The following is a 144179-nucleotide window of genomic DNA, read 5'->3' on the forward strand; positions in this document are numbered from 1 at the left end:
AATGATGTCAATAAAGATTTATTACTCATTTTCATTCACATATTATATTGTAGATAATTTTCACTAGTTATGTTTATATTAATTAAATTTGATTATAATATATATATATATATATATATAGATTATAATATGATTTTATATTTATTCTATGTGAAACTATACTATATATACTTTTCTTGATTTTCACAAAGAGAAATCCACAACTAGATCACAGTCTCATCCACACCACCACATATAACATTATATCCATGTCACTAGAACCCCTTTACTCAAGATAATAGCCAACAAACTATATTGAGCACTTTAGACAATATTAGAGTTTAGGAGCATGAAATTAACACTTATAGTCCTAACCACTTAGATGCACATGCTTACATTACATATGCTTTTATTTTACATTAAATAATTTTTTTGAATCAATATGTACATGTGAAATTTTACTAGTAACCTTACGATTCATCTTAGTTTTGGATTTTGCATGCTTAGAGAGGGATCAAATCCTCATATCTGTAATTATGTCCTGAAGTTTTGATTCCTCTTAGCTCGTGATAGATCTAGAGTTAAGATAGATCGACACTTCTCCCTTATTTTGAATAACATTCCATTCCATGAGCCAAGATCGATCAAATCCCTAGAAGTGCAAATATTTCCTCAATTTTTTACCCCTATTGGTGCATGACACACAGAGAGTTCAAGATCGACCTAAGTTAGTACTTGATATGTCAATTGTGAACCTCATGTTGAGCATGAAACAAAAACCATATCACCTCATACTAAACATCACACCATTGAAATGTTTTAACCATGAGAAATCCATTAAATTCAGTTGTTTTATCTATCTATTTATATGTACATATATAATTGATATTGAAATAATTTATTTATATCAATATTTTTTTTTTATTAATATTTTTTAAATACCACTTGTCAACTCCATATTAAAAATTGAATGAATTACACATCTCCTTCATCATGGAAAATATAAAATACCTATATTATTTTGTTTTCAATTACATTTTTCCTCTTTATGTATAATAGAGTTGATATATAATTAATTTCACTAAGGTGGACATTAAAATATTTTATTTATGTCTCACGTTAAAATATTTTATTATTATTATTATTATTATTTTTAAGAATATAATGTGTAACTCTATTTTAAATATGGAAGGAATTACACATCTCTCTTAGAGTGGACTTTTAAAAAGGTCATTTAGTGAATATATATATATATATATATATATATATATATATATATATATATATATATATATATATATATATATATATATGTATATGTTATTAATAAAAAAAAATTGATGTTGTTATTGATGAAATAAGAAATGTTTTTTCCATATAAATCTCATATAAAAAAAGGGTTACATAGTAGCTATTCCCTACCACTTAGTTTAGACATAGTAAAATTAAAAGAGAAAAAAATATAGACATAATGGGACAAAACACTTGACTATTGTGTGTAAAGTTGAAGCATTTGCCGTGAAAATCTATAAATTTTTTTTATTTTTTTATTTTCTAAGTAATACTATTCTATTGATCTGAAACAAAATAAAAATATAGCGAGGCGCTGGCCTCTGTGGTTCTGAACAAAGTTTTGTCAAAAAATATCACAAGCCTAAATGCGACTGCCCAACGAGGGGAAACCAGTCCGAGTGAACACAAGAAAAAGCCCACGCAGGGGTCTCGAGTTTTAACATAAAAATGCCCGCACAGGAATGATAAAAAAAAAAAAACATAAGAGAACAACCTCAGACAACAGCTCTAGAAACCTTCAGCGAGCGGCAAAGCGACACCTGGCAGCCAGGTCATTAGTCAGGATGGACCCCTTGGATGTTGTATAGAGTGGGTTCTTCTACAATGCAACACGCGTACTCGTACCAGTCATCAGCCTCTGCTAGCGTGCTGCACAGGATGCCACTAACTGTTTGTATGCCTGCTGAGCTGCCCTCAGCTACATGCTTGCCTGACATGTCACCCGGTCACCACTAGTTGCCTTTATGCCACTCGCTCTGTCGTCGGTGGCATGCTTGCTTCCAGCCAACTCCTTGCCATGCAGAGTGCAAATTTTCTCTACCATCTGTTGCTTGCCTAGGTCTCGATAATCCCTATTCTGCTGAGTGGCCCTTTGCTGCTTGTCGATGTTCCTTGTCTAAGCTTCCAGCGGATTGATTTCTTCATTGAAGGTAATGGTAACAGTGGCTATGATGACTGGCCAAAGCAGAGAACTATGGAAGTGGAATTGGGCAGTATGTTGAGAGGGATCAGGGGAGGGGAAGATTAGCAGTTTGGGTAGCAGCATTCATTCTGTGGGCACCATGGGCTTGTGACCGTCCTCTACCACTGCAAGTATCAAGGTATCTTCTGGAGAAGGGACCATGGGAATGAGTAGTAGAAGGGGAAGAGGAAGGAGAAGCAGGTTTAGGGCTGGGCGTAGCGGGGGGAAAATGCTGCTGCCACGACTACCTCCTCTTCTGTTACGCATTCGGTGGCGAGTGCGTGCGATGACTATATTAATTTTAGAGTTATCAATTGGGGAGGCAGAGGTATTTTTGGGAATGGAGTGGTTGTTCAGAAGGAAAACAAAGGGATTCTGAGTGTAATTCAACTCACAGTGAGTCGTTTGGGAGAATTGATAACCATTTCCCCAATCCACACAGCTGAGTATCCAACAATGTCTTCTAGTGATGGTGCGAGAACTCGTCTCCCCAGCTTGGGGGGGCATGAGTAGTTTAGCAGGAGAGGGAAGGATGAATTGTGGCTTGTGGAGGCCATAGCCTTATGCTTGCTGCAGATTTCTCGACTTGAGCACCAGAGTAATGGTGCCTACAAGTCGATAGTAATTTGCCATAAATTACCCTAGAAGGGGATGCAGGTGGTCGTGTGGCCAAGCTGCCTGCCGTCCTTCAGTCTAATCTTCATTAATTGCATCATGATCACCCGCATCCGGGTAGAAAATCTATCATTTTAGTCTATCAGACCATTGAAATTATTTATTGAGTAGCAGTGCATGGTGCAGATTGATAATGACCCATTTTCGCAAAGAATGTGTCGTGTAGTGAACTATAAGAAAGTTGTATTCCTAGTGTGGCCCAACCATTAACTCTCACTTAAAGTTATTCAATGATATTTGCATTGAATGCTTTTATTGGTCAATTGCTTTTGTTGTTGTTAAATTATTTAATAAAATTTAGGTATAAAAAACTATTACCATTACCCAATCCACCAAAAATTAAGCCTATATAAAAATAAGTTTCCATTTTTGTAACCTAATTATACATTAAACAATGTGACAAAAAATCCACTATATCATGGGAATATAGATCATTTAAGATAAAGTTAATGTGCAAATTTTTAAAACACGATAATTGAGAATTTATTAAACATAATTTTATTTTATTTCATTCTAATTTTTCATATTTGATAATAATATAAAATGTCAAATCCCAACGATTTTGTTCCTTTCCACGCTGCTTCACTTTTCATTTTGTCTTTAACAATTACTAATTGTCACAAATACAGCCAATACATGTATAATGTTGACATTTATTAACATCTCAAGTTTCAAGCTTCTACAGGATAGGATTTTGTTCAACTAGAACAAGGCCAAAGGATAATTTTTTTTAATGCTAAATGAAATGCAAGTTACCATACATCTGAGATTATGAAGCTACAAGCTTACTTGGGCATGTCTTCAAACTCTAGTTGGTCCCTTTGCACCAACAAAAAGTTATAGCTATTGACTCTAAAAAATGACTTTCATCCAAATTTATATTTTGAATTCCATAATTCAATTTTTAGTCTTGCTAAAATTATAATTTCCATTTTTTTTGGTTCTCTCCCTGTGTGATTATAGGCGTCGGGTTAGTCCGATCGATCCAAAAACCTCCCCTCCTTTTTAGTCGAGACAGCTTACGCTCCTTGCCCAATGCGGATAAACGGATTGGCTCCTTAGTTAGGCCTCGTTCTAAGTGTTTGTCGAAGGCCTCAACTATGTCGTTTGCTTGAGGGTGATATGGACCACTGGTATGAGGCTATATCATTAACTCCTGAGTCAGAGTCCTGATTGTTCTTTTTGTGAGTTGTTGAACATGAATAAATTGTTTAAATAGTTTCCCATAAGCTCCAATTATACTTCCTAGTTTAGTAGATTTCTTGTTCAGGATCATTATCACCATAATACTCCTAAAAGTAACATCCTACTTCCCAAAATCATATGGTTTTCAAATTTTCCTGTCATACTTAAATGATATTTTAAATGTGTGTTTAAAGATAATCTATAAATCTAAAATCTAGATAAATGCGACGTACTAACGTCAACAATTACCATTTCCGAGGAAATAAATATTATTAGACATTGTTCCGTGAAAAGATAAATTCAACCATTCTAATAATAACCAGACAAACCACTTCACAAGTACAAAGTTGACTAATGATGCCTTTAGCCCATTGGTGGATAATGATGGTCTTGCTAAATAGTATATTTATGTATGTGGGGATGGAATTAATAAAAAATAATAAAATTGAAAAGGATAAAATTGAAAATTTGTAATTCTTATTTTTTTTAATTATAAATAATTTTAATAAAATATTAATAATGAATATTAAAATAGTTTATTTTTTGAAATATAAATAAATAGATGTGAATTCCAAATGGATAGTGAGGCAAAGTGAATTAAATTTTTTGATGTGTAAATTGTTTTGAGAGTTTAAAATTTGAAAAACATTTTATTGAAAAAACTATGCATTTTTTATTATAAAATGTTAATTTTATAATATATGATATTGATATTTTATTTACTATTAATATTCTCCATAATTATTAATAATATATTTTTTAGTATATATATATATATATATATATGTTAAGGCCACATTAAGCATTGAAGTTAGATAGCATCTATCAATCTTGCTAGTTTGTTTATATAATTCTTTATTTAAAGAAACAGATGTTAATTGTCAATAAAGGACCATTTCACACTTGCGTTTTTGAACGACGAAGATGGCCGCCCTTAGATAAATAATGGAGATGATGTCACGTCTCCATAACGATCTGACCGTGTTGTGTAGTTTCCTAAGGTTTTGTGAGATTAAATCACCTACCACATTACATCATTCAAGATGTATAATTTATTGTGAATGTTTTTATTTTGTAATAGTGAAGTGAATGAGCAGGTGAAAGGCAAAAGAATCTATCTTGAAATTTATGGTTTATATTTAGTTTTAATATTAAACAATGTTATAGTAGAAATATGTTTTAGAAAATTTTCAATATTTTCTAGTCCATTTAGTAGTAGGGAATGAGATGATTGTGAATATATATACTAGCTTTATAGATGATATTATATAAGTTTTCAATGGTAAGTTGCTATAGTCAAAATATGTATTAGAAAATTTTCATTATTTTCTAGTCCATTTAGTAGTAGGGAATGAAATGATTGTGAATCTATATACTAGCTTTATAAATGATATTTATAAGTTCTCAATGCTTAGTTATAATGCTTAGTTATAAGTATTGAATTATTCTAGTTGGAGAAAGAACAATACTTTTTTCACTAAATTTGGTTATTGCTTTCCAGATTTAATTGAGCCTTTCTTTAAAAGGGATGGGACGCAAGAAGCATTATTGATAAGTTTTATGTTTATAACCAGAGTTATTGAGTTGTCTTCTCGGAAGAATTGTCTTGTAAAGGTTTTCTCATTGCATTGTTTTTTTCTAAAATTGCATTAAAGTATCATACTCTGTTGTTAGTAATGCTTTATGGACTATGAACAAATTTCTTTCATAACCTAAATGCTAGTAATGAATCCATAGGTTTCTCTTTTCCATGTGGTTTTTTTGCATTTGTCTTTGGCTAATCATGATGAGAAACTTTTGGTAGGTAGCACAAGAAATATATGGTAAATAATGAAATTTATTGTATATCTTATAGAATATGTAGCTTATAAAAAAAATGATATTATTAAAAGTGTTGAAATTTCCATGATAAAGTCTTATTGTATGGATAGGTGCTCTCTAGTTCAATATGTAAGAAATGTGATATTTTATAATGTTAAGTAAATATTTTGAATTTTTAAATTAGTAAATAAAATAATTATTGAAAATGAAATTAAGATTATAAAACTAGAAAAAGCAATGCTTAGAAATATTAGTATCACAGTTCAGGTTAAATTGAGCTTATAGAGTTACCTTTGGCTAATTTTGGGCTCTAAGTTTTGATAGGCCATAGTTTTGCCACTGATATTCTTATATATATATATAATTAGATTACATCCATTTTAAGTCTTGATTTATCAAATATCTCTATGTGCAAATTTTTTTGTAGTTTTTGTAGTCAACAAATAAATTCGCACCTTCAAATATTTATCTTTCAACACTTAATAAATATAAAGTTAATATAAATATTGCACATTTTACACATTTTGATTTGTTATTCTAGACCAAAACAAATGAAACAAATGAAACATAATGAATTTGTTGATATGATTTTATATAGTATATTGATGTGAAATTATTTTAATTTTATTATATTAAATTTTCATAATAAAAATTAATTTGGAGAATTATTTGAATAGTGTTTAATTTTAACTTATTTTAATATTACTGATAATTTTAATATAATTTTTTTTTATTTTAAATTTATTATATGATTGATAATAATAATATAAAGTTATTTTAATCTTAAATATGTTAAATATTAATATTTCAATTATTCAAAATTAATATAAATTTTAATTTTAATCATGTTTCAGAAAATTGTTTCTAATTTTTTGATAAATCTATAATATATTATTCAATATATTTGCTTATTTTATATTTCTATTTTATATTAATTTTAGAACCTTAATTTCTAATAAATTGGAAGATATTCTTGTAAAAAATAATTAGTCAATCTATATAGCACATATGATATTAACACTTCAATTTATATAATTACATAGTAAGGTGTTTCCGTTTTAGAAGAACTCCCCTCCAATGCGACCTCTCTCTTTATATGCCTTTGATTTAGGTGTTACATGATAAAAATCATCTTTGCAATCAAATTAAAAATTGTTATTCACTCGCATTATTCAGTTACAATTCTCTAACGGGATTTTCTTACGACATCCATAACCCAAGGTTCCTCTAATTCTAGGCATTGAAGGTTCTTTTGAGCTAGGCATTATGAGTTGCTCCGACCATTTGTGAAAGATGGCCTTCGTGGGAGTCTGGGAAGGGATTTATTTCAAGGGTCCTGACTCACTCTCCTCTACATATGGGGGTTTTCGCTTCCTGTCCCGTGGCCTGCCTCAAAAGCAGCAATTGTATCCGACACCTTTTGAAGAAAAAAGGAGCCATTGCCCAATGTCTAGAGTGGGGATACCTATCCTCGACCTCTCCCTTCGATTACAAGAGTGAAAACCTGAAAGGCATAGAGGAGATGTTTTATTGGATAGTTTGCCATTGGATGAGAGTGAGGGAACCTCTATTCACAAAATGTCAACAACATATGATGATTTGGGCCCATTCCCATCCATGCTCCAGCTTCGACGAATGTTGAAGATGTAATTCCTCAAAATCTATTTGTTTCACTTTCAGAATCTTGACACCTTAAGGAGTATAAAGCAATGTCGATTCAAGCCTTGGTGAAATCATCTAAAGAGCTTGAAACTGAGTAGGTATCTGAAAGTCCATATCTTCCTACCACTATGCATAGCTCTCTTAATTGTGCATAACCATATGCACTGGAAGATGAGGGAAATGTCTTGCAATCTTCGTCATCCATGCTTCAAATCACTGAGAGTGATGAATCATATCATGCACCATTTGCCCGCTTAACTTCATATGATAAGAAACCTTACACTGAGTCTATTACATACGATGCTCCTTCATCCCTTGATGTAAGTTCCAGAATTCAATGGGTTTTCATCACAAGGGCACTGATTTCTAATAATGATTGTCTGAATGTAGGCCCTTCAGATTTTCCAAACTCAAGTCCACTATTACAGAATATGCCCAAGATTCCAGAGTCAATCTCACCAGCAACTAAAAGTGGAAAGTTAGATACCTTTCAATCTCATGAAAAGGGGAGAAGTGTAAAAGATCCTAACGAGAGTGCTAAAGGATTTAAAAGACTTCTGAAATTTTCTAGGAAAAGTCATAATAGTTCGACAAATGCTGATAATTATGAAGATGTAGATCTTTTAAGATAAGCAGAGGGAATGATTCCTCAAGATCAAGGTGGTAATATTGATGTAACTAGAGATGTTGGTGTTGCATATACTCATCTATCAATGATAACAAGTGGTGAAACACTTTATAGTGGATCTAATCAAGGTAGATTTTTTTCTTAGAGTTCTTTTAAGCTCTTTGTATGCTTCATGACTTCTCTAGATTTCTTTTGAGAATAACATGTTTACAAACTTAGTGAATTTTTGCACTTGAATGTTGCAGCAAATTCTCTTGGAAGCCTTACTTCTTAGAATGATGACAATTCTATGGTAAACACCCATAAAGGTAAAATTGACCCTCAATAATGTTAAAATAACTGCCTAAATTTGAATGTATCATACTTGTAGTTTCTTTCAGCACATATTTGATATGTTTCAAAAAATTCAGTGATTTGTCAATTTTGTGTTCACCTCACAACATCACACTCTTTCTTTTCACCTTCAACATTCTGGAGCAAGGGCAGCGAAACGAAGTCAAGGTGAGGTTTTTGTATGAATTTGAAAGTCATATATTGATGATAGTGGATTCAACTAGATATATTATACCTGCACAAGTAGAAGCTTCTTTGGAAGGTTAATTTGTGATTGTTGTGAGTTACTTGTTCCACTATGTTTTTTTACATATTCATTGAATTTATCTAATGTTGAAGATGTAACTGCTCAAAATCTATCTGATTCACTATCAAACTCTTGCCATCTCAAGGAGTATGAAGCAATGCTGATTCGAGCCCTGGTGAAATCAGCTGAAGAGCTTGAAACTAACAAGGTATCTAAAAGTGCATCTGTTCCTCCCACTATGCATGGCTCTCTTAATTATGCAAAACCTAATGCACTGGAAGATGAGGGAAATGCCTTGCAACCTTTGTCATCCATGCTTCAAATCAGTGAGAGTGATGAATCATATCATGCACCATTTGCCCACTTAACTCCGTATGATGAGAAATCTTACAATAAGTCTATTACATACGATGCTCATTTATCCCCTTATGTAAGTTATGGACTTAAATGGGTCTTCATCCCAAGGGCACAGATTTCTTAAAATGATAATCTAAATGTAGGTACTTCATATTTTCCAAAGGCAAGTCCACTATTATAGAATATGTCCAAGCTTGTAGAGTTAATCTCATTAGTAACTGAAAGTGGGAAGTTAGATACCTTTCAATCTCGTCAAAAGGGTAGCAGTACAGAAAATCCTGAGGAGAGTGATAAAGGATTTAAACAACTTCTCCTTTTTTTATGAACATGTTAAGCATTTTTTTCTTCATGGATTTCAAGTGATGATGGTTCATTATACACCATTGGGATAACCTTCCATGATGCCTTGAATCTTTAAGGTCCATAATATCCATCAAAGGGAAACATTGCTTGATAGTTGCATCTGCATTTATTTTAGTAACAAGAATTGAGCTTTTCCCGGTAGTTTACCATAGAATGTTCAATGTCCTCACTGAACATGCAATATTATTATGAATAGAGTCTAGAACGTAGTGTTATATTGATGTTGATAGGTTTCTTGTCACATCATAATTTATTGGTTGATCAATTAAGTAACAAAAAGAATGAATAAATTGAATCTAAATTTATGCATTTCCACCGTCAACTAGGTGAAAGGGATTTTTCCCTCCACACTTTCAAAGAATCTGTTGTATGAACAAATATTAAACCGTGGAAATTGTGTGCCACGACCAATCCAATCAAATCAAAAGGAAAGCAAAGTCTATAGTGAAAACTCATATCTCTCTGTATGCCACGACCAATCCATTATCATGCTTGAAATTTTGGTGGATACTTGTGATATCAACATCAAACATATAAACACTTCCATTGAACTTCTACCAGATCTGGCTCTGCTATACTTTTTGTTTGTAAATTTTCCATGTCGTGGTTCCATAGTTTAGACAACCAAATTTTTCCATTATCTCTGTCTAAGCAACCCCCATCATATAACTCCATGAGTGACTCTACCTATTATTAGGAATTGCAAAAATAATTTTAGTAGGGATGTCTTTCTGAGAAACAAGTAATGACTAAATTAGTAAGAGCCAATTCTCATAGGCTATTGGGTTTCAGTTTTTATTATATTAGTTTTGTAGCATTCTCTTACCAAAAAATCATCGACACTACAGTTTGTCAAAAACAGCGTAAGGATCAGAACAATAACTTGGAAGGAATGCAAAATAGGGAAATACCTTAGAATTGAGATACTTACACTAAAAGGTAATGTTTTTGAATGGACCTTGGTCATGCTAGCTTCATGAATCCTTGACAATTAAAAAGTATCCAAAATCATTGTTTTGAAGATCCCCTGAATTTGTTGGTTCTTCATCCTCTACTATTTTCATCTTTTGTGCAAGACTAAGTTCCCTATTCCTCCATAGTGCTAAGATTGTCGTATTTGACATATAAATCATAGTTTATAATGAATGAGAAGGAAATATATTTCAAGTTTTGTTCAATTGTGAAACTAGCTTGTCTCGAATCCATGCACATCTAGTCTTTCTTTTCAATTTGCTTCATTGGAATTCATGCAGATCAATCCTCTTTTGGTGATCCGATATTATTTCTGCCATTTTACCAAGTGACAAGAGACAATGTATGGTTGTTCTGATGAGAAAAGAACTCAATTTTCACATGCATGGAACATTGTAGGAAACAAAGAATTGAAAATGGAACTTGAGTCTTCCTCTGTCATCTATGTACTTTGCACCATGGATAGCATCAATACTTCTGCCTCTACGAAGGAACATGGCCATAGATGGACTACCCATTGATGCTAAGGAAGGAGGTGACTCCACTATTTCCTCTATATCTACCAACAGGAATGATAATTGGGTTTTATGTCCAAAGAGATTTGCATATAAACCTAATATCCTTCCATATAAGAATAAGTTACCCTGAAAAACATAGATTCACTTTAGACCTCTATGTTCTAGTATGTTACTTGCTATAAATCATGCAAACATATCTAAGGCATAGATACCTAAAGAGGCATTTTTCATTTCAAGTAGCATGAAAAATCATTAACCAAAAATTCCTCGCTTGGAAGTCAAAATAGCTTCTGGAATGTTGAATTTGTCTGAGGTGAGTGTTGAGTAGTCTGCATACAATTATTTCTCTTTCTCATGATGTCCAAACAAATAGAGCAATCCAGTGAGCTATACTATGTCAAGGAAAAGACAGATATCTACTTGAGATTTTAATGTCACATGATGAATACATTTTTCCCAACTTCATTTTCCATCTTTGTTATGTACTGAGTAACCACATCAGGACCCTCTGTATTTGTCAAAAATATCATAAGGTATAACTTTGATTAGCAAGATTTTTCCAGTCTTCCCTGAAGTGGAATCCACAAATCAGTCAATTACTGTGAAGTAAATTTCAGAAAATTGATCTTGGCATACCCTAGAGATGTAGCCTCCACAAAAGGCCCTTTAAAGTCGAAGACTTCTACATCCATCATAGATGGAGGCTCTTGTGTAGCATCATATTCAAATACTTCTGCATAATTATTGGGAGAATGAAATTCAGTGTGGAAATCATGAATAGAAACATGGAGAAGCACATAACCTCAATCACAAAAATATCTGGATAGTTTTATTCACAAAAGAAAAAATTATATATCTAAATTGTAGCAAGAGCATCCAAATATGATTTAAAATAAAAAAATATGCATTCCCAAATGTGACATAAAATTTCATAGGTGCAAAGGCATTCCATAATGCTTTGAAAAACCTCAACCCTAAATCCTTAGGAGATGTGTCCCTTGTGGTCTTCTAAACACATAATTTTCCTCTTTAGCTAGTGGATATAACAAAGAAAAACATAGCGATTTGCATCCATACAAGAAGATGATGTATATCATTTGTTTATCCTTAACACAAATATAACCTACGATTCTTGTATACAGAAAACTGCTCTCCCTAGCTCTTTGTAAATCATTATCTCAAACTAGTCTCTTAAATCCTCCAAGCTAATATACTGTTGTTTCACCATCTTGTTGAAGTTGTAGAGCTGTAACAAGGGTCTCTTTCACCTCTAGTTATGCCACATTAATAAGTCAATCCGGGAACGCTTTGTTATTGCAAAGAGTATCTCAATCCGAGGCTATTCGTCAGAGTAATGCTTAGTAGTACAGCGTTCAGAAAATACAAGAGTAAACGGATGCTAAACTATGACTAGATTACTTTAAAGGAATAAAATCACACAAGGCAGCTTATCAGTCAAGGGTGCGGAAGCGATAACCCATCCCTCTAGAAACTGATGGAAAGGAAATTAGAGCATGGACCATAGGTCTGGGAGCTAGGCAGCGACTACTGAGGCTCACTACAGCCTTAGACCTTCTCTCACACCAAAGCAGCAATTGCAAGTAAATAGAACGGCAGAAAGTAAAATGGAACAGCAAACAGGAAATGGAACAGCAAATCTAAAATGGAACAGCAGTAAATGGAACGGCAGTAAATGGGACAGCAATCAAATAAACTAAGTCTCGTGAGTCAGAACTAAACTTGCTCTATTGAACCAAACTCACATTCTGCAATAAAATATCAATCTTCTCTCTCAAGGCAAATTGGATGGAATGTACTTTATGGAACATCACTCAATGATGAATTATAGAACAGCAAGCATCAACCATATATACACAACACGCTATTATAGCAATCTGATGGTTAAAGAGAATATGACTATGTTTCCAAATAGAATAACATTACTTCCGGATTCCAATAATTGGGATTTCAAATGAATCCAATAACAGTAATATTCAGTACAAATGCTCTGTAACAGAAATAGCTGGCTTAGACTGATAACATGCAATCAACTCTGGAAAGATTCACTTATACAATACAGAGTCACTACATAAATCTCCTGAAGAAACCATTAATGAATTAATCGTGACAGAGCATGGAATAGCATATGAAAAGCATGTCAGATTACCGAGCAATAAAGATAAGCAAACCACGCAGAAATCAAATTATAATGATACAAAAGCAAGTGTCCTTCGGAGCCGGGCCCTTAGCTTCCAACGGTACACCGCCTTAGATTACTCCAGATGCAGAGATGAAATAAACACCAAGTCTTTTATATTAATGCATCAACAAACGTACAACAAACCAAGTCTCAGTGAGAGTCGATGATCAAAGTTGAGTCTGAAACTTAAAATTACATAAAAAAGTCCCTTTGCTTAACGATGTTGTTCCTTTTTATAAAAGTAACGGCGGAGGTATCTAGGTAACAAAAATAAGCAAAACAGCGATCCCTTAGGATCAAAGATCCTGAGGGATTCGCCAAGCCGTTAATCCTTTACTTTTCCTCCCCTGTTCCGCCGAATTGGTAACCCTTCTTTCTTTCCTGGGTCGTTCTGCTTCGATCTGTTCGATCTCGTTTGCATCTGGTTCCCTTCTAGAGGGACATCAGTTATTTCTCCTTTGTCTTTCCCTTTTGAACGACAGCTCTTCGTTTCCACCTTTTCCTGCATAGAAAAATGACAATTATCAACGATTAAGCTTTCCATACTAATTCTCACACATTCTATTAAAATTCTTTATTTCTTTGAGTTCATGATGCAGAAAGGGTTACAATTGTTACTGAAAAGTCACTAAATTGTTTGTCAAAAACATACCTTTCCAGTGCTCCACACACCCCCCTACTTACCCTGTTTCATGCCCTCATGAAAACATTATAGTTGACATGCAAGGTGGTAAGAGAATAGGCTAGAGAGGGAACCTCGTGTGGAGGCCTACAACCGTGATGAGCAACTAGATCATCAAAGAACTGATTTGTTTGACCTTCAGGCATTTCATACAAGACTTGATATCCGGGTGCAGGGTTCCAAATGATTGGACTACGAAATCGATACCCTAACCAGGATGGCCCTACTTGTAAAATACGCTCGCCATAAAGGTTCAATTGGCTGGCAGCCAGCTCAAAATTTTCGTATTTGAACGGTTCCCTAAGCTGGATGTTTGGGTTAGAAATCCGGTACCGGAATTTTGCAGCATCGATGGCGAGGTCTTTAATAGTCAGAAAATATTCCAGACTGTGTCGGATTAGGTCCTCGTGCATGGGTCCTAATGTCTCCATAACACCCGGGGTTCTCATAAGGTTCCTATGTGTTCTCCATAACTGCACTGGGTCTCTAGGCTCGGCTCTCACCCACAAGTCTAGGCTATTTTCCTGTCTCTGAAAAGTGTTATAAGCCCTGAGCCATTTTAGCTGGTTAACCCCGAATGGAACGAAGGCTTGCAATTGTATGTCCCCAACAAAAGGGCCAGGATTTAAATCAGTTTCCTAGTCTAGCACGAGATTATGCAAGTAAAATTCACACAATAATCTCTGAACCTTAATTCCATAATGCTTGCAACAATCTATGAAATCATTAACAGTATTGATTTGTATAGGGGCACCTGCCTTGACAGCATTTATCTTTAATCGTAAATATCGTTCAAGCAAAAATAAAGCATAGTTTTTAGCAGGGGCCCTACAGGCCAGAACGTCATTATACAAAGAACACACGGTGTCCATCTGCCTAACAACAATATCTAAACGACGAGTTACCTTGGCAACCTTTTCTTGCTCCTTTTGCCAGCCTTCGAAGGCCTGGCTCTCGGACTGACTAATATCACGAAGTTGCTGTTGCAACTCTTCATATTTCTCCCGAGGGACTGTTTGTTCTCTTAGCTGTTCAGCTTCTTGCTGAGCTTGCTTCATCATCTTGTGCAAAGTTCTTGTTTTCGGATCCTTTTTCCATAGAGCCGTAGAGGCCGGGAGTTTTACCTGAACCTTTTTGTTATACTGTTTGGAGTTCAAAACCCGAAATACCCCTGAGGGTGGTGCCTCTATTTGGATCTCCTTATTCTCCTTTTCTTTCTTAACACGAATGAAAGGTTGCTGTGGTTCCCCTGTTGATGGAACATCATCCTGTCCCTCTGCCTCAATTGGAACAGTAGTCCGTTCTTCAGTGTCAATTGGAACAACAGTCTGTTCCTCAACGTCATTTGGAACAACAGTCTATTCTTTAGTGACAATTGGAACAGCAGTCTGTTCCTCAACGTCATTTGGAACAGCAGTAGGTCTTCCAGCAGGGTTTTGACCAACAAGGCGACTATAAGTCCTTCGTCTTCTTGTTCTACGGGATTTTGCTACAGTGGCCCTTTTTCTTTTCCTTGTGGTCCTTTGTATCCTCAGATTGGCTTTCAGAATCCGAATTTGCTGTCGGAGCTGGGCTATAGTGTTTAGCAGCCTCTGTTGTTTCCTCCTTAATTTCTTGATTTCCCTTGCCTCAGCAGAGGGCTTATGACTGGCCCTTAAATCTACTCCTACTCTGTCTAGAATTTCTTCTGGTGTCTTGGGAACAGATTGTTCCCGATTGGTGTCTCTTATTTCTTCCTCATGAACGGGTGGGTTTTCTTCTCCTGCCTTTTCTGCATGTGTTTCCCCAGGTATGTCTTCCTCTGGAGGTCCATCGGGAGGACCTGTTGGGCTGGAAGGTTGGTCGTACTCCCCCATATTGGCCAGGATTGTAGCCAATTCATCTTTGCCCACAGGGTCTCGCAGCGGGCTGCTCTCTGGCTGTACTACCTCCTCCTCCTGATTGTCCTGCTCAGTGACTGCCTTGGAGTGTTCAGCTTCTGCTTCTGCTTCGGAGTGCACGTCTCCCTCCTCGACTCCTTCTCCGGCTTGCTCAGCCTCGCCCCCAGATTGTCCAGCATTTTCTTCGGAAGGTCCTCCTTCTGGTTCTGGAGGTTCGTCTGTAATCTCGATTGGCTGGCTGGTGCTCTCCCGAATCTTTTCCAGCCTTCCTCGTATTCGAGCTAGCCGGGCTGATTTTCTTGGTCTCTCAGGTTGTTCAGGTGTACTAGCAACAGGTTTTTCTACTACCAATTCTCTGCGTTTTTCTGGTCGTTTCAGTGTACTTGAAGAATGTTTGCATTTTGGAGCAACATGTTTTTCTGCTGCCAATTCTCTGCGTTTCTTTGGTCGTTCCGGTGTGCTAGAGGAATGTTTAGGTTTTGGGGATGGTGCAGCCAATCCCCCCTCAATCAATGCAATGAGCTCCTCCCAGCTGCTCTGCTGTTGAGTGAGACTATGGCTCACTATCAATCGGATCAATCCATGGTGGCTAACAACTATTTCTACGTGTTGTGCCTTTTTCAGGCTTCGGGCCGCATCATGCAATAATGAATTTAAAAGTGTAGGCAGATTTACAGAACATTTTTCTTTCAAAACAGCTAAGAGTTTAAGATGACGTGGTCTTACCACGTCTTTCCTTCCTTCACAAGTGATGTAGCTCTGCACTATCTTTGCTAATTCGGTCCAAGGTTCTCCTAACGTTGCTGGCAGAACTCCCTTCCCCTTAACTATCAAGCTTTGGCCTTCATCCTAGAAAATCTCCATAATCTTTTGTAATCTTTCTTTCCTCAGCGTCCATACAGGTCCGGCAGCTGGTAGTCCTGAGACTTTGCAATTACATCATTAGTGACCTCTATCCGCCTTTCTCTTACTATGGAGTAGTCCTCCTGCAAGTTTTGCAGAAATTCCAACACCACTGTCTCGTTTGATTCTTGTAGGCGACTGAAATAAGTCAGCCATCCTACCTTTTCCAGGATCTCCCGGGCAGCAGCGGAGACTGTCAATTCTTGAGGTTCACTTCGGATTGCCTTTCCTCCCATGGTTCCACTAAGAATTTCCAATGGAACAGCAACTGCCTGTGCTGTTTTGAGACGGAGAGAGGGTGATCGTCACAAGAAAAAACAGAGTATGCAACAAAAATGGATTGTGGATGGCAACTTGCGTAAAATAGAATTATCATACTGTTAAACCATGCCATACCTTCGTACACTATCTTCCCTGAGTGGTGTGCTGACACGTAACTCGTGGAGTAATGAGATTACCTTCCCCCCTGCGATGTGATAGGCTGCCCCAGACGTCAAATAGAGGAGCAGCAGCCATTGTGTAACCAAGTCATAAAGGAACAACATATAACATTATGCCATGTTTTATATGGACAACGAAATACCAAAATCGAGGCAAAAAGGTGGATCGCGTTTTACATAAGAGCCTGCATGATGTGATGCGAGGCCCGGGGATGGGACGTCTGTCAATCGTACGAAATCTCCAGAGGTCATTGTCATTTCCTTTGCCATGATTGGTGGTAATGAGTGTTCATGCGATATATACATCGGGACATAAAATATGAATTATTCATAGGATATAAGAGACAAAGAAGTATTAATATCATACCTATTGGTGTAACCATTACGACTTCGATACCATTAACAGAGCTCTGCTGCCGACAGGTGTTCATAACCTTGGCAGAGTTGTTTATTTCACCCCCCGGAACCATAATCCTTTGTGTGTATTTTGAAAAGTATTTTTTCAAAATGCAGGCCATTATGCTGGCTTGGTAACCAGGTAGCCATAATGTCATTCACAAGGAAGGTGCGAAACGTGAACAGGCCGGCTCATGATGAGACCACCTGTTCCAAGGTCTGTTTATTTAGTGTACCTTTCGTACCATATCCCTGGTGTGGTGCCCATACTGGGAATGCCACTTCGCTTCCATCCTGATGATCATGGTAGGCTGGCTCGTGATGAGACCCCCTATCCTGCATTTGACAATTAATAATCCATATTCATTTTTTCTTTTTGCAAAGCACTTTTTCTTATTTATTTACACATAAGGGTGGTTCAGCACTCCTTAAGAGTGGGAATGGTGGAAGAAGTCTTATCATCCCAACAGGAAGATATGAAACCTCTGCTCTTATCCCTAAGTAATAATCAAAGAAAATTTTTAGGGAAATCGCCATGATAAAGATAACCAACCAAAACAATGGGAATAAGTCAATGACAACGGAGATGAGAGGTAAGTATGTCCCTCCTCTTGTCCTCTTATCAATACTAGGCCCTATAAAGATAGCAATCTATGATCTGTTGACTTCGGTATGTCGCGGTTTATGTTCATTGCATAAGTGCATAGCTGTATCTTAAAGACTGGAGAGAACATGGGCAAAAAGCATCCTCAATATAAATCATCACAGAGAGAAAAACATGACGATGGTGTTCCTTTTGAAAAGGAATAGCAGATAAGAATCCATGCAATCCAATAGTTAAGATGTCGTTCCTTTAGAAGGAACAGCCAAAGATCATGAATGCTGTCCCCTTTGAAAAGGAACAGCGGATAATCACAAATGTTGTTCCTTTTGAAAAGGAACAGCAAAAACTCACAAATGTTGTTCCTTTTGAAAAGGAACAGCAAAAACTCACAAATGTTGTTCCTTTTGAAAGGGAACAACAAAAACGCACAAATGTTGTTCCTTTTGAAAAGGAACAGCAAAAACTCACACATGCTGTTCCTTTTGAAAAGGAACAGCAAAACGTCACAAATGTTGTTCCTTTTGAAAAGGAACAGCAGAACATCACAAATGCTATTCCTTTTGAAAAGGAACAGCAAAAACTCGCAAAAGCTATTCCTTTTGAAAAGGAACAGCAGAAAATCACAAATGTTGTTCCTTTTGAAAAGGAACAGCAAAAACTCGCAAAAGTTGTTCCTTTTGAAAAGGAACAGCAAAAACTCACAAATGTTGTTCCTTCAATCTAGAGAAATAAAGGAGTTGATAGGAGATGTCTATCTGAGAGAAATTTGTGGAAGAAAGGGCCACTGCCCATGAATCCGATTGGTTTCTTGGCTTGTATCTCAAACTTGATTACAAATTCTCAGCCCCACTTTCCCTTCCCCATAGCGGCCTAGTAACTATCCAAGTATAGGAGACATGCTTGCCTTCTCCCATGAAGACCAGGAAGGGCCTAGAATGTGCTTAGAGATATCATTATAGCTTTTCTTCCCTGGTGGTTCTTTTTCTAATAAAAGGTCAATGTATACCTGAACCAATGAAGTAACGAATAGATTGAGGTCTCACAAGCTAAACACATCAACCCATACAAAACCAGCTAAAAATGTTTTGAGTAGATATGTATCGTCTTTGTCTAAGCTAAAGAAAGAAAATGATGAAACATTCAACACCAATAAAATATCATTTGCTACTAGGAAGAGCAATGACAATGTTGTTTCCTCTAAGAATAGGAAAGAAGTTGGTAGCTTAAAACCAAATGGTGCAACATAAAACTCAGCTGCATTTTCTTTAGACAACTCAGATACTAAGAAACGTTATTTACCTGCAACGAGGAAAGGTGTTACTATGATAAGTCAATCAAAGGACAAGTCATCGAAAGGTTCCTTAGATTTAGTTACTAGCCTTGCAAAGGTAACAAAGACTGCTAGTGTTCATGTTGTTCAGAGAGGGAAAGGAAATGACCTAACTACTGGTGTTGGAAATACCAAGTCAGAGGGAAATACATTAGTTGATGCTTCAAAGAAAAATTATGATGAAGTTTTATTACTGGAATATGGTAAACAAAATAGTCTTAAAGCTCTTAGACTAGAAGTTTCAGTTGGAAATAAAGAGCCAGAAACTGTTATTTCAGATAATGATTGGCAATGTATGATTGCAGGAAGAGGAGGAAAGAAAACGTCTTGAATAATTAAAGATACAAAGAAAAAAAGGAATTGTTAGCAAGACGAAGTTCAAATCCAACTTCATCTTCATCAACTTCTTGATCAATGAAGAAAAATCAATCTAACCTTGGATAGGCAAGCAAATTATTATCTCCCACAATCAAAATCAAGCTAAGCTTGGAGAAGGAAGAAAATTGTTACCAACTCATCAAAAAGGGAAGATGTCTAGAAAATTGAGCCTTGATGGTTCTTTTTATGGTACAAGGTCAATGTCTACATCAACAAATGAAGTAACCAATAGATTAAGGTCCCACAAGCTAAACACATCAACCCATACAAAACCAACTAAAAATGTTTTCAGTATATCTATATCCTCTTTGTCTGAGCTGAAGAAAGAAATTGATGAAACATTCAACACCAGTAAAACATCATCTGCTACTACAAAGAGCAATGACCATGGTGTTTCCTCTAAGAATAGGAAAGAATTTGGTAGCTCAAAACCTAATGGTGCAACATCAAACTAAGCTGCATTTTCTTTAGACAACTCAGATACTAAGAAACGTCATTTACCTGCAACAAGGAAAGGTGTTACTGTGATAATTCAATCAAAGGACAAGTCATCCAAATGTTCCTTAGGTTAAGATACTAGGCTTCCAAAGGTAGTAAAGAATACTGGTGTTCATGCTGTTCAGAGAGGGAAAGGAAATAAAATGACTACTGGTGTTGGAAATTCCAAGTCAAAGGGAAATGCATTAGTTGATGCTTCAAAGAAACATAATGATGAAGTTGTATTACTGGAATTTGGTAAACCAAATAGTCTTAAAGCTCTTAGACCAAAAGTTTCAGTTGGAAATAAAGAGCTAGAAACTGCTATTTCAGATAATGAATCGGGAAAGAAATTGGGGGTTGGTCTTGGGTCTATTCCCATCCATGCTCCAGCTTCGATGAATGTTGAAGATGTAACTACTCAAAATCTATCTGATTCATTGTCAGACTCTTTCCATCTCAAGGAGTATGAGGCAATGTTGATTCGAGCCCTAGTGAAATCAGCTGAAGAGCTTGAAACTGACAAGGTATCTGAAAGTGCATTTGTTCCTCCCACTATGCATGGCTCTCTTAATTTTGCAGAACCATATGCACTGGAAGATGAGGGAAATGCCTTGCAACCTTCATCATCCATGCTTCAAATCAGTGAGAGTGATGAATCATATCATGCACCATTTTCCCTCTTAACTTCGTATGATGAGCAATCTTACAATTACTCTATTACATACGATGCTCCTTTAGCCCTTGATGTAAGTTCTAGACTTCAACGGGTCTTCATCCCAAGGGCACCGATTTATGGGAATGATAGTCTGAATGCAAACACTTCAAATTTTCCAAACTCAAGTCCACTACTATAGAATATGCCCAAGCTTCCAGATTCAATCTCACCAATAGCTCAAAGTGGAAGGTTAGATACCTTTGAATCTCATCAAAAGGGGAGAAGTGTAAAAAATCCTAAGGAGAGTGCTAAAGGATTTAAAGGACTTCTGAAATCTTCTAGGGAAAGTCAGAATAGTTCTGCAACAGTTGATAATTATGAAGATGCAGATCATTTCAGAGAGGCATAGGGTAGGATTCCTGAAGATCAAGGTGGAAATATTGTTGAAAATAGACATGTTGGTGTTGAAAATACTCATCTACCAATGATAAAAAGTGATGCAACACTTTATAATGGACCTAATCAAGGTAGATTTTTTGCTTTGATTTCTTTTAAGATCTTGGTATGCTTCATGATTTCTTGTGCAAATAACATGTTTAAGAAACTTGGTGAATTTATGCACCTGACCCTCAATCTTGTTGAAATAATTACCTAAATCGGAATGTATAATAGTTGGAGTTTCTTTTGGCACATATTTGATATGTTTTAGAAAATTCAGTAATTTGTCAATTTTGTGTTAACTTCACAGCATGACACTCTTTCTTTTCACTTTCTACATTCTAGAGCAAGGGCAGTGAAATGAAGTCAAGATGAGGTTTGTGTATGAATTTGAAAGACATATATTGATGATAGTGGATTCAACTGGATATATTATATCTGCACAGGTAGAAGCTTCTTCGGAAGCTTAATTTGTGATTGTTGAGAGTTACTTTTGCCACCATAGAAAGAATCCAGTTTTCTTGAAGCACAAATGCCACATGTGTATTTAATGAGCATTATAATTCCCATAGTCATTTAATTACATGACAGTAAAATACAACAATGTGTATTGTATACATCAATTTGTGATGTTACTATAACCATAACAACCAGAATCATCTGAGATTCATTTTTTGAGTAAATTCAAAACATATGCTTATTTATGGTGAATATACTTGGCTAGCATTTGCTTAGAAAAGCTATGGAAGAGGTATTATACAATATTAAACATGAAGAAACCTAACTATAAATGGTGATTATCCACGTTCTTATTTAATGGGCATGCCCCTCATTTCTAAATCACCATGTTCTCGTTTCTTCTTGTCATGTTGTAGCTTGATGTTGGGTGGAAGTCATTGTTAAGTTCATCCAATGGAGGTGTTCTACAACTCCATTGAAGGTTGTTATCTTGAGTATCTTGTTTCTCCAGGACAAGGCTATAGGTTGGTGTTTATAGGCTGGAGATTATGATTATGTGGTTTCTTAGAGAATTGGAACAACTTGAGGAGATACATCTTCATAGAGCCCTTTCTCTTCATGGCATTGGATCATTTGATGGATGTTCTTGGTTTCAGTGAGTCTAGCTTCTCCTGGCACCTACTTGGGCATAGACCATTTTGAAATCAATCAGTTGCTTCTTTGGGGCATGGGTTGTAAAGAAGAGAAATAATAAATGGCTACCATCTTTGTTACCAATAGTCTTGCTGACAGTCATAGAAGATTCTCGTTTTGTGGGAGAACATTTGTATTTTTTATCCAAAGGAACAAAGATGAGTTTAGGTGCATGGACTATGGTGATGTTAAAGCATTTGTAGCTCATTCCATCTCCAAAGGCAAAGACAATTTGTCTTGTATAGAATCTCTAAGTCCTAGTCCTCTGCCAAGGTAACCTGTTCCTTCATGGTCATGTTGGTCATGTTAACATTTACAACAAACTATTTAGATATGCACATTTCTTTAACAAAATTTTACAATTTTAATTTAATTATTAATAATTATTAAGTAAATAGTGAATATTTAATCTCCATAGAATATTTTATTATTTTATCTTCAATGATTATTTATATATTTATTTATGCCTTACCCATTCTTCTCTAATTTATGCCTTACAAAGTTTCATTTACAAAATTTAATATCATTACTGATTGATATTATAATTAATATTATTACATTATCATCTCAATATACAAAATAGTGCTGCAAAAATAATTATTGTAATTAATCTAATTTTGAAATATATTAAAATTTTTATTCAATCCAACGAAAGCTAAAATGTAAATTATTACTTCAAGTATTGTCTAACTATTTTACATTTGGATTTTTTTTTAAATGTGTAATTATAGGCTGGAGATTATGATTATATAAATAAATAAAACAAGTACTCTATATATACTTCGGTGAAAGAGTTCTGAGGCTCGGTGAAAGAGTTAAAAACATACTCTATATATTCTTGGCATATATTCTTACTCTATATATCTTCGCATATATTCTTCGGTGAAAGTGTTCTGAGGCTCGGTGAAAAAGTTAAACACGTACTCTATATATTCTTTGGTGAAAGTGTTCTGAGGCTCGGTGAAAGAGTTAAAAACATACTCTATATATTCTTTGCATATATTCTTCGGTGAAAGTGTTCTGAGGCTCGGTGAAAGAGTTAAAAACATACTCTATATATTCTTGGCATATATTCTTACTCTATATATTCTTCGCATATATTCTTCGGTGAAAGAGTTCTGAGGCTCGGTGAAAGAGTTAAAAACATACTCTATATATTCTTCGGTGAAAGTGTTCTGAGGCTCGGTGAAAGAGTTTGTAGGTTGCGGTGGGCACGGGCAATCTGCAATCAGTTACCAAAGATTACCAAGGGCAGACGGGCGATCTGCAGTCAGGTTTTCTGATATCAGGTGCACACATTCCTTATCTTTTTCTTTTTCTAATACATATTTGCTCATATAATTTCAAGTATGAATATTTCACCACAGTTACCAAAGATTACCAAGGGAAGACCTAGCACAGTTACTCTGCAAGGCCTCTATGAGTATATAGAGTCTTTAGAGAAACGTAGAGAAGAAAGAGAAGCCAAGCTACAAAAAGAGTTAGAAGCCATACTGGAAAATAGATTTGCATCTCTTGAAGACACGATCCAAAAACAAATAGAAAATAAAATAGAACTACTAGAGAATAAAATGGAGGCAATGGAGACTAGACTGCAGGTTATAGAAAAACATAACCAAGATACTAACCAACCATCACAGCAAGGAGATGTTGATACTTTAGAAAGTCTTAAAATGAAAGACATGATTAAAGAACTAGAAGAAAAAGTTAATAGCCGCCTCACCCTAAATAATGTGGTAGATAAGTTAGATATCAAACCAATTAAAGATGAAATGAAAAAATTAATAGAATTAGACCACGAACGTAACAAAAGGGCCTTAAACCTTATAATATTCGGTTTAAAAGAGGAAGTAGATGAGGATACTTTAGCCTTAGCCCAGACAGAACTACATAATAGATTACAAATTGAAACATTGTGTCTCACAGAAGCAACAAGGTTGGGGAAATTAATCGAGAATAAAGGAAGACTAATCCGCATAAAGGTGAGCTCCACTGATCATAAGCACGACATACTTAGTAAAACCTCAAGTCTAAAAGGAACGGGAATATTCATCAATGAAGATCTCATTCCAGAAGACCAAGCAGAATTAAGAAAGGAGGTTCAAAAGGTAAAAGAAGCTAGAAAGGAAGGAAAATGGGCAATAATCAGAAATAGAAAAGCCTTTATTCGAGATAGAAACCAAAAAGATAGTAATCAATAGCAATTAAACATGCTCCGGATCCTTTCTTGGAATTGTCGGGGCTTCCCATGGAACAAAGGTCCAAGCTAAGTTGGATTTCAAATGATGTTGATATTATTTTGCTTGTTGAAACTTGGGAGCATGAAGAATCTAAGGTCCCTAACATAGATGGCTTTACGCTATGGTCTACCTGGAACAAGCGATCCTCCCGTAGAGGCATTGGGGAATAGCTTGTTACATTAAGAAGAACATCTCTCCCCATGTTAGGATTTATAAAAACGACCCTCACAACCAATATAGTTGGATAGAGATCAAAGACATTAATAATAAAAAGTCCTACATAGCAATATGTTATTTTCCCCCCATTAATTCTAACTTCTATAAGAAGAAGAATCTAGATAAAATTAACCCTTACAATGGTTTAGAGAATGATATTTCTAGCCTAAGGAATGATGGTAATATCCTTTTAATAGGTGACTTTAATGCTCGAACTTCAAACAACCAAGCTATTATTCTAAGCAATCATTCCAACCCTAATCCTCTTTGGTTAGACGAAGACCCTACTCTGGCTAGCAGGTACAAAAGGAACTCTGAAGATCTCGGGGAAAATTTGTTTGGGTCAGAGCTAGTCAAGCTCTATAGTGCTCAGGATCTCATAATTTTCAATGGTCTAAAGAAGTGGCCCAATTCTAGCAAGATGACCTGCATCCATGGACTTGGTAGCAGCGTGGTAGACTACGTTATTTCTGATCTCCCATTATACAACGAAATAATAAATTTTGACATCTTAAACGACCACGAACCTGACTCTGATCATAGGCCTTTACTTATAACTCTCAATTTTGTCATGCATAGAGTTCCCATAGAAAATAATACTTATAGCCAAAAGAACTTAATATTTGATAGAAATAAAAATGATCTCTTTCTAAATGAATTAAAAACTAATTTGCTTCCTTTATCTAATATAGACAACATAGAAGACCTCTATCATAATTTTACTGCAACCCTCTCATATTCTATTAACAAGTTCTCAATTGAAGTTTCAAATAATAAAAGAAATAGCAAAACCAATCCATGGTATGACAAAGATTGTAAAAGTGCAAGGAGAGCAATTAAGGAAGTTGTTGATGAATCCCTTAAAATGGACAAGATAAAAATATACAAAGCCCTAACTAAAAGGAAAAAGATACATTCGTCAAAGACAGGAGAATCTCTTACACCTCTCTAAGGTAGCTCCTAAGAAATTTTGGAGGCAGATTCTAACTAGGAAGACTAAGGATAATAATAAAATTTCTCTTCACGATTGGAATTCCTATCTTAAAAAGCTTTATGAATCTCCAAATGTCATGGATAATTTGGAAACCCTTCTCACAACGAAAGAAGTTTTCTCTTTAGAAGACATTAAGTTTGGGGTTAATCGCCTCGCTAATGGGAAAGCTAAGGACATTGAAGGTTACCAAGCAGAAATCTTAAAAATTGGAGGTCGTGTCCTCATCCCCCACATCCACAAGCTTTTCAATCAAGTAGTCAAGCAAGGGTTCCCTAAACCTTCGACTGAGAGCCTCATTATCCCTATTTTTAAAAGTGGGGATACAAATAACCCCTCTAATTATCGAACAATTATGATCAGCCCTCTCTTAGCCAAGTTATATGGTAGTATTTTGGAAAAGAAGTTAAGCATATGGCTTGAAAGTGAAGGTAAGCGGGCTAAAGGCCAAGCAGGTTTTAGAAGGCATCACTCAACAACATACCACCTTGTTACGCTTAGGATCATTACAGAGGAATGTCGTAATGATAAATCCAATTTATTTTGTTGCTTTGTGGACTTTAGAAAGGCTTTCGATACGGTTCCTAGATACAACCTTTGGAATAGATTAGAAGAGCTAAAGGTTCCTCTCGAGTTGAGAGCTGCCGCTATAAGGTTATACGAGAATGTAATCGCCAAGCTAAAGAGCAATGAAGGGTGGTCGAAAGATATTAAGTGTAACATCGGAGTTAAACAAGGTTTCCCCCTCTCCCCTACCCTATTTGCCATTTACATCGATAAGCTCGAAGGCTATTTAGAGGAAGCAGGATGTGATGGCACGATCTTAGCTGGGATAGTCGTCATCCTTCTTTTTTATGCTGACGATATTATTCTTTTGGCAAGGTGCCCATCTGATCTTAATAAGAAACTCAGGCTTCTTAAGGATTTCTGCTCTACCATGGGTATGACTGTTAACACTGACAAAACAAAAGTTATGATTATCAAATCCAAGAAGGACATTTACGCTAATTTTATGTATGACAATAATAACTTGGAGGAAGTGTATTCTTACAAGTACCTAGGAATTGATATTCATCACAAGCTCAACTGGAACCATAGCATTGAGAAAAGGATTAATGGGGGGTGGAAAGCTTACTTTGGTCTTGAAAATAATTGTAAAATAGCAAACCTTGTAATGTGGGATAAAAAGAAGTTCCTCTTTGAAACTTTAGTCACTCCTGTTATCTTATATGGCTGTGAGGTTTGGGGTTGCAGCATCTCCAGAGAATCATGGAGAAAGATTGAGCAAATCCAGAAGCGTTTTATAACTTATAACCTGAAAATTAAAAGTAATACACCCTATCCTATTCTCCTTATAGAAGCAGGTATTTCCCCTATTGAGAGCCTAGCTATGCTTAGGTTTCTGTTGTACAAGCACAAAATCAATAACATAGACGATCATAGACTTCCTAAGCTAGCTTTAAATTCTAGCCAAAACCACCTAAGGCTCAATCGAGGGTGGCATAAAGACACAAGGGCCTGGTTAAACTATTGGGAGATCAACGAAAATGATGCATTGCAAAACATAAATAACATTAAAGATATTGTTACTTCTAAGTTCAAAGAAAAAATGTGGTGTGAGAAAGACTTAGCGGCTAAAAGAAAATTAAGTTATTATAAGAAAGTCATCAACCCTACCCTAGAAGATCAAAAGTATCTTTCTATTTTAACTAGCTCAAAGAAGAAAATTAATATAGCAAAGATTAGAACGAATTCTCATGAGCTCCATAGTGAAACAGGTCGTTGGGCAGTTCCTAAAACGCCATGGACGGAAAGGATTTGCGATATATGTGAGAATAGGAACATCGAGGATGAAAACCACTTCCTCTTAGAGTGCCCCGCGTATAACCACATTAGATCTCAGTTTCACAATCTTTGTTACAATACTGACCTTCCTAGCCTTTTACAATGTCAAAATTATAGTGAGCTTGGGAGGCTTCTCTCCAAGCTTTTTGAGCATAGGAATAAAATCTTAAATCAAAATAGATAACTTGTTTCTTTAGGTCCGATAGACCATTATTTGGTCTAAGTGGACGTTAACCATCATCATCATCATCATCATAAATAAGATTTGAATTTTTAATTAACACTCTCAATTTATTTTAAATATCCAAAATTATTCACAAGAGAACATGACATTTCGTGATTTCATACAACAGTAATTTCATATAACGAATTCCTACAACTTGAGATACCAGACCTATGTCAGCACTCAAGGCATTCCACGTTTCTTCAGCACGCTTGATACGAATTCCCAACCTAAACATTTATTACACTATTATTACAAGCTACATAATACATATTGATATATTCCAATAATTAATTAATATATTATTTAGTCAAATACATTGATTCTAATAAATATAAGAGGCAATGCCCCAATGCTCAGGTCAACACAAATAAAATTTAAATAAATAGATGAACCATATGTTTTCGGTAGCCATACACTACTCCTCATGGCTTCGGACTTGCCATAACCTCGGACTTACCGCCTGTGGATGTTCAAATCAAAATCCTCAATCTGGCCCATTATCAACACTTAAGTAATGAGCTATCGTTTTGAATATGGTACACCTTGTACATTTAAATTTTTCCAATCACCACTTTATTTATTCTGGTTTGAGGTTAAAAGATGAAGCAGAGCTCTTAAAAACATTTATGAGATTAATTCTCAACGGATAAACGAGAATATGATTTTATAGGAAAAATTAACGTTCCATTGCATTTGAGATTTTTTTCCCTAATCTGAGCTTGTTAGACTATTAACTTACTCCATTTTATATCCATTATTAGCTTTATTTTACATCAATGTTATACACCAACAAACCACAATGCCTTTATTAACAGAATTCAGTGCTTGTATATCTATATTATCCATCAATAAACCACATTTCATCGGAATGACTAGAATAATTAATTTAATTTCCTCGGAACGACTAGAATAATTAATTCTTTTGATCGTGATGGCATGAAAAAACCAGAATTAACTTTAAATGAGCCCTCTAATTATGCTTATCGACTCCCAGCAATAGATTTAACTGAGCTCTCTAATTACGCTGAACGACTCGAAGCGTGTGCACAGATAGACTACATGTCTAAAAATAGATTCACTTTATGCTCGTACACTAGTGAAACTAGAATTTATTGTTGACACTTCAACTTGTGAGAATTTGAAGCAGATGCCTCTCTAGAATATTTTGGTTGACCTGAATAAATTATATTAGCAGGCGGACAATAAAATAATTTATGTGATTTAGTTTGCATTATATCTCTTAATAATATTTATGCTATAAAGCGTTCCTCTATGAAATCAACTCTCCTCTTAATATACGTGTACATTTGTGGGCCTTCGATTTTAGTGTTAGACGATTAAAATAATGTGAGCCATTCGATTAATTTGACCCTTGCTCTTTTCGGCATTATCTGGATCGCTCTTGTTTAGCTCTACTTCCAGGTGCTTGACCACAGCAGCGGAGTGGAAAGGCATAGCCCTGTACCCTCTACGATTGGTATTGTTCCTCTCTTCATTCATGTTGAGAATGCAGAGTCATTGCCCATCATATCCTTCTTCCATGGTGGAGGGTTTGCTGCCCATGGCACGAAATCAGAAAACCTTTTGCATCTCCATGGCAGAGCATTTTCTACCCTGTCTTCTGATTTCGTGTTCTACGACATTTTCTGCAGACAAATGGGGACATTCACTGCCATATAAATGCTCTGTAAGAGTTCTCAGTTAACCGTAAGTTGTTTTTCTTCTTTACTATCAATTTTACAAATTCTTTCTTTAACCTTGTGTTTTCATCATGACCACGGGAGCGGAACGACAGAGCCCTGTAGCCTCTACAATTGGTATTGGATATGCGTTGAGTAGTGTTATATTTCTCCTCCATGCCCCAACGGGAGTGCAGGTTCCTCTCTTCATTCCTGTCGAGACTGCAGAGTCATTGCCCATTGTCTCCTTCTTCCATGGTGGAGGGTTTGCTACCCATGGCATGAAATTGGAAAACCCTTTGCATCTCCATGGCAGAGCATTTGCTACCCTGTCTTCTGATTTCGTGTTCTACGACATTTTTTGCAGATGGCTAATAATGTGAGCCATTCGATTAATTTGACCCTTGCCCTTCTCAGCATTATCTGGATCGCTCTTGTTCAGCTCTACTTCCAGGTGCTTGACCACAGGAGCGGAGCGGAAAGGCAGAGCCCTGTACTCTCTACGATTGGTATTGTTCCTCTCTTCATTCATGTTGAGACTGCATAGTCATTGCCCATCATATCCTTCTTCCATGGTGGAGGGTTTGCTACTCATGGAACGAAATCAGAAAACCTTTTGCGTCTCCATGGCAGAGCATTTTCTACCCTGTCTTCCGATTTCGTGTTCTACGACATTTTCTGCAGACAAATGGGGCCATTCACTACCATATAAATGCTCTGTAAGAGTTCTTAGTTAACCCTAAGTTGTTTTCTTCTTTACTATCAATTTTACAAATTCTTTCTTTAACCTTGTGTTTTCATCATGACCACGGGAGCGGAACGACAGAGCCATGTACCCTCTACAATTGGTATTGGATATGCGTTGAGTAGTGTTATATTTCTCCTCCATGCCCCAAGGGGAGTGCAGGTTCCTCTCTTCATTCTTGTCGAGACTGCAGAGTCATTGCCCATTGTCTCCTTCTTCCATGGTGGAGGGTTTGCTACCCATGGCATGAAATTGGAAAACCCTTTGCATCTCCATGGTAGAGCATTTTCTACCTTGTCTTCTGATTTTGTGTTCTACGACATTTTTTGTAGATGGCTAACCAGGAGACGCAGTGTTAGTGATCTTCATGGATTACAGGCGATCACCATAGCACAAATTTCCCATTCCATACTACGATTGTGTGCAGGCCATCACATGGTTTAGCTTCGACAATGGTAAGCCCCATTTGCTCCCCCATGTTATTTCTCTTGTTGCTTTCTCTTGTTGGTGTTTGGGCCTAATGCTCCCGGGCTCGATATCTTGGCTTTTCCTCCCCCTCCTGGTTTGGTGGTGCTGGGAGGTCATGATACACTGCAAGATTAACAGTTCGGATATGCTAAGTATCTGTGGAAGATAAAGAAGGTTGTTGACGTTCTATTATACAGTGAGGGTATTGATGATTTTCACATATTTTAGTAAATGTTTAACTAGAAAATAATAGAATTAGTGTCCTATCAATGTCTGGTGTATTCTATGCCTCATACATGATTCTCACATGTTCTGTTACAGTAAATCGAATCTAATATTGTGTCGAAAATTTGCTTGATCTTGTTTTGATTATCAATGCTTCAATGCTTCTTCTGATTTTTTTTTTTAATTTTTTTTTTGCTTCTAATTCACTAAAGTTGTGAAACTTCTACTCCTTAAGTATTCCAACTACATGATGTTTTAACATAGTGCTTAGTATTTACAGGTTCACCTCTTCCTCTGGACCCCGACATAGTTATCTTGATATGGATTTTCCCTAAACTTCATCAAGCTCAAAAAATTTAGTTAATATTTAATTGCTTTCTCCAAAATCTCTGAAACATACCTTTGAAAATTATTGGGAGTTTGATTTCAATGGTGGCATTCCTCCCATAGACTCGTTCTGGAAACCCATACAATTTTTGTTTTACATGTTTTTTTTTGTTCTATTTTGATTTATTTAACTGCTTCTGGGGATCCTAGTTATAAATACTAAATAGTGCTTGGTATTATGTTGTTTTGAAGCTGATTGTGGTTCAATGAAGTGTAGTGAATAACATCAGAAGAAGACCTCAGGCATGAATGGTTTAGGGAGGCTCCATTGCCGAAATCAAAAGAGTTTATGCCAACATATCTAGCTCGACATGATCATGATAGGTACGATGCTTTAATTGTTAATGGTTGTGTCATTTGTTAGCATTATTAAGGAAATTTCTATTGGATCAATATGCAGATCATGAACATACTGTGTAGCTACATGGCTAATCAGATATGCTTTTGGTTTTAGGTGAATGCGGCGGATTATTTAGAGTCCAGATCCTTTAGAAGAGTAGCGGAGAAAGGAGCTGTGACAAGGTGAACTAGGTGCTGGCGGGTTATTTTGTTGATATTACCAACATAGACATTTATGGGAGAAATTGGCATGCATTTTGGCAGGGTGTTGATTCCTGAGGTATAAATGGACATCATTCTGATTAAACTCTTCAAGGCCAGATATTATTAGCACTGGGAGTAGGAAAAACTGTCTTCGGGTGTTCAATAGTTCATAATGTTGATGAGCAAGTTTACGAGATCAGATTTGTAAGTGGAGGAAGTCAATCAATTTGGGATTTTGCTACCAAGTAAAAAATGTTATGGATTTGTTTATTGGTTCGTCGGGGCTAATGGTTTTAGAGTGCGTCATGCATGCAGTTTGCATCACAAGGTGTGGCATAAGGACTTCCATTGGGGTAACCTCAGTTTCATTTCAAGGTTGTGCATGTAACATATTTCTTTGGCATATTGTAAGAGATAATCAAATTTTCACCAAAGTTGTGGGAAATGATATGGATGGTTTTTTTGCAATATGCGCAATTATTATTTTTTAATCTTGCCTTGTCTGTGCAATAGAACGCCTGGTGATAAGTGGAGGACAAGTTCTTTGATCTTTATACCATAGAACGGAAGGAAGGCAAAATACTGCATACAAGGTAATGATGCTTATGCCATCTTTCTGGAACCTCCACAATGAAGTTCCAGATGGTTTTTCTTTCCATCACTGATGGATTATTATTGGTGGCAGGCAGAAGGAATAGGGGAATAACTACTCTATTATGATTATCTTGTTTTATGTAAAAAGTAGTACTTTTACAGAGTATGTTACATGACTGGACGATTAAACAATTTAATGATATCAAGAAGTTAAGGCATGGAAGTTTGGAGGGTTTTGTTCGAATCATTATGTTAGTCATCTTTGTGATTATAGCTACACAAAAATGCCTTGGTTTACCATGTTGTTATTCCACGAAGTGTTCATCCATTTATTTTACTTGGATATTCAGAGTGAATCCTTGTCAATAACATGCTTTTAGAGGATTTCAGACTACTTTACTGTTAGTTTCAGTGACTACATTGTAATGGATTCAACAATTTAAAAGCAATTAGCAACATGCTCTTCAGCCAAGATAGTTATTCTCTCGTGATACTTTCTCTTACCCTTGAGTCCATCAGCCTTTCACTGGGTGGCACTGCAAACAAGTTTTGGTAACTTTTTCCTCAGAAATTTTGGAATGCAGTGTGATGGGTTAAAGAATATGGAGAAGTTGAGAGTCTGAATTAACCATATATTACATCTCTTACTAGTCCATGCATAAGAAGATCAATTTATGTTTCCCGTGATTTTTAAGAGCATTATCTTCTTTAAGAAGTATAAAATGAATAGTAAGCAAGATTTGCAATAAGTCCATGAGACAACCACAAACACATGAAATATTCAACAAGATTTCCTTCCATAAAATTATAAGCAAGGATCATCTAACAATTGTTAATCGTCAAATTTCTGTGTTAGTGACTCTGGTATCAGAGATTCAGACTAGATGTAATTAGCCATCAATGTAGTATGGATTTATGAAACGCTACTCGGTAGTTTGCTCCATGTTCGTTCGGGCTAAGAAAACTTAATTTTTAGTTTTGGATCCTTGCAGTTGCCTTCAAATTAGAGATGCATAGATACCATTCTTTTTCTACAATTCCTCATGAGTACCACTTTCAACTATCTGACCGCCTGACACAACTGCCACGGTAGTTGCACTTTAGACTGCTGAAAGTCTATGTGCTATAACTAAAACCGTCTATCCTTTTATCAATTACTCCATGGCATCCTGATTAAATTCAAGCAAGGGCATTGTTAAGGAAGAAAATAAGATCAGACGAAAAATCAAGAGTAATAGAAGAACAAAGAGGCTATCATGGTTTGGGTCATGGTATCACCTGAACCACGTATTCACTCTTTGCATCCGAAGCACTCATAGCTTCATCCAAAAGAAGTACACGAGGATTCCTCAGTAATGCCCTTGCTATTCCAATCTGCTGTTTTTGACCCCCTGACAACTTCACACCATGCTCTCCAACAAGTGTATTGTACCATTCCAGAAAATTGATACAAACTCATGGGAATTAGCCATTCTCTGTATTTGTTGAGTCAGAAGTGGACAACGTTTCAAATTTAGGAGAATTCCATATTCATTGAAATAGTCAAATGAAGCAACTAATTGTACTTTCAATTTGACAATACAATTCGCATGTTTCTAGTTCAAATCAAACGAGATTTAAAACATGTCTAAAGGTTTCTAAAATGTACGACAGCATTTTCAATGTCAGCAGTGTTGGCTCTGCCTTTCAGTCCATATAGAATATTGTATACTACTGAGCAGTTGAAAAGAACAGGTTCCTGGCTCACAATACTTACTTGCAAAATTTGCCAATTGGTTTTAAATGAGTGCATGAAAATCAATTTTGCTTTCAGGTTGGTACTTTCCCCTAAAAAATCGAGTCTAGTAAACATGAAAATAGATTGCCCCTTGTTTATATCTTCTAAAAATGTCTGATTATAGTAGGCACCCGCATTAACAGGTGTAATAGATGAACAAATATTAGATAATATCGACACATCGTTCACTGTTGATTGGAAACATGGTGCAACTCCTAGCTCATCAAACAAGTCTATAGTCATTGCCTGCAACCCAGCAGTGCCTCCACACACTCGTGGTTGATGCCTAGACGACAAAAACAATACATTCTTTAAACTTGTCTACTCTCAAACATTTCGAATACTCCATTGGACCCAAATTTAATAGAACCCCAAATCGGAATTACCTGTACTCCCATGGACCCAAATTTAGCAAATTCCCAAAACAAAATCAGATTATATGCATGGCTCATCCAAGGAGAGTCAAGATGGTTGCGCAGTAAATCAGGAGGGAGATAACAGATATGCTTTTGAGGGACAAGATATTACAACAGGCCATTCTTTCAGAGACTGCACTAGGAGAAGACAAGTACTTATCTTCAATGAAAACAATCAGTGATGTTGAAGTGTCAGTCTGCCAAAAAGGTACATTTATATTCTGTAATGTTCTCAATCTTATCTTGCCAGCGTTCTGCATAATCGGAACTAAATTCTTTTCAGAACTCTCATTTGATGTCAAACAACTCTCCATTGAAAAATATGTGACTTGAAATTGCTAATTAAGGCTATGCATAGCATGTAACATATGTTGATGCTACTTGTATAATGATGGCATTTCAAGGAAACTAGAAAAAGCATTGTTGAGGCATTCACTGGACACTTTTGAAGCCAATTCTGATATTTCTGCACTGGCAGCTTCTAGTCCAACAGAACCCCAATTGTGGCCAGCAACAGTTTCCTTGGCCTTCTCCAGCACAAACTACAAGTGAAAGAAATTGTAAGAGAGACGTGTGTGAGTTTGAGAGAGTGTGACAACGATGATGAAGATAAAGAGATACATACCAAGGTATTGTTAGCCATTTCGTAATACCATCCATTAACAAATGCTAGGAATATAGCCTGGGTTGCCCTGACAAAAATAAGCATCACTTTCATTCCCATCCATTTAAAGGAGAAAAAATGGTCTCCTTAAACCCCAAATATCAATCTAAAAAATCAACAAAATCAATAAACACCGTAAGGGAGAAATTCAGTGTCATTGCAAAATTGGATATTCATTTCAATAAATTTATTTTGCGATGGGGATTCATCTACACTTTAGGTCAAGTTTATCAAATAGGGATTATATATCTACTATTTAAAAATATACCTTGCCTATTAGTTATCCAACCTGGCAGTCATATGAAGTTATTCAGAAGAATGATAGAACACATCCATCTTAACATTGAAATTGTTGCATCAAGGAATTTGATAGCGTTAACCACATCATAGATCATGCATTAATATGGATTTTAGTAATTATACTAAATTATTCACTACTAGATACATGCCATCTTAGTATTTCCACGAGTGCTGAGAAATACCAGAAGATAAAAGGCCAAGAAAACAAGCCCTGCTGCTCCTGCTGTGAGGCAAACATAACTGAAGTTGTACAGTTGTTTGTTCAGTGGAATACAATTATAATCTATATAAGCTATTTGAAACATAGGCCTTATGACTCGCAAGGTCAATACAAATTAAAATCTGATTCTATTCTGCATTTGCATATGATGCAACATAGGTATTAGGCCTTATATCACCCTGAAGATCATGGTTTATTGCATCATCAATGTAAATAAGACATCGATTTGAAGAACAAGGTACTTAATTTTTAACAGCATGTTATTCTCGACAACGTCATGGCTTATTCTGTGTGCCAATTTGCATACAATCTCTTTGCTTTTTCCAAGGAGTGATGTTCTTCACAACATATCTCCCTGTGGGTGTCCTTAGTTCAAGTTTGGTGTCATTGGTGCCCACAAAAATAAGTTTTCACCAAGGTAATTATATTGTGACCTAGTGATAACAAGGATCTTCATATATGATACATGGAATTAACAAAGAGATTTTTTCCAAGATTTTGATACTCAATGGAGACGTAGTGGGTGCATATTGTTCTACAACATTCCCATCTTTGTCCACCAGAAACTTAGTGAAGTTCCACTTTATTCCATTACCAAAAAGCCCACCTTTGCCTAACTTCAAGAACTTGTAGAGAGGAGCTGCATTGCTACTATTAACTTCGACCTACATCACAAAATTTCTACTTAACACCAAGGATCTAATGAAGCAACCACATGGACTGGTTAAGTTTAAACTTTAAATGAATCCTCTAGCATAAAGAGAGAAGAAATCCAAGATGGTATAAAGATCATAAGAGGCTGTCAGATTAATAGTTAATAGTTAAGAAAAAATTAATAGTTAGAGTTTCTTGTTGCTAAACAATTTCTTGATGGCTTAAGGGTTTCTCAATGGTTTCTCCAAAAGTGAATTTATCTTATAGGTATTATGAGTGTTGAACGTGAAATATCATTTTTGGTAGATGGACCCTTTAAGGAAACCAAAAATATTTACTATAGGGCAAGTTCTTGCATGTTCTTTCAGAGGACTCATGTTCATTTCTATGCGGGAGAGACCACTGGTGGATTCTAACATTCTGGCTGCCCTCGGCTGTGAATGTTTTATATGAAGGCAAAATACTGCATACAAGGTAATGATGCTTATGCAATCTTTCTGGAACCTCCACAATGAAGTTCCAGATGGTTTTTCTTTCCATCACTGATGGATTATTATTGGTGGCAGGCAGAAGGAATAGGGGAATAACTACTCTATTATGATTATCTTGTTTTATGTAAGAAGTAGTACTTTTACAGAGTATGTTACATGACTGGACACTTAAACAATTTAATGATATCAAGGACAAAGTTAAGGCATGGAAGTTTGGAGGGTTTTGTTCAAATCATTGTGTTAGTCATCTTTGGGATTATAGCTACACAAAAATGCCTTGGTTTATCATGTTGTTATCCCATGAAGTGTTCATCTATCTATTTTACTTGGATATTCAGAGTGAATCCTTGTCAATAACAAACAAGAGGTGACATGTATTTCTGGTAGAGAATCTGGGTCACCAAGATATTATTCGGACGGCCAGTCTTTTTGTACACTGATATTATGAATAATATTTGGCCTTTCTTAAAGAAATGACATATTTCTCCCCTGAAATATGAATGTACAGAATTCTTATCTCTATTGTTCAAAATTTTTAAATTTGTTTGGAGAAAAAAATGTATATTTTACTTGTCAAGTTTTTCAAAAAGTTGAATTTTGAAAGATTTATGGGAAGTACTTGAACTTTTTACAACTGTTATCTCCTATTTGCTTCTCGTCATATTGTTCTGCCTTCTCTCTCGCATTTTCTTTTCCCCATTTCATTCTCCTCTGTTTTCTATTTGCTTCTCGTCATATTGTTCTGCCTTCTCTCTATTTTTCTTTCCCCCATTTCATTCTCCTCTGTTTTCTATTTTCTTTGTGACCAAATTATTAGAATAAATTTTTATTTTGTATTTACCAAGCATTTAACTGGATTTCAAATTCTTAAAATATTTTGAAATATTATATATTTAGAAAAATAAATTCCTCACTACGTTTACGAATTCCAAATTTGTAGAATATTTTGAAATAGTATATCTTTAGAAAAATAAATTCCATGCCGGAAACTATTATATAAACCGCCCATTTCCGCGGATACATAGATGACCAAATTTTTAAAATATTTGTGCAGATTAGATATCTCAAAGTCTGAAAAGTTGTCCTAGAAGTTCTCTCCCGAGGAAGGAGATAGTTTCGGATTTGTTGATAGGAATAAAATTTGATCTTAGGAGAGATTATATCATAAATATTCATGCGACACTAAAAATATCCAAAATATAATTAATACAACCGATCAAAACTCCATGCTCTGCTAAAATCGAGTTATGGAACACTTACAGGTACTAAGATTGTTGACCATCTTGATTCTCATTGACATAATTATAAAAAAAACCAGCTACATCAAACCTATAAAGCAGAGCTCCCTTCATTAACCAACCATTTTTTTCATGTCTTAGCCTTGCCAGTACAACATTTGAGCGAATCTATTCACTAGCTCACTAGCTTACTGTGTAATATCACATCTTGTACCGAATACGCTGCCACGTTTTTGGTTTCCTGTCAGAACTGTCGTCCTCTTTAAACCTTCCTCTCGATATATAAGAATCTGTCTAACAAAGGTGGGAAAATTTCCATTCATTAACAATTAAAGAGAATTACTTTATGCATTATTTATTACATTTTAGTAGAAAAAATTTATAGGAAAAAATTTAAATTATTGTTTCTGAGGTGGACTTTTTTGCTTTGACACATTTCTATTTTATGATACTAGGCTATCTTTTGAAAATCTAAAAAGGAAAATTACATTATATTCATTGAAATTGATATCTACATCTTTTCAATTCAAAAGTTTAAGGAATTTGTTTGAATTTAACACGTTTTATCGAATTATATCATTTCAATTAAAAGAAAAGTATCTGTTTGCATTTATTAATTTCTTTATTTTTGAACCTCTTTTAACCCTCATAACATACTTTAACATTCTTGACCCAAGAATGTATTTAAAGTCTCACTTCGTTATTATTAACTAATTATGGGTTGGTATAATGTAAGTGATTTCTCTTTATCTTCAAACTTTGAATGAAATTTTGTCTACTAATTTTTATTTAGTAATTTTTTATATCTCATGATTCTTCTCGAAAGTATAAAAGTATAATGTAAGTGATTTCTCTTTATCATCAAGCTTTGAATGAAATTATGTTTCCTAAATTTTATTTTTATCTCATGATTCTTCTCAAATTTATGCCTTACGGCGTTTCCTTTGCAACATATGGTGCAAATGCTAGTTAATTTTCTTTTATCTTATTATAATTAACTAGAAACCGTGTTTATTAATAAAAGGTCAAATTAAAACATTCCAGACAAGATCTACATATGGATACTCACTTCGAGGTGACAATTTTCAAAACGTATGTGCAATAAAAAAAAAAAAAAATTGTTATAATAATATCACTATCCGCAAAGATAAAATCTTTCTTATCGATATGATGAAACTCTTGGGAAATAAAAGAGATTTGATTGGAGCATAAATGTTTTGGTAGAAGAAGATAGTAACATAGATGAGCATAGCAACAGAAAAAGCATTTGTATTCTGATCAAGTCTGAAATAAAAAATTTAGACCGGTTCATTATTATATTCAATCTCCTTTCAATATTGATGCTTAGTATTTGTTATAGTCTAACAACGTAAACATAAACATAATAAGAGTACTGTTTATGCATTCTGGCTAGCCCAATAAGAGGAAAAATAATACAAAATTCTTATTATGGTTGTATAAATAAAAAACTAAAGAATTTTTTTACATGACTAAAAATTGAAGATCAAAGAATGAGGATGATATTTAAGCAACGAAGACAAAGTTGCTAGTTAAAGTTGTGGTTGGATTAGTTTTTCTTGTTGTTGCTATGGGAATTTAGAATCTCATTTTCCCTATTTAGAGTTAAAAGACCATGAATTTGGATATTGTGTAATATAAAAATTGTAGTTGTTTTTTTGCAAATACTCTTGGTAAGATATTTAAGACAATGTAGGTAGTAGTTGCTTTAGAACTAGTATGTTTCTAACTCAACATGGCATGACCCAAAATGAATCTTGGATAGACTTCTAACTCTAAATTGTTCCTCACAGAGGAAAATGAAAGTCCAAGGATGTTCCTGGAAATAGTCTCATTGCAGAGATCTTTTCATTCTGAATATACTACAACTTTATTGGACTAAAACGGACTTCAGATGATGAAGTTATTGCAAAAAAAAGCTTGCATGTTCCTCTAAAAATGAGGCAAATTCTTTAAAAAATGGCATAAAAAGGCCTTATAAAGGAAAATTGCATTAGAAGGGTTAAGCGGAGGACTTAAGGCAAGGGCAGACGGAACCCCCAGCTGTGACCTCCGACTTATCGCATTGGAGGTAAGCCTTCACCCGATATCGTGACCCCACGCATAGCGACATGTGACTAGGCGATATGCAATCTGCGATGGAGCGATTGCGATATTAGCATCGATGGATTGGCGTCATTGTATGCCATGGTATAAGGGAAGAACCCCTGAGCCGTAGCGAATGCAATATGCCAATAGTAACGTGCGACCTCAGTTGTCGAATCGGGAAAAGGGATCAACGGTCAAGATTTAATCGATGATCAGTGATCCTTGATGCTAGGGCCAATGCGATTGTGACTGCGATAAGCGATAAAGGGCCGGACCCGATGGTTTTATAGACCAGATTTCATAAATTTTGAAATCGGGGAATTTGAGATTTCTATGTATTCTCGTGTATTGAGGTATTTAGACCTCCCGCCTAAGTGATTACGATATGCCGATGAAAGGCGGACCCGATAGGGTTTATAGAGGTGATTTTATAAAATTTGAAGTTCGAATTTCGCGTCTGATAGTGTATTTCTGGTAAAACTCTGTGTATTGGAATTTTGTTCCATTTTTAGGTTTTGCTTGAAGGAAGGCTCTGATTCCTTTGTAACTGCCCCTGATTATTGTGCCATGCTGCAAGCACGCGTTTTATAGGCAATGATGTGTTTGTAACGTAGAGAGAGGCATAGAGCCATAGAGATAGATGGTCAGTTGAAGAGACAAGGAGCAGAAGAAGTCGCAGAGCCGCAAAGAAATGATTACACACAGAGAAATGGCTAGGGAAGCTATAGAGCTGGAAGGATGCCTCAAGAAAGATAAAGAGTTCAATTGACAAGGTAGCGGGAAGCGCAAGCAACTGAGGGAGTTTTTGGAGTCACTTGGAGGTTGAGCGAAAAACCAGAGAGTCGAAATTTGCTGAGACAACCACTTGGAGGTTGAGCGCACTTCTGATAGCTCACAGAGCTAGAGCCAAGAGCCAAGAGCTAAGAGCCAGAGCCAAGAGCTAGAGCTAAAAGCCAAAGCTAGAGCCAAAGCCAAATCCGAGGGCCAGAGTCAAAGCCAGAAAGCCAGGGAGCTTCGAAGCTAGGGATAAGATGGTGTTCTAAGCCATTGTGTTCTGTGTAAATCTCTGGAATTGAGCATGGAGCTTGTAAAAGAACTTATGCCATAATCCAAGAAAGCCTAGTTGAGTTGACTAGAGCTCACGGAGACGTAGCCCAAGAGTTTTGGGTGAACTCCTAATTAAATTGATGCCTTATGTGTTTGTTAATTGCTACACTATTTTATTGTTACATGTATTCACATATCAGTGTAAACAATAGAACCTAAGGCATTTGAACAGTTTAAAAATAAACATAAGCATACACCTATTTTCAAGCACATTATCAATTCCGCAATTAGTTAATCATAAGGTCTTGGGAACATTTAAGCTTTGGAAGTAAGAGAGGTTCTTGTAGGCTAGATAAGAAGCCTTTAGTGCCCCATTTTCAGATCAGGTAGTATCAGAGCTTAAAACTTGATTAACCCCACCTTCAAAGAAGGTTATATCAAAACTGGATGTACCATGAATAAGGTGCTATCATGATGCAAGTGGTATCGTATCAGAATGTTTGATTGACAGAGCAAAAATTGTTTGTCTGAAAGGTGTTTGGGCAGTCAAGGATTGATTGTATGCTTGTTTGCAGACCGACTATTGTTTGAGTTTGCAGAGGTGAAGGGAAAGCTATTGTTAGCTGAGTCCAGGAGAGGATAAGAAGGAAAAAGGGTTGAAGGCATTCTTCTTATCCTAAAGGACCTTAAGGCAATCCTTGAAGCACAAGAGGTTTGTTGCAAAAGGTTTCTTGAATAAATCACTTTGTTAGTCTTGTTTGAAGATCTTTTGTGCATTTTGATAATGACAACTTTTACAAGTGAGTCCTCAAATTCTTACTTCATCACAATATTCTTTTATGGAGACATGAAGCAAGACTTGTTCATCATGACGGACAAGGTGAGAGAAATGCATGAGGATGGAAGGAAGAGCAACATACTTCAAGAGTAGTTGAATTCTGTGGAGGAAGAGAAGTAATTGTTTTCTAACAAATTTCAAGAAATGGGGAGGAAACTTCATATTGCAAAAATGAACCTGAAAATAATGCATGAGTTGGAGACATAGCTCTTTGTTCCAAAGAAGCCTTAGTCAAATACCAGCATGAAGAAGAGGTAAACCATTCTAGTTTGACTTCAAATTCTTCTAAGAATTCCTATATTGGTGCTTTTGAAAAGCATACCAGAGGCATAGGTTCCAAGCTAATGTCCAAGATGGGTTATGAGGGGAAAGGCTTGGGTAAACATGCACAAGGTATTGTTGAGCCAATGATGGTTGAGGAAAGGCCTAAGTATTTAAGTCTTAGCTATGGACAGTCTTATGGAGAGAGTTCCAAAGCTGCCATGAAGACCATTGAAACAACTCCAAGAAGGAGTTTCATTTCAGGTCTTCTACCTCAGGATTTTGCAGATTGTATTCTTGGGGAATGCAATGGTGTGAAGCATACCTTGTAGAAATAAGGTGTATATCAGCATACACTTGAACTAAAGAGTTGTGGAAACTTTGACAGCCTTGAAGAGACTGATGGTGTTCCAAAGGGAGCTACTTCTTCATTCAAATCACCTTCTCATGAAGGTAAAAGAGGTGGAAGAGAGAGGTATAAATCTGGTTCTTATCATATTCTTTTTTATTATGTTTAGCATGATAAATTTCGGCATAAGCATGGGAAAAGAATTGCATGTTCCTTTTCTCGTTTGGATAACCATAATGTTTCTAGATGTTGGAAGAGAATGGCCACATACAGAAAAATTTTGAAGGAAAGGAAACAAGAAGCCAAAGGTCCATTGGACAAGGCAAATCATGCTGTCAAGAGGATGCACATGTGTTACACTAACTACCATAAGCAAGGACATATTGCTGAAAATTTTTGGACTCTGAATCCAATAATGCTTCCACAAAAGCTGAAGAAAGTGGAAAGAGAAGATGGTAGAAATGGAAAGGAAGATTCCATGATTGATGTGTTTCAGGATGATTCACATGTTGATGTTGATTTGAAGACAAAAGAAAGACCTTTGAAATGGATTGGTAAGAAATGGCTAGAGTTCTTATCCAATTAAAACTGCATGTTTATTGATGCATCTATTTGTATTTCTTTGTTAATGGGATACAAGTTGTAGGTTTTTACCAAAGGTGAATGGAAAAAGATGAGTAGGAGACTCGCTTTGTTGCTGCAACATTATCTTCATTTCAGCTTTGAAAGTACAGTGTGCTTAAGCGAAAGTTGAATGATGAACTGTATACATGAGAATGATGTGCATGAACATAGGGATGTTGATGTTTTCTTTGTATTTTAACATGTATGTGTAATTGACTTGAAGGGTTGATTGCTTTGTTGTAAACATGCACGCAATATTGACTTGGGAAAAGTTGATTTGGTCTCCAAGATGGAGATAATAATGAAGTGTTTCATCTTTCGAAAAAGAGTCCTAATGGTCTTTTTCTACATGCTTGACTTGAAGGGCCATTTGTTTTAAAGGCATGTTTTGTGGGCTTGTTATCTAGTCTATCATTTATATGCAGAACATGGAGGTGTTCACAAGATGTGAAAATCTGTTTCTTTTGTTAAAGCAAGAGTTTAGTCCATCCAGTTGTTGTTAATAGTTGTTGTTGACAGCTTTTCAAACAAGTACAAATGAAAGTTTTGTGAAGCAGATGTGACTTCACATTTATTTGAGCCACTTTGGATCAATGATCAAGGCAGAGAAGCTCAAACTACCTTTCGTGACCATCTCAGCAGGAGTTCTGCATGAAGCTAAGGAGGAAAATAGTTCTTCCCAAGAGGACCAGCACATCCAGGAAGGAAAATGGTCAAAGGCTTTCGTTCAAAGGCACTATGCAAAGAAAGTGTATGGAGGCTAAGAGAAGAGAGCATTGTTACATTCATGTACTATTCAGATCAGTATGTCAGTGTTTTGGAAACCGAAAGTTCTTTTAGTGGGAAGGCGTGATCCAAAATAGATCTTGTATAGATTCTAATTCTAAAGTGTTCCTCACAGAGGAAAAGGAAAGTACAAGGATGCTTCTGGAAATAGTCCCATTGTAGAGATCTTTTCATTCTGAATCTATTGCAATTTGAATGGGCTAAAACGGACTTCGGATGATGAAGTTATCGCAAAAAGAAGCTTGCCTGTTCTTTTAAAAAGAAGGCAAATTCTTCCAAAAATGGCATAAAAAGCCTTATAAAGGAAAATCGCATCAGAAGGGTTAAGCGGAGGACTTAAGGCAAGGGTGGAAGGAACCCCCGACTGCGACCTCCAACTTATCGCATCAGAGGTAGGCATTCGCCCGATATCGGGACCCTAAGCATAACACAATGCGAATGGGCGATATGCGATGGAGTGATTGCGATATCGGCGTCGATGGATTGGTGTTGGCATGTGCCATGGTATAAGGAAAGAACCCCTGGGCTGTAGTGAATGTGATATGCCGGTAGCAATGCGTGATCTCAACCATCAGATCGAGAAAAGGGATGAGCGGTCAAGATTAAATTGGCGATCGGTGATCCCCAATGCCAGGGCCAATGCGATTGCGATTGCGATAAGCGATAAAGGGCAGACCCGATGGGTTTATAAACTTTATTCCATAAATCTTGAAATCTGGGAATTCGAGATTTTTGTGTATTCCTGTGTATTGAGGTTTTTAAACCTTCCGCCTAAGCGATTGAGATATGTCGATGAAAGGCAGACACGATAGGGTTTATAGGCGCGATCTCATAGAATTTGAAGTCCAGATTTCGCTCTCAATAGTATATTTCCGGTAAAACTCTGTGTATTGGAATTTTATTCTATTTTCAAATTTTGCTTGAAGGAAGGCCCTGATTCCTTTGTAGCTTCCCCTAACCATTGTGCCACACTGCAAGTGGGTGTTTTGTAGACAATGATGCATTTGTAACGCAGAGAGAGCCATAGAGCCATAGAGTCAGATGGTTAGCCGAAGAGACAAGGACTAGAAGAAGCCGCAGAAGAATGATTACATGAAAAGAAACGGCTGGGGAAACTGCAGCGCTGGAAGGATGCCTCAAGAAAGCCAGAGAGCTCAATTGACGAGGTAGCATGAAGCGCAGGTAGTTGAGGGAGTTTTTGGAGTTGCTTGGAGGTCGAGCGAAAAACCAGAGAGCTGAAAGTTGTTGAGATGGCTGCTTGGAGGTCGAGCGAACTGTTGATATCTCACAGAGCAAGAGCCAAGAGCCGAGAGCCAAGAGCTAGAGCCAAAGTCAAGAGCCAGAGCTAGAGCCTAGTGTCAGAGCGAGAGTCAGAGCCAGAAAGTCAGAGAGCTTTGGAGCCAGGGATAAGATGGTGTTATAAGTCCATTGTGTTCTGTAGGAACCAGTGGAGTTGAGCGTGGAGCTTGTAAAAGAACTTATGCCATAATCTGAAAGAGCCTAGTTGAGTTGACTAGAGCTCACGAAGACGTAGCCCAAGAGTTTTGGGTGAACTCCCAATTAAATTGCTGCCTTATGTGTTTGTTATTTGTTGCACCGTTTTACTATTACATGTATTAACATATCAACATAAACAACAGAACTTAAGACATTTGAACAATTTAAAAATAAACATAAACATACACCTATTTTCCAACACATTATTAATTCCGCAATTGATTAATCATAAGGTCTTGAGAACATTTAAGCTTTGAAAGTGGGAGAAGTTCTTGTAAGCTAGACAAGAAGCCTTTAATGCCCCATTTTCAGATCATTACAAGACTCTATTATGAAGATTTTTTATAATTTAGATGATACAATGTAAATAGAGAAAAAGGTTTTTTTTTTTAATTTAACCCAAAAAATTAACATATATTATATCATTACATGATAAAAAGAAAAAAGTTTCTTTTTTAGAAAAATAGAAATTAAAAAATTTGTATTAAAAAACCATAAAATATTAACCCCTCCGTATTAATATTAACTCTTAAGATTTTCCCTTTCCATAAATCTACTACTCACATTAACTCCTAAAATTTTCCCCAATTTCCATAAATCTATAAATATTTTATCAGTATATTTGATGGCAGATGGCAGACCAATTCTACATTGCTTGAACCTAGGAACCTTTGAAGACATTGTTAGAAATAATTACTCCGAAAATTTAATTAACTCACCTTACACCGCCACACCGGCATAAACTACTAAGCTTAGAAGGCGCGCCAAGGCCATGACCTGTCCAACGTGGAAGGGGCGTCACCGCCATAGCTCTTTCAATCTTGAAGGACCAATAACCGACGTAATTTAATTTTTTTGGGGGTATAAATGTAGATTCTATGTTCAGTGCAAAGCCATTGACAATGATCTTGATTAGAGTTGTGAGGATTTGTTGTTCGACCTTGTCTGCATGACGCTGAGGATCTAATTTTTGGAGAACGTCTTTTGTGATTTTTGCAAATCATCGCATAACTGACTGTGCTCGGCAGCATTTCAGAGGTAAATTATGTGTAGTGTGAGGCTCACGTATAACTGCCTTGTGTTAGGAGGACAGTTCAAAATCAAGAGGAGCCTACGATTTGTATCTATATCTTAATAGAAACCATCGGTAAAGTGGAAATTGATCTGCTATGTTTTGCGCATCCAATTTATTAGCTACCCATCGTTGTTATCAAAGTCAGTATATATGTAGAATAGCGGTTGTGTGCAGAATATTTATATTCTACGTCGACCTCAGATTCTTCAAGATATTATTGTCCCACACTCTGCAGCTAACACCACTAGAAGAAGAAGGAACATTTCGTCCTCTTTGATCAAACGCCTGACCGAAGAGATGAAGGGATTGGTAGAGGAGGCATACCCTGTATTGTGTTGAACACCCGGTGAGGGCTGTTTGAAGAGTTGTTCAAAAAGAAAAGCGAGATTATCTAAAGAATCAGAGTATCTAGAACTGCGGCATGTAGAGCCGCCTTGTGTGAGTGATAAAACACTGAAAAGTCGAGAATAACAAGTTTTTTCGCTGTCGAGCATAAACCATAGACTGTCAATTTTTTTTATTCTAGATGCAAAGCCCTGAATGCGTAAACCACAATTGCTACGTTTTTCGATGAAAGAGGAGCCTTGATCCATCATATCAAAGAGACGTAGCTCGTTGTATCGTGAACTATCAAGCAAGCGGATTAAAAATTTCAAAGAACAAGTCAACGAGCAAGCGCAAGTGGCCATTTTATTGGTCGAAAGTGAATGGAAAGCGCACAACTAGCAAGTCAAAAGTTTTTTCAAAAAGAGTTCCAAGGTTATTTGTGTTTAAAGTCTACCGAACACGTTTAAAAGGTTTTAGGTTATTTGTGTTTAAAGTCCACCAATCAAGTTTAAAAGGTTTAAAAAAAAAATTAGAAGTTTTTTTAGTTTTAAAAGGATGAAGGTTTATGAAAACATTATTGAATTGCGTTGGACATAAGTTCTTTATATATATATATATTAAAAAAAACCAAGGGGGTACGTTAGGAAGGTTATTTGACATCATATATAAATTGGAAGAAATTTTTTTTTTTTTTTTTTCAAAAGGTGGAAAAACCTATCAAACTCAGTTTTGTCAAACCAACAGTGAGGACAGTCATCTTTGGCTGCTATCCGCGAATGTTAGTTTAACACATCACTGTTATCAAGGAAAACCACGCCACCTGAAATAACCCGCTGGTGGTCCGTAAGGGAGCAGGCTTTCACTCCTGCGAGATGCCTCTGGGTCTTGGGCCGTTAACCTGTTTCCTTACGTCCGAGGAAGACGAGCTCTTAGCCAAGCAGAAGAATTTATAAAGTGAAGCTTGAATTCTTTTTGTTTATAAAAAAATTAAAAAAAAGGTTTTTATTGTCAAGGATGTTTATGGCTTTGCAAAGTGTGTCAATAAACAAAATTCTTTTGGTATTGTGTCAAGCATGGTAGTATTTTCAGTGGATATTGTCTTACCAGGCACATATTAAAAATCATATTTTTTTTTTTTTGGCAATATGGAAGATAGCTTGGGTGAATATTGTCTTACCGCAGTGCATATTAAAAATCATATTTTTTTGGGGGAAAATATGGAAGATAACCTCATGCAATCAGGAAAGCAACTATAAGACAGAGGAAAGACATTAATCATGAGTCGGAAAAGGCGACTGAAGCAAATTAAGAAAATGAATAAAATAGAAAAAGGAAAAGATCGTTGCCATGTCCAGAGAAGTTCAGGCCTGAGCCGAGGAACTGAGAAGTCTAGCGGAGAAGAGATCGAGGGTGATTGTTATGGCTTTGATCTTCTACCAGTTCCTATGTTTACTCGTAAATATTTTCATTTTTGCGTTATCAAAATGCTAACTTTTCTTCAAGCTAAAGAGTTATTTGAGTACCATTCTAATAACCCATATGATCAAGTATGTGACATTGTAGCATTGAATTTTATAAAACAAGGATTGTATGAGAAGTTTTTGTGCAAGGTAACAAAAGTACAAGGAAACATGGAAGATCTTGGAAGCAGAATTTAGTGCAAGGGGGAGTAATCAAGTCAAAGATAGTAGTGTTGTAGAACTTGTTGTAGCAGTGCTTGAAGATGAAAAGTAAAGTGGATCTTTAGCAGTGGATCTACAGAAAGATGAAGAGTTTGGTGAATTTCACTTGAAAGTGGATCACAATGTTGATGGTGTTTTACCAGCAGGAGATGATTTTGGCATAAATAATGTTGTCAATCGAGAAGCAACCAATTCAGTGGATCCAACAATTGAAATTGATGATGTTAATTTTGTTGAGGAACTCTTAACAAGTGATGAGTTGTTGCACATGACGCAACATAAATGTCTTATTGATGTTGTTATTTGGTGAGATAAGCCCACTTTTGTAAGACTTGTTTACGGTAGCAAAGGTCAATAAATAAGTGGAAAATCGAGATTATAATGCGACAACAGAAGCAGATAAAGGCGTGACAGAGGAAGAGAAGAAAGCACAAGAAAAGAAAGCTCTCATTCCATAACAGTATGAAGAAAAAAAATATTGTTCTGAAGATGTTTTTTCATATAAAACTAACATTGATTTTGTGTGTGTAGATGTTAGAAGAAACTGAGATGAAACAGAAAAGTTTGAAGAATAATTAAATTCCCTTGAAGCATGGCTTGAAACACCATGTCTTGATGATGTCTGCATAGAAGTTGTGACCATGAATGTTGAAGAAAGCATGGATGATGTTGAAAATGAAAATTTCAATGAAATTTTAGTGTATTAGAGTCCCGAAGAGATAAAATTATGTTATTAATGTATGTTGTAGAAAATTGATAATCAAAAGATTGATGATAAGAAGCATACTATAGAAGAGGACATGGAGCAGCGGTTCACATACAAGCATATTTTGAAGAAGTAGAGGACATCCATGGACAACCTAAAATGATTTTCTATGTTTTAAGGATGAAAGATCTCAAAAAAAAAATGAATAAATTGAAATTTGGAGCCTACAACAAAAGAAACAAAGATGAAGCACTTCAGTGGATATAGGATTTAGAAGAAAAGGAAGAAGAAATTAAGCACAAGAATCAATGTCAATGTTTTTAGTCATTGTAAGCCTAGCTAAGACTTAGACTAGCAGGCATGTTTAAGTTATGTTGAGTCAAGGTTAAGATTTTTGGCTGTAATTAAGAGGGGTTGTTAGAAATAACTACTTCCACAACTTAACATTTAATTAACTCACCGCACACCGCCTCAGCGCCATAGCTCTTTCAACCTGAAGGGACAATAACTAACATAATTTTTTTGTATAAATGTAGATGAGACATAGAAGCGAGATGCGCAGTCCGTATAACAAGCATTTACATTAAAAAAAGAGAAAAAAAAAACTTTATAAAACAATGTATCAACCTACACCATTCATATCAAATTAATTGATAGGATTCCAATCAAATCTGAGGTGACTAAAGTGTTAAGAGAGGATATGGATGGCACATGGTTCTTAACCGTAACAATCATTATTCATGTCAGACCCATCTACAAATTTTTTAAGGTGATTAAAGTCATATTGCACCCTTCCCAAACTCTCAGTTGGCTCACAGTTGTACTCGTAGGCTAGGCCATGCGTCAAGCATAGAAGCAATGAGAATTGATGTGACAGGGACAACAAGGATGGGGTTCTTTTGATCGTCGATCTGTTGTTGATCCGACGGTGTCGAAAACTCAGGGTTTTACCTAACCAATTCATGCACCCTCTGGCCGATGTTTGATCGTTTCCAACAATTGGGGTTCGGTTCCTTGTTGCTCCACAACGTTTTACCTCTACGAAGGCTGAGGAGGTTCGAACTCTCATCCCCATGGTCTCTGGAGTCCTCCTCCTCACGACTGCTACTGGTAAGAATTACCTTTAGCTTGTCTATCATTTCTAGCATTAAACTTTTCTGAAGATTGTCTGAGAATCACTGATTGCATGAAATTGGATGTCCTATGTAAGTGCTTAGATTTCACGCTCAGAGAAGAATTGACTGCTCGGCTCTCAGGAAGGTCGATCTGGTTAAGATCGCTGTTAATTAAGGTGAATAACAGTCTCTGACCAGTGAACGACTGATTCCTTTGTTTGTATCATGGTATGTTAATCTGAATGACTGAGTCAGGGTAACACAGTTTTTATGGACAGGATGGCGACTATGATTTCAAGATCATTCTTCATCCACAGGTATGTGCTTAATATTCATTTTTCTTGTTTAACATTCAGGGTTTAATGCCATAGTCTCTAAACAGAGGTTGTGCTTATTGCAGGTATGCTACCTGCCCTTTGGTTCATTTGGAACAACACTGGAAAAGGTCATGCCCTCACCAGATACTTCTTCATCATACACAGGTTGGATATTCTCCTATCATGAAAATGCATCTAGATTTTTCTGAGGTTGGGGCCAAGATTCGACCATCGTCCTCCAGTCCATGGCTCACTGAGACTAGCTTTAATGGTCAATGTGAAATACTGTCAAGGGTTTTCTGCATTGCACATTTTAGTTCTTAAATGTTCTGCATTTGAATTAGAGCTATTAGCTCGAACATCTAGGACCGGAAAGAATTACTTTTATGTTTTTATTTATATCTGCCCTACGCGGCCAGGATGTTGTACTATTCTCGAACTATTCGATTGTTAACATATAATGTGTATCTCGAACTATTCGATTGTTAACATATATTGTGTATCTCTTCTGTTTCTTTTAATGAATTTTCTATTTCCTTTTTCATAACTTGCAATTTACATTATCGAACGAGGGTTTGCAATGCTACTTTGCTCCTATTTTATGGCATTCATTTTATGAGTAAACATGTTGTCTATCGACTAGAAGTCGTAATGATTATTGATTATGAGGAATAGGGTCGGAAATTCTGTGATATAGAAAGTAACTTCTTCCAGAATCTTGTAGGAAACAATAGTGATAGTACAGGTTATGAATATTAAGATTTCAATAAGATCCTTGTAGTTTTCATGATTAACATATGAATAGAAGAGAAACCCTCGACTAGGGTTGCATTCGCATATGATGCTTGTTATAGTTTATGGTTGTGACTTAACTGTTTCATCCTAGATTATACTTTATCTTAGCATTTAAGTATCTCCTTACTTATGACAGTCAACAAATCTTATCATAGCATTACTTTCTGAACTGCACAGAAGTTTATTATATCTCACTTAGTTATTTTGTCCTTCTTTACTATTCGTGAACATATAGCTTCTTTCAAGCTTGCTATTTTGTTTATATATATGTGTGTGTGTGTGTGTGGTTAGGTTATCTCATTTTTAAAGTGTTTAATGTATCCAAAAAAATAAACTAATAATGGGTGTGATAATTATTAACTAGTTCATTGTTAGCCTTCCTATCTAGAATTTATAAATAAATGCATTTATCAGAGAGCTTAATATTTACTTATCTGTCTGAGTGGATAAGTGTTCTTTAGAAAAATTGTTGTTTTACTTATCTGTCTGAAAGTCTCTCCTCCCAACCACGAGTCTAGCAATTACATCTAGACTCTCCCCTGAGCACTTTCTGTGTTCCACACTGGATTTTCCAGTTGCAGTCAATACCTTGGCCCTTAGGGCTTCCGCCCAGCCTCAACTTCTATACTTTTCTCTTGACTGTTGTTTTGCAAATTGTCCCACTGTTTTTTCTTCTCCCTCCCCAGCTCTAGGATCTCCCATTTCTTTTCCCCCTCTCTTCCCCTTTTTGGGTAGAGGGTAAATGTTTTTCTTGGCAACCATTTCTTTTAACTATATTAAACAGTTGCTATTTCATTAAAATATCATTACCAAAAATTTTGGTAAACACAACATATGTTTCTTGGCATTCTAGCCTCAGTCAGTTAATATTCAATCATCAACATGTAATAAAATCTAAATTAACATTTAACATAAATCAACTTAGTAACTTCAGTAATTTTATGTGACTTGGGGGTGTTACATCTCCCCCCCATATGTGGAAGATCGTCCCTGGTGTTCTCTCTACTCGAGGATACGAAGAGGTTCTTCCAGGAATTCTCCTTCCGATTTAACCTGAAATAACAAAAATTTCAACTTTCAGTTGTCTAAAACAAAAACAATATATCTAGTCATATAACCATTTAACTGTTTACCTGAATTTCTTCCAAGTCAATAATGTGCTAAGGATTATACACATATTTTCTTAGTAAGGACATATGAAACACATTGTGGACCCGAATGTGGCTTGGTAGCACCGGCGTATAAGCCACTAGTCGAATTCATTGCAAGACTTGCAAGGGTCCACAGTATCAGAGTGCTAATTTAGCACAACCTCGCCACTATAAGGAACTTTTCTGGGGCTTCACCCTTAGATAAACATGATCCCCTGGTTGAAATTCCCTGTATGTTCTCTTTTTATCTACATACACTTTCTGTCTATCTTGGGCCACCCGAATATTTTGTCTAATCTTCTTAACAATTTCCTCCATCTCCACTAGCATGTTAGGACCCAATGCTAGCTTATTAACTAGATTATTCTAGTCTATGGGCACCCTGCATTTCCTCCCGTATAACACCTCGAAGGGGCTCATACCTAGAGATTCGTGATGTCCATTGTTATAAGAAAATTCTACTAAATGGAGGTAATCCTCCCACTTGTGTGGCTGCTACATCACAAACATGCGTAGCATGTCCTCCAATACTTGATTCACCCGTTCAGTCTGTCCATCCATTTGGGGGTGGTAAGCAGTACTAAATTGGATCTAGGTACCCAATCTTGAAAGGAGAGTCTTCCAAAACTTCGATGTAAATTTTACATCTCTGTGAGAGATCACCACCTTCGGTATTCCGTGTAATTGAAAAATCTCCTTCATAAAAATATCTGCGATTTTCATAGTTTGGTACACGGATTTCACAGGCTTGAAATGAGTTGTTTTACTCAATTTATCTACTACCACCATTATAGAGTGATGTTGCTTCCTTGTGCAGGGTAATCCGACGATAAAATTGAGCGACATGGTCTCCCATTTCTATTCAGGAATGGGCAATGGTTGTAAAAACCCGGCGGGATGGTGGTGTTTTGCCTTTACTAACTGACACTCCAAACATTTGGACAAATATTTTGTGACATCCTTCTTCAGTCTGAGCCAAAAATATCCTTTATTGATGGCTGAAAACATTTTTTGATAACCTGGGTGGCCGGCATAAGGTTTTCTGTGAAACTCGTCTAATATCAGTTGTTTAACCGAGTCTTAGTTAGGAATGTAAATTCTGTTCCGAAATGTAAGAAGGTTGTCAGAACTTATTTCAAATTCTGATTTTTCCTTATTTAGCAAGTTTTCTTTTGCCTGTTGCCAAAGGAAGGTGTATTCCAGATCTTTATTAGCTACTTCTTTTATAATGTCAAGAATATTTGAACTTACTTGACTCATTTGAATCTCATAGACACAATGTACCTTTCTTCTTAGGGTGTCAGCCACATGGTTTTCCTTCCCTTTTAGGTGTTTCATTTCGAAATCGAATTCGCTCAAAAATGTTGTCCATCTGGCCTATCGAGCGTTTAAACTAGACTAATTAAAAAAAATTGTAAGGTTGCTATGATCTATCAATAGCAAAAAAAAAATTCCTAGCAGGTAGTGTTGCCACATTTTTAGTGCATGCACCACTGCTGTTAATTCAAGATCATAAGCAGAATACCGTTGTTCATAATCTTTTAACTTTTGAGACTCATAAGCAATCACCTTTCCTTCTTGTGTTAGTACCCCACCAACACCTTCTTTGCTTGCATTTGTGCAAACTATGAAAGACTTTTCCAGATCTGCTACTTTTAACACCGGTGCAGTAGTGAGTAGATGTTTTAATTTTTCAAAACTTTGCTGACATTTAGCTATCCATTGGAAGACGCGCCCCTTTTTTTGTAAGGAGGTCATTGGAAAGGTGATTTTTGAAAATCCCTCAATGAATCTACGGTAGTATTCGGTTAATCCCAAGAATGATTTGATATCAGCGACATTCTTTGGGGTTGTCCATTCCATGATTGTTTTGATATTTTTTGGGTCTACTGTGATGTCGTCTTCTGATATAACGTGACCCAAGTATTGAATATGATCTTTAAAGAAATCACACTTGTTGAATTTGGCATACAACTGATTCTCCCTTAGTGTCTGCAATACTATTTTCAGATGTTCCTTATGCTCCTCCTGATTCTTAGAGTATATTAAAATATCATCAATGAATATCAATACAAATTTATCCAGGTATGGCTAGAAAATACCATGCATTAGGCTCATAAAGGTGGTTGGGGCATTCATGAGGCCAAATGGCAATACTACGAACTCGTAATGTCCATATCGAGTACAGAATGTTGTCTTGTAGATGTCTTCTTCTTTTATTCTTATTTGATGGTAACCAGATCTTAAATCAATTTTCGAGAACACCTTAGCTCCTTGCACTTGATCAAATAGATCATCTATACGTGGTAAGGGGTACTTATTCTTGATGGTGAGTTTGTTTAATTGTCGATAATCAATGCATAATCTTAAGGTTCCATCCTTTTTCCATACAAATAAGACAGGGGCTCCCCATGGGGACACACTAGGATGAATATACTTTTTGTCCAAAAGCTCCTGTAGCTGCATTTTGAGTTCGGTTAACTTAGGTATGCTCATGTGGTACAGGGCTCTAGATATAGGGGCTCCACCCAGAATTAACTCAATGGTGAAATCAATATCACGCTTTGGTGGTAAACCTGGTATAGATTCTGGAAATACATCAATAAATTCTTGAATAATAGGAATATCTTCCAGGGAGGTCATTTTATTTTTAGTATTCATGAATCCTACTTGAACAACATATATTTGACAACCCTTTCTAATACATTTTCCTAGCTGACTAGCAGTAATGGGATGTAACTTGGTATTGGTCTTAATTCCTTGGAGCTCTTTTCTTTGGCCTGATTCAGCAATAAAACTAACAGTTTTCTGTTTGCAATCTACTAAGGACCAACACCTTTCCAGCCAATCCATTCCAATTAACACGTCATATGAACCCAAAGGAAGTATATTAAGGTCTACATGAATAGACTGTCCTGAAATCGTTATGGGGCAACGTTCTGTTTTCGCGGTTACTCTTCTTTTTGTCCCCATAGCTAGTTGCACTAGCCATGGTTTTGAGAACTTACTACTCTACAATTGACATTTATCTACCACCTTAGGACTAACATAGCTTAAGCTAGTGTCAGGGTCAAATAAAATAGAGACAGGTTGCTTAGCAATCATACCTTCACATTCGATCATAGTGGGTTGGAATTCTGCCTGGCGATCGTCCAAGGCAACATTTTTCCTGAGCATACTTCTTACCACATCCCCAACCATGGATTCCTCTTGCATATTTGATAATTGTTATGTTCTTGCCTTATGCGGGCAATTCTTGTAATAGTGAGGTTCTCCGCATCCCCAACATTGTAGCAGTGGTTTTGATTGTTGATCATTCACTAATTTAGTAACTCCTTCTGGCTTCCTGTTTTCTGAATAAGCAGTCTTGGACTGATTTCTAACTGGAAATCTGTTGAGGGACTTTTGTCGTGCATTTCTGCCATTGGAAAATCTTGAGTGTTTGTTTGGGGTCAGACTTCTACCTTTCCTTCTTAGACTCCCTTTTGGTCCTTCATTCTTTTTTTTCATTTACTGGTAGCAGATGCGATCTTTTCGCACAACGTCATCCATTGTCTTGGGGTAGTCAAATTCTAATTTCTCTTTCATAAAGTTGGGTAAGCTGCTGATGAAATGCTGAATTTTGGCCTTTTCTTCTTGCATGTAAGGCACATAACACAACAGGGAAGTGAATCATGTCACGTATTCATCCATGGTCAAGGTGCCCAACCTTAACTCATGAAATTCCTTTGCCTTTTCATTGTAATACCATTCAATTAAATATTTATCCTTAAAAAAATTTTAGAAATCTTGCCATTTGACTTGTTCTTCATTGATCTTCCTTACTGTTTTGATTTATTTCCACCATAAGGTGGCCTTACCTCTTAATTGATAAACTGCCAACCGTGCCTTCATATTTTCTGTATACTCATTAATCTAGAAGTATTTTCCCATATCAATTAGCCATGCCTCTGTTGCCTCTACCGATTCCCCATCAAAGAGTGATGGCTTGATCTTTTTAAATTCTCCTTGTAACTCAGTTTTCTATTTTTTAGTTTTTCACTAGTCGTAAATGTTGTCAAAGCTCCCTTCCTCGTCCTCCCCATGTTTCTTTGACTTAGCATTCTCTTCTCCATTTTGAGCCATTGGGGTCTTCTCTTGATCCTCCACACTGGGGTCTGGATGTTGTTGATTCTGTTGGTTAGATAGACTTCTGAGAATTTTCTCGTGTTCTTCTCGTAGTCTTTCATTATCTGTTCTTAAATTTATCACTTCAGCACACAGTCACTGACAGTCTCGAGTAACACCGCATTAGCTTTCCGTGACTCTTCGCCTAGCTATATCCAAATATCAGGATTGACGTTTATATAAGTTTTTCTGGGTGGGTCGATTGGCCGTAGGCTCTCTTGCATTTTTCCTTATCTCTTTCTCTTGTTGGTGCAAACTCTGTGTTCACACATAAGTTTATTAGTAAAAAAAATAAACACATTGGTTTTCAGTACTTATTTTATTCCCAAAGAGTCTCAGTGTACAAACCTGAGCTCTGATACCATTTGTAACAAACATTTACATAAAAAACAAAAAATCTTTTTAAACCAACATATCAACCTACACCATTCATATCAAATTAATTGATAAGATTCCAATCAAATCTGAGGTGATTAAAGTGTTAAGCAAGGATACGGATGGCACATGGTTCTTAACCTTAACATTTATTATTCATGTCAGACCCCTCTACAAATCTTTCAAGTTGATTAAAGTCATATAGCACCCTTCTCAAACTCTCGGTTGGCTCACAACTAGTAAGCTAGGCCACACGTTAATCATAGGAGCAATGAGAATTGATGTGGCAGGGATAGCAAGGATGGGGTCCTTCTCATCATCGATCTATTGTTGATACGACCATGCCAAAAACTCAGAGTTTTACCTAACCAATTCATGCACCCTCTGGCTGATGTTTGATCATTTTCAGCAATTGGGGTTGGGTTTCTTGCTGCTCCACAGTGTTTTACCTCTGCGAAGGCTGAGGAGGTTCAAACTCTCATCTTCGTGGTCTCTAGAGTCCTCCTCACAACTGCTACTGGTAAAAATTTCCTTTAGCTTGTCTATCATTTCTAGGATTAAACTTTTTTGAAGATGGTCTGAGAATCGCTGATTGACTGAACTTGGTTGTCTTGTGTAAGTGCTTGGCTTTCGCGCTCAGAGAAGACTTGACTACTCAAATCTCAGGGAGTTCGGTCTAGTTAAGGTTGTTGTTAATCAAGGTGAATAACTATCTCTGACCAACGAACGACTGATTCCTTTGGTTGTATCATGGTATGTTAATATGAATGACAGAGTCAGTGTAACATGGTTTTTATGGGCAGTATGGTGACTATGATTTCAAGATTTTTCTTCATCCATAGGTACGTGCTTAATATTCACTTTTCTTGTTTAAGATTGAGGGTTTAATTCCATAGTCTCTAAACGTAGGTTGTGCCTATTGCAGGTATGCTACCTGCCCTTTAGATCATTTGGAACAACACTCGAAAAGGTTGTGCCCTCACCAGATACTTCTTCGTCATACACAGGTTGGATATTCTCCTATCATTAAAATGCATCTTGCTTTTTCTGAGGTTGGGACCGAGATTCGACCGTCATCCTCCAGTCCATGGCTCACTGAGACTGGCTTAAATGGTCATTGTGAAAGACTGTTGAGGGTTTTTTGCATTGCACATTTTAGGTCTTGAATGTTCTATGTTTGAATTAGAGTTGTTAGCTTGAACAACTAGGATTAGAAAGAATTACTTTTATGTTAGATATCATTTTGGGATTCAACTGCGTTAAGTAAGTCATTCACGTATGACCATTTCCATGAGAGGTAGTCGTAACTGACTAATTTCTCATGATTTTTGAATAGTTCACTTAGCACTCATTGCATCGGGTGATGCTCACAGGGGTGAAGAAGTGGGATTGAAACTAGTGAAATGAATCACATAGCATCAATCATCACTTCCGGGGCTTGCACCCGGTAACCAGGACTTCCCAAGAGGTCACCCATCCCAGAACTCCTCTGGCTCAAGCGCGATTAACTGTGGAGTTTTCCCCACAATCAAGCCCACTTAGCTTGCTACCCCATTTGCAAAACCTTAGCAAGTATTGTGCCTCATGAACCATTCAATGCACTGCGTAAAACCCCCATAGTTACTTTTATGTTTTTATTTATATATGCCCTACGCCGCCATTATGTTGTACTGTTCTCAAACTAATTGATTGTTAACATACACTGTGTATCTCTTATGTTTCTTTTAATGAATTTTCTATTTCCCATTTCATAACTTGCAATTTACATTGTGGAACGAGGGTTTGCAATGTTACTCTGCTCCTATTTATGGCATTCATTTTATGAGTAAACATATTGTCTGTCGACTGGAAGTCATAATGATTATTGATTATGAGGAATAGGGTCAAAAGTTCTGTGAGATAGAAGGTAACTTCTTCTACAATGCATCTTGTAGGAAACAATCGTGATAGTACAGGTTATGAACATTAATATTTCTGCAAGATCTTTGTAGTTTTCATGATTAAGATATGAATAGAAGAGAAACCCTTAGTTAGGGTAGCATTCGCATGCGATGCTTGTTATAGTTTATGGTTGTGTCTTAACTGTTTCATCTTAGATTATACTCTGTCTTAGCATTTAAATATTTCCTTACTTATGACAGTCAATAAATCTTACCATAGCATTACTTTCCGAACTGCACAAAATTTTATTATATCTTACTTAGTTATTTCATCTGTCTTTACTATTCATGAACATATAGCTTCTTTCAAGCGTGCTGATTTGTTTATATATATATATGGGGTTAGGTTATCTCATTTTTACAGTCTTTAATCTATAAAAAAATACATTGATAATGGGTCTGATAAGTATTAACTAGTACATTGTTAGCCTTCCTATCTAGTATTTATAAATAAATGCATTTATTAGAGAACTTAATATTTACTTATCTCCGTCAGCGGATAAGTGTTCTTCGGAAAAATTGTTGTTTTACTTATCTGTTTGAAAGCCACTTCTCCCAACTACAAGTCTAGCAATTACATCCAGACTCCCCCCTGAGCACTTTCTGTGTTCCACACTGGATTGTCTAATTACAGTCATTACCTTGGGCCTCAGGGCTTCCGCCTAGCCTCAAGTTTTGTACTTTTCTCGTGACTGTCCTTTAGCAAATTGTCCCACTGGTTCTTCTCCCTCCCCAGCTCTAGGATTTCCTTTTTGCTCCCCTCTCTTCCCCTTTTCAAGTAGATCGTAACTGTTTTTCTTGGCAACCGTTTCTTTTAATTATATTAAACAATTGTTATTTCATTAAAATATCATTACCAAAAATTTTGGTAAACACAACATATGTTTCTGGGCATTCTAGCCTCTTAATATTCAATCATCAACATGTAATAAAAGCTAAATTAACATTTAACATAAATCAACTTAATAACTTCAGTGATTTTATGTGACTTGGAGTTGTTACAGTCCGGATGCATAGTAGGAGTTGTAATGCAACTCAAGCGTCTTTGTTGTTTCAATTTTCTGTAAACGATGTATTCTTATTAGTGCTTTACGAAGTGTAACTCTTTTTGGGCTTTGTCGTATCTCTGTTATGTAAATGATGTAGACGATGCATGTTTGCTCCGTTGTGTACTCTGAATCCTTTTAGACGTGATAAAACATTTTCGAAATGTTAATGGGAATCATTTCCATTTAGAAAATGGTTTCTGTAGATGAAATTTGACACTCAAAGATTCATTTCGTTAATATCTTTTGGTTAAAACGGTGATATCCACGCAGTGTTCGTTAGTTCGAAACTGTTTAGTGACTTCATATGTTAGTTTTCATTATAAGCCCGATAATGGATACAGATGTACAAAACTATTTGTGTTTTCTATTGATATTCCTATAAATTCGTCCTTCTAAAACAAGAAGAAAAGGTAGGGAAGACAGTTTATTTATTTAAAATTAGGGAAGTCAATTTGTTTATTTAGTAGATATCTCCCTAACAACATCTCTATTTTAAAAATCACGCTGTTAATAAACTAGTTGGCATTAGATAACGGATGATGGAAGTACCTACATTTCCACACTTTCCTTGAAATCAAACAATCTCTCCGTCTTTCATGTTTCCTTCATCTCTAGAGTAATCAACGTTGTGGTATTACAAATGTTCTTTGTTTCCCGCTTCCCTTATGACTATGTAATAGAGTCATCCACATTATAGAATTACAAATGTTTGGTTTCTTATGTTTCCTTCATCGCTACTTAATCAAGTCATCAACATTACAGTATGGGTAGGAAATGTGTAACACAACGACAGTATCAGTGGCCGCTATTTGCATATTGTGATAAGTATGTGTTGGTTTCTTAACTTCACTAATACTCCTGATTTTGAAAAAATATTTGTTCCATGATATTTTCTCTGCTGCTGTCGCATAGACATGCAGGGTACATTGACCCTCCAGATTACGTTAACATTGCAAAAAAGGCTGCCAAAGGAATGCATATCGAAAGGACTGCCAAATACAGCTCAAGAGACCCGGGACTTCTGCAAAGTTTTCATCAAAATAATATATATAGTTCGGCTAAGTTAAATTGCCCTATATTGCTCTATTTTTCTCAAATTTCCTCAGGTCCACCAAATAGCAAAATTTCGTTTGGTCCAGAAAATATCTTACAAAGCCATTTAATTCGGCTGAGATTGATCTAAATTTTTCGTAAAATGCTCCTTTATACCAACGAATTAAGATTGGACCTCCATTAACATCAATCACTACCGAGAAAGGACTACATTTATCAAATTCAAACAGAACCAAAAGAACATTTCCCTTGGCAGCAGATCTAATAAATTGATTAGAACATTATCTTCATGGATTAAAGGAAACCACAAATTACCCTAATTTTCTAAATTTAAAAAAGCAAAGAATGATTGCAGGGAGAGGGAAAAGATTTGCAATTAAATATCAATAAATTTAAATACTAATTTGTAACTAAATTAACTGATAATGAGCATATTCAATAATATAAACTAGTACAATTACATTAATAATTTAAGTTAAAAAATTTCAAATAAACCTATATCAATTACATTTATAATAATAATAATAATAATTTATTAGTAATTAATAATTATTAATAATTAATAATTACAAATAGACTAATAATAAGTATTATAATTATTGTTCATAAAGGTATAAATCAAATGGATTGATATTATAAAAAATTATAGTCGTATTAATAATAATTAATTAATTATTAATTATTAAAAAAATTATTAATTATTAGTAATAAATAATAGTTATTATAATTATTGTTCATAAAAAAGATAAATATTATAAACCAAATGGATTGATACTTTAAACCCCATGGATGAATATTATAAACCCAAATGATTAATATTAAAAACTTAAGGGATTAATATTATAAACTATAGGGATTAAAAACGGAAGAGATTAATATTATAATCCCATGGATTAATGAACCTAACGAATTATTAATATTATAAACCTTAGGGTTAAAAACCCAATGGATTAATATCATTAAACCAAGTGATTAACGAACCCAACTAATTATTAGCATTATAAACCAAAGGGATTAATAAGCCCAATTAATTGATATTATATACCCAAGGGGTTGGTAAACCCAAGGGATTTATATTAAAACTCTTAAGGATTAATATTATAAACCTATGGGATTAATATTATATGCCATAATAATACAAATTATAAATTCAAAAGATTAAAATTACAAATTATAAACCTAAGAGATTAATATTAAAACACAAGGGATTTATATTAAAAATCTAAGAATTAATATTATAAATCCATGGGATTAATATTATAAGCCATAATATTACAAATTATAAATTCAAAAAAGTAATATTATAAACCCTTGAAATTAATATTATAAGCCCTAATATTACAAATTATAGACCCAAGTTATTAATATTATAAATTATATACTGAAGGGATTAATATTAAAAACCCAAGGGATCAATATTGAAATCTCAAGATATTATATTATAAACCCAAGTGATTAATAAACCCAAGGAATTTGTATTATAGTCCCAATGGATTATGAACCCAAGAGATTTAGATTAAATCCTAAGATTAATATTATCAACCTTACAAATAATATTATTCCCTAGGAATATGAACCCTTAGATTAATAAACCCAAGCGACTGATATAAAAAATGCAAGAAACTAACAAAACCAAGGGATTATAAACCTACGTGAATAGTATTAAACCCAAGGAATTAAAATTATAAACCTAGGGGTTATAAACCCTAAGGTAAATATTATAAACCCTAAAATAAACATTAAACCCTAAGATTAATATTCTAAACCTTAGGATTAACATTCTAAACCTAAGCTATTAATAAACCTAAAGGATTATTATTAAAATCTCAAGAGATTTTAAACGCAAGGGAATAACATCAAACCCTAAGATTAATATTAAATCCTAATATGAAACCCAAGGGATTAATATTAAACCCTACGATTAATATTATGAACCCTAATACTACAAATTATAAACCCGATATTAAAATTTAATATTAAAAACTCTGTATTAAAAGTCCCTAATATTATAAACCTTATATTAAACCCAATTTTTGTAATGTAAGAAAGCGACATTGAATAAATTACAGCGTAATGTAACAGTGCAACAATGGTTATTAGACTGATTTTCATATTGGAACAATGTTTGTGACAATGTGATGTTGCATACATTTTTTTACCATTCCAATTTTACATTATTAACCCTTTGATATTATAAACCTAAGGGATTAATACTAAAAACCAAAGGCATTATAAACCCAAGGGATTAATATTTTAAACCGAAGGGATATAAACCCTAAAATAAACATGATTGACCATGGATTACTTTTGTTGATTTTCATATTGAGACAATCTTTGTCGCAATGTGAGGTTGGACCATGGTTGACATTGACTGATTTTCAATTAAATATCAAGAAATTCAAACATTAATTTGTAACTAAAGAAACTGAAAATGAGCCTACTTAGACGTATAAACCACATAATGAAAGCTTTCTGAACCAGTAAAGAATTTACGTGAAGTTCGTTCCTTTTTTTATCTCTGACAATCTCGCAGTTTGATCTTGATGCTAAGTTCAGTTGTAGGGTTGAGAGAAAAGAATAACAGAGGCTCGGCTATAGAAATTAGGTTGTATATTTGCAACTACTCATGAATTTTTAATCAAAATCATAAGACAAAAACCTACTCTACTACTCTGCGGACATTAATTCACAATTTAGAACAAAAATCTCAGACATACATGAAGAAATAACACACATGCAACAAGTAATTTTATCTAGGGAAAGTAATATGCTAAAAACCCCAATGCCTGCTTGCATTAATCAAAATTAATAGATATGTATTACAATTTCTTTGCTCAACTGAGCTCACCCTACAAGTGCATGACATATCTCTCTTTTCACTGAAGGCCTCTCACCCAGACTTAGTCAAATTTTTCCTCAACTTGAGATATTATTTCCTTGCATTGTTCCTTGAGGAATTAGCCCCTATTATTCAGGAAATTCATCTAATTGAATTGTGTAATTTCTCAGGTTGATCATCTGACTAAATGAAACACTTGTAGACCCAATACTAGTCTACAATTGATGTTACACTGCCTTTGAATCTCCACCTCAACTGGGTAAGTCAAATTATTTGCATGCACTAACTATTTTTGGTTGATTGGTCAGTTAACTAGATGATCCCTGAGTTTCACTAAAGTCCCACTACTTGAATGGCCTTGCACTAGTTCCTCCAAAACATGGAACTAGTTTAACTGAAACCAACCTAAGATAACTGACCTTGATTGCTAAAATTTAGCAATTACACATGCAAAACTAAACTCTAACTCCTACTACTCGAATGTACTGAGTAAACTGGGTTACAAAATTTGTTTCACACAAGTTAACATCATCCAAGTTGCCTACTGATGTGGAAATTCAAATTTTCTCAATTTAGTCAAGGAAAAATAAAATTGAGAATTTGTTGTTGTTTTTCAACGCTCCCTCTCAGCAAGAAACGGATTATCAACCACCCCTATCCTACACCTGTGGAACTCAAACTTCCCTCTTAACAAGGCCTTTGTCAAAATATCAACATCTTATTCATGTGCCATAATGTACTGCAATAACATTATCTTCCTTTATACATAGTCTCGTAAATGGTGATACCAGATATTTGTATACTTAGATCGATTATGAAAAACAATATTCTCATAGAACTTGATGAAACTCTGATTACCACAGTAGATCACAACTGGATCCATCATCTGACCAAAAAACCCAACAAGTATCTTTCTCATCCAGGTCGCCTCACATGTTGCTTGACGTGTAGCAATCTATTCTGCTTTTTCTGAGCTGAGTGGCACATATCTTTGTTTCCTGATGTACCAAGAAACCACTGCAGGCCCAACACTAAAAAATTCCAGCAAATGTACTCTTTTGGTTTGATGGACTCCTCTTCCAATCCGCATTTGTGAAGCCACATAACTTCACTCCCTATGTCCGTTTGTACCATAGACCAAACTAGGTAGTGCCTATAAAGTACAATAGAACATGCTTAGATACCCTTCAAAATAATTTGGTTGGCCTAACCATAACTTGGCTCAACAGGATGACTACATAGAACATATTTGGTCATGTGTTCATAGGATACATTAGTGAACCCACCAACTACTGGTAAAAAGTAGCATCCATTTCCTCACCTAAAGTGGCATCATCTTTCCTTTAGTTGGTCCTTAGAGGTGTCTCCTTGGGTTTCCAATGGTCCATGCAAAACCTCTCTAGTATTTCATTGGCATACTTTCCCTGAGAGACAAACAATTCCAAATCACCTTTCAATACTTCCAATCCAGGGAAGTAGTGCATGAGACACTTGTCCTTCATTTCAAACTCCCTTACAACATCCTCCTTGTAATATCTGATCAGTTTCTCATCACCAGTTAATAAAAAATTTACATTCTACCAGGATATTATAGATGTTTGTATCCGCTTCACTTTTGGTGAATCCTAAACTGGTGAGATAGTTATCGATCATGGTGTACCAAGCACGAGATGCTTTCTTGATATAGTACAATGCTCGCTTGAGTCTGCACACATGAGACTCCCAATCTAAAATATCGAATCCTTTTGGTTGCTCGATATACACCTCCTCCTTGATAACTCCATTGAGGAATGTTGTTTTTACATCCATTTGGTGGATCTTCCAGCCCATTTGTGCATCCATAGGAATAATTTATCTAATGGATGAGTACCTTGCTACAGGAGAAAAGGTCTCCTCATAGTCAATCCCCTCAACTTGAGAGTACCCATCGACCACAGATCTGACCTTGTACTTTTCTATGCTTTCATCTACCACATGCTTTACCTTGAAGACCCATCTCGAACACACAACTGATTTGTCTGCTGGTCTTGGGACACATCCCAAACACTATTCTTTACAATGGATTCATGTTCCTTTGCCATTGCATCGACCCATACAGGTTTCTCTACACTTCCTCGAAAGAGGATGGCTCAGTATTTATAATCTTAGTCATTAGATCCATGTAGCCATTGTACCCATCTAGTGACCTTCTCTTCTTCCGCTGATTTGAAGGAGCACCCACATTCTCCCTCACATCCTGCAAAAGTATCTTAGGTTCCTTAATTTTTTTCCTACCTTCTCTGGATGGTTCTGCTTTAGTGGCTGTCTCCACTCTCTGATCCTCAATTTGTGGTTTCTCCACAACTTCCAGGCTCCTCCTTTGGAGCTAAAATATCCTCTTCTAGTGGGATCTAAAGCTCCCTCTCAAGAGAGAATCACACGGATTTATATTCGTGAAATTTTACATCCCTCTACATAACTGCCATTCTGAGGAATGGAAAGTACACACGGTAGTTGTGGGGATTTTTTTTGTAACCCACAAATACCTCCAATTATGTTATCATCTCTAGCTTCTTCCTTGATTCTTTGGAGACATGGCAGGAAACAGAGGCTCCAAAAATCATAAAGTGTGATACATCCAACTTTCTCCTTGAGAAAGCCTCCTCCAGTGTAGTCATTCCCAGTATATGATGAGGACTCTAATTCTACAAATATACTGTTGTGTTGCATGCCTAGTCCTACAATGCAGAGGTAGGCCTTGATCATCCAACATCACCCTTGATGCTCCGAGAATGCTACAGATCTTTCTCTCAACCACCCCATTATGTTGTGGGTTGTGGGGTGTTGTCAAATATCGTCGAATGCCTTCTTTGACAAAAAAAACAAATAAATTCATTCAACATATACTCACCTCCATTATCACTCTTAAGAGCCTTCACCTTCTTGCTTGTTTCTTTCTGAACCAGTTCCTTGAATTCTATGAACTTGAAGAATGTCTCATATTTATTCCACATGAATCCATCACTTTTATGAGAAGTAAAAAAAAATGACAAAATATTTGTGCCTAACAGTGGAGCTTGTCGATAAAGGTCCATAGACATCAGAGTGGATCCTTTCAAGGATTGCATGTGCTTTGTTGTCCCGATCATGGAATGTGGATTTTTTGTACTTCCCCAAAGCACATCCTTTGCATACATCATGCTTCTCAAGTGCTCCTTTGAGGAGGGTTGTGGTTATCTATTGCATTATCTTCAAAGAACCATGATGCAAATGGCCAAGTATTTTATGCCAAAGTTCACTGACATCATGACTTTGCACCTTCTTCACCTTTGTGCTTAATGCAAAAAAATATTCCATATCTAATTTGTACAATTTGTTCACACAAACCACAATCTGATTCACCTATCCCTTGACTACGTGTCTGAAGAATTCCTTTCCTTTTTTGAAGATCGCATCATAACCATGGTCTTCCAAAACTGCAACAAAGACAATATTTTTATTTATGCCCGAAACAAACATGACATCCTTGAGTCTGAGGGAACAACCTCACTCCCCAACAAAGTTGATTGTCCCAATCCTTGTTCTGTTATACCTTCCGCTGTCCCCCATCTCGATGTGAATGTGAATCTGCAAATCATTTTCTTCTATATCACTAAAAAATATCTATTCCCGGTCATGTGTAACAATGCACCTGAGTCCAAGTACCACATGCTCCTCATCATTGTGCTAGCCATGCATGCAATGAGGGTAAAGTCAATCTCGAACTATGAAGTCAAAGCAACACCTGCTTCTCCTCCTGAGGTATTCTTTCTTACCTTCTTGTGTGGACACTTTATGGCATAGACCTGAATTCATGACAATGGAAGCATTTATTTTTTGACAAAATCTTTCTTCTTACCCCCATGACTAGATTATGGTTTGGATTGGGATTTATTCCCTTTTCCCTTCTTTTCCCTTCCATCCAATGTAAATTTGTCTTCATCCTCACCCTTTGATGAAGTACCATATTCGGTATTCTGCCCTATTTCCTCCTGTACCAAATTGGACCATAATCACTCCCAATTTGGTAGCTTCTCCCTCCCATTCAATTAATCTTGATAGCTATGCTAGCTCTTGGGAATGCCCAGAAGGGCTAGGCTTACCAAGTCTTCTTTAGGGACATTAACACTGACCTCACTAAGTTCATCATGAAATTATGTAAACTTGCTCAAATCAAAACTTTGAGAAACAACTTCGAATTTCCTGCTCTAATGTCAATCCAACTCTGATATCATGTGAACATTAGGCTATATATTTGCAACTACTCATGAAGTTTGAATCAAAATCATAAGCCACAAACCTAATTTACTGCTCCATGGAAATTAATTCACAATTTAGAACAAAAATCTCAGACATGGAAGAAGAATAACACACATACAACAAGCATTTTTATGTAGGGACAGTAATATGCTAAAAACCACAATGCCTAATTGCATTAATCAAATGAATAGATATGTATTAGAATTGTTTCACTCAACTGAGCTCACTCTCTGATCCAGATATTTTATTTCAAGGATGCATATAGAGTTTCATTTAAAAGAGCATGTAACCAAGTGAAATATACACATAAAAGAAGTGGAAATTAAAAGCAACCATGATATCAAAGGCACACAAAGAAGTTGATAATGGAGTTCATCCAAAGTGGGTTATGTCTACGGGTTGTACTCAATGTGGGGAGGCCTCTTTCATCAATTGGAAATGAGATCAAATTACAAGCAATTACAAATCACACTTTCTACCTCCACTTCCGACAATGGCTTGAAAATGTGGACCTCTTCTGCAAAAACTAACTGCACAGTTCAATTCCTAACAAAAAAATCATGAAACGTGACTAAATTTAGGCCCTATTTTGTGCTAGTGACCTCTAGGGCTCTAGGGAATCTTTTAGATTCTCTACAAGATTCCCTGTGGGAATATTCCCCAATATTACAAAGGAGTTTGTCTTTAAAATTGCACCCAAGTGGGGCACCAATTCGGCTCTTGGTTCTTGTAGCCACTGAAACTGGCATCTGTCAGTCCACGCATACTCCTTACCCAAAACACTTGATTTGAAGTTCTTTAAATAAATTTTATTGGTGCTTTGTAATTAACGACCAACTTCACCACAACAGTTAGCTAGGCCAAGTTGGGTCATTGGAAAACCATTGATCGTGGGTTCAAACCCGGACTCGACCATAAATATAACAAAGTTTCTGTAGTCTGACTCGTGTTTCATGGCATTCACACATTGTGGTTGTCATTTTGTGGGGGTTAAATCTGTTGGTGGACCGACCAATGGTTATGCCAGGTGGGTTTGACACCCATTGGGGTTATATTAATGACAATATATATAGATAATACTAAAAGTATAATACTATGCATTAGACTAAGAAATTATCCATATAATATAAACTTTAACAAGAAAGTTTATATTATAATATGCAACCATCAGGCCCTTTATAGCTATTTGATCCATAGTGTTAATTTGTATAGTTGACATCAAGGGTGAATATGTTAAGTTATATGTGTTGCTTGTGGAGCATAGTTATCTTCGTGATTCAGAGGTATTGTTTCAGTGGGGTGTATACCCCAAGAATATTGTACACCCCACACGAGAGGGGGGACTCACCCCCCGCCCCTCCCATGTAGGGCTCCTAGGGTGTTGCCCCCCTCAGCTAGGGGGTGTGGGGGCTAGCAGTTCCTTGAAGCTAAAAATAGATGAAATGTTTCCTTGTAAAATATTTTCATTTCATAGTCAATCTGGATTTTTCATTGGGTTGATGATCTGAGAGTAGAAGTTATGTTAATTTAGGGTTTTTTCCCTAGAAGTCGACCCTTGATTTATATGAGGAAATTGTATTATGGTTGTGTATTATTATTCTGAGCAAGAAATAAAGAGGAGATTATGTCGAAGAGAAGAGGGAATTACAATGGACCTGTTGTAGGTTGTATCTCTTCATTTTGATGGATAATATAAAAGGAAGGACTATTTGTTTCTCGATCGATGTAGCCTAAATTGCGTGAGCCACTTATATTTGTCTCTCTCCTATTTTATGAATTTATATATTTTTGTTTCTACAATATTTTGTGTACTTCATTGATCCGTTAATTAATTTATAACAATATGCAATGAATTGGGAGAGAAATCTATAATGCCAATGTTGAAGATTAGCTGAATATTGAGGTGACATCCATAAAATGAAGTGAATAAGACAACAGTGATGAGGGTGTGAAATTTGAAGTCAATTTTTAAGTGGTGTTGTGGCCAGCAACACCCCCCCCTAGTTCATTTAAGTGTTGACCATGATAATTAAATGAATGGGGACCCTTAGTTAACTTTTTGAAAAAACAAGAGTTTCCTTCCCCCAAGATAAGGTTACCATCATGAGCTTAGGCAAGTCGTTTGAACATTTTAAAACCTAAGTCTATGATAAAGAGAAAATCTTTAAAAGTTGCGTTACGAGAGATAGGAAATACCTCCATTTCTCTTTAAATATCAATATGCGCAAAATCCTCATGTTAAGAATGTCATCGCATCGCAACAAGGTAATCCTCATAAAGAAAAACTTAATGATTCACCGATCTACGATAACGCTGATCGCAAGATCGCATATCGCAGAAATGAACCGACAGGATTTAGAAAACACCAAAGTTCTGCGATCTGCGATGTTGCGATCGCTGCGATATTGCAACCGTGCGATTTGCGATGATGCGATTTGTGATGGGGCGACTTGCGATCGCGCACTATGCGAGCTTACGTAAGCAAATCATAAATCACTTCAGTAACGAATCCTTCGGGCACGCCATTCAAAGAAAAAGCCACTTACCATAATCTGACTTGAAATCATGCGCTTTTAATGATATTAAATGAATTAGTTGTCAGTTATTAAGTGAATTAAAGATGCGTGCCTTTGTAGAGAGTTACTTAACATAAGGTGGCATATTTGATATATCTTTTGCATTTAAAACTCTCCCATCACCCTTCTGGATCAGTCATTTCCATTTCACTCGTGATCTGCAGGAATGAAGAGCTAATATGATTCAAACACAGAAGCAGGAAGAAATGGGAAAGAAACACAAAGCTCAAAGCTCCGAAGCAAAGGAAAAGACAAAGGAGATGGCGCCTTTGTATACAGACAAGGCCTGCAACAAAGACGCAGGAATATCAACATGGGAAAGCATGTACAGACTGCTGGAAGAGGAAAATCCCAGAATAATGAAAGTTGTTGCTTCTGTGGGCTCACACTGCTCTTCTGAAGCGTCCTTAGAGGACCTAGCATGTTCATTTCTTCACAGAATAGCGGCAAGACCCAAAATCCTACCATATACAGATATGATCAAGTGGATACTGGATGATGCAGACATGAACAACAGACAATTCAAAGTGCAAGGACACGGGCTCATCGGATCGTTTGCTGCGCAAGACTTGAAGCTTATGTATCATCTTCCCGAACCACAAATGACCTATAATGCTCAATTGGTTAAGAAGTTCGCGACGGAGAACCCAGACCTATTAGATACCACCAAAGATTGGTCTAGGAAAGAGGAGCCACTAAAAAAGGACAAAAACGGTATGTACAGTACTGGTTCCCTCACCTCTCCATATTGTTTTGTTGCGGCCATGCTCTATAGGTTATTTGGTATGCCAGATATCAACAAGTTTTCCTCTGAATGGCTACCATTAATTGATGCTGCCACAAACGCTGATATTGTGGATTGGGCCAAAATTCTCTTTGATAATCTTTACACGGTTGTTATCAATTACCGGTCTAAAAGATTCTTGTCTCAAAGGGTCTATCCTACTTTTTATCTGTCTACATATGTTATGGATTCTGTTTGTCTTGTGTCTAAATTCCCTACTATGGGTTGGAAATGGACTACTCAAGACCCATTGCCTATCCATGTCCATCATAAGGTGTTATGGGATTCTCAATTTGCCCCTCACTTATATCAGATTTGCCACGGGCTTATTTTTCCCTTGTATAGAATAATGTATGATAAAGACCCCCCAAGGTGCTCTCCCGAGGCACAAATCGACATCATCCCCATCGCAAGATGGTTCGAGGAAGAACGGTTTACTTATGTTAGAGTTTTTGGAAGCACTGTACCTCCACATGTCCTACCTCTATATATCCCTGATAAACTTTTAGCTCGGGAAATTGCTTATCAAACTTGTTCAGAAGGCGGTCTGACCAAAGAACTAAAAGACAAAAAGAAGGCCATATGGCCTCAATTTCCTGTAGCTTGTGGGGCCTTCTCATTGTTCGATGTAGGACACACTTTCGGCGAAGTGGAGAATGTGACGTGTCTTCAATTATTTAAATTCCCAGCAAGGCCATTCGACCTAAATGATATTGCCCAAGAGTTCACAACGAATGTTAAAATAAGAGTGTTCTCTGGAAAGAAAGATTTGTTTGATGATCTATTTCAAAATAGAAGTTCACTCCAAGAAATTTTGCGGGAGGCTCGGTCGAGGTTGTCTCCAAATGACCTCCAAAGATTCATGTTATACAGGGAAAGAAGGCTGGCCAGTATTCCGCTAGAGAAGTTGCGACTGCCCGCTAGAGAACCAACTCCGAGCATTAGCCTCAGCGAAAACTCTAGCGCTTCTAGATCTAAATCCAACACCGCACAAGGAACGCCTGAGCATCCTAAAGAGCCTGGATACGACCAAGGAAAAAGCGAAGAAACAACTAAGGATACAGCTCAGTCAAGTGCAATGTCTCAGCAACAAGTTATCACCTCCCCGCCAAGAGATGTCCCCCCTCCTGTCATCGAAGCACCGCTCGTCACAACAGAACTGGACAAAGAATGGGAAACCTTCAATGAATTGATCAATCTTGAAGGACAAGCCCTGAAGACACCAATGAGCAATACACAGGTAGTGCAAGAAGTGGTCCCGACCATAGTCAGCAGTATCACAGAAACGGAGCATTTTCCCATCGCTCCACCTTCTGAGCTTCTACTTAATATTGAAGAAATTCCCCCACTGGATGTATTCTACAGTCCCCAACACAAAGCAGTTGTAAGGAGGTAGAGGAAGAAAAGAAAACTAGAAAATACACTGCCACAAGATGCCGAACAGTTGGATGTCTTATGGAAAGATCCCAATAATAACCCAACTGAAAACCTCACTAAGCTGTCTCAGATCGCAGGAGCATATGCTTCTGCAACTATTGATAAGGCATCAGAAGTTCAGCAGCTATTGAAAGAACAAGAAGACCAGATACAGCTGCTGCAACAACAGTTGCAACAAGCCAACACTAACACTGAAGCTTCCAAACAGCTCGAGAAGCTGCAGGAAGACTTTCAACAAATGCAGATAGGCTATCAAAAGAGTCTCGATGAAAAGGGAAAACAATTGCAGACTTTACAAGAAATGCATAAAGATGAGCCTAAGTTGACAGAATTTGTTTCAGAAACTATTGGCTTAAATGAGCAACTACTGCAGCAACAGGAGGAGTTGGGACGTAAAATGGCACAGTGGAATCACTATTGCGATCTAAGCGATAAAATCACCAGTCAGGTGGTAGATTTGCGGAGTGACTATGATCATAATGACATAAGGGTGACAGAATATTTAACATGGCAGGATGATGATGGAGGAAGAAGAGCAGGTGCACCCAGGATAAACGAAAACCATAAAGAACTGCTCTTTAAAAGATGGGATGATCAAATTAGGTAGGCGGAGCAAGCAGCGGAGATAGCGGCTACACAGGCAAGCATTCTCATCAACTGTGTAAATGAGAATTTACACAGGGCCAATTTAATCGCAGAGACCACCCCGAGGTATCTACCAAAGAGGTTACAACTGGAAGCAGAATGGAAGCAGAAAGCGCAGGTAAAGGAGAGAGCAATCCACGCATTAGCCAGGTTGAATTGGGAATGTTACTGGACGTACTTAGTCAAGCTGCACAACCAATGGATGACGGTGAAATGCATCACAAACGCGGCCGAAAAAATAGCGCCAGCACTCATAGATGTTGTTTTTGCAGCACAGCTCAGCGCCGAAATCAGTCAACCAACTCTTCTTAAGCCTATGCTGGATACTTGCAACTTTAAGGACCAAGTTCAGAAGTAGCCTTACTTAGAATGTTGTTTTTTCTCTTTAACTAGATTAGAAAAAGGATGGTCATTTGAAAACCACATCCTAAATTTTGTAATAATACTATTATTAGAATTAGGAAGTAGTATTTTAACCCTTCTCATGCATTTAGAGAAGGGTCCAGAAATTTTTCAAAAAACTTGTCCTCAGAACATGCACTTCTGCACCCTCAGAGGAGGTTTTGATGAATGGATGGATCGAGATTTATTAATGTTTGCATTTAATGTCTACTACTGATGTTGCACTTTTGTACTCTTAGTAGATGTTAGAACAAGTAGAGATAAATCGTTATTGCTTGAAGCTTATGAGTGGAACCAGTCATAAATGGTACTTTTATCTCTTGACCTGTTTCTGTTCATATTCTTAAAGTGATATGCAGTTTCAGTTGTTTATACGTTAATGCATGAATGTGTGGGTTACCATTTGGCACTTCTGTACGGTGGATTCATTTATTCGTGCTTGATATATGAATAACTTATTATGCGATATGCTGTTCACAACTGTTTTGCTTAACTTCTTATGCAGAATGGTTTATCTTAATTTGATTTCTATTCTTATGATAGTTGAATGATCTTTATTACCAGTTATTGTTTGAAATCTTTTTAGATCGCATAACAGAAGAAATACACCTGGGTTAGCATAGATTAGATGTGTTGTTTCTCATTAGATTACAGTAGCATAGTGTTAGTTTAGGAATATGATTTATATTAGATTAAAATACTCTTAGATCAATAGCATCCAACTCTACACACACACACAACCCTTTAGATTGGGAAACTGGTCCCATTATCCCCAGTCGGACCCGCTATACCAAACGTATAAGGCGCTGCCAACCAAGGTCTGGACTGGGTGGGTATCCCCCTTGTTGTCGACCCAATTTTCGGGGCTTCAACATATTTGGTGCTAGAAGGAGGGCCTGAACATAGTGTCTGTTGGAATGATTTTCAATTGTAAGATTTGAATCAGGATGGCCGCTCGTAAAATTCCTATTTGGAGTTGCATCTGCGTTCCTACCTCTTCCAACACTCCACCAGAAGTGGTAAGACTCTTGTCTCAGGTAAAATTCAATGGTAAGAATGATGCTTCTGCTTTTAATCATGCTCTTCAATTTATTCAAAGAGTTTCAAGTTCTGATATTCAGAGAATTGATGAAGGCGTTTTATGCAGAATTTTCACTCTTACATTCATAGCAGAAGCTAGAAAATGGTGCAGAAACCTCCCAGTTGCATCAATTCACAGCTGGGACCAATTTGTCAAGGCTTTCATTTTTTAGTTTGATTGTTACGACTATGACCAGGTATATGATGAAATTGATTATTTACAAAAACAAGATGAATCTGTTAGGGATTTTAACATGCGATTTCATCTTAATTGTCTAAAGTATGATCTTGAAAGTGAATTCACCGATGAAGAATCTTCAGATTATGTTGAATATTCCCTACCTCCTGTGACTGATCAAGCAGAAATTAGTTCAACCTTTGTCTCATTTTCTTCTAACATGAATGAGGATTCCAAGTTGAATGTAAAAATCACCCATGATGAAGAAAGTCCCCAGAGCTTGGGAGTCATGCATGCTCTAATGCAAGGAGACAAAAGCGAGAACACTGGAGGAAAGTCTACCTTGGAACCAGAAGATGACTTTAATACAAGGTCAGATAATATCATTGCAAATCAACAAATGCAGGTGCCAAGGTTAGAACAACAAACTATTTCTCTTTCAAAAAGTATCAGTACACAAAGGTATGATCTAAAGCCCGATGTCTATGATGAATCTGATGAACAAAAATTTTTCCATGATGTTTTCAAATGCATTATTCCAGAATCGCATTTTTCTCTTTATCCTGATGTTTTTAGTGATGATAAATTCTCCCCTCTCAATATTAAAGATATCTCAAGAAACACAGGGGATTATTCAAACAAGCCATCATTAGGTTTTCAGGATAATGAGACAGTTATAGAACATCCTTTGGCCATTTTCAAACAAGAACCACTTCACCTTCCTTGTCTGAAAATATATGACGAAGAAGAGAAATCTAGGGAAACCTGTAAAATCATTTACGATAGCTACTTTGACAACGATGAGGTTGTTGAGTTACCCCAGGTAACTCAACTAAGCTCAGATAATGAGAGATATCCTAATTCAGAAATCATATCAGTCAACCCTCATTTCGAAGTAAAAGATCATTTATATGATTTTACTATTCAAGACAATATCCCGATCTATGATTCATACTATGATGAAACCTCCAGGCCTGCTCACAATCATAACTTATCTTCTGATTCACAAGACGGAATTCGAAGTTACTCGAATCCCATAATTCTGGCCAGTCCTTATGAGAAGCAAGATATTACAAGTAAATCCCAATTGTGTTGTAACACTATTTGTACAAATAATCATCCCTTTCTTTCTCACTTGCACCCATTTTGTACAAAATCGGATTCGGTTTTAAATTTTCGGACTTTTGATAGATTTTTATGGCATGTTGAGCATCTTATCAAAGAACATTCGAAAGACATACCACCATTTTGGAAAAATAAGCTGGGTCAAGGAAGTTTAGAACTTTCTCAATTTCAACATCAATCAATGTCAGACTTTCTTAAGAAACTTCTTTGGCATCCAGAACACCATCAACCAAGGAAAGTACCTTTCGAAACTTATTGGCCATTCGGGCCAATTGATGAAGATCTTTCTGAGAATTTCCATCTATCTTACATCGAACCATTTAGTGATTTATATATGCAAAATTTCCTTTTAAACCAGATCGCTAAAAGCTCAGCTTTAACGAACAGTGTGTTACAAGCCATTGAAATTGAAAATTCATATTCACAACCTGGCTTATCATCCTTCCTATTACGAGTTCATCAATCCATAATAGAAGTTCATCCTAATTTTGATGATCCAATAGGTACCTAGTTGGAAGCAAGTTTTCGTGAGAAAGAAATACCAGACAGAATTCCAACTGAGATCATGCATTCTTATCCCACATACAACGTTAATAATCCAAGGAAAATTAGGATCCTAATACTAATGTTTGGAAGTTACAAACGGCTAGGCATAAAAATGAAGAGATGGTTCCATTGGAAGTATCATTTCACCTAGCTAATTTTTGTATATGGCTAGAATAGGAGTAGGAGTAATTTAGTTAGGAGCTTAGGTTTGCTTTTGATAATTGATAGGAAAAATAAGAGAAGGGATTATCCCTATTCTGTACATAACCCTAGAAAATGTCTATCTCTCCTAATAGTTAAATATTTGTCTCCATAATAAGGTTTGCTATGGTTAACAGCATTTGACATTTACTAAGGACACCTTTTCTCTGTCAAAAACATCAAAATTCTGCTTCTATGAACAGCAAATCTTTTGAAAGCTTAATCTTTATTATCACTAGAACTTTAACCCAGATATGATGCTAGTTTCAACTCCAACAAATTTGGAGAAAGCTACCTCGGTAAAGATTTTTTTTTTTATGTCAGTACAATGAAAGGTATCAATAATGAAATAAAGATTCCCTGTAGAAACAACCATTTCCAAATAACTCTATCATTGTCGTCCAGAACTTTCTTAAGGAAAGGAAATTTGACTTCCTCCTTGCTAAAGGAGATCGCAGCATTCAAAGGAACAACCCAAAAAGAAACACTGTATCTCAAAGAATAAGAGGTCTCATCACAAGCTGGCTTATCATGATCACAGATATTATAACTTGCTGACTTTGCCAATACTGTCTACCAAAACAGGGCAATGACTCGAGATTGTTGCAATCAAAAGACAAGGGGTCTCATCACGAGCCAGCTTGTTCAGCAAAAGTGTAAATCAAGTGAATGACTGTGTCATAATTTGGCCACCAAACCAAGACATTGTTCTTTAGAGAATAAAAAAAGGAAAAAGTGTCAAAATGGTTTTTTTTCTCTAAAAAAGTTGTAAATAACCTTAAGCAGGATAAAGGATCATTATTGGATAATGGGTAACCCTGTCGAGGCTATGGACGCCTGCTGGCAACAGAGGATCTACCTGCGACAAAGGAGCATATTTCAAAAGAAAGGGCTGCAACATAGGGGAAATTTTTTTTTTTGGTTTTTTTTTTACAAGACCAAGTAATGGCTGATATAAATGCAAGAACAAAGCTGAGGATGCGAGTAACCAAAATAGAAAAAGGTTGAAACAAAACATCATTGATAGGTTGAAGTATGATATGCTTTATCTTTTTATAATAAAGTTTAAGTTCTCTAAAAAAAAAAAATTCCAGGAGTTTGAAAGCGTCAATAGAAGATCAGAGATAACTGGTTCTCCCAAGTGAATCACCAACTGTTGTGGCCAGCAACACCGCCCCCTAGTTCATTTAAGTGTTGAACATGATAATTAAATGAATGGGGACCCTTAGTTAACTTTTTGAAAAAACAAGAGTTTCCTTCCCCGAAGATAAGGTTACCATCATGGGCTTAGGCAAGTCATTTGAACATTTTAAAACCTAAGTCTATGATAAAGAGAAAATCTTTAAAAGTTGTGTTACGAGAGATAGGAAATACCTCCATTTCTCTTTAAATATCAATATGCACAAAATCCTCATGTTAAGAATGTCATCGCATCGCAACAAGGTAATCCTCATAGAGAAAAACTTAATGATTCACCGATCTGCGATAACGCCGATCGCAAGATCGCATATCGCAGAAATGAACCGACAGGATTTAGCAAACACCAAAGTTCTGCGATCTGCGATGTTGCGATCGCTGCGATATTGCAACCGTGCAATTTGCGATGATGCGATTTGTGATGGGGCGACTTGCAATCGCGCACTATGCGAGCTTACGTAAGCAAATCATAAATCACTTCAGTAACGAATCCTTTGGGCACGCCATTCAAAGAAAAAGCCACTTACCATAATCTGACTTGAAATCATGCGCTTTTAATGATAGTAAATGAATTAGTTGTCAGTTATTAAGTGAATTAAAGACGCGTGCCTTTGTAGAGAGTTACTTCACGTAAGGTGGCATATTTGATATATCTTTTGCATTTAAAACTCTCCCATCACCCTTCTGGATCAGTCATTTCCATTTCACTCGTGATCTGCAGGAACGAAGAGCTAAGACGATTCAAACACAGACGCAGGAAGAAATGGGAAAGAAACACAAAGCTCAAAGCTCCGAAGCAAAGGAAAAGACAAAGGAGATGGCGCCTTTGTATACAGACACAGCCTGCAACAAAGACGCAGGAATATCAACATGGGAAAGCATGTACAGGCTGCTGGAAGAGGAAAATCCCAGAATAATGAAAGTTGTTGCTTCTGTGGGCTCACACCGCTCTTCTGAAGCGTCCTTAGAGGACCTAGCATGTTCATTTCTTCACAGAATAGCGGCAAGACCCAAAATCCTACCATATACGGATATGATCAAGTGGATGTTGCAGACATGAACAACAGACAATTCAAAGTTCAAGGACACGGGCTCATCGGATTGTTTGTTGCGCAAGACTTGAAGCTTATGTATCATCTTCCCGAACCACAAATGACCTATAATGCTGAATTGGTTAAGAAGTTCGCGGCGAAGAACCCAGACCTATTAGATACCACCAAAGATTGGTCTAGGAAAGAAAAGGACAAAAACAGTATGTACAACACTGGTTCCCTCACCTCTCCATATTGTTTTGTTGCGGCCATGCTCTGTAGGTTATTTGGTATGTCGGATATCAACAAGTTTTCGTCTGAATGGCTACCATTAATTGATGCTGCCACAAACACTGATATTGTGGATTGGGCCAAAATTCTCTCTGATAATCTTTACACGGCTGTTATCAATTACCGGTCTAAAAGATCCTTGTCTCAAAGGGTCTATCCTCCTTTTTATCTGTCTACATATGTTATGGATTCTGTTTGTCTTGTGTCTAAATTCCCTACTATGGGTTGGAAATGGACTACTCAAGACCCATTGCCTATCCATGTCTATCATAAGGTGTTATGGGATTCTCAATTTGCCCCTCACTTCTATCAGATTTGCCACGGGCTTATTTTGCCCTTGTATAGAATAATGTATGATAAATACCCCCCGAGGTGCTCTCCCAAGGCACAAATCAACATCATCCCCATCGAAAGATGGTTCGGGGAAGAATGGTTTACTTATGTTAGAGCTTTTGGAAGCACTGTACCTCCACATGTCCTACCTCTATATATCCCTGATAAACTTTTAGCTCGGGAAATTGCTTATCAAACTTGTTCAGAAGGCGGTCTGACCAAAGAACTAAAAGACAAAAAGAAGGCCATATGGCCTCAATTTCCTGTAGCTTGTGGGGCCTTCTCATTGTTCGATGTAGGACATGCTTTCGGCGAAGTGGAGAATGTGACGTGTCTTCAATTATTTAAATTCCCAGCAAGGCCATTCGACCTAAATGATATTGCCCAAGAGTTCACAACGAACGTTAAAATAAGAGTGTTCTCTGGAAAGAAAGATTTGTTTGATGATCTATTTCAGAATAGAAGTTCGCTCCAAGAAATTTTGTGGGAAGCTCGGTCGAGGTTGTCTCCAGATGACCTCCAAAGATTCATGTTATACAGGGAAAGAAGGCTGGCCAGTATTCCGCTAGAGAAGTTGCGACTGCCCGCTAGAGAACCAACTCCGAGCATTAGCCTCAGCGAAAACTCTAGCGCTTCCAGATCTAAATCCAACACCGCACAAGGAACGCCTGAGCATCCTAAAGAGCCTGGATACGACCAAGGAAAAATCGAAGAAACAACTAAGGATACAGCTCAGTCAAGTGTAATGTCTCAGCAACAAGTTATCACCTCCCCGTCAAGAGATGTCCCCCCTCCTGTCATCGAAGCACCGCTCGTCACAACAGAACTGGACAAAGAATGGGAAACCTTCAATGAATTGATCAATCTTGAAGGACAAGCCTCGAAGACACCAATGAGCAATACACAGGTAGTGCAAGAAGTGGTCCCGACCATAGTCAGCAGTATCACAGAAACGGAGCATTTTCCCATCGCTCCACCTTCTGAGCTTCTACTTAATATTGAAGAAATTCCCCCACTGGATGTATTCTACAGTCCCCAACACAAAGCAGTTGTAAGGAGGCAGAGGAAGAAAAGAAAACTAGAAAATACACTGCCACAAGATGCTGAACAGTTGGATGTCTTATGGAAAGATCCCAATAATAACCCAACTGAAAACCTCACTAAGCTATCTCAGATCACAGGAGCATATGCTTCTGCAACTATTGATAAGGCATCAGAAGTTCAGCAGCTATTGAAAGAACAAGAAGACCAGATACAGCTGCTGCAACAACAGTTGCAACAAGCCAACGCTAACACTGAAGCTTCCAAACAGCTCGAGAAGCTGCAGGAAGACTTTCAACAGATGCAGATAGGCTATCAAAGGAGTCTCGATGAAAAAGGAAAACAATTGCAGACTTTACAAGAAATGCATAAAGATGAGCCTAAGTTGACAGAATTTGTTTCAGAAACTATTGGCTTAAATGAGCAACTATTGCAGCAACAGGAGGCGTTGGGACGTAAAATAGCACAGTGGAGTCACTATTACGAGCTAAGCGATAAAATCACCAGTCAGGTGGTAGATTTGCGGAGTGACTATGATCAGAATGACAGAAGGGTGACGGAATATTTAACATGGCAGGATGATGATGCAGGAAGAAGAGCAGGTGCACCCAGGATAAACGAAAACCATAAAGAACTGCTCTTTAAAAGATGGGACGATCAAATCAGGTAGGCGGAGCAAGCAGCGGAGACAGCGGCTACACAGGCAAGCATTCTCATCGACTGTGTAAATGAGAATTTACACAGGGCCAATTTAATCGCAGAGACCACCCCGGGGTATCTACCAAAGAGGTTACAACTGGAAGCAGAATGGAAGCAGAAAGCGCAGGCAAAGGAGAGAGCAATCCACGCATTAGCCAGGTTGAATTGGGAATGTTACTGGACGTACTTAGTCAAGCCGCACAGCCAATGGATGACAGTGAAATGCATCACAAACGCGGCTGAAAAAATAGCACCAGCGCTCATAGATGTTCTTTTCGCAGCACAACTCAGCGCCGAAATCAGTCAATCGACTCTTCTTAAGCCTATGCTGGATACTTGCAACTTTAAGGACCAAGTTCAGAAGTAGCCTTACTTAGAATGTTGTTTTTTCTCTTTAAGTAGATTAGAAAAAGGATGGTCATTTGAAAACCGCATCCTAAATTTTGTAATAATACTATTATTAGAATTAGGAAGTAGTATTTTAACCCTTCTCATGCATTTAGAGAAGGGTCTAGAAATTTGTCAAAAAACTTGTCCTCAGAACATGCACTTCTGCACCCTCAGAGGAGGTTTTGATGAATGGATGGATCGAGATTTATTAATGTTTGCATTTAATGTCTACTACTGATGTTGCACTTTTGTACTCTTAGTAGATGTTAGAACAAGTAGAGATAAATCGTTATTGCTTGAAGCTTATGAGTGGAACCAGTCATAAATGGTACTTTTATCTCTTGACCTGTTTCTGTTCATATTCTTAAAGTGATATGCAATTTTAGTTGTTTATACGTTAATTCATGAATGTGTGGGTTACCATTTGGAACTTCTGTATGGTGGAGTCATTTATTCATGCTTGATATATGAATAACTTATTATGCGATATGCTGTTCACAACTGTTTTGCTTAACTTCTTATGCAGAATGGTTTATCTTAATTTGATTTCTATTCTTATGGTAGCTGAATGATCTTTATTACCAGTTATTGTTTGAAATCTTTTTAGATCGCATAACAGAAGAAATACACCCGGGTTAACGTAGATTAGATGTGTTGTTTCTCATTAGATTACAGTAGCATAGTGTTAGTTTAGGAATGTGATTTATATTAGATTAAAATACTCTTAGATCACCAGCATCCAACTCTACACACACACACACAACCCTTTAGATTGGGAAACTGGTCCCATTATCCCCAGTCGGACCCGCTATACCAAACGGATAAGGAGTTGCCAACCAAGGTCCGGACCGGGTGGGTATCCCCCTTGTTGTCGACCCGATTTTCGGGGCTTCAACAAGTGGAAGGATTGCATGTGCATAAGTGAAACAAATTAAATAAACCTCTTATCCAGAGAAGGTGAAGATAGATCTCCAAGCAATGAAAATCTGAGTAAATGAAGAGTACCAATTCTAGGAATGCTTGTTGGAGTTTGAAGAGAATGATTATATTAAATCTATTATCTATGCATCTTAGCATGTGGATTCCATGGATGACAAGGCCAAGAGGGTTGTGGATTTAATTAAGACATATAAATATTGTGAATATATTAGTATAAAGAAAAGAAGAAGTGGCCCTATTATCACTATAAATTACAAAAATCATGTCATTGACAACATTATAAACATGAAGGAGATTCAACCCATGGGAATGTTGTAAAATATGAAAAATAATTTGAGGTAGTGGCAATCTCAAGGGATGAAAAGTAATGTATCCATGAAGAATTGTGAATATTGAAAGAAAAAACTCAAGATAGACTATAGAGAAAGGAACAACCACAACGGTTGAATACCTTCTAACAATAGAGAATGTTGTAGTAGAAGAGGATGAGAATCCTACATTAGTAGAGAAGGTTGTATAAAGAAATAATATAGATGAAGAGAAAATAACATTGAACATATGAAATTAGAGAACAAAGTTGAAGATGTTATAATTATACATTTTCATATGAACGTAGTGACTTCTCTATACAAGATGAGCATGATATTGTGAAAAAGATACATATGAATGATGGACATCATGATAACTCCATATCCCTCATTGCATCATATGTATAGGAAGAGGATGAAACCATTGGAGTTACAAATTGATGAATACTAAACCAAGGGTCTCCTCATTTTGATGCTCTCGTGGCTTCACTCCAGAATCCTATGGGTTATGGGCCCATGTTTCTTGTTTCTAACTTGTAGCAACAATGATATGGCCACTATAACCCCACATTCTCCCTCAACATTGCCCAAAATATCTTGAACCCCAATGCCGCTCCAACAAAATCAAACACCAAACCTTCATGTTGAACTCTCACTTTTCCTTAGCATTACAAGTTGGGGTTTAATCGCAATCGGGGATCATACTGGCTCGAAGGTTGGCCATTTTCATGAGACACAATAGGCCAACTTCGTGCAAGGCCTGACCAACCATCTAGGTCCCACCTGAGTCGGAGGTCAAGCAAGTCAGAGCTCTTGGCCTCTTATTTTTGCGTTGTGGGCTAGTCATTTAGGTCTCGGCTCCTTGTTCTCTTCGAACCTAACCACCAATGTCCTCTATGTTTCTCCCTTTCACATAGGGATGGTTCATATATCATATTTGAGCTTAATCCTAGCTATGTCTCCCTCTCTCATATCGAAACTTATAATTTACGAAGATTCTCATCTCTCTTTGGCTAAGGCCTATGTGATGAGTAGCTCAAAGAAACATACTCACAGAAAATGGAAAACACGCCAAAGATATGAGAACACATAAAATATTATATATATATATATATATATATATATATATATATATATATATATATATATATATATATATATATATATATATATATATATATATATATAGATATATATATATATATATATATATCTATATATATATATATATATATATATATATATATATATAGATATAGATAAAAGAATATTACAGATATACAACCTCTTTAGGCCTAATGGCCTCTCAACTTGGTCATTTACATCATAGTAGTTTATTCTCTAAAACTCACATGAGGCTTATAAAAAGACAACACAACACAAAACAAACCTCGACCTATCATGAGGGTCTATGTCCCCTACCACCTAGTCACATTCTAGAGGCTTATAATTAATTAAAATTACAATAAAATCAAGGAAATGGTGTCCACTCTCCTGCCTGCCACTTTCCCCTTTTGAAATTGTCTAGAATAAACTTCAGCTGGGGTTGGAGGGTCGATGATCCTCCACCAATCTCCCTTGCTTGAAATTCATTATGATCCCCTGATCGTATGCTTCATTGATGCATCTCGTTCATTTGCAACCTCGTATTCTTTTTTGTATGTATCACTAAGTGAGTTGAAACCATGCTTCACTAACACCTCACTGACTCTCCTCCTCTGTCTCAAACTTTTGGTATCTCAGTTCACCTCCACGGGAACCTTTCGAGCTTCCTCTGCCCACTTGGTTTTTTCACACTTGCTCACTTCTCCTTGACAATTCTACCCACAACTGTAGTTGTGGAATTGTCCTCTTGCAATAAATATTTCCATCTTCTTGCACTCTAATATAAATTGTTGAATACCAAACCAAGGGTCTCCTCATTTTGATCCCTTAGTGGCTCCACTCCATAAGCCTATCGGTTATGGGTTCATGTTTATTATTTCTAATATGTAATAATGGTCTTATGGACATTATAACCCCAAATTATCCCACAACATCACCCAAAATTTCCTGAACCACAATGATGATCTGAGAAAATCAAACATTGAAACTTAATGTCAAACTCTCACTTTACCTTAGCATCATAACTCAGTGTTTAATGGTAATAATGGATTGGATGAGCTTCAAGAACTGCTTCTTTTCACAATATCCGATGGGATGACTTGGTGTAGGGCCCAACCAGTCGACCCAATCCCATTTCATTTGGAGGTTGGGTAGTTTAGAGCTCTTCGCCTCTTATTTTTTCATTGTGCCCTAACCGTCCAGGTCCTGGATATTTCCTTCTGTTTGAACATGACCATCAATGTGCTCTCTATTTTTCCCTTTCACTTAGAGTTTGTTCGTCTAACTTTATTGAACTTAATCCTATATCTACCTCGTTCTCGTAGATGGCATATTATAATTTAAAAATACTCTCATCTCTCTTTGGTTAGGGCATGTGTGACTAGCATCTCAAAGAAACACACTCACAAAGAATGAACAATGCACCACAAATCTTAGAACACACAAGATATTTTATGTATATATAAAAGATGATTACATATATATGACTCTTTTGCACCTAATAGCCTCTCGACCTGGTCCTTTACATCATACTGGCCACTGTTCTAAGCAATCACCTGCATATTATAAAAACACAATAGAATAATACATAAAAAAACATAACCTATCATGAGGGTTTGTGTCCCCTGCCACCTAATCACCGTATAGAGGCTCGTAATTAACTAAAATTACAATAAAATGGAGTAAACAATGTCCTTTCTCCTATATACAAAGTTTCCCTTCAGGAATCATCCGACATAATCAACTTTGGTTGGGGTTGTAGAGTCAATGTTCCTATATCATAAATGTAATAGTCAAATCCATGGAAATGAGAGAAGAGGGTTCATAAGTAATCGATTATTTATCTATTCAGTTATTTGATCACAATAACTATGCATAGATAAATAATAACAATGAGGATGGAAGAGATGAAAAGGAAGGGAAACATGATGGAGTGCCAAGGATACTAAGGAAGGGAAACATGATAGTAGTACCTTGAGTTTTAAATTAACACCATATGCAGAAAATATTTTTTTTTTTTCATGTCAACATAGTTAGAGAGAATTATGAGGATGTCATTAAATGAAAGTTAAAGGAAGAAGGTCTTGCAACCAACATGCAAGAAATCCTAGTGATTTTTACCACTCACTTCACACAATATGAGGGCAATATGAAGGAAACCAGCCTTGCAATTGCATTCATGAACAAACATTTGGGAAATGAGCAAACTAAATGCTTCTTATCCCATGGAACACTAAATAAGAAGAATAATGCTAGAAAATGGTGAAGTGGAGAAATGTCATTGTCTGTATCTAATGCAATGAAAGAGATTAAAATATTAACTTCAAGGACCTAAATGTGTTGAGGGGACATCCAAAAGAAATGGTGTTTGTTAAACTAGTGGTGTGAGAAGAATTGGGCATTGCAAATTCAAGCTCAATAGGAAATATAATGGCATAATGGCTTCTACATAATTGGATATTGACCCATCACACTCCATGATAAATTTATTTTCAATAGACAAGGCCTCCTAGAGTCATGATAAAACCTACAAAAATAAGATACAAAATGAAGAATGGTTTAAGGTGTGAAAATGGAGAGAAGGAATAAAGGAAAATGTTTAACTATTGTAGAACCAAGAACGGTTCACAGTGTGAAAATGGAGAAGGATGGAATAAAGTAAATTTAACAATTGTAGAACCAAGAATGGTTAAAGGTGTTAAAATGGAGAAAGAAGGATTAAAGGAAAAAGTTTAACTATCGCAGGTCAAAATGGCATGCACCTTGAACAAGAAACAACATAGGTTTAGCATCAACCCATAGCCTCAACACAAGGTTGTTATTTTCTCCTTCCTAGGTAATTTGACACAAATGAATTCCTCAAGGTCATTGATCTACCTATAGATTTTATGGCCCCCATCACTATGGAGTTTGGGGGATATAAGGTGATATAAACCATATTTTCTACAAGCATCCTAGTCATCTATTTCCCACCCTTCCCTCGAATAGGGGCACATACCCTCCATCATAGTTTTAGGTGTGATGATATGTGAAGAGGCATGATTTCAATGGTGGTAGATGGGGGAATTGGTGGATGAGAGAACAGGAATAGGGGATTGAGGAGAATGTGGGGATATAAAAAGAAAGGAGAATAGGAGAAAATAGAGAGTTAGAAATAGAGGAAAAAGGTAAGAAGACAACATTCATATTTGATGGGGCTTAAAACAAAGAAAGTGAACACGCATTTTTTTGTTTGTTTTTTTTCTATCGTATAAGAAGAAAAGAGAAAATTGCATACATCTGCATTAGAGAAAATTCGAGTTAAAAAATGGGCCTCAAAACATAAATGTAGAAGAAAAATCAACTTTATTAGAGCCAATAAGATTCCAAATGATGATGTCAACCATGGGGGATGATTCACCATTTTGGAGTAAAAAGGTAAAAAGATAAAAAAATAAATAAAAAAGTTATTTTTTTCAACTCATATTTTCAACTTATCTCCCTATGATTTTACTTGAATTTCAAGTGGGAGAGCTCGTTGGATGCAGAATTTAATTTTTCATCTTAGGAGTGTCCATGTTGCATACTTTCGATGGACCCTACTACACAAAAAGATGTGAAATACATGAAAAACATTATTGCAATCAAGTTTTTCATGTATTTCACATTTTTGTGTAGTAGGTTCCATCAAAAGCCTACAAAATTGGTACACCTTGGATGAAAAATTAAATTTTGCATCCAAATATTACTCCTACTCTGAATTTGGGTAAAATTATAGGCAAATATGTTGAAACTGTGAGTTGAAAAAATAGTTTTTTTTATTTTCCCCTCCAAAACCTTATGAGGTAGATTAATCTTATTTTATTTCCATTGTTATTTTATAACATTCCTTATGAGGCCCATTTTAGACCTCAAAAATTCTCTAATGGAAAACTCCCTTGCAATGGCACAAAAATGTGATGGCTTTTGGTACTCTAGAAATAATATTGTAATCCAAGATGTCTCAAGTTTAATATGTCAACTTAGGGTTTGTACAAAATTAATAGGTGTCACGCAATATATATTCAAGTCACGGTTCTTACTCCTCAATGCATGGTAATCTATCAAAGAAAATGTCCCTTTTGATCAAGTGGAAGGGGTAGTTAGCAATCACTCAACTTGGCTTATGCTTGCAAGAAATGAGATTGTATAAAATAGAGTCATAGGAAACAAAGCATAAGAAATAAAGTTGGAGGAGAGTAAAGTCATAGGAAATGAAGACTATACTACTCTGTAAGGAAATTAATTAAACTAAGATTGCAACGAAATTAAATTCTACTTTACTCTTGTAAGAAAGAAAATCAAATCATGCATAAAGTAGTAAAAAATAAATCTGTAGTATTGTAATGTAACCCTATAGATATGATTGACTTCTTGTTAATATCCCATTGTTCACTAGATCATGTAGAGATTATTATTCAAGGTGTTATTCAAATGAAAATTGTATAAGCATGAGAAATAATTTCAAACTAAACCTATTAAATATCTTATATAGGAAAATGTGTAACTCTATGCAAGAAACTTGCAGTACTACCTGAAACTCCCAAAATTGAACTAGATGTAACAACTTCATAATAATGAACTTAAAACTAATAAGGAAACTTATTTCTAACACATACAACTCATAATAACAACTCAACAACTCGTAAACATCAAATTCCTAAGATCCTTCGAGAAACAATAAAGTGTGCCATTCACTAAACTAGTAATTATAACGGCTAAGTGAGCCATTCACTAAACCAGTAATTGTAACAACAAAAAAGACATGAACATCCTAAGGAATAAACATGGAAATAAGATATATATAACTACAAGAGGGTATCCAAATCCCATGTATGTGGGTCCTCTCAAAAGGGCTCAAGGAATTAGGAAAAATCAACACTAATCGTTTGCCAAATAAAATTATTTCTCCATTAACTCAAAGTCAACATAACATAAGAATGGAATAAAAAGTTGCAAAGTTGTAATCGAAAAACAATATCCTTTCTCCTCACAAAAATTTATCTCTCATCTATCACAAAAATTTATGGAATTAGGAAAAATCAACACTAATCGTTTGCCAAATAAAATTATTTCTCCATTAACTCAAAGTCAACATAACATAAGAATGGAATAAAAAGTTGCAAAGTTGTAATCGAAAAACAATATCCTTTCTCCTCACAAAAATTTATCTCTCATCTATCACAAAAATTTATCTCTCATCTATCTTGATTCCTACTTTTATAAATAATGATGAGGGATTATCCTCCTTAATAGGAAGGTTTCTTTCTCTCCAAAAATCCCTAAAATGATGGCAGCTGGTCTCCTTGGTATTTCCGCTCAACCACATCTCATCCTCAATGGTAATCAATCTTGGATTCAAGCAATCCGATATGTTCATACTCGAAGCCAGGGCAACAAGACCCCTATCCTTATGAAGGGCTACTCGTAGGCTATAGTAGGGAAACCAATATGTTAAGGCTTCCAAACGCCATTATTATTAAATCACTCAAACATCCACTCAACACAAGGAATAACATCTAAATTATCAAGATGCATAAAGGACAATGTCATAAATGCATGTTGTTCAAGGTAGTAGAGGTTGTAAATGTCATAAATGCATGTTGTTCAAAGTAGTAGAAGTTGTAAATAGGCATTTAAGTATACAATTCAACGACCCATAAATAAAATTTGTTGCAATTTTTATGTTTGCTTTGTTTTTAAAATTAGTGATAACAAAGTTGAATGTTACAGTGAGACTGTAGATGACCCTTTAGATATACAATTCAAAGGCCCATCAGTGGAATTTGTTTCTTGTATTTATTTTATTTTTTAAATGAGTGATCACTAGGTTAGATGTTACACTTAAGTTACTTCAATTTTCATTCTTAAGAATTTCTTAAATCCATGAAGTGGCATGTCAGCGTCATCCATTGAATGGACAACTCTAAAAGTTCAATTGACAAAAATTAGTGCAAAATCAAAATCTACAAAGCTCAAAATAATAATCATCTTATACTTTGTGACTATTTATTAACAAGGGGTATTGATATATACGGGAATAAGATTTCAACGTCCATCATGGCTTAAGAAAAGGTCAGTGTTAAGTCACTGTCCCATTCAAACTGAACTTGACATCAAATGAGCGAACTACGCTCAAATGTTGAATGATTGAAGAATGATGAGAGAACGAATTAATAAACTATTTCATCCTAACGTGAGTCGACCAAATTTGATAACCTTGATACTTGTATCTGTGTTGTTCATCGATTTCTTGGATGAGCAACATGCCTTCTTCTCAGATGGCCCTTTTCGTGGGCATAGTATTTTCCTTTGTGTTAGTTTGAATTCTTTTTATAATTTTAAAATTAGAGTGACCGGAGTTCCCTCCATTTATTTCCATTACATTGGTAGTGAGTAATAAGTCCTTTATCAATGTGATTACGCTGGAATTTCTCAAAGTAGAATTTGGAATCTTTGAAGGGTTAACCAAGCATCTAATTCATGGATCAGAATTCTAGGAAGATACCAATTACTTACACTTCATAAAATCATGTATAATGAGTGTTATAACATAATACATGGTATGGAAAGTTATAAACAGAACTAAATGAAAACATTATGTCTACATTTATTGGTGTGCTGTGAAATGGCATTTGAACCTGGGGCAGATGTCATTCCTGCGTTTGGTGTGGCATGTCAAAAAAAATTGGCACTGAGTTATCTTGCAAACACATATTCAATGTTCCACTTCCACGCAAATACCTTAAAAGATAGCGTTATCACTTCCATAATTAAGAATGGTATATATGTTTGAAAGCTATATCTATATACAAAGCATCGTATAATCTGGGCTTTGCCAAATTTTTTTTTGGAAATATCCAAGATTCTCTCTTTTCTTTCCAAGGGAAAGTCAGGCGAGAACATTACTGGTTCCTATTAAATAACGACGATGATCGACAAAATGATGTCATATATGGAAATTCATTTTAATATCAAATCATAAACCAACATTATTATGACAATTCCATTGTCTAAATGGGTTCCCATGTCGTTGAAGAGTATACAACATCGTTGGATACTGCTTCATCTCTGGAACCTTCCAACTCTGTATAGAAAATATGTGTGTTAAACTACAAATTAGTCGAAGTCAAAGCTATTATAATTTTCAAAATCCATCGAAGAAAGTGTGTCCCTCATGTCTCTATTCCTAGGTTCAACTAGAGCATTCTTAGCCCGAACTGATGCCTACCATACCAAGTGGCTATAGGATCTGCATAAACAGTTTATGTGGCCTCCGAGAGTAATTGTGGAAGTGACATGAAGTGTAGTATTTTTGTTAGGGTGAATGGATAAAGGACAACAAAAATGTAAAAGGAAGTGGTAGAACATCTAAATCATCTTGCTCAGGTCACTCTTGATCTTGAGGATATTGTCATTGTCAAAAAATTTGTGAATGGGTATGTTATATGTTTCCCACTGGGATAACTTCATTATTGTCATGTTTTATTGTTGAGTTTTCAGATAATTGTAACATTTTTATGTTTATTGATGAGTTTTCAAACGTGGGTATTTCTTTGTTTAATTACACCTATAAGAATTTTATTATGAGTTTCTTCTTACCCACACTGTAGAGATTCATCATCCTGCACTGTAGAGATTTCCTCTAGGTGTCATCTATCTCTTTTCTACAAATGTAGTCTATCTCCTTTCTATCTTATATGAAAAATATCACATTTCTCCTTTCTGCACACTAGATCAACTACCATACCCAACGTAACTCAAGGATCATTCACATGTTTCTGTTATGCCTAATGCATGAGTTTTAGTTAGAACTTCGCTTGAATCCAACCATTGGTGCAAATGCATGACTGAGATAAGACATACAAGAAGAAAGTCCTTATTTCCCTGTGTGTGCCTGTCATAGAGCATTGTTTCGAGTCTAGAAGCATAAAAAGAAAAGATAGAAGAAGCACCAGAGCTACTATTTGAATCCTATGTCTCTCGTTCTTAAAACATTTGAGGCTATATTTAAAATTTCGTTGGATTGATGCTCAGACTAGGACGAGGTGGGCAAAATTCCTATAGTTATTCGGGAAGTTGGAGGATAAAACACAAAAATGACCAAGCGGAAACAAAGAAACACTTTCCAAAATGTTGGAAAAGTAGTTATGTTTGATGAGAGTAGATTGCAGAGTTGTATTCAGAGAAGGTACATTGACTAGTTTATCCAAGCCTATAATCACTAAAATGTAACAATCCATCTAGAGGTCTATATCTGTGATATTATATGGAGCATATGAAACATTTGTCTCTTCGTCTCTAGGATCACTAAAGGAATAACCTCGGTTTCACGAATCTCTGAATCTGGAGGATATGGAACTGAATAAACAAAATCAAAGGCTACTTACTTTTCTCTGGTTAGGTATTTATATTGAACTCATTGGGATGTTGAATGAAATGATGGTGGGTAAGCTATTGGTCCAACTTCTGCAACATTTATAGCCACAACTCCCATCCAAGTGAGTGAAGGAGGTGTTGTTGCTACCCATTGTTATCTCACAATAGGGGAGTATCTTCTTTGAAGCCAACTCACCACATAAATTCCTTGGCTGCTCTAGAAAAAATTACCTCCATGAGCAATGAAGCCATGGGAATCATTGCACCCTGCCTATGGCAGTTGCCACTGTTGGATGTTGCATTCTTCCCATGCCAATCTCTGTGAAGCAGGTTTAACAGTTCACTAGAGATGCCAGGTGGGCCCCATGCAAGGGAGGCCCTTACGTGAGGTATACATTGCTATTATTGGTTTAACGGTTCACTATAGATGCAAGGTGGGGCCCATTGAAGGGAGGCCCTTACATGAGATCCACATTGCTATTATTGGTTTTGATTTTATTTTTTTTGTGAGATTCAATGATTATATTTTTTCTTTTACAAAGATTAATAGTTTTTTCTATTTCTCTTAGAATTTGTTTGATTGTGAGGACTGCCATAGTCAGAAGTTGAACTTCCATAGGTTTTTACTCAATATTTTTTTTTATTTTGGCAGAGAGCACATGTTTATTTCATTTGTTGTAAAGATCGATTTTTTTCCATGATTTTCTTCGAATGTTTCTAATTGTGATGCCTGCTAAAGGTGAATATTCTTTGTTTTTATTATTTTTCCATGAACTAGTGGTTTATTTTGAGATTTGCATTCTTTTACATTGAAGTTTTAATAGTTTGTCATCAAAGCTTTATATTTTATTGAAATTGATTAGTTATGGAAACCTCTATGATCAACCCATTGTGTTGTTTCTTCATGTCAATCATTTTAATGATGTCATTATTATACATGGTTGGGGATGTTTTTGCTATGTCATCATAGTTGATGATGTGTTAGCTTGCCCCATTGATCTACTCGGTAACAACCCCAAGATTTACCTATAAAAATACTAATTTGGATTCATTGAATGTGAATTTTCATAAAAATGGTAATACATTTTATTTCAACTACTTTTCCAATTGACAGTAGTGCAAAGAGCATGGATTAAAAGTTTCGTTCCATTAGGTTTTAGAAACAAGGGAATGCTTGCATTCTAAGGGATCTCAAAACTTGGGCATTGAAAATAGGTCCATGTATCGAGTACGGTAGAGATGGAGGCAAGGGGTTTGGCATTCATAAAAACAATATTGGTGGTGGAGGAAGAGGAGGTGGGGAGTCATCAGGGTGGGAGGAGAAATAAGAGGACAATAACAATGGGAAAAAGATGGGAGGTGGGATTTTGGGTGTATTTTTATGGGGTTGGATATCAAAAGTAGAAGCATAACCAAAGTTTTAATTCAATGTCCTAATGGAGGAGTTCATATGCATAACTTCATGTTTCCTTGGCGACATGGAATCCAGGCATACCTTTGGTTTGAATGAGATGGACTTTGTCTTTTCCACTCTTTTTGTTGCCTCCATTGTCAATTTATTATTGATGTACTTATTGGCTCCCTCATCAGCGACAATATTAGCACAAACTCTCCCTGGTATTTTTTCAGGCTACCGTACAAGGCACATGTTTGAGAGAATATCCTTTAGTGTCTTGGTAAGACTGGGTACCTTTGTTTATAAGGGAACCCTAATTACATTTGTTGGGTTTGTTGCAGGCTTTATAGGGACTTAATTTCCTAATACACTAATCAGTGTAAGAAATAATATGGATCCCAACTTTGAAACCCCAAATAAACCATCCCCTACATTGTTGAACACATCCACATGGGCTATTCACATGGGCTTAAGTAGCAATCTCAGGTATCAAACTCTAAATGGCATTGAGTTTTTGTTGGCAAAAGGATTTACTCCATTGATGTTTAAGACTTTTGTGGTTGTGCTTTGATGTCTGAATAATGTACTTGGTGGAATGCGTTTTATGGTCTTAGCTAGACTAGCTTGTTCCTAGCAAGGTTATGTTCCATGACCCTCATCGTAAGAAGAAACTGCGGAGTTGTTACTAGATCAGGGAAAATATCTACAATCCTAACATTTTGCTTGAACTAGCTATCTATTATATCATGTTCTCAAAAATGTTTAAATTGTTTGGTTTTAGAAGTATACCTAGTAAAAAAGGTTAAATAGATAGCCTAATATTAAGAGTCCCTTTATGGTGGTAAAGAATAATTTCATGAGAAGAATCTACGTTATTAAACTTCTCTAGTTAGGGGAAGGTTCAAAAGGTTGAGAGTCCAGGAATGAAAAACAATTCATATGCAATATGAAATGGGATAGCAGATGAAGGGTTAGCTTGTTCTAAGACTCTGTTTTCATGTGAGCTGTCACTTCCATTTTTTTATCACTATACTTTGCACATGGTTGAGAGGAACAAAACACGTGGGAAAGATTCCAGATTACCTAATGTCACATGATTATTTTAAGTTGTTTTTTTATGAATTTTTGGGTGGAAATAAATGAATTTTCATTTTATGTCAAAGCAAGATATAAACATTATGGAAAAGATGACATTTCTTCTAATGAAGTAGAATAACTTGATAAATTATGTGATGGTTATGATTGTTTATGAAATGTATTTTTAGAGAAGAGAATTTCTAGTGTATGCTTTCTAAAACCAAGGGTAAGTAATGCTTAACCCCCAAACTGAGTATTAGATTCATTTCCTTCCAATTTTTTGTTCTTGCTAGTTATGGTAGGTACATATTTTATTTAAATTAAATGTGGATCATCAATTTTGATGACAAGCCATGTTCTAAACTTATTGGTCCTTTATATTTTAACAAATGCCTTTCTCAAAAGTAAGAAACCATTGTGAGGGAAACTATTATAGTTGTAAGAAATCTATTATAAATTTTTTGTTGAAGATGAAGGAAATCTTAATGTATCATTCTTGCTAGAGTTTTATTAGAATGCAGTCATTTTAGAAAGGTTATGAAATAATAAAAACTGAAATTATTATTGTTTTTATTTCTTAATAGCAACAACCTCAAAGAAACACAAAATGTTAAGATGCTTCAAAAAACTTTATTTATAATCCTAAGTTTGTGATATGCAGAAGGAAACTCCCCAAAATTTATTATCATGCAAATCATTGTATCTATAAATTTAGGTAAAATACTTCATTTAAAAATAATAATCTAGATAGGAAATTCACTTCTCTAAATGCTATTATGCAATGCTAAAACTTAAAAAATAAAACTCATAAAATACCTTCTTTCAGTTGATAATTGTCATCTCCAAATTATTTATCCACCGTCTCTAGATAATTATTGCAATTTTAAAACTTTAAAAAAATTAAAATCATAATATACCTTCTATCAGTCGATGACTATCATATCCAACTTACTTATCCACTATCTTTAGATAATCATGTGAGGAAAATTATAACTGTAATCTTTGTCAACTTACTGGGGGATTGGAAATGTTTCCATTTTCAAAGAAATTATCAATTCATTTTTGGTACATTTCATTGGTATTTTAGTGATTGTTTCATGGATACATTGCCTCCGATTATTATACTCCACTATCTTTAGATAATTATTTGAAGCAAATTATAACTAAAATTCTTTTCAACTTACTAGAGGCTTGTAAATATTCCCACTTGCAAAAGAATTCTTAATTTCTTGTTAGTACATTTCAGTGGTATTTTAGTGACTGTGTGATGGATCCATTTTATTTGATTATTGTGCTGATTTACTATGGAATATGAGAAATCTAGATAATTAACACAATCTCAAAACAATGGAATATCACTTTTCATGTCATTGACAGGTTATTTTATGTCTTACGGAAGAAAATTCCACGCAAATCACCCTGTTACACATGCAAAATATTCGAGCATGAAGAATTTTATGATGATACCTGTAAACTCACTTAATGAGGAAGAAAAGACAATAGTTGCAGATATTTCAGTGGCTGTCCAATCAATGATCCAACGTTGAGTGGAATGGTTCAAAACTTCTCCATACTATTTCTGCAAGTAATCTTTGTATGAAAAAAGAGGGAAAGAAAAACAATGGTTCTCTTTTGGAAAATGCACCACAATCATGGCTTCACCTCACTTCACATTCACATCCCAAACCATAAACTCTAGTTTCCAAAATTGAGGTTCCTTCATTCACAGTTTGCATTCATTCATATTAAGCTTTCTGGCCAAATGATGCGACAATGGCATTAGGTCAACTTACTTATTAGTTTGCTAAAATAAAAAAACAAATTAGAAGATTAAATGGGAAGTTTAGTGACTATCTCCATTTATATTAAATGTTGTTCTTTCAATTCTTAATGAGGGTGAGTGAATGTAGAAGTATTGATTAGACGAAATCAATAAAAATTTCATGTGAAGTTTCCATGAAAAAATGAATGAATAGTAATTTGAATGGTTGTTATCAACAAAACTGTTTGAGGAAATATTCTAGAATTGGTTATTAACTTTGTATTTGGTTACGTAGCTTCATCTTTGTGTTTTCTATTCAACTTACATTTAAGAAGTCCTAGTCATTCACATATTTCAACATCTGTTAAAAACATGTCACTTGACAAATGATCTTCAATGCATCTGATCTATTGGCCTTCCACTAGGGTATTATGCCCTTGAATTCTTATTTCTCGATACTTATGATAGAATGTTGGAGTTGATTCAATGCCAAAACCTAGTTGAATGTTTATGAACCCTTTCCCCTTCTGCACTTTTTTTTCTCTATCAGTGCATAACCTTTGTTGTTTCATTTTTGTATTTGTTGCAAGGCTAATGATTTTCACCCCGAAGGTTTACTACAAGAGTGAAGTTCTTCAAATATTTGGAAGTCAAAGTTTTGTATGATTGGGTAAATATTTATACCCCGCATATTAATATGATCATCAGTAATAACCTATCAGATGATACCTTTACACAATACTTTTGTATAAAAGGATGGGGAACTCCTAGTAGTCTGCACTTGGAGTAGTCTAGAGTCTTGCAACCACTTTATTATTAAATGACAAAAATAGACTAACTTCATCTCAGTGCTAAGGAATACCTTTTATTTATAGCTTAATCTTATTTGATGCTTAACTTTATCTATTTCACTTCTCATTTCGAGGAAAAATGTTTGAATAGAATATCCAGCCTCTTATATGCGACAATGGATCTGGTATGGTTAAGGTAAGTAATAGATCCATGTTATATATAAGGCATGAATAACTTGTTTTCTTTGTATATTATCACTTTTGCATACTCCTGATTGTTTGGTTTTGTAAATGAAAATGTTTATGTTGTGTATCTTACATGTGTAATGTATCAAACTCGATTTGTTGGGGATGACGTCCCATGTGCAATTTTTCCTAGAATTGTGCATAGACCAAGGCACACTAGTGTTATGGTTGGCATGAAATAGAAGGATGCTTATGTTGGACATGAAGCTCAGTGTAACATCCCTCAGTAGATCTAGTGCAAAAAAATACAAGATTATAAATTTATATTAGATTTACTAGCATGTAATATTCCTAATGAATTATCCCATATTATTTGACTGATAATCAAATGATACAATCATGATCATTAACTGAATTAACCTACGAAATGGAATATTAAATATTATGAAGTAACAACCATGATAGAAATTAATTAACATAATGCATCCTACTACAACTTTGCATCATTAACATTGTTCATTTAATTAAGCTAGTTATTAACACATTGGTGATAATGTGAGTTTCAACGCCACGCAAGCTAGCAATATTATCGAGATAACATAATATGAAAGTATATAAATAGACACCGATATAGCTTGGAAACCATGAAGGGAAAAACTAGCAAAATTTTATTTTATTAAATGTTTCATGGGGTTGTTCACCCCTCACTCAATGGCAACAAGCGAGTCCATCCATTGTCCATTGTTGAAATTTTACAAAGAAACATAATCTTTAATTTGAGATCAATTAACTAGAGGTCAATATATTCAACATGATGTCATGTTTCTTAGACACTTTACCCCACATTTCTTGATCATGGTATGTTTGTGGCATGGTTTCTTCCTACAATGAATCATCCCCTGTAAACTGTGTTAGACCTCACCACCTACCATAATATCAATTATCATTTATCTTTCGGTTGTTAGAAAAGTGATATATTAGAAACTATCAATCCATTCTTCACATAAGCGATGATTATTTTCTTCAATTGCTACTATCAACAACATTAACATCATGATTAGGTAAAATATACATCTATCAAAACCCAAATAAACAATCTCTACCAATTATCACTAATAAGCGTATCACTAAAATTCTTTTATGTGTTATACATACTTTCATGTTTCATTTTCTCACACTTGCCTAATAGCATTAAAAATCATTCCTAATCTTTTACTTTTACATGCATCTCTAAGTGCAATACGACTTCCTTCCACATGCATAAATATCATCAAGAGTTGTATTTAATCTTTTACTTTTACACACATTTGTAAGTGCAAGATCACTTCCTTGCACATGCATAAATAAGACTAAAAGTTATCCTTAATCATTAATATCTTACTTTTACATGCATCATCATGTACAAAACCATTATTGTTTTTACTAATGTAATAGCTTTGATTAATAACATAAAATACAACTAAAATATTGTTGTTTTTATTCAATTGCATTATACAAATTCACATACTTACAAATGCATGTCTAACTTTTCATATTTTCAATCCATTAACAAATGCATAAAAGCTCCCCTATTCATCCATATTCCATCTACAATACCTCCTTTAACTATATAATAATAACTTTCAATTTGTAGGTGAGTGAAGAGCATGCATGGATTGAAATTATAAATCCATGAATTTTTATCTCAAATTCATGTTTATATTACCTTTCATGTGAATAAAGAACATTCATGCAATTACAAAACCTTGTCTATTCAAGAAACCACCACAATGAACTTACCTTTCTGTACCAAATACCCATGTAATGTTTTCACAAAAATAAACAATGTTAACTTATATTTATGTGCTCAAGAACATGTTATATTTTCAACAGGGTTAACTAATGAAATATTCTCAAGGAAATCAATGATGTTAACTTAAATTTTTACACACAAAAATCCATGAAATCTTTTTCAAGAGAGTAACACACAAGAACCATGCAAATTAACATAATTATTCTATCTTTCCACACACAAAACCATGCAATCATTTTCAAGAAAATGACATGGATTCTTATCCTTTTATGCAGAAGATTCATGTGCAATGTTTTGCAGAAAAATTAGATGGATTTTTATCTTTTTATGCACAAGATTCATATGCAATTGTTTTCAAGAGAAATAACATGGATTTTAATCTTTTTATGTTGAAGATTCATTTGCAATCTCTTTCAATAAAGTAGCATGGATTATTTTTTTTGCACAAGAATCATGAAACATTTTTCAAGAAAATGATGAATTATTTAATATTTTTACCTATACAACCATGCAACTTTTTAAGAAAATAAACATAGAAAGTATTTTCAAGAAATTAATATAATTAAGTTATCTTGCTTTTGCACAATCTACCATGTTCTCCCTTAATTCCCACCATCATATTCAATTGGTAATTTTTGAAACCAAAACTGAAGCGACAGGAGGTGAAGAATCCATATTAATATCACATGTAATTTACTCATTTGAGCAAGAAAAATTTCCTAGAAGGCACATTTAGTGGCCTCTTCGTCATATCTCTATCTTAACATATTTGAGGAAACTAATGCATGAAAACCTGGTTAGAATCTATGCATTTCAATAAGTTGTTGTTCAAAAATTTGTGTAGGACATATTTCCCATGTAGTTTTTGTTGATAAAGTGTTATAGGGCATTGATAAAAAGAAGGATCAGGTGATCAAGCCCTACAACCCTGCTAAAGTTTCAACGGGTTGAAAATGAACATATTAACCTAAGACTGTATGGTTGATGCATCTAAGACTCTCGGCTACTATGGGATGGTGTAACTCATCAACAACCTTTTAGAAATGGTGTTGATTAATTATCCACATCCAAATGGAAATAAAAGGTATCAATGGAAAAATGTATTGTAACTGCAACTCTCATGAACTATAGTTGGTCCACCAAAAACCAGTCTTGTTTTTTTCATCCTCCATTCCTACATAGACTTTTCGATATGTCAGATATCATGAATAGACATGTATGGGGAATGGTTTTAAGGTCATATGATATTTATCAGTGATCAGTTTGGTTTCCATAATTTCATAATTTTTTCTTGAAAGTAACCTAATTTTTTTTTTTTTTTATGTTTTTGGAGCACGTCAAAGAATTTTACACATAATTAAAATAAAATGTCAAGGCCTACAGGTATTGTGTTAGAAAATGAAAAAGGAAAAAATATTTTCTTATTCTTAATAATAAATTTTAACGTTTATTATTATTATTCTTCTTTATATCCTATTTTCTTTAGTTCATCAAGCAATTACCAAAGCAGCAGTACATAAAACAATAGACACTGGATGTACGAACTATGCCAAGGAAAATATCCCCTTGAGGGGAAAACCAAGTCAAGAAATTATTCCTTTCAATAGTATAGTATTATTTGAGAATATTCACCCTATACCAAGAAAATACCTTCCCTCCACACCAAGTCAGCCTTCCAGATCTTCGACCCCTTCCAGCAACTTCAACTAGGCAGTAGCTTCCGGCAATAGACAATCCTTGAAGACTTCAATATCCCAATCAAGAGCACAAAACAAAGAAAGAGAACCACCAGAATTTTGATTTTCCTTGTCTCTTTAGACCTCCTCAAGCTCACATTCCCTTTGGCTTCCTGACAAAAAACTTACCGCCTTTTAACAACTACAAGAGAACTTCACACTTCTTCCCAACTATAAGAGAATTTTGGACTTCTTCCCAGCTATAAGAGAATTCCACACTTCGTCCCAACTACAATATAATTTTGCACTTCTTCCCAGCTACATTAGAAATCAAACTTGTGTGTGAGAATGATGCTCCAAATGAATTCAATGAGATTGCTTTTATAGCCTCCATGTGAGGTCGAATAGGGTCCATGGGCCAACTTTATCTTCTTCTAGGCCGACATGGTAGGGAGGTTACATAATTCATATTTGACTCAATACTTAACTATTTTACATGAATCAAAAGCCCAAGAAGGGTATCTTTAAAAGTAAAATGACTCTATTGACTTAAAATAAATCCTAGAAGTCCTCAATGGGGACATTGACCTAAAACATGGTGACCCAAGCATGAAACTCATGTCGTAATAAGTCACAATAATAATAATAATAATTATTTTCTTTATTATTTTGACAAGCACATTACATAATGACTCAAGTACATTAATGAAGACCGGACATAGTTACATTTTTAAACACTCCCTCTTAACTAAGGAGGTATTCATAATGTACAAATACAATGGAAGATCTCAAACTATATTAACCATGAACAACTTTATGCACCGCAATGCCATGGACTAGATTCCTGACCAAGGAAATATATCAAAGTGGTCTCTCAACAATTTAGTCACCGTAATGCCATGGACTATATTCCTAACCAAGGCAATCTATCCAAGTGGGAATAAGATGGACTCAAGCTTTCAACCCCTCTAGGTACCATGAGGCTTACTTTCTAACCACCAACCCAAAAATCCAGGTGTGTTTCCAGAGCAGAGCTTAATAACCGACACCACATTTCCAACTTCCTGACGCAAACATCAACACAAAGTTTTGTCCAAATGTCTTCGTAGGCAATGCTTCACTCACAAAGTCTCAACACCCTTTGATCCGGCAGATCAAGGACTAAACATCTCTCCCAATTAAAATAATTGGTAACAACATGCTATCAAAGCTTTTGAGCGATTCACATGTACAAACACAACCCCAATTAATAATATACTTTCACATGTACATAATTATATACAAACCTTCAGGGTCATTCTAGATGTTTCTCCTCTATTTAGTAGGACTATCAACTGAAACTTTGAAAAAAGATTCCACAATCATATATTTTTATTTTCCTAATTCTCATGGCACACCATATCTTCTCAAATTCATTCTTCAATTAATCATCAAGATATGTCCTCCCTCTCAACCATGAAGCACCTCTTCATCCAGACTCCCTCTTAATCTTAGCGAAATCTCTTCTATTCAGGCTTCCTTATGGAGATCAACTTCTTCGTTTTCGTGATTGGATAATAATTCATGGCTTCCAACCATTTCATTAGAGTTATTATCACCCTCATCATTATTATCACATCAATGAGCATCTTCACCAAATTGAGGATTGTGTATCTACAAAACCTAGATATCAAGTATAGCCAAATATATAGAATCTTGAAGTTAGCCATATCTGAATCATGGAAGCATTACAATTATATACATTTCAGATACCTATACCTACATTAGGGGATTTTTTGGGTCTAAAATGGGCCTCATAATAAAAATATGTAAACAAAATAAACTTTATAAGAACCAATAAGATTCAAGATGATGATGTCAGCCATGGGGGATGATTCACCATTTTTGGAGTAGAAAAGTAAAAATATTAAAAAATATTAAAATAATAAAACTACTTTTTCAACTTATCTCCAAGTTTTACTCAAATTTTGAGTGGTAATACTCGTTGGATAAAAACATTAATTCCTCATCCAAGGAGTACTCATATTGCATACTTTCGATGGACCCTGTTAACCGAAAATGAGAAATACATGAAAAAACGTGATTGCAATCATATTTTTCATGTATTTATCATTTTTCGTGTAGCAGGGTCTATCAAACGTATGGAAGATGGGGACTCCTTGGATGAGGAATCAAATTCTGCATCTAAAGAGTGTTGTTGCTTGAAATTTGGGTAAACCCATAGGGAGATAAGTTGAAAATACCAGTTGAAAAATAGTTTTTTCTTTCTTTCCTCTAATATTTGATGATGTAATCTAATCTTATTTTATTATTTCCATTATTATTTTATAATTTCCTTAGGAGACCCATTTTATACCTCAAAATTCCCCTAATGATTATAAACAAGAGACATATACACTTCAGCACCTTGCTAGGGACTTTTCCATAAACCCTCGACTACTTTACACCAACTTTCATTCCATATAGTATTTTAATGTGTCTTCCAAAGGTGTGACACACCTTACTACAACATACAACAAAGCCTAGAAACACTTCAGACAAATATAAAGCATCCAACAACCTTTCAAAATTCATATGTTAGACTTCTCACTAGGGATTCATACAAACCCTAGATTTCATACAAAAGAATAAATCAAAGTCAATCGCAGCTTAGTCATTAATATGACCATCTTCCACTAGGGTTAGTTTCAAACCCTAGATTTCTAATCAACAATCAAAATCCACCCAAAACTCAAATTTTCAACAACTATATACAAATATCAACTTATTATACATAAGAGATTTTATTTCAACTAAGGTTTAACTCCAAAACCCTACAATTCCATTTCCACAATCTCAACAATCATTAAATAAATAGATCCTAGATTGTTATATCATACATACTAGACAATTTAACTATCAGTAGGGTTTAGCAGCAAAACCCTAGATTTCCAAACATCATCATCCTAGAATCTTAAAAAAGGATTTATATTAAATACTAAGACATATGTCGATCAATAACTAGGTCACCACATATATCTAGGAATTCATAATTATTCATAAGCATATCATATGTCTCATAGCATTAATACATCCAACCTAAACCAAGCTATGGTTTCAACCAAAAGGACATATCTATACATGCCTAGATTTCATTATCATGCAAATACATTTCCTACCATGTGTTAGTCAAACCCAACTTCACAGAAAATAGAAAATAAGAATTAGACAATCAAACTTGATTAGACTAGGGTTTGCTCATTCAACACACACATACCAAGGAAAAAAATTCTCACACATTCCACCAAACCCTAATGAGCTAGTGTTTCAATGTAGAAACATAACAAACCCAACATTACCAAAACTTCAAAGGTTCAAGATTTTAGACCTTATCATTCAACCCTAAGATAGGTTTTCCTTATCCCACCAAAACTCCAAACATGACATCATCAATAAAACTTCAAATATCATTTCACAATATCCCTAAGAATATTAGGGTTTTCAAACCTTCAAGTTATCATACACTTCGGTTAGGGCTTTCCAGAACCTATATCGGGTTTTACACAATCAATTAACAATATGAGTGGGGTGGGTAGATTTATCAACAGATGAATCACCCAAAACAAGAATCATCATTATTCAATATAGCTAAACATAATAATGTTAGTAGTAAATTATCAAATGAATAACACTTTCAATATCAATGTATTTAAAGAATACCTTAGTTCCTCAACCAACCTTTTCTTGAGAGATCGTCCTTCATACTCATTGCAGGTGTTTTTCCTAATCAAGACAATAGCGGGAGAATGGTGATTAGTATTTAATATAATAAAAAATGAATGAGTAAACGAGACCAAAAACTAAAAGGAAATGAGATACTTATCTTTGGGAGCTATTGGGGGCTCCCTTCAAAGCTTGAGGGATACCTACAAACTTATAAAAATAATAAAAATATATTTTCCAAAATATGTTAAAAAGCTATGAATTCTAAAACATATAAAACAAGATAAATAAAGCTTCAAGTAAATGACTTATTGGTGTAAGTCCCTAATATTAGATTCTTCGAGCTTGACTTTCTTTGAGACTCCTATTTCAATAAAGTTGGCTCGATCCCTTCCTCTCTTTTTATTCTTTGGATTTTCAGGATAGTACCTCTTGTAGTGACCCTTCTTATAACATTGATAACACTCTATTTTGGACATGTCAACTTTCTTTCATGGTCCCTTCGATCTCTTTCCTTTATGTTGAGCAACATAAGAATTTGATACTCCTTCAGGATTGGCAACCATTGAGTCCTTAGTACTTCTTGACTATAGGCAAGAGCTACCTTCCAATTGTTGAGACCTGTAGCAAATGCACCCCAAGAGGGAAGAAATCCTAATAGAGAAGTGATCACAAGTTCTTTGTCTGGAACAATTTCATCAATAGCCAAGAGATCATCCCTGAGTCTAGCTATGTTCACAAATAAGGTTGCCATAGTGTCTTCTTTAGTCATGTTTGTGGTCCTTATCTCATTCTTCAAACTTGCGACTTGACCAGTGTTCTTAATAGTAAATAACTTCGACAAGGCTTCATACACTTCTTGAGCATGATCGATGTTAGCTCTGAATGGGACAAGGTTGTCCTTTATTACTTCTACCATCAGAGTCATGGAAACAAATTCTAATTCCATGTATTTCACTTTGTCAGGATGACTGGAATCCTTTGTAGGCTTCTTTACTTTTCCTCTTACCATGTCGAGTACCTTATCCTTTTCAAGGATTAGCTCAATCCTCTTCTTCCAGGACTTGAAGTTAGAGTCCCTTAAAGTTTTTTCTCTCCCTTGATTGTGTTAGATGTCTTCCTCAAATATAGAAGACTCCTTTCGTGAGATAGTCCCTTTGAATAGTTCCTTGATCAAGTGCTTGAGACTGCCTTTTTCTTCCTTCTTTACCAAAGCTCTGATACCATGTTAGAAAATCAGAAAGGCAGAAATATTTTCTTATTCTTGATAATTACTTGTGATTTTTCTTATTATTACGATTATTTATATCTTATTTCCGTTAGTTGATTAAGCAATTGTTGAAGCACCAGTACATAAAACAATAGACACCAGATGTAGGCCCTATGCCAGGCAAACACCCCCCTTGAGGGGAAAACCCAGTCAAGAAATTCTTCCTTTCAATAGTATTGCTTGGGACTCTTCACCCTATACCAAGAGAAGACCTTCCCTCCACACCAAGTTAGCCTTCCAGATCTTTGACCCCTTCCAGCAACTTCAACTAGGCAATAGCTTTTGGCAATAGACGACTTCTGACAACAGACAATCTTGGAAGACTTTGATCTCCCAGTCAAGAGCACAAAACAGAGAAATAGAACCACCAAACTTTTGATTTTTCTTTTCTCTTTAGACCTACTCAAACTCGCATTGGCTTTGGATTCTTGGAAACATAATTCACACCTCTTCCCAGCTACAAGGGAACTTCACACTTCTTCCCAGCTACAAGAGAATTTTGCAATTCTTTCGAGCTACAAGAGAATTTTTTACTTCTTCCCATCTACAATAGAATTTATCACTTCTTCCCAGCTACAATAGAAATCGAACTTGTGTTTGAGAATGATGCTCCAATGAATTTGATGAGATTTCTTTTATAGGATCCATGTGATTTCGAATAGGGTCCTAGGCCGACTTGATCTTATTCTAGGCCAACATGGTGTGGAGGTTAAATAATTCATATTTGACTCAATACTTAACCTTTTTACATGATTCAAAAACCCAAGAAGGGTCCCTTTAAAAGTAAAATGACTCCATTGACTCATAATAAATCCTAGAAGTTCCCAATGGGGACTTTGACCTAAAACATGTTGACCCAGGCATGAAACCCATGCTTTAATAAGTCACAATAATAATAATAATAATAATTCTTTTATTTATTATTTTGACACGTACATTAATGAATACTGAACATAGTTAAATTTTCCAACATATTGCACTCAGTTACAGAAAACAATCCTAAATCTTAAATATACCATTGAATATGTTATTGTGACCAATTAGGATGACATGGAGAGGATCTGCCATTATACATTTTTCAACTAACTCCAAGTTACTCCAAAGGAGTATCCCATTCTTCTCACTAAGGCTCTCCTTAATCCCATGGAAATATGATAAAAAATGACACATATAATGTTTGAAACATTTAATGTGCCTGTCATTTAGGTTGAAATTCAAGCAGTGCTTTCTCTATATGCAAGTGGGTGCACAAATGGTGTGTGTTTTTGTCACTCTATTTGTATAGTGAATATTTTAATGTTTGTTATGTCGATAAATACTTTATAATTAAACTATGCACAATAGTGTTTATTCAATTTTCTTCTTTATGTTTCAGGGATTGTACCAGAATCTTGGGATGGTGTTACACACACTATTCCAATTTATGAGGGTTATTCTTTACCTGATTCCATCTTAAGGTTGGATATTGCAGGACATAATCTAACAAATGCACTGATGAAAATTTTGACTAAGGGAATCTACTTTAGCACAACAATGGAGAACAAGGTTGTTCGAGGCATAAAAGAGAAGCTAGCCTACATTGCCTTAGACTTTGAATAGGAACTTGAGACTGCAAAAACTAGCTCCTTTTTGTAGAATATCTATGAGCTACCTGATGGACAGGTAATCAGCATTGGATATGAGAGGCTAAAATGTGCAAAAGTTATATTGAGTCATATTTAATAGGAATGGAAGTAGTAGATATCTATGAGAAAAACTAAAACTCTATTATGAAGTGTGATGTGGACATTCATAAACATTTGTATGTAAATATTGTCCTAAGTGTTTGTTCAATAATGTTCCCTGGAAATCACTTCACTTGCTCCAAGCACCATTAAGATTATGGTTGTGGCACCTCCTGAAAGGAATTATAGCGTTTGGATAGGAGGGTATATTTTCTCCTCCTTGAGTACATTTTAGCGAGTATCTAATATAACCTTGTAATTGAGAGCACACAATCTTCTTTACCCATATTTCCAATCTAGATAGAGAAATTTTTAAATTTCTATCCTTTTCTCATTTATCATTGTATATTTCATTGTCTTACAGACATGGATTGCAAACTCAAAGTATGATGTTCCATAATTGTGCACAAGAAGTGCTTCTAAAGTGTGTTGTATATTTGAATTTTCTATTCTTAATGAGGATTTTCCACATCTATGGTGGTTTTTATCATTACCTTGTATATCTGAGGATTGTAAAGAAGGAAAATATCTACTTAGTCATTCTTGTAGTATATTCTGAATTGCAAGGGTTAAATTTTGTAGTAACATTTTATTATATTTCATGAGTTTTTGGTGAAGGGATGTGTTATACCAATCTATTGTATAATACTATTAAAGAAGCATTGGATTGTCTAATTTTTTAAATTTTCACTATCATATGTGTTTTCTTCCTGGTAAGAGGATTAGGTTTCATGTTTTGGTGGAACGGTTCTTGCATTTCAAAGACTCAGGATATGTGGATTTCATCACAACGCTACAACAAATTTGTTGACTAGCACTTAAAGATGTATTTTTAAAAGCATACTATGGGGTTGAACTAGTCAATAACACAACAATCAAATTTTTCTTTGAAATATTAAGGCATCACATGGTAAGAAGAACGTTATATGCATTTCATACCAAAGTTCAAATACTTTATTTTTTGTGTGCAACGTGGTAGGTGTTATATCATTTCTCGAAGGAAGCTCTTCGCTATGAAACTGCATCGAGAAACCAACTCGAGCAATATTTAGGTTCAAGTTGGCCCTCGAGCTAGAGGGTGATCCCTCAATATTACAAGGCTTTTTAATGATGTTCATTGTCAATGCACATCATCCTATGAAGCATAATGGCTAGATCTTAGATTTGTATTGGTGGTTGCGGATGAGTCACAAATCCCTACTTGATAAATAAAGCCCTCTTTTGCAGAGCCCTTATCAAAGTGCCAGTGTTCATTTATGGAAGAAAAACATATTTTGAGAGGTGCAGATGGAGGAATAGAGGATAAATTTGAGAATTAGATATCCTCCCTGAATATCCAATTATCTAACAATATTAGATGCATATAGAAGAATCGTTGTAACCCACATAAATTTGTTTAAGAGATGATGGAAGGTAATAATTTAATGATGAAGAGGTGCTAATTCAAACAACCTTTTCAATTAGCTAGTCTCAATGTAGATGATAACTTTGTAATGGTTTGTTAGGGAGGTTGACCCTTAACCTAGCCTTATCCCTACTTCTATATTACCTCAAACATATGATGAAATAGATTATGAAATCACTAAAAAGAACATACAGAAGAAACAAACTATATCATGAAATGGAGCCAGAAACCTTTAATTAACGATTATGTTTTATAAGTATTTACAAAAATTGTAGGTTTTTGTCATCAAAAGCCATCCCTCTTACAATCAAAATCAAAGAATTTATAGAAAATTACATTAACAAACTATGTCTTATTTTCTAGAATAAAATCCTACTAATGTACTGACAATAAAGATAATATAGAATAAACTAAATATAGAACATATTTCAAGGTATTTCGAATGGTTGAAGATGAGGTCAAATCCCTTTGAAATAGGAGTGGTTTTCCACTTTCTTTCTATGGATGATTTTCACTGCTAAAAAATTGTTTGAGAATTTGATTTTGTTCCTCACAATCTGAAAATAATCTGTAACTGTTGATTTTTTGTTTGAAATTAATCCACTGAATCTGGGAGTTGAAATGTCTTACCGAATTCCTTTTCACTTTGAATATTATCATTATTCTTAGAATGCTCGATTTGATCCTTTGATTTCTGATCTACTTGCTTGAAATATGGAGTTGTTATGTAGATCTAGTTTCCTCACCAACAGTCTTTTATTTTGTTATGAAGGAGTGATATTTGTCACCTTCTCATCACACGATGATTTTCTAATAAAACATAACATCCTCCTTGGTTGTATGAACATAAGACATTTTCATGGTTCCTTTGAATTGCAGCTACATAACAAAATATAATTTCAAGGGTATTAACATCCATCTAAGCTCAAACTCCAACACCATCAACAAATAACCCCAATAACTTACTCATTGAATCTTTGATAACTTCTATGGGCACCATATGCTTCGATGATATGAACTTTGAGATCTATTCGAACATACTTAACATATGACAACATAGTTTCCTAATAACACTGTGAAAATCACTAGTTTTCATTTCTACAGTAGTAGATATGCTCCTATACTTGGAACATAATATTTCCAAATTTATTTCAACATGGGAGTGAGAAATTTATTACAACAATTTCAAGCTAACATCCTCTATCGTAGTCAAATATTTTACTAACAATTTTCACCATTAGGTATAGGAAAAACTTTAATAACCTATTGACCTCTAGTTTAGAAAAGTTTTGTAAGTCTTTTCTTTCTTGTTAAACCATGATATGTCTCCTCTAGTTATAACTTTCAATTAAATTTTATGTTTGTTGACAAGTACCTTGAAAATGATAGATTTATAATATACTAAAATTTCATTAGCAAGAGCATCTCCAACACTTTTTGTGTCTTTTGTGATGCTTCCTTCACATGGGATAACACAAATCTAGGGCTAGTGCTCGATCTACATTGGTTTTCATTTCTTATTTGATAGAAAGCCATAAATTCAACAAGTGCTTACCATCCTTCAAATAGTCACATGAAGTAACTTTTATATGAATATTTTGACACAAGTGTAGCAATTTTTTATATACAATTGTTGATGATCTTGAAATGATGTTTCTTGTTTCTCCATTGTTAAACTTCCAGCATACTAGAATGAGGGCACACTTCTTGGTGGTGGTACATTCCCCCTTGGATTAAACCCTGCACTAACAGAGTTTTGATTGGAGTCCATATTTTGTTGTGCTATCTGCACGCCCAAGACTTGTGTTGCAATAGCTGCTTAGTTCATCTGCTTCTGAGCATTAGATTTATACTCTTCAATAGTAGTAACCGCTTATTTGATACAATTTATCCCTCAAAAACCTTCATGAGATTCATGCCATCGTTCAAGATGTCCTTCATGTAAATTGAATTGAAATTCAAGCTTTCATTGAAAAAAATGGTTCCTTTGCTAAGAAAATTGTCCAGCAATATTCATGGATCTGCCCACTGCTTGAGAAACATACGTATATCCAAACTTGTAGAATATTGAAGGTCCAATCTTCTTAAAGTTTCTAATTCCACGAGTCGATTTTGAAAATTTTCGAGTGATTAGCATCAATGGAGTGAGAGATTTTTCACTGCAAGAGAGATTGTAGTTCTTAATGTGCCAGAAAAATAGGTGTCGCTTTCAAAATTTGTGGCAAAAATGCACTTTGATAGCATGAATTTATTCCAAATCCACCCTATTTCTCAAATTGGTGGAATGCGGAGGGGTTTCTTAGAAGTAAGTAGTTTGTCGTCTTGGAGGCACTGCAATTTGCCTCAAATTTCCACATTGACAAGGTAATTTTGTGAAAAAACTATTTTGGACCCCCGCAGATGTTAAAGCTAAAATCACCTGGGGGGGACTTGTAATCCATATTAACCATTGATCTGAATCAAATTTTATACTACCTAGGAAAATCTACTTTCTTTTTTCTTTTGAAGAAATTTCCCCATCTAAATTCTTTATAACTCAACAGATTTTATCATTGATGACCTTGGGCATACTAACTACCAATGCATTAGTGAACTTCTTGTGGATGTTTAGTTTAGCATACAACCTTCTTGCCTGAATTGTTTTTCAATGTTTAGATAATAAAGTGAAAATCCAAATAAAGATAAAAGCATTCACAATTGCAACTGGGAAAACAAGAAACAATCTTCCATTTTCTGATACACAATTGATGGACCCCACATTCTACACAAGATCAAATGACTTGGATGCCAGAAAAATGTTTCTCCTAGAAGAAGCACCTTCAAACATTTTGGTTCAGGCTTATCATACGAATATTTGTCAATGAAAAATAAATCCTTCATCTTTTTTGTGTTTGTAGGCCTCCCCCCTCCATAATTATCTTATTTCAATTTCAGTGGCAATGGTTACAAATAAATAGTATTTTGAACAAATCTTATGAAGTAAGATGTCTCTTACACTCACCTTTCCCATGTTACTTGGATGCTTACACAAAATTTGTAATGATGGCTACAAATCTACAACTCGCATGACAAAGCACTCATGGTATTACCTAAGCACTTCATGCTTTTTTTAACATATGGAATTTCATCTTTACATGTGACTTCGAAGCTTTGAAACTGTAAAAACTTGAATGCATCCAGATGTTTTCCACGTGGATTTTATCTCGACTTGATTTTAACCCTAAGGATTCCATAATGAAAAATTCTTGTGGTGTTCATTTTATTGTTATGTAGTAGGAAATAACCCACATGATTGAAGTGAAGAAATTTGATAGTGTTTGTATGCTCCATCAATTTGATATTTAGTGGAATCATAGCAGACCATACCCCTTGTGGGCTTCTCCCATGAATTGGCATCATGAATATTGAGTTTTCGGCTTGATTTGGCTTACTCACTAGTTGATTGATTGTTGATAGTGGGCTTTGATTTTGAATGCCAATGGATTTCATAACACATGTGAGAATTATATAGGCTTAGAGATTGGGACCCAAATCCCAATGTTTTTAAAATGATTTTTTTTAAATAAATAAAATAAAATTTTATAAAAATAATTTTTGATATTTCTATAAAACTTTAAATTTATTTAAAATAAAAATTAGTACTAAAAATGAGCTCATAAATATGTATTAGAATCATTTATCTTGCGATTTTTTTATATGTCTGAATCTGACCGGGTAACAAACTAATGGTTTGAAAATATTTTGTAGTATTTTCACTGGATCCTCTAGTGCAAGAAATAGCTACAACATTGGCTCCAACTAGGGGATGCTTCCCCGTGTAGGATGTAGAGAACTTGTAGACCAACTTCCTTGAACCTGTTGGGCTATGGAGTCATGCCATAAAAATATTTGACTTGAAGCTGCAACCTATAAACTGAAATCTATAACATGTGAACTAATGCCAAACCACCAACTATTGCAAGTAAAGGTAAGTGCAACAATGCCTAATCCTTTGGGCTAGTGGATTCAGTAGTCAACAAATTTTGTTCTTCCCATCTCCTACGACTTATTGTACTCGACCAAACTAAACTACATATTGCAAACTAAAATCCAGTCTAGAAAATGTTTATCTACTACGCATTGATGCTAAAAATAAACTTATTTAATAAACTACACACCATAATTAATTGATCTACACACCCCTACTGTGGTCTAGTGAAAATATAATTGTTAAGTGTAGTCTGACTTCCAGTGAAACCATGTGAGGATTGGATTAACTAGCATACCACCTTGTATGCAACTAAAAACTCAAAAAATATATACAAGATAAAAATGAATTTCCTTGAATTGTTGATACTTACAACTGAATTCGAAATACTGCATCCTCTTTAAACATATGGAACTTTTGATCATTTCCATGAGGAATAAAAACATGCAGTTGCATGCCATTATCATAGTAAGAGATTCACCTATCATTTTTGAACCAAGAGAATCTGGAACCTAGAGGAATCCAAATATCGAAAAGTGGAGCCACCAAGTGAAAGAAAAGCAACTAATAACTAATGTCTAGTGCTTGTTCACCAGCAAGGAGTGGATCTAGTCTTGATCATTCTCGAGGGACATATTTCTTCATTACTTCACTCGATGACAATAGAGCCAAATGTTGCATCATTCCTTGAAAGTACTTCTTGGTTGCAAAATAATGCCAAGAAACCAACTCAACTAATCCTTAGCTTCAAGTTGGCCCTCAAACCAAAGGGGGCTCACTCAATATTATGAGGCTTTTTAATGTTGTTCACTATTAGTAGACAACAACCTATGAAGCACAATGGCTAGATCCAAGATTTATATAGGTGGTTGTTGATAAGTCACATATCCTTGGCTGACAAATAAAGCCCTCTCTTACAGAGGCCTTATCAAAGTGCCAACGTTTAACTATGGTAGAAAAACATAGTTTGAAAGTTGTGTATGAAGGAAAATAGGAGAAATAAAAGGATTAGTTATCCTCCCTAAATATCCAATTATCTAACAAGAGCAGATACACACATAATAATCTCTATAAACCACATAAATATGTTTAAGGGACGAGAGAAGGCAATAATTTAACGATGTAGAGGTACTAATTCAAACAACCTATTCAATTAGCTAATCTTAGTGTAGATGATAACTTTGTAGTGGGATGTGAGGGAGGTTGATCCTCAACCTAGCCTTACCCTAACTTCTATATTACCTCAAACATATGAAGAAACAGATTATGCAATCACTAAAAAAGGCATAGAGAAGAAACTAATTATTTCATGAACTGGATGCATAAAACTTTAATTAACATTATTGCAATTAAGTCTTTATAAAAATGGAAGGGTTTTAACATCATAACTCAACCCTCTTACGATCAAAATCAAAGAATTTATAGTAAATTACATTAACAAACTATGTATAGTTTTTTGGAATAAAATCCTAGTAATCTTTTAACATTAAAGATAATCTAGAATAAACTAAATCTAGAACATATTTCAAGGTATTTCGAATTGTTGAAGATGTGTTCGAATCCCTTTGAAATAGGAGTGCTTTGCCACTTGCTCTCTCTAGATGATTTTTACTACTAAAAAATTGTCTGAGAATTTGATTTTGTTCCTCAAAATATACAAATAATCTCTAACCACTAATTTTCTGTTTCAATTTAATCCACTAAATTTGGGATTTGAAATGTCTTGCCAAATTCCTTTTCACTATGAATCTTGTCTTTATTCTCAGAATTCTTGATTTGATCCTTTGATTTTTTATCCTCCTACTTGAAATCTGGAGTTGTTATGTAGATCTAGTTTCTTCACTATTTGTCTTTTATTTTGTTCTAAAGGAGTGATATTTGTCACCTTCTCATCTCACAATGATTTTCCAATAATGCATAGCATCCTCCTTGGTTGTATGAACATAAGCATTTTTCATGGTTCCTTTAAATTGCAGCTACAAAACAAAATATCATTTCAAGGGTATTAACATCAATCTGAGCTCAAACTCCAACACCATCAACAAATAACCCCAATACCTTATTCATTGAACCTTTGATAACTTCTATGGGCACCATATGCTCTGATGATCTGAACTTTGAGCTCTATACTGAACTTACTGAAGTAACATATGACAACATAGTTTCATAATAACATTGTGAAATTCACTGGTTTCCATTTGTACAGTAGTAGATCTACTCCTATTCTGGGTGGATAATCTTGCCAAATTTATTTCAACATGGGAGTGAGCAATTTACTACAACAATTTCAAGCTAACAACTTCTATCATAGTCAATCTTTTACTAACAATTTTCACCATCGGGTATAGGGAAAACTTTAATAACCTGTTGACCTCTAGTTTAGCATAGCTTTGTAAGTCCTTTCTTTCTTGTTCAACCCAGATATGTCTCCTCTAGTAGTACTTTCAATTAAATTTTGTTTGTTGACAAGTACCCTAAAAATGATGGATTTATATACTAAAATTTCATTAGCAAGAGCATCTCCAACACTTTTGCCATTTTTTGTGATGCTCCCTTTCACTTGGGATAACATAAACCTAGGGATAGTTCTTGACATGCATTGGTTTTCATTTCTTCTTTGATAGAAAGCCACAACTTCAATATTCACTTCTCATCCTTGAAACAGTCACATGAAGTAAGCTTTATAGGAATATTTTGACACAAGCGTAGCAATTTTTTAGACAATTATTAATGATCTTGAAATGATGTTTCTTGTTGCTCCATTGTTAAACTTCCACTATTGGAATTAGGGCACACTGTTTGGTGGTGGTACATCCCCCCTTGGATTAAACCCTACACTAGCATAGTTTTGATTGGAGTCCACGGTTCGTCGTGTTGTCAACACACTTAAGACTTGTGTTGTAATAATGGCTTGGTCCATCTACTTCTAAGCAATAGATTTATGCTCTTCAACATCAATAACAACTTATTTAAGATAGAGTATCCTTCAAAAAAAACGTCACAAGATTCATGCCATCGTGCAAGATGTCCTCCATGTAAATTGAATTGATATTGAAGCATGCCATCGTGCAAGATGTCCTCCATGCAAATTGAATTGATATTGAAGCTTTCACTAAAAAATTGAGTTCATTTTCTAAGAACTTCGTCTAGCAATATTCATGGATCTTCCCATTGTTTGAGTAACATATGGCTTCCCACAATGTTGACCAAGTTCAAAGGTTTTATTTTCGCCACACTATCCATCCACTTTCTTTGTGACTTCCTATACCATTGTATATTCAAACTTTGTAATGATGCGAGACAATATAGGTCACTAGACAATTTTTGTAGCGAATGACCTTCCTTTAAATTTAGCTCGACCAAAGAAATTAGCTGATTGAAGTCTTTCAGGAAGGATCTCCAAACTTGTAGAATAGTGAATGTACAATCTTCTTAAAGTTTCTAATTCCACGAGCCGATTTGGAAAATTCTTCAGCGATTGACATCAACGAAATGAGAAATTTTTCACTGCAAGGGAGGTTGTAGTTCTTAATGTGCCAGAGAAAAAGGTGTGGTTTTGAAAACATGTGGAAAAATTGCGCTTTGATAGCGTGAATTTATTCCAAAACCACCCTATTTGTCAAATTGGTGGAATGCAGATGGGTTGCATAGCAGTAAGTAGCTTTTTGCCTGGGGTTCCACAATTCACCATAAATTGCCACGTTGACATGTTAGTTTCGCAAAAACAATTATTGTGGACCCCACCCCAGCTGTTAAAGCTTGGATAACCTGAGGGATCCCGCAATCCATATTAACCATTGATCTGAATCAAATGTGGTACTACCTGGGAAAATCTACTTTCGTTTTCCTTTTGAAGAAATTTCCCTAACTGAATTCTTTATAACTGGGCAATTTTATTATTGATGACCTCGGGTATACTAATTGCAAATGCATTAGTTGTGGATGTTTATTTTAGCATACAACCTTCTTTCCTGAATATATCTTAATGTATAAATAATAAAGTGAAAATCCAAATATTGATAAAAGCATTCACAATTGCAACCGGCAGAAGAAGAAACAATTTGGCTTTTTCTGATAGATAATTGATGGACTCTATATTCTATACATGATCAAGCTACTGAGATGCCAGAAAAATGTTGCTCCCAGAAGAAGCACCTTAATTTTTTTTTTGTTTAGGCTTATCATATGAATATATGTCAGTGGTAAATAAATCGTTCATATTTTTTGTGTTTGCAGGCCTCTCTCCTTCATAATTATCTTATTTCAATTTCAATGGTGATGATGACAACTAAACATCGTTTTTCCATTGGTACTTGAATGTTTATGTAGCATTTGCAACGATGGCTACAGATCTACAACTGGTATGAAAAAGCAATCATGGTATTAACTGAGCACACTGCTTTTCTTTAACATATGGCATTTCTCTTTTACATATGGCATCGAAGCTTTGAAACCATAAAAACTTGAATGCATAGATTTTTGCCACGTGTATGTTATCTCGACTTGATTTTTAACCAGGATTCCATAATGAAAAATTCTCGTGGCGTTCATTTTACTGTTATGTTGTAGGAAATATCCCACGTGATTTAAGTGAAGAAATTTCATAGTGTTTATATGTGCCATCAATTTGATCTTTAATCGAAGCTTAGTGGACCACACCCCTTGTGGACTCCTCCTTTGATTTGGATCATGTATATCGAGTTTTGGAATTTATTTGGCTTAACTCACTAGTTGATTGATTGTTGGTAGTGGGCTTCGATGCTCAATGACCATTGGATTTCAGTGGAATATATGGGAATTATATATGCTTAGAGATTGGCACCCAAACCCCAATGTTTTTAAAATGAAATTTTAGATTTTAAATAAATAAAATAATATTCTATAAAATAATATTTTATATTTCTATAAGAAATTAAATTTATTTAAAATAAAAATTATTGTTAAATATGAATTCATAAACATGTAATAGAATTATTTTTCTGGGCCTGGAGTATGCCCTAAAACTGCTTCTGCTTGGCTAAGAGCTCGTCTTCCTCGGACGTAAGGAAACAGGTTAACGGCCCAAGACCCAGAGGCATCTGGCAGGAGTGAAAGCCTGCTCCCTTACGGACCACTAGCGGGTTATTTCAGGTGGCGTGGTTTTCCTTGATAACAGTGATGTGTTAAACTAACATTCGCGGATAGCAGCCAGAGATGGCTGTCCTCACTGTTGGTTTGACAAACTGAGTTTGATAGGTTTTTCCACCTTTTGAAAAAAAAAAAAAAAAAAAAAATAGAATTATTTTTCTTGTATTTTTTATTTTTTATTTTTTATTTTTTTTTATGCTTGAATCTGACTAGGTAATAAATTGGCAAATTCAAAAGAATTTGTGGCTTTTTCATTGGATCCTCTAATGCAAGAAAAAGCTACAACAATAGGAATGACATCCTACATTTTTTGTTCATTTTTCTTTTAGTCGAACATCCAACGTAGGTAAAGGGCTCCATATTTTATTTGGAAGAACTTCTTAAGAGATGATATCATGTTTATGAGATCAAAGAACTGTTGGTAGTATGCTTTAAAAGTTATGAATGCGTAAAACTCATAACTCCTATGGTGTCTTTCCACCTCGGTTTGATTTACCTAACTAATTATTAGGTGGATCCCAAGGAATAACATGTTTTACTGGAGTTGCAATAATTTTCAAATAATGTTTGTGAAGAATGCATTTAGGTAGTTAACATGTAAGTTGCTTGGACCAAGCCTAAGTAATTAGTTGATGTTATTCAAACTTCAAAGCAAGGAATACATTACCAATGGATAGCCAGATCACTTATCACTTCTATGTCATGACCTATATCAATTTAAAATGATAATGTTGGTGATAGGATAGAAGGCCATATCTATTGCTATATATTTACTGTTGTACTTCACCAGCATTATCCTTTTCAATACATATGCCATGACTTCTATTATCAGTTGTTTTATCAATCTAAACAACATTTAGAACAATTGAATTGATTTGTTCTTAGATAGAATACGTTTCTTCTCATTTTCTATAAGTATTTTAAATAAGGGGAGAGATGTAAGAACTTAAACATATGAGGTGGAAACACAGTTTTAAAACAATGTTTGTGAAGAATACATTTAGATTTTTAGCATTCAAGTTGCTTAGACCAAGCCAAAAAATTGTTGACCTTGTTCAAACTTCAGAGAAAGGAATACATGAATAGTGGGTAACCGAATGACTTATCACTTTTGTGTAATGAATTCTATAAATTGAAAAGGATAATGTTGGCGATATGATAAAAGGCCATATTTATTGTTATATATTTATTGTTGGATTTCACCAACATTATCCTTTTTAATACATATGTCATGTCTTTTATCATCAACTATTGTATCAATTTAAACAACATTTATAACAACTAATTTGATTTGTTCCTGGATAGAAAAAAAAAATCTTAGCATTTTCTATAAGTATTGTAAATAAGCGGAGCGTGGTAAGAACTTAAACATATGAGGTGAGAACATGATATTTTTGACGTGAGAATGCATTGTACTTTTTGCGTCATTAACATTGTTTGGAAACCCTATTTGTTACATACGACCAAGCTTTCAAAGGAAATGTTGCCTTAACCCATCTACATTATGATTTCTCCTATCCAAAGAAATCTCCTTATTAAACTTATCAATTGTGTCACTTTCATCAACCCGAAATTAACCCCCTTGGGAGATGCTCACATGAATTTGTGCCCAAAAGGAAAGGATTTTTTTGTCGCCATTCTATGCAAAGTATTTTCCTTTTACAACATATACACCTCATATTTTTTTGGCGTTTCCTTCCCCCACTTCATGTTTTCAAAACCAAAGGGGCGTCTCTCAAACCACAATGGTTTTGTTGTTGGGCCTTCCCGTTCTTATACTACAAGCACTATGTTTTTAATTGTCGGGCCCACATATCCTTCTTCATTTATTTCATATATATATATATATATATATATATATATATATATGAAGGGTAAAAAAAACCCTGAAACACTATCGAAGTGCCCTTGCATCTTTTTGTGCAAATTCTAGTTAAAGTATGCCACAGCTTATGATATCTCCAAGATGATATCGACTTGAGTGGATTGAAATTAATGTTTTGGTATATCAACATAATAATGTGATACATTAAATGATATATACTTGTTTTTGTATTCAAAGTGTCTTGAATTAAAGTTACTAGCACAATGACATATATAAATGTAATTGATGTACTTTAATAGGCGTGCATCAATCACAAGCACAACCACATTAGTAAATGTGGTTGATATACACCAATAGAGTATATAAACCACATTAATAATTATTAGACTTATGGTAATTATTTAATATTAATATTAAAATTAACTATTATATATTTAAGATAATTATACAAGTAATGGGGTGGCAGGATCAGGAAAGTTATTTTAATGTTTGAAGAAAAATAGCCTCAATACACTTGGGGATTGGCTATGAGATACAATAATCAAGCTAAGCACCTTGCATTATGGTAAAGATTGGAAATTGCAACCATAAAGAAAATAACTAAAATAACCGTTTATGGTAACTCAATGTTGGTAATATATTAGACGGGGAAATTAAAAAGATTGAAAAGCATGGATTCTTTCCTCTTTCTACACCGACTCATCCTCCAAACTATGCAATTCAAGAAAATAAAAATCTTCCATGTTTATTAAGATCAAAACAAAATGGCAGATTCATTGGCCAATAAGGAAGTCCACTTGGAGTAATAGAATTAGAATTGGATCATGGAAAGTATTTTTTTTCACTAATCCCATGACCAAAAGATATAAAATTTATGGTTTTTAGTTTTAATTAAATTGATTGTGCGGTCGAATATGGTTTTCAAAGTTGAAAACAAATTTCATGTGTGATCATGGCATTAACATTGTGTAATAATACTCGTCCACTAGAGAACAAGCACAAAAAAAGAGCCCGCGTTAGTTTTTTGGTCACACATTTTGAAAAAGTTGGACCTCGGTATTATTGGCATTAACACTTGGCATCTCGAACAGTCCAGTTGGGATCACAAGTGGCACAGGGTCTCAATGCAGTCCAATGCAGTCAAGAAGCAGACTATTATTAAGTGTGAGAAGCGCCTCAGACTTTAATCTAGATTCACTCCTCTGTGGATTAATGGTGCTACTTTCATTCCTTCGTAGTAAATTCCTGACATTCTGGAAACCCCACATTTCAATGCCTTCGTGTGGCGATATTGGAGGTGGTGTGGTTATATAAGGTTATATGGTACGTGGATTCCTTTCATCTCTTTACTACAGAGTGCCTATAAGTTTGCGTTCCTCTATGAAGCTTGATACATGAAACATAATTAAGTGTAATGATGAATATGGAAGATATGTCACCAACGGAAGATTGGATCTAAACCAACAAGTTACTCACCATGCTAATAGAATCGATCGAGGGGCTTTTAGTTACTCTATAAGTTTCAGTTACTGATGAACATGAAGCACGTACTTTAATAGACTCAGGTGGAATAATTTAAAGCATAAAATCATTCAACATTGACAGCTTTAGAGGTAAGGGTAGAAAAAATTGAACGTAATGAAGACCATGGGATTTCTTTTTGCAAGGACGTGGTGGGGTTCAGCGAGGAGCCAGAGAAAAAGTCATTTTAAGGCTCGGAGGAAGATGGAACAACCAGATAAAACAGAAAATTAGCCACATGGAGAGTTGGGTGCACCACGAATCAACATCTCGATAGATGGGCTACAACAGACTAGGTATTCAAAAATGGTTCCCACGAGGTATCTACACGAGACCGGAAAATAGACAAGTGTCAATTAACCTTAAATTTTCTTTTGGAATGTTGTGATGCTATTTAAATATAGGAAACTATTACGATTTTAAAAGTAGTCTCATAATTAGATCTCTGAAAGAAATGCTGAGATGAAACTCTATGAATATGCAAGGTACCTAACCCAAAATCCAGCCTTTTATTAATACAAATCAATATTGGTTTCCTTACATTTTTTTTATGAAAATAATAATAAGGTTTTGTAATAATAGGTTTACAATATTGGGTTTTAATATTAGGGTTTTAATATATATTATTAATATTAGTGTTTTGATATTAAGTTTTAATATTGGAGATTTATTATTGTATTTTAATGTTAAAATTGTTTTTTAATTTTTTTTATAAAAATAATAATTAGTTTTTGTAATAATAGGTTTACAATATTGGGTTTTAATATTAAAGCTTTAATATATGTTATTAATATTAGTGGTTTGATATTGGGTTTTAATATTGGGGATTCATTATTGTATTTTAATATTATAGATTTAATATAAGTAAGCATAAGTTAAGTATTCAACTAAGTGAATAAGTTTCAATTAACATTAAAATCCTAGCTTTTAACCATAACATTTTTTTTCTTATAACCATAGTTTTTTTTTATTCTGGTAATCCTATTTATTCTTGTAATTAACAATGATCCATAGCTTGATGATATGCCATAGTTAGTCATTGGTCAAGAGAAGACCAAAGACCACTTTGTCGATATGTGTGCATGTTAATATTAATATCATTAAAACGCTAATATCAATATTAATATTGATTACTATATAATATTATAAACCCAATAATAAAATAACCTTAATATTAAACCCAATATTAAAATGAGTATTAAAACATAGCATTAAACCCAATATTATAAACCCTAATATCAAACCCAATATTAGACCCTAATATTAAACTCAATATTCAACCCTAATATTAAAACCAATATTATAAACCGTATTGTTAAATCCAATATTATAAACTCCAATATTAAATTCAATATTATAAACCCAAATATTAATCCTCAATATTAAACGGAATAATAGAAGCATAATCTTAAACTCAATATTATAAATCTTAATATTATCAAACCCAATATTATAAACCCCATATTATAGAATCTAATATTATAAACCCTAACATTAAATCCAATAATATAAATCAAACATTAAACTCTAATATTAAACTCAATATTATAAACCCGATATAAAACCTTGTATTAAATCATATATTATAAACTCTAATATTAAAGCTAATAGTATTTTTGGACACCTAATCCTCAATGGGTAAGTGTGGAAGCCGAATGGACAAAAGGAGTCCAAGAGACCTTGGGATGTGGAACCCAACGGTCACATATTGTACTATAAATGTAAATCATTTGTTAATAAAAATTGCATTCATGTTTTATCCTTTAGATTATGCTGGTTGCCCATGTGTGTTTAACATGGTATCAGAGCAAGTACGTTCATAATCTTCTCAATCTTTTGTGAGCCACTTGTTTTTGTGTGGCCTGTGTAAACCTACGCATCGATTATATGCTGGTTGTATATGTAAGATGGTGATGGCACATATATTTTGAAGACCGATTATATGCTGGTGTATATGTGCATTGGATTGATAACCTATGGTGCAGTGAAAACATGTGCGTTGATCCTCTCCGACGAGTTCCATGATGTATGCATTTTTTGCGCTGAATGAATTTAAAGACCGTAAACTATGCTTTGTCAATGATGTGTTGAATTATTTTGAAGGCCATAAATGCATTGTGAATTCCATAAAAAAAAATGTGCATCCTTGTGTCTCCAGCTATTTGTATCCATTCGAATTAGGATTGGACGGTGGATACCTGTTTTCCGATTTTGAGATGGACAATTTGGAAGGGTATTTTTAATTGTAACGCTGTAGAATCTAGTTGCTTTCTGCATTTTGGCAGCGACTAAGGCATTGTGTTTAATGTTTTGTCCAACGTTCAATAAACGCTCTTTCTTCAGTGTCAGTCTTTCAATCTTCTATTGGCCTGATGTTTTCCTTAAAAAAAAGGCTGAAAAATTACTCAACTCTTCTGGCAAATATGTGGCATCTACAAGCAATAAAATAATAATGGGGAAAAGATTGATAATAATTGATGGAAGATAAACAGAGCAGAGAGATATATGGTGGTTCTGAATCCCGATTTACAGTTGAGACTTTTTGAATTGCATCCGCCGAGCTTCGTCTCCTTCTTCCTTTTGTTTTATTCTGGAAAAATACAATTTGGTCTATGTGCGTTTCGAACTTTGGATTCCTAACAGGTGGTTCCCTTGGAATCTTGGGGACTTTTGATTTGATTAGATTAGAGTACTTAGTAGAAACGAGTTCATGTTAATCTAAGGTCAGGGCATCTTCCACATTCAAGCTCTGATGGGAGCGGAAGCTCCAGTGGCGCTGCATGTTTTGCTGCTGGTCGTCGGTTCAGTCCCCTGTGCAATTCACCCTCACCGTCTTCTCCTTGCAAATTTGGCTGGAGAATAAGAAGATGAAGAGTAATTGCGGAAATTGTCTTGTTATTTTTGGGCCTTTGTTTATACGATATCGACATTGAATTTGACTTCATTATCTATGTTGGCGAACCGAAACTGGGGTACACCTGCGTTACCTTACAGCATGGTAATGATGGTTGCAAGAACTGGTCGTCCTCGCCAGCGTTATCACTAGGGGTCTCACATCTACCATTATGTGACCTGAAGTAACCCTAGATTCTCTGACATGTCATTCCCAGCCAAGCTTGTCTGAGATTCCTTAAATAACACGTTGTTGTCAGGCTTCATTTGTATAATTTGAATAGCTCTGCGACATAGTAGGTTTGTATCTTGCAGGACCAACGAAGGCAGATTCCGGGTGGGATCTTTCTATAGAAAAGGGACAAAAGGAACCGCAAATCCACATACAAGAATGAGTTGGAGACTGGAAATCTAGAAAGAAAAGAAGAGCGATTTCTTGCACCACCACGCTCTTCACTGACAGAAGCATCACCACGCTCTTCACTGACAGTAATAATGTTCAAAAAATGACAAGTAGTAATGCCACAAACAGCTTGGTAATCTACAGTTTCACATCTGGTAAATCAGATTTGGTGTCGATTGAGGAAACATTGTTTGTAATAACAACCAACTCGTGCCTTGTATTTGTCAGGGTTTGCTGCAACATTAATTCACCTCAAAAGAAGAAATTCAGTGGTGTGGCCATAAGTCTCATTAGCAAGATAATGTTGTAACGGATGGCACCAGAGGGACAAAGAAACATTTGGGCCCATGTCAGGTTGCACAAGGATGGAAAATTGTAACGAAAAGTTGCTCTACTCCAACGAATTCCAAAACTAAATTTGACGAGGACATTGACAATTCATTTCCATAATTCATTCCATAGAAAGAGCCAGAGTCGGATATCGTTTCATCGTGCCACCGCCGGCTGAATTGGCTGAATTGTTATTGTTCGCATTCATGCTACTATTGGGTGAACAGTTACAGGTCGGAAAGGCCCGCAGGTTTAGCTGCTGAAGTATTCCCAACCTATAAAGAAATCGAGCCTTCTGTTTTTGGTTCTCAAATATTTCTTTTGATATTATCTACAAGGATCTGGTTTGATCTGCCTTTAGGTTTTGAAACCTGAATCTATTGAGACTAGGACTCCCTCGTCCTATATTTTTCACAACAAATGGCATAAATGGCATAGGCTCTGTAGCGAGGACATGGTAATTCGTGTTTTTGTTTGTTTCTAAAAAGGTATGGAAAGCATTCACGATTATCCTCTACATAATGTGATATTGCTATAAGCATAGGAAACCTGTTGCTAGAGACAATCTGAAAACAAATGTAGTTCTATTCCTGGATCTATGATTGGTGCCTTCATTAAGCGTTTGGAGGGCGAACATTGTACATTGAGAAAAAAAGAGCCTGCGTGGGAATTTTCCAACATCGCAGCTGGGACATTGGCTCACAAACAGTTGATCTTCTCAAGTGGTGCAGTTTTCCCACTATTGCACTTATTGGCAACTACTACATTTGGTATACGAGAAGAGGTGGCATTTGGTTTGGCAATCTTTGCGATATTACAATAGGAAAAACAGGTGAAACAAGGTTTGTTTTGGAACACTTGACATTGTTTGTTGATAGAGGATGCCTTCCACGATTCATTAAGATCCTTTTGCTTTCAGAGGTGATAACTTTCACATTGTGATAATGTTTGTCACAATGTGACATTGGATAGATTTATGTACCCAATATCATAAACCCTAATTTTGTAATATTTTAACGCAACATTGAATTAATTTTCCATGTAATGTAACATTGTGTTGACGGTGTTGGACCCGCCAACATGTCAGGGGATCTCCCCAGTAAGAAGTCCCAACTATACCTCAGACCGTTTGGAGTAGGAATCCCAGTAGTGGGTAGTAAATTATTGCCTTGACTACGATATTGCGTAGAGGTAAGTGTGATATCTTTGTCGGAAGTAAGTTTGTGACCTTGTAACAAGTCAAGTGAGATGCATGGGGATTCAAACATACGGGGAGGGAAAAGGAAGTGTGTCCCTTAAAAGCCTGTAATAGTACATAGCCTGAAAGGAACACACGAGCGGAATGACATCACAAGCTGAAAAGTGGAATAGTCCACAAAACAAAGTGATGGGTTAAAGAAACAACATGTTTGCAACAAGATTCATATAATTGCATACAAAATAGTTCATACACAAATGCGTAAGTTAAATAACATACATTGATAAAGAAACCAGAATAGTCCAACTACAATAACAACATATGCATGAAAATGTGTTGGGTTTGTTATATATTATTTAGTGAAAGTTCCATCCATATATAAGCCATTAACAACCACTAGTCCCAATAGTGGAACATTACAATCAACACTGCCTACTCCTCCAAAGAGATGTACTCACTCTGCAATGTGAGGAAGCCAAGGCTCGTCACAATACTCTACAAGCCTTCTCTAAGAAATGCTTATCCAAAAGCCTGGCTCCCAAAAGCCTCTACTATGAGTTATGAGGTTATATATATAGAAAAGGGTGGGGTGACCCTTGAAATTCCCCTTTGACTTTTGGACTACCCTCATGACTCTTCACATTTTATAGTGACTGTTCATATTCCACTAATGAAACTTGGAATTTCACTTACAATATATTTACAATAATACAATTTCCACATATACACATGTTCAACAAAAATAAGCTTGAGTTAGCTTCAAAAGACAAACAACATCACTTGGGGTCTTGGGGAAAGACCAACTCGGTAACATCCTCGCAGTGGTCTTTGGTGACGAACTAATACCAAGCTTGGTATTGGGCTATTGTGTCCCCGTACTATTTGGTGGTGTCTTTGTCAAAGTGGACTCTTGCCTCCATGGCTTCCAAGTATATGCTTTTGAAGCTTTGTCCAACTTATCCTAAAGAATACGCAACACTGTCCTGAGTGTGGCTGGATCATTGATGTACTTTTGCATGTTCTCTGCAGTGAGTTGCAATTGATCATTGGTGTCTTCACACATCAACTACTCCATGTACTTGTCGACATCCAGAATGACTTGGTTCTTCCTCATGGCTTGGGTGAGGATTCTGATGGAAGGGATCTTGTGCATTCACACTATGACATCCAGACTCCTGAACAACCATGCATAGGAAGCCTCAATGCTAGTAATGAGCAGTGGGATTTGCTCATAGTTCTCGATCAACATCTGAAATTGTGCTTTGTCTAGCTCATCCTATGGCTTCATCCTCTTGTACAAGTAAATTGGGGCTCCCTTGTACCTCATGAGTCATTATCCATTCCTGCATGTGCGCAATAACAATGTGAATGTCTTTGAGTGTTTGTGTTGTATGCACACACTGCTACTGAAATATGTGTAGATGGATAACCACTTTGTGCATGGTTATAAATCTATTATACATTGTCTGCATGGTGGTCTTGTTAGCTCTACTACAGTTTGCAACATTTCATGGGTTAAAGTAGGTCAAATAGTGCTGGTTTGGGTTGCACAGGAGTTGTAGTTGTTCATTTCATCCTTCTCCTTCATTTTTATTATGCCCTTATAACTCCCCATACCTTCGTTTCCTCATTTCTCATAAATCCTCCTTATTTCACTTTAAACCCCTTTACCCCATTACCCTTTATAAAAAGGCCCGATAACCTTTTTAAACCCTTTTTCACCTCCTAAGCTTCTTTTTATTTTTAACCTATAAAACCCCATATTAATACATTTTGTTTAAACCCTGGCACTAAGGCCCTAACCTTTTATAACCGTGCATATAATTATAAAATCATAGCCTGGCAGGCCCCTTACCTATTACATGTCTGTCGCATCACTCCATAATGTATGTTGATTCCGCGCCATCTGATTACGTTCGTCGTATAATCTAACGACATTCGCTAGCCCTCTCTTGGTAAACTGATCGACCGATAACTTCCGAGGAAAGAAGTTTCTCCGCTGTCCCATGAGACACATGTCTCCATTCCATTGCATCATTGCCCGTGATACGATTACCACCGCAGCGCCATAAGCGGTGCGATAAAACCGCTTTCCGCCTTTCTGTACGACTCCCGGTAGTTAATCAGCGTGCATCTTCTAACCCCGATCACCGTTGGATTTGCCCGATGGTGATCCAACGACCCTCGTTAACCCCGATCCTCCTTTTCACCTACCCGCCCGATAGCTTCTCGCATGAGATCTCCACTGTTAATTCGTTTGATCCAACACCCAAACTCTTTCATCCGCATATGCCTTCCGATGCCCTGTGCAGCCTGATCTCGGCCATTCATCTGAACCATCTAACGGCCAACATTCATTCTCGGCTTTTTGTCCAGTCTCATTGCATTTGACAGAATTTTTGAGCCTATTTTGCCGAAGGAAGGAGAAAGCAATGATCTACTGCCTGTACCTGCACAGTTAAAGCCTCAACAACTACAATTAATCAACAGAGTGGCCGAAGACAAATAGGACTACCTCGAGTAGTTAAAAGCAGTCAAAGGTTATGGGTTTCATTCATATTTTACTCCACCTGATCAGAGAAGGACTGCAGAGCACCAGAAAGATTAAATTCATCCATTAAAGTAGTCAGACTGCAGCAGAGACCCATATCTGAATGTAAATGTGGTTGGTGGTCCATTAAAACACCTCCACGCTTAGTAGCAGAGATATTTTGTAACCAACCTCTATATATACCAAGAAACAAGATGTAATCAATTGATGAGTGTTATTTTGCTGTAAGGTTCAACTTCTGGAGATTGTAATTGTTGTGATACCTGCAGCGTCTCGTCTTCATTTTCAGCTAATGCAAGCTTATTTTGCTGTTAATTGCTCACTGTCCACTTCTTCTTCTTGTTCGAGGTTGTGCCTATCTTGCCTTTATCCATGTGCTGTTAGTGTTAGCATTAGAGGGGTTGTCATCCCACCTCTGTGTTAGGATTTAGCATGTATCATTGAATTTGTATGCAGGTTTCTGTTCTTTTAGTGCTAGAAAGTTGTCATCCTGTCTATGTATTAGAAAACAGATTTATAGACCTTTTAACTGGTTGCAGCCGGCCATCACAGGGTCCTGTGCATCTGCTGGTGTGGTTAGTCATCTCCATTTTCACCTTATCCTCAAACTGTGAGTAATTGGTGGTTAAAAGCCTTGTAGTCTGTGGGTTTTCACCCATGTCTGGGGTTAAGCATAGTAGAAGTGGTTATCTGGCTTAAACATGTAGCATTTGTTTCATTCATCCACCAATTTATCCAACTTTTTGTTGAATTTGTAATGTTCCCAAGCATCACTGATAGACAACCTAGGTGAGTTTCTTGGGGTGATAACATTAATTGGTGTCGTTGCCGGGGAAAGCTCAGCTTCCCTGGGAGAACGACACAGCTTCAAGCTTTGATGACAGACAAGGCTTGAACACAGTTTCTGGTTGTAATCATTTGTCTGATGACTCCACTGATGGAAGACCATCTTTTGGCACTCCACATTGGAATTCTAGAGCAGTTGGTGAGGCATGTTTAGAGTTACCTTCAGAAATCATCAGCTGAACCAGTTCCTGGTCCTGAGAAGATTTTTCAGAAGAAGAAAATATCACAGTGAGGAGCATCAGGGTCAGGTAAGCGTTAAAAATTCCATGTATCTCTGTTAGTGAATATCACCTTCAGAGATTCATTCAGCTTCTTGTTATTCATTTCCCTTTTAGACCTCAGTTCACAGAATGAAGTATCCATGCTGTCTATCATATTCCTCTGTCTCCATTATCCTTTTCATTGATTCATTTCACTCAAACCACCAGTATCCCTTTCGAATACCTCAGTCATGGCAGGACAACAAGCCCTCACAAATATAGAACGAATAGTTGCTGCTAGGTATGGACCCTTAGTCTTGCTTACCTATTTGAATGTCATGCCTGCAGGAGATTACCATGAATTTATGCCTAAGTTTACTGGTGCAGAAGGAGTATCAGCTGAAGAGAATTTAGAGTCCTTTTACAACTATGCTGATAACCTGGATATCAATAAGGAGGATGTCCGGATGAGGATTTTTGTCCAAAGCCTAGATGGGGAGGCTAGAAAATGGTTCAAAAATTTACCCCCTAGGTCTGTTGCAGATATTGATGCTCTAGATGATGTATCCTTAAAGCATTGGGGAAGTAACAAAGATCTGCTCTTTTATCATGATGAATTTTGGAACCTGCAAAGAGAAGATGGTGAGCTGCTATCTGAATTTAACATAAGATTCAACCTTATATACAGCAGAATTCCAGCTGAAATAAGACCTACCCCTGCTTCTTCCATGCTCACATATGCTAATGCCTTCGATTCTCAATTCTGCCTGCTGTTGAGAGAAAGAGGATGCACTTCTTTGGCTGATATGCAAGATGTAGATTTTGAAGTTGAATCAAACATTCTGGCTGCAGAGGGACTTGAAGGAGATGCTGAAAGCAGAAGATAGGAAGGCGAAGTCTCATCATCATATGATTCTAAAATAGATGAGTTGGCTAGGATGATTGAGTTTTTAGCCTCTGAGGTTTCCAAGCTAAAGGCTGAGCAACATTTTAAAGAAGCAGTAGCTCATTGTTCCATTCCTTTTTCAACTTCAGATTCATACAGAGGAGAAAATGAGTACGTGCAGATTTTGCAGAAGAACAGAGATACAAATGAAGATAAAAGGGTGAAGACCCTTTGTCAGAGCATAGTCATGGAAGAAGAGCAGCCTAAAGAAGAGGAGGAGGTTCATGTTTTGGAAGGTGCTCCCTTCCTAACAAAGGCTGCTTATGAGAAAGCAATATCCAAAGGCATTGCTCAACAATTTGTTGTAGCTGCAGAACAACAAGTTGACCAGCAGGGGCAATCAGCAGCTGATCTTTTCCTCCAAGAATCTGTGCTCGATGCCAGCACATCTTCCCATGGCTATGCAGATCTTCCAGTTTTACAGCCTGGTTTCATCCCAAGTCCACTGATTAAAAAGGGAGAGGAAAGCTCTCCATCATCTTTTGTCCCTCTGTCTGCTCGAAAAACAATCCCTCAAAGTTGCCCCATGAACACTGAGGCGGAACATAATTCAAAGCTCAAGGCTGAAGCTAATCATCTCAGTCATGATATTCCAAAACCTACTCAGATGGCCTCTGCACAGCATGAAAGGGCAGCTTATCAGATGACAGAGGAGGAGGCGGCAGATTATTGGAATCCCTCCTTGGATGAGGACTGTTCTAGCAAAGATTCAGGAGCAGATAATGCCTCTGTGCCCCCTACACAAGAATATAATAATGCATCATCCATATTAGTTGTGCAAACCACAACAGAAACGCAGAGGTACACAAGAATCATGAGTATTCCCCTGGTGTACATAGGCTCCTCTAAAGAACATCCAAGGAGGAAAATACACAGAAGGGAAATCAAATTTGATCCCTATCTACCTATCAAGCTCAAATGTCCTAAAATGTTTAAGGTGGAGGATCAAATAAATCCTGTCCTACTGATTTATGATGAATTGGCTGATAGGCAACAATTTTGGTGGCCCAGCAAATGGGAAATTTTTGAAGTTTAAGTTTTCAGGCTTTAATGATTGTAATCAAGTTCTTTTACAGTTTCCTGTTGTATGCTTAGTTGAATCCATGCCCAATGGATACTAGGCAAGTATTTTTATAACTGTCTTTGCATGAAGGCATTGGTCTACAGGATCTTGAGACCTCACAGGGAGGATCTCATCCCAAAAGGAGCTAGTGTTAGCTCTGCTACAATTTGCAACATTTCATGGGTTAAAGCAGGTCAGACAGTGTTGGTTTGGGTTGCACAGGAGTTGTAGTTGTTCATTTCATCCTTCTCCTTCATTTTTATTATGCCCTTATAACTCCCCATACCTCTGTTTCCTCATTTCTCATAAATCCTCCTTATTTCACTTTAAACCCCTTTACCCGGTTACCCTTTATAAAAAGTCCCGATAACCTTTTTAAACCCTTTTTTACCATTCGGGCTTCTTTTATTTTTAACCTATAAAACCCCATATTAATACATTTTGTTTAAAACCTCGCACTAAGGCCCTAAGCTTTTATAACCGCACATATAATTATAAAATCATAGCCCAACAGACCCCTTACCTATTACGTGTTTGTCGCATCACTCCATAATGTATGTTAATTCTGCGTCATCTGATTGCGTCTGCCGTATAATCTAACAACATTCGCTAGCCCTCTCCCAAAAAACCGATCAATCGATAGCTTTTGGGGAAAGCGGTTTCCCCGCTGTCCCATCAGACACGTGTCTCCATTCCTTTGTATCACTGCCCGCAGTACGATTACCACCTCAGTGCCATAAGTGATGCGATAAAACCACTTTCTGCCTTTCTATATGACTCCCGGCAATTAATCAGCGTGCATCTTCTGACCCTGATCACTGTCGAATCTGCCCGATGGTGATCCAACGGCCCTCGTTAACCCCGATCCTCCTTTTCACCTACCCGCCCGATAGCTTCTCGCATGAGATCTCCACCGTTAATTTGTTTGATCCGACACCCCAAACTCTTTCATCCGCATATGTCTTCTGATGCCCTGTGCAGCTCGATCTCGACCATTCATCTGAACCATCTAACGGCCAGCATTCATTCTCGGCTTTTTGTCCAGTCTCATTGCATTTTGTAGAATTTTTGAGCCTGTTTTGCCCAAGGAAGGAGAAAGCAACGATCTGCTACCTGTACCTGCACAGTTAAAGCCTCAACAACTGCAATTAATCAACAGAGTGGCCGAAGACAAATAGGACTGCCTCGAGTAGTTAAAAGCAGTCAAAGGTTATGGGTTTCATTCATATTTTACTCCACCTGATCAGAGAAGGACTGCAAAGCACCAGAAATATTCAATTCATCCATTAAAGTAGTCAGGCTACAACAGAGACCCATATTTGAATGTAAATATGGTTGGTGGTCCATTAAAACACCTCCACGCTTAATAGCAGAGATATTTTGTAACCAACCTCTATATATACCAAGAAAAAAGATGTAATTAGCTGATGAGTGTTATTTTGCTGTAAGGTTCAACTTCTGGAGATTGTAACTATTGTGATACCTGCAGCGTCTAGTCTTCATTTTCAGGTAATGCAAGCTTCTTTTATTGTTAATCGCTCACTGTCCACTTCTTCTTCTTTTTCCAGGCTATGCCTGTCTTGCATTTATTCATGTGCTGTTAATGTTAGCATTAGAGGGGTTGTCATCCCACCTCTGTGTTAGGATTTAGCATGTATCATTGAATTTGTATGTAGGTTTCTATTCTTTTAGTGCTAGAAAGTTGTCATCCTGTCTGTGTATTAGAAAACAGATTTACAAACCTTTTAACTGGTTGCAGCCGGCCATCACAGGGTCCTGTGCGTCTGCTGGTGTGGTCAGTCTTCTCCATTTTCACCTTATCCTCAAATTGTGAGTAATTGGTGGTTAAAAGCCTTCTAGTCTGGGGGTGTTCACCCATGTCTGAGATTAAGCATAGTAGAAGTGGTTATCTGGCTTGAACATGCAACATTTGTTTCATTCATCCACCAATTTATCCAACTTTTTGTTGAATTTGTAATGTTCCCGAGCATCACTGATATACAGCCTAGGTGAGTTTCTTGGGGTGATAACAAGTCTCCAATGTTGATCTCTCCACTAGTATTACTTTTTTCATTTATGCCATAGTGGATCATGGAGATTGGTATGTTCTCATCTTAGCCTCTTGGAAGTCATTCTCCATCCGATCATTCTCTGTTTATCTAGAACTTGATTGTTGAGCTCGTGACATTTGCATAAGCCTTAGAAGCTTCGACCATGGAAACTAGATGTCTTCTAACATATCGTACAATCACCCTTTCTTCTATGTGCACAAGTGATGTACGATCATCTGGGAGATTCTTCCTTCATGCCTGTGCAATCCTCTATTGTGACTCCTCAAATTCCAATTTGTACGCATTTGTCTTCGAATCATCATCAAGTTGAACAACTTCTCCTTACTCACTCGGGACTGGTTGTGATTATGGAGGTGGAGGAGACTGTGGTGCGACCTTGGATGCCCTTGGCATGAGGTTGATGTCTTGGTATTGTATCTCATGTTCCGTATCCATGTCTATTTCCTCAACCAACTATTCAACCTACTAAGAAATTTCTCGAGCCTGCACCTCGCCACGCTCTTCTTCATCTGCTAGTTTTTTTGCATCTTCAACCTATATTTGCATAGTTTCCTCTATTAGTGTGAGTATTCCTTCTTCTTGTTCCTATTTCTTACTTTCTTCCCTTTCTCTCCTCTTGAGCTCTGTTCTACTTTCAACTTCTTCTCTGTCTCCTGCAATCTCCTCTCTGTATCTTCCAACCTTTTCTTCTCTCTCTTCTTCCGCTCTACTCTCCTTTTGTGTTGTCGCCTCTCTGCCTCTATCTCCAAAGATACTTTCTCAACACGTGGATCTTCTTTGAACTTGAAGCTTTGCTCAGCCTTTATGCTCTCAACAATCTTCCTCTTTCCTTTCTATTGTGTGGGTTTGTTGCTCACTATTGATGTTGTTGATCAGCCTTAATATTGCAACAAGAATGTCACAACCCCCTAGGCTACTAACTTTAATTATCAACTTGTGGTTCGTACAAACTTAAGAGGTATTGACGCTATATGTGCAGAATACAATGTGTCATTCCTTTCCTGTCATGATGTAATGAAGTGCATGTAATGAAATCAAATCCTAACTAGTTGGAGAAATGTAAATGCTCGAAATGGAAACCTTAACCTATTGCAAGAAAGAAAACACAAGGAAGGAAAAACTATTCTAATTGAATAAATTAAATATCATTAACTAAATATCAATCATTACATTTCAAAGAGATTAGATCCATTGATAGAGTTCATTAGATGCAACAATCAAGAAAATCATTATTGTATTATACAATTCATAAATTTGTCCATTAACCCAATTCACTGAGATTTTTTGCATGGGTAAAAAGGAAAGTACTAAGTGGTGCTTATTCCTCCTAAACAATTTATTTACATCCTAGGGGTCATGATTCAACCCTAAGGGAAAAAAACCAACCTTTTTGAGAAAATATGGGCAAGTATATACCTGCTGGAAGAGTGCTACAGGAATCAGCTACAAGAAACAAGCTTGCTACAGGAAGATATAATTCATCTAATGACCAAGAAAATCAAATCCAAATTTGATGGAATAATTTATTTTATTTCCTAAGATGTCTTAGGTCTCCATTCCAAGCGGAATTTCTCAAAAATACCCCTAATAACACATGCTAAAAAATAGCAGAAAACTACTAGTCTAAAATCTAGAAATTTGAGAACTAGTGAGCTAGTTAATCTATCAAATGCCTAACATAATCAAGTTCGAAGGAAATGGGGTAATTATTTTTATTAACTGGAACTTGTTTTTGATCTAATGCAATTGGAATCAAATTGATTGAATCTTGTTAGGATGTTCTAAAAAAATACTAGAAATTTACTACTATTCGCCACAAGTGACTTCTAGAAATTTAGATTTGGGAATAAGAAAATTAATCCAAGTAGTTAAATGATTACTATGACCTTCCAAAGTTGTTCAAAGGATGAAATCATGCTTTTGATCCTACAAAAGAACTTACTTCACCATTTAACCTAATCCTACAACAAGAAATCATCAATACTAAATGCAGAAATTGGAAAAGACAAGAACAAGAGATGCATGTGAATAAGAAGTGAAAGGAAGAAAGGTAAATGATACAAAATGGCTTTGAGACAAGTCTAGTGATGATATTTTATTGACCATCACCAATGATCTTTCTGTTTACTTTTGGTGATGGTCAATAAATGTTCATCATCATTGATCATTCCAATGAGTTTTTTATGACACTTCGTGCCTGTTAGGCGGAAAGAGTCGATAGTGCGGACACAACCAACCTCCCTAGAAGCTTAAGGCTTTCTAGTGACAAACAAGACAATTAAGAGAAATCCTTCCCTAAATATGCATTTATCATATAATAAATCAAGTGTTTAGATCCTACCTGTAACCCAACGCTGTTGTAGTAGTCCAGCCTCGTCGATCCGGATGAGCTCCTCCTTCTCTTCGAAACCTGCATTCACTAACAATCAAATGATTAAATAGCACCTGAATATCTCATAAAACAAAACATATTTAACATACAGACCAAGGAGTATATGAAACAACTCATAAATAAAAAATTGTTGAGAAGAATGGACTTATTTGTATTAATAGGAAACAAAAGAAACCATTACAACCTGAGCCTTGGTGTTGTGCAGGTCCCTCCCAGGGTCCAGCAAGAGTTTTCCTTTACTTTGATAAGCTCACCCACTTCCAAATGAAACAAGAAAGGATGGGAATCTCTCCTCACAAGCTTCTACAAGGAAGTCCTAATTCCAACAGCATCTACCCTTAGGAATGTTCAGCTTTCAACCTCCCCTCCTTCTAGCCCAATTCCTGTATTTATAGTGCTCTAGAGGAAGTTATTCAGGTCCACCATCAATGGGATAAGCCCCTCTTTGGATGGGATAGCTCCCCTCTTGATGGGATAAGTTCCTCTTTGGTAGGGATACATGAACCATCTGGAGGCGCTTCATACACGTCAAACAAACTTCTAGAATGCTCTAGAAATGACCACAAGTAACTTTTTTGGAGTGAAACTTGTGCCTTTTGACCTTTACAGGAGTACGCACCCATTGCTTTACAGACAGAGAGTACAAGTACGAAGGTATTGTGAACTTGGGGTGCGTACACGCAGGTAAGGCTAAGAGAAACTGCGTACCCAGAGATATATAGATTTTTAATGACTTTCTCTCTTTTTTGGAGTTTGACATGGAGAGCAGAGGTATGAGGCTTGCCAAGGAGGATAGTATGACAGTTGATGGAGCCATACTAACTGCAAATAGTCATGGTGACATTTTTTAGTGTAACAGATTGCCCCCTAAAGTGCAAAGCCTGTAGTAGATTAGGGTTTTATATCATCTAGGAAGGGTGAAGTACTTTATCATTTCAAGGATTGTCTTGTGGAGAGCCCAGTCGGAACCTACAAGTATTCAACACAAAATACATATATAAGATCATATCATCGCTGAGGTAGGCATTCCCATACTCAGATTGAAAACTTTAACTAATTGACTATCTACTGCTCTGATACAGGAATGATTTTGCAGTACATCATAATCATAGACTTTTGTAGACACAGTATGGACGCAACCATCTGTTTATGATTAGTCTAATGTATAATGAATACAAAACTCCTCGCAGCCTGGATGGTGGAAACTAGATCCAGGGTCTTCATTTCTACTTCCCGAATTGGTACGATTCTATCCATGCGAATAAATGAGTTGATGTCGAACATGGTAGAAACCACTTGATTACCAGTCAATGATGTAAACTGTTAACAAGCGTGAGAGAGACCACCAGTGATGTCAATGGTTCTCAAAGTACCCAGTACAATCCATGAGATGCGAATGAATGGGTTGATGTCGAACACGTCACGGAATCCTTCGATCGAAAGTCAATGATGTAAACTGTCGTCGAAGGCGAGAAACCTGCCATTGATGCATGCAGACTTCAAGGTACTGACGATTTCTAAGTCATCTTTCTAGATAATGTGCTAATGTCGATAGAAAGCGACCCGTTGCAGGCAAGCCCACAACACGAAATCATAGTTCAATTTGAAGAAATGTTGTTGTAAGGACTGACTCAGGGATGGTCAAAATGGATGACAAGTATTTTGCATATGAATGGTTTATTTGCAGAGACCTCTTGAACACATAACGACACGACAGATGGCTTGGCGACGATTGACCCAAAGTTAATACCCAGAAACGGTTGAAGACTTTCAAAGCGGTTTAATCAACTTTAAGACAAAGGATTTCCCAACCCAGGTGAATGAAAAGTGTCGTGTTCAAGAGTGGTAATAAGGTTTTTCTGTGACAAAAGATAACAAATAGGCTCATTCTTCCCTTTTTTCCCCCACCATTTCTAGCAAGTACCTCTTTATTTTTTACAAGCTCGAGGAGGATAACATATGCTTGATTATAAGCTCATCCTTCAGATGAGTCCAACTTAGTTTTGATTCGAACCCTAAGAAGGAGTGGTCCGTTCCTGTTTGTAATCGAACAGGTCCTTTACTGTGAAATTTTAACGAGTCCAGTATAGGAGAAACTCGGCGTTTTTCAATTTTAGAGAGTCTGAAAAAACTAAAGAAGACTCCAAGTTGAACTTTTTCGTAAACTTGTGTCTCCCAAGCCCGAAAAAGTATAAAATAATACCTGAGAGAACCGCTTGATCTTGCGACCAAGGAGTACTTTCATGATTAGTGCCTTTGACCTGAAAAGTAAAAAGCGATCAAGGACACGTCGTTTTATTTCCAGTATTGCGTTTGAAACGACAAAAACCCGGCGATCTTTTCCTGTTTTTTACGGTCAGAAAAGGGCTATAAGGGGACCGTCTTTTAATTCCGTTTTAACGAGGATAAAAGAAACACTCGGCAATCTTTTCATGTTTTAGGAGTCAGAAAAGGGCTTAAAAGATGACTCTGATGTTTTGGTTCTTGAAAAATGATAATTTACCCTAAAGTCCTTTTGTCCTGCACAAAAACAACACATTACTCATACCTGTTTAAGATAGGCAAAAATACATTGAAAAATATCCTTTCACGATGAAAAATAAACAAACTTAGCATTCATTTATCCAAAAAACCTATAAAAAGACTTTTTACCATGTCATTTTTACCATTTTACTGTTGAGGGAGAGAAAAGGGCTTTTGACAAGAAACTTCCCGTGGACTTTGCGGAGAATCCGACCGTCGGAATCGAGCGCCGTCTCTTTCAGGTATTTCACAACATCCTCCTCTTTGTTTTCATCCATTTAGAATTTCATTTTAAGCCCTAGTTTGATTTTTTTGGGGCTTTGGGGTTTCAAGATGCGCTTTTCGGGGTACGCAGGTGCCCCATGGGTGACCTGCGTACCCCGACATTTTCTCCATTGGGAAAATGGTCGGGGTACGCAGCCCACCTTCAGAACAGCTGCGTACCCACACTCTTTTTTCTAAACGCGGGGTGCGTACTCCGCGCAAAGGAATTTTCAAAACCCCAAACTCAAAACCTAACCATCAATTCTTGATTTAATGAATTCTAATGAATGTTTTCTGGTGTGTATATTGCCCACCATGCTTGATTGGCGCGAAAGAGAACACGAAGATGTCGATTTGGCCACAATAGATCATCCACCTTCCATTGATGCTTTCAAGGCATGTGGTCTTTACAAATTCTGGGCCATACCTGGCATGAGGGCCCAGGTGCGATTCTTAGAATGGCTGGTTGAAAGGTGGAACGTTCAGGATCAATGTTTTTACATCGGAGGGCACCAGCTCGAGATAGAGCCCTCAGACATATATTCTCTCACTGGTTTGCCTAATAGGGTCGAGCAACTGACTCTGTCTGGGACTAGGCCGGGTGGCCAATCCCTTGCTAGTCTCCGGCTAGAGTGGTGCAATAATCAGCACTAGGAGAAAGGGATAGAAATCAAATACATATCCCTGCCTGAACTTATGGTAATTGCCTTTACAGTTACCAGACTCTGTGGCCCAGCCGCTTTGCATATTGCCACCGGGTCCCAAATGCGGATGGCGATTGATTGCTACCGAGGCACCATTTTCAACTGGTGCAATGCTGTGTTGGCTAATATGAAGGGCCAACTGACTAGGGCAAAGAACGGGCAATTAAAGACCTTTGGGTATGGGCCTCTAGTTGTGAGCTTTGCCCTAGAGAGGGTTTCGATGCTAATCCCACAGCATCTCACTGTTGCAGTTGGGCCTCCTCGGGAGCCAAAGTTGATGCGATGGGTTGCGGTGATGGCCCGGCATCCTGATGAGGGGGCGCGAGTTGTCCAATTTCCTGCGGGTTATTTTCACTAGTGGGAGGGCCAGGTCTTTGCGATCCAGGATTTTCCTTATGCCGGAGTGGATTTTCACAGTGATCCGGACATGGTTCTTCCACAGGGAGAACAATGGGACGACAGAGGTACTTCATTTTTCACAAGTTTTTAAATTATCTATATTTTTTTGTTTTTTATATCGCCTCAAAACTGATAGTGACAATTTTCAAAATGCAGATGTAGGTCCACAGCGTCCGGCCAATCTCCGGCCATTCGAGAGAAGAGTACCAGTTACACCAGCACCAGCCCCACAGGATGCGGCCGCAGAGACCTTAGCCGAGTTGGAACAGGACCTAGAGCGTCTTACGGCGGACATACCAGAGACGATTATAGACGATATTCCTATCCGACTTCAGTGCTATGTGGTCGCAGTCCCAGGACCTTTCAGGAGGTTCCTGTGTAGGGTAGCACGGGCAGTGGTCTCATATAAAGAGCACCACCAGTGATTGGCTAGTCACTTTTTGTAGACACATGTGACATTTTGGTTTTTTGTACTTATCATTTTTGCCGATCATAAGGTGTTTTTCAACCTATGATCGAAGACGATGTATATTTTGACACACTCCTATCTATATATATATCATTATTACCGGCTTATTTTGTTAAACATGTGTGATGAAATGTTTTTAAATTTACATTTATGATTATCGCAAATGTCTGTCTAACATTCGAGAAGCAATTGCATCTGCTAATGTATTCAATGACCTTGGAATATGTTGATATTCAATGTAATCAAATTCACGTTCCAAGAAACGCACCCTCAAAAACAATCTTAATAACACTGGATTTCTAATGGCATATACTCTATTAAGCTGTAATACAACGAGTTCAGAATCTAACCTCACTATCAAACTCCGAATCCCAAATGAAATAGATTCAGATAATAACTCAATCACTGCACTGTATTCTGCAATGTTGTTTGTTGTTTGACGGAGGCTCACCCCATGCATAGAAACTAACTCATCAGAGGGCGAATAGATAACCCAAGCTGCGGAAGAGATATTCCATGTACTACGACAAGCACCATCAGCAAATCCAATGTACGTTTGGAGAGGCGTCGACATCTGCAATATCAAGAGTAAAACCAAGATAAGCCAGAATAACGACGAAAACACACTTTCTAAGCTAAGCACACTGTCTAAACTAACAAACACACCAGCTAGAAAGAAAAATTAACCTAACTAACCTAACTAAAATCTCCACACCCATCATTTAAGCATAATACTTCTTTAGGTAAAGTCCATTTCTGGATTTACCCAAAGAGTCCCCATCAAAGTCAACCAGCTCATAGGCCCCTTTTGCTAGCTTTCGCTTAACAATGTAGGGTCCATGCCACATAGGAATGAATTTTCCAGCACCTAATTTATCGTTAGCTTGATCATATAATAGCACTAGGTCTCCTTCCGAAAAATTACGAGGGGTCACATTTCGATCATACTGAGCTTTCATTCGTTTTGCATGAGTCTCGATTGCCAGTGCAGCATTGCATCGAGTCTCATCTAATTTATCTAAGTATAATACACGTTTCTCCTCTTCGGAAGTAGCTGGAAGTAATTCGATAGCCATTTGAAGTGACGAGATTTCGCATTCAATGGGCAGCACAGCTTCCAAACCATAAACTAATTGGAAAGGAGTGAACCCTGTTGATGTTTTCACTGAAGTTCGATATGCCCAAAGCGCGGAAAATAACATGTTGTGCCAATTCGACCGATGAATCCCAATGATTCGTCGGATCATGATAACTAGAACTTTGTTGATGGACTCAACCAAACCGTTTGCTTGGGGATAATAAGGAGTAGAACTGTCATGACGCAAACCAAGCTGGCCTGTAAGTTCTGTCATCATAATGTTTTGAAAATGGCGCCCATGGTCAGTGATTATTGCTTGTGGGACACCAAACCTAGCAATAATGTGACTGAATACGACAATTGCAGCTGTCTTGCCGTCAGCCTCGAATGTAGGCATCACCTCGGCCCACTTAGTAAAATAATCAACCGCAAGGATGATATACGCATGCCCCCCGGCCGAGTGAGGGTTACATGTAATAAAGACAATACCCCATTTTGCAAAAGGACCAATGGCAATTATAGGGTGGAGAGGAGCAGGTGGTGCGTGCATCTTGCGATCAAACACTTGACAGTTGTGGCATTTTCGGACCGCAATGATACAATCTTTAAACATGGACGGCCAGAAGTAGCCAGCACGCAACACCTTCTGAGCTGTGGCATACCCAGACATATGACCGCCACATGCTCCAGAATGACAGTCATTCATAACCCTTTCTGCCTCTTCGTGAGTTAAGCAACGACGAAAAACCAAGTCCGCCCCACGACGATAAAGAGTATCTCCAATAATTTTGTACTGTTGGGACTGAAATCGAATTTTCCGACGTTCCGACTTGGAAGCTTCGGGCCGAAAGGATTGGGTTTGGAGATAGACGATTATATCCCCATACCACGGATCTAAAGTGCTGATGAGAAACAAAGATTCGTCCGCAATAGGTTCCTCTGCCACAGTTTCCGTGTCAGCACGCGGGAAGTCACACATCAACTCTGCAGAAACTAAAGATTTCTTAGACTTAGATTTTTCAAACTCTAAGTCGAACTCTTGCAGGATAACGATCCATTTAGAGTACTTGCCCCCTAGCAGTTGTTTAGTCAAAAT

The 144179-nt window shown here is 36.1% G+C and overlaps 1 pseudogene; it reads left to right on the forward strand.

Moving 5' to 3' along the window:
• The first annotated feature begins 48638 nt into the window (after nt 1-48638).
• On the forward strand, nt 48639-95562 carry LOC149239183 (uncharacterized; annotated as a pseudogene).
• The last annotated feature ends 48617 nt before the right edge of the window (nt 95563-144179 follow it).

The sequence above is a fragment of the Pinus tabuliformis genome, chromosome 8 (genome assembly GCF_031772625.1).
Source record: "Pinus tabuliformis cultivar Carrire ecotype Pingquan chromosome 8, CPIR1, whole genome shotgun sequence".
Taxonomy (NCBI): Eukaryota; Viridiplantae; Streptophyta; class Pinopsida; order Pinales; family Pinaceae; genus Pinus; species Pinus tabuliformis.